We start from the raw sequence: 144,179 nt of genomic DNA on the forward strand, positions 1-144,179 counted from the left end.
GATCGGAAGTCCGATCTCTACCTCAAGCTACCAGGTAACAGAAGGAAAGGACTGGCTGCAGATTAATCTATTAATGAATGCATTCTGGATAACATGAAAGTGTCAGTTCGTTCTTGTGCAAAGTCCGATTTTTAGAAAATTATTCCATCGTGTTGCTACTTCCAGCCATTAACTGAATTTAAACAGGAATTTTCCGGGTCGCCTGGAGACACAAATCCGAATGAACCCAGTGACACGGTTCGAATCAGTGACTCAACAGGGGCAGTAGTCAATCTGTGCATAGGTGCAGTCTAATAATATTACAATGATTTTGCTTTTATAATATTTAGACACTGATTATTTTGTCTAATGTTACATTTCTCCATTAGTGCGCACCGCAGCTGGCGACAATGCACGAGTTTGCGTAAATTTATGGTACAATTGTCTTATGCCAACAATTTACAAAAAAAAAAAAAGACACATACGTGGTTTGTGCCCTGTTGCAGGAAAATTTGGCACACTGGAATAAATCCGAGTCTGTGATTTACAGATGTTAATTTCGCCTTTCTTTCTGCCAAATTCCCTGTGCGTTTGTAAAACGAACATTTCTGGGTTCTTTGCGAATTGTCTCACAGAGACGAATGCGTGTAAAGCAAATGCACACCTGAGCTTTTTACACTTTTCATGCTGTGGTAATGATAAACTAGCTAGAGATGAAGCTCATAGTGGATGCAACAGGCATTTCGTGTTGGGCTGTGAGGTGTTTCAATATTCCATATGTATTGCTGCAGAATTTATCTAAGTTCCGTTTAAGTGACCACATGTTATTATTCCACATGGAATCAGAGTCTAATTCGATCAGGCGGGTCTCGGGCTGCACATGGCACGTTTTCTCCAGCTGGAAACGCGCTCTGACTGGGAGCGCAGGGCAATCAAAAGCCCGTTCTTCCTCGTTGTGTTCACGGTAGTAATTGTAGAGATGCATCTAAAACACCAAAATCTCATAAGGGTACGTTTTTACATAGTCTGAGTGAGACTTTAGATACAGTAGAGGTGTGACAGTGTAATGCCGTGAAGACGCGGTATCTCAAAAATATGAGGATATAAATCCGGGAACAGGCATGTTGTTTACCCCCACACCCTCTGCCGTGCAATTCTGTGGAAAAGCCTCCTCGGGCTCACGCAACATTACGGTAAAAGACTTTTGGACAGCGTGTACCATTGCTCTGGTTCCCTGTAATCACACGCTGGCTGCCTGTTTCCCATTACAGGGTTGGAACATGAACTCTTCGCTAGTTTATGGAGACATATGTAAACGACCCCCTCCCCCCGCGTGTTTTTGTAAGACCAGTATCATTTTAATCGGACTTGTTTGGCTCTAATGTCATGATTCCACTGAATGTCCTTTGTAGGCAGTTATTCATTTCCTGGTTTATATGTATTGTAAATTCCAGTGCTCTTATTCTGAAGCTAATCTGGCCCAAAAATTCCACTCGCATAATTCTGGATAATATGCCTGGCTTGTTACAGCTGTCTGCTTCCCCCCTTACTGGAACTGACCGCGTTTCACATGTGCTCGACAAATGCAATACACAATGACTCACCAGATAAACAAAGTTGCAAGAGACTGCCGGGATATCCGACGGAAAGTCGGGAATAACGGGGATGTGGGGACGTGCGTAATTTACGCACACGGGCTGGCAGTCCTCCTTTTTGATACCAGAAACAATGATCTAACATCACTTCTCGTGTTGACAATGTTTGTACAAGACCTTGATGCACAAATGTATATAGGCACGATATGTAAAATGTTTGTCTGTATGACAGTCTGAACAAAAATCTACCATTCTGGAACACATTATATCTTGAGATGTTCTCACAAAGCAGTGACTGCATGTTTTGTTTTGTTTTTGTGTTTTTTTTCCACTATTCCCCCCTGATTGCATGTTTCTTTAAAAAAAAAAAAAATCTTCTGTGAAATAAATTTAATAAAGTTTATTCCATTAAAAATATAATTTTACATTTCCCATCTGCCCCGTCAAATCAAAAGTGAACTTAAGAAGACGTGAAATGGCTCTCTAGTGCACTGTTATGTCTCATTGTAGTAAAAATGAGATGCAGTGGACACCTTGGGCTTTCCCACATGAATCACTGCATGTGTCACTGTTTCACTCCAGGGGTTACATACAGTGTTTCGCCTATGTGGACTGAATCACCACTATAAGCTTGAAATGTGGAAAAATGTGTGACTCTGATGACGGTGGGTGGTGGTGCGTGCATCTCTGTGATGGTACTCTAAGCACAGCAGAGATGCTTCTGGAATAGATCAGAAGCAGCACATTAGGAAATAAATCTATCCTCTTCTGGAGACTTTTATCTTCATCATGCATCCTTTTTCACCATCTTTTCCCTTCTCTTTCCAGAAGTACAGGGTTGACATGCCCGGCTCCAACAGTGCCTTTATTCCCACAATCAATGCAATCACGACAAGCCAAGACCTGCAGTGGATGGTGCAGCCCACTGTCATCACCTCTATGTCCAACCCTTACTCCCGCTCCCACCCATATGGCCATCACCTGACCAATGGTCCCAGTCTGCTTGCGCACAACCCACTGGCTCGGCCTGGGGTCATCCGCTCTATCGGGGACACCAGGAGAGGACGCAAGAGGGATGAACAGGTAACGAGCCAAAGCTAACCACTGTAAAAAAACAAACAAACAAAAAAAATCTCTTTGATTGCTTTTCTGCTCACACAGAGCTCCTATTTATGCTCTTCGCTTCGTATTGATTGTGTGTGTGTCTGTCAAATACCTCATTCTACCTTTCATGCTCTTTCTTTTCTCGCCCTTAGCTGACCCCAGAGGAAGAGGAGAAGAGGAGGGTGAGGCGTGAGAGGAATAAGTTAGCAGCGGCAAAGTGCCGTAACCGTCGGCGGGAGCTCACCGAGATGCTGCAAGGGGTGAGTAGAAGACCTGCGCCAGGAGATCACCATCAAAATGTTCTTGTTTTTGTCTTCATAGAAAAATACCACAAATCTAAGTGCTGCAGCATCTTGTGGTGAGAACCATTAGCCAGTAAAGCCCCGTGCTTCCTGTTTTGTTTTGTTTTTTCTGTAAACTTTTTCATCTTTAATATTTTGTAGAAAAACAAAAAGGAAACAGAAACATATTTGCATACACAGAGAACACGGTGCACTTGTTTAGAGGCCTGGCAGGACTCCAGATTCTTGATGAGTGATTGAAGTCCACACCTAAATTTACAACCTCACATTACTGGTTTGACTCTCGCTGCGTCTCTGAGTGCAAGGTCTGAGTGAAGAGATGACAGGCAATGAAAAGCTTTTTGTCTCGGCCAGCTGTAGACAGAGGTAGGGCTGTCTCACAGTGCTGCCTGGCAGACAGTAACGGCATCTAAATGGACTAATTACCCAAATTACAGTGAGGTTGAGCTTGTCAGGCCTTAAAAAAAAGAACCCAGGAATGGAATTTGCTGCAGGCAGCTGTCTCCATGAATGCAGGACATTTTGTAAAAGGGGCAAATTGCTTGTCTCACAATTCCACATAGGGGTATACAGCATGCGCACGCGCACACACACACACAGTCATACAGTCACAGCCAATGCTTCAAGGAAAAACAAAAATTAAACTGCATTATTCATACACCTGCTTTAAAAAATAGAAACCTAGGAGTGTTGCTTTTCAGTGACATTAAGTTGGAGTGTTCGAACTCTCTGAATAACTGATACTATCACTTTAAGAGTCTCGCTGTGCGCCTCCTCTCTTGGCTCTTCGCGTACCACTTCCTCATACCTTTGCCCATGAGTCAAAGTTCTCAGACAGCATGTCCGCTTATCTTTATGTCTCATGTCTCACAGCCGATGAAAGCCTTTATGGTGTGGATTTGTGTCTTTTGTGTCTCACGTTAATGACACACTGTTTGATGCGGATCTCATTTCTCTGAGACACAAACAAGGCACAGTCATTATGTGGCGCTCAAATTCAAGCAGAAGGCTTCGAGATTACATGTTGTTAGTCCAAATGGTTCATGACAAATTTCTGGGTTTAATAAAATTGTGGCGCTTGGGAAAACTGAAGCAAACAGACAGTGCCCTCTTTTGGCTTCTCAGAGAACCACACGTACAGTCTGGAAACTTCATATTACATACTTCACAAGTGCTGAAGATGATTTTTATCACCTCATGTTCATTAGTAAGATGTTGCATCATGTTTTTATTAAGTTTAAACAAATCGTCTACCACTCTTTGGTGGCTTGGTGATAACAGGGATGAAGTTCCTATGTATTTATTGTCTCTGTATTTCCACTGTCCAATTAAGGCAAAATGCAAGTGGTAGTTCTAAACTTTACTTCATATTCAACAGGAAACCGAGAAGCTGGAGGAGGAGAAGGCAGACCTGCAGAAAGAGATCGAGACCCTGCAGAAGGAGAAAGACAAGCTGGAGTTCATGCTTGTTGCCCACAATCCCGTGTGCAAGCTGCCCATCGACGAGCGCCACCAGCCATCCGGGCAGCAGTGTAATCCGCTCCCACTCACCATGCGCACCAACATGGGCACACGGGCTCAGATGAATCAAGTGGTGGTGAAGCAGGAGCCCGAGGACAGGGACGAAAATATGGGCAAGCTTCAGCGCTCAATCATCAAGCCCATTTGTCTGGGAAGCAGCAGCATCGGTGGCGGGATGTACAGCCCAGATGGAGACAGCCTGAACACTCCAGTGGTGGCAGCATCTACTCCGGCTGCCACACCAAATGCTCCAAACCTCATATTCACCTACCCCAACATGGTGGAGCCCGAAAGCCCCTCGCCCTCTTCTGAATCCTGCTCCAAGGCCCACCGGCGCAGCAGCAGCAGCGGCGACCAGTCCTCAGACTCCCTCAACTCACCGACCCTCCTGGCCCTCTGAGCGAGGGCTCGTCTCGGCGCGGCTGAGAAACAAACACTGTGGCTGAAAGCAAACACAAGGATCGACTGCGCGCCCTCGTCCCCACCCTCCCTCCGGTGTCTTTAAAGACGCAAGAGCACACTGAAAAGTCCAGACCAAGCTGACCATGTGAGCCGTTTCCCCCCTTTAGAGGGAGACCCACAAGGGCTACGCTGCGTGTTTCTTCTCGTTCTGCTTCAGTGTAAAAAAAATTTTTTTTTATTCGTCAAAGTGTGTGCACCGACTCTGAAAAGCATCATCCCTTCACCATTTCAACTCCAGAGTGTCAACGTTTACTGGGCAGAAAATTCTGAAGAAAGACATGCCTGCATTTGGCAGCCGTTGGTTGATGTGATTACAGCAAGAGAGCGCGTTCTTAATATATATATATTTTTGAAAATGTTCAAAAAGCCATGTGTCCGACACTTGCACTCTGCCAAGACGAATCAATAAATAAATCACTAAACGAGGTCAGCTTTCTACTGGAAGGGGAGAAAGAGACAATGAGCAAAGACTTCCTCTCATCTCTTTTCCCACTTCGATTTGTCCTTTCAGAACTCGATTCAGGAAAAGAGTGTGTGCACATTCCTGATGTTCTTTCCATCTCTTTAATTGTATTTATGGCCTGTGCTGATTAAATTTTACAGTGTTTTGTTAAGACATTGTCCTCTCCTTTAATCTGCCTGTAGAAAAGCAAAGCGGTCGTCCGCAGGGTGACCCGAGCACTCCTCAGTGTTGCAAAGGATACGAGCCAACTTTCAATCAACGACTAGTTCCTACTCTCTACTTTCTATTTTGCCATAGTGGCTTGACTTTACAGTAGTATTGGTGTGCTTTTCCTCAGTGATTCTGTACCTGAACTTTACAACCTGTTTTTGACAAAGTGTATGTGATTTACATTGATGTCAGGGATATCTCTCATGTGTAGTAGAACCCAGTTGTGAAGAGCGTTGCAGGACTGCTGGCTGCTGATTGGTCTAGCCAAAGTGTTGCAGAGGTGGTACTTTACTAAACTCCGTCGCTTCAAGAGAGGTTCGTCTTTTCGGTCGAAGAGTTTGAACGAAACCCTCCTCGGCTTCTTTGTGCCGTTCATCCTCTAAACAAAGCGCTTACCTTTTTCCAACTCTGGTCAGGTTTCAGAAAAGCCGGGGGGAAAAAAAAAAAAGATTTTTATGACGCGTGTAATCTTGTAATTCGTCCGTCTTTGTCTGAAAAGGAGGGATTTTGCTTAAATTTGAAAAAGCCACTGTGGTCTAGACTGTCGCCAGCTGCCAATGATGTCAACCCTGTTTATACTGTGTTTGTAAATCTGTCACTTTTAGTAAAGAAATGATGTTTAAATTCAACTCAGATGTGGTGATTTATGGGTGCATGAATACAACATCGAGGTACTCGGTTAGAAACGTAGTGGCTTAAAACGAGGGCCAGATGTGGTTCACTTTACGAGAATAAGGAAGGGATACGAAGACTCTCTCAACAGCTGGCCTGACATGAAAGAGTGGACACCTATGACACTTCTTTGTCTTTATTTTTATGTGTGTAACTTAAAGGGTTGAGGGTTTAATGCACTGAGAAGGACACAACAGCGATATCTGAGACTTTTTTCTTTTATTTTTTTCGTTTACTTCAGACATTCCTAATGACTATCAACGTCAGGGGTAAAAGGAAGGTGCCATCGCAAACCTTTTTGCTATGAGAAGAATAAGGGATATGGTTGGGAGAGTTTTGTTGCGCTGGTTGCAGAAAACAGACTTTTCAATTCAATACAAGCTGCTGCTACTTGTTTGGAAAGGCTCGGTAATGGTTGATTTACTGTGGCTGGTTGTTATCCTGCATGAGAAGGTGGAATGATAACCAAAAACATCACCATGTCTGTATGTTGAAATATTCTGGAGCCCCTCGACACACATAGGAAAGCCATTGACTGTAGATCTTCTACTGTACATGTCATCTACTGTCTCTGTCCTCTGTTTTACTATTACTTCTTTTCCAAATGCTTTAACTGTTTAAAATGATTCAAAATTAATAAAAAACAGCAATATGTATAGCAGTGTTTGTTAATTTAAAAGAATGATGATAATAAAAAAATAATAATTTTCACCTTGAGTTTTTGTCCTTTATTGTTTTGGGTTTTTAAAAAATGCATTTCAGACAATTAATATTACTGCATTAATTATTCTGTTTGAACTAAACCAAAATATTTTTTTTACATTTATACTTGGATGAACTGTCAAGTGAAAAGCAACACAAAAGGAATTCAAGAGCATCGTAAATATAAATGGGTATTAAATTTTCGGTGAAGGTGTTATGTTCAAAATTGTTCACAGAATATATTTTAAGAATATATTTGAGTCATATATAAAGAAGACAACTTCTCGTGTCATCTCTTCACCAGAGTATGGCATCAGAAAGCGGCCCATTGTGCTAAAAGAACATATTATCTACTAGTGCAAAAGATCTCAAAGTCTGGTGACTGAGTGGCACGTTGGGGAGTGAACATAAGGTTGAGAGATCCAAATGAAAAATACATCCATCAAATGAAATTATTGCACATTCAGCTTAAACTAACCTTCCAGTCAGTACAAAAGAAACCCCTGACAGCTTTGGACTAGGGTCAAGTTTGCCATCATCTTAGTTTGGGATACATAAACTGTATAGGTGCAATGCACAGAAACAGACATCTTCTAATTAGTGCTAATAGCCCAATAAAATACCAGAACTTCACTCACCAAAATGACAGCCCAGCCTACTTAGAGGGTGGTTTAGTACACATGGCATTAGAAATGTTCCAAAATGCACTGACAGGTATTTTGCCTATGAGGTGTAGAGAATCATCAGCTGATTCTGTGTTCACTTAATAATTTAAAACATGTGAAAGTGTGCATAATCATCTTAAGATCTGTCAAAGCACAGGATAAACTGACATTCTGCAGGCTTTAGCATAAAGCACACATGCAATATTATTTATTTATTATTACTTTTGTTGTGTTGTGTTATTTTTTGCGTAGTGCCAATTTCATTGTACTGTTGTACTATGTATGACTGTGCAATGACAATAAAGAGTTATCTTATCTTTTATGTATATTTTAAAGCCAACAGTCACTAAATGGGTATAATATAAAATGACTTTGCTATCATGGATAATGATAGCATGATAATGATTTAAAATTCACCTCTTAATTCGTTTGCCTTGAATATCAGGCACACTGCACTTTGAACATCTCTTAAAATATTTGTCCTTTTATGAAAAACTGTGTTTTAAATCCAAACATGAGTATTTGCAGCCCCCAAGTGGTCAAATGTGGGAATTACAACAAAACGTTGACATGGAAGTGGAAGAAGTTGGGTTTAAAATCTGTGGACCATAAAATATTACAGATGAAATTGGCATCATCATCATCGTCATTCAGTCATATTGATGGTTTTCTTCAGGAGGACAAACTTGTGGGCCCAATGGGTGGTGTGGCGATTGCCTCACAGCAAGAAGGTCCTGAGTTTGATTCCACCACCTGGACGGGGCCTTTCTGTGTGGAGTTCAGTGATGCGAATAACGGCGTTACAAGTAACGGCGTTACAAGTAACGGCGTTACTAACGGCGTAACTGAGATGAGATTGCATGAGGGACACGTGCAGGCATTGTGCATATGTGATGCCACGTGAAAAACCTCAGTTGGCATCAATGTAGCTTGCCATCACCAGTGTGTGAATGTGTGTGTGAATGGGTGGATGACTGGATATGTAAAGCGCGTTGGGATCCTTAGGGACTAGTAAAGCACTATATAAATACAGGCCATTTACCATTTACCATTTATGACTTTTTCATATTTGCATGACAGTGATATAGGATGGATTACACAGGTATCAGTTGGGATCACCGTTGTCTGTTCCCAGAAGTCAGTTTTACTTCACACAACAGAGGTAGAATGTACACTATCATCTTTATATATTCCTAAAATGTAGCCTGGTAGCTGATTAAAAGAATTTGTTGATACATGTACATATTTATTTAACTGTAAACTCTAACATTTATACCTTTCATGTGAACATAATCTGATTAATTCCAGCATTTCACATTCATAAATGTACTAATTTAATAGTTTTTCTTTTTTCCTTCTTTTTATTAGTAAGGATGTTATTGTGATATCTATAGAAAATTTAAAAAGAAATTTAATTAAATGTATTTTTGACATTTTCCCTGTTTCATCTGTTTTTTTTTAGCAAATTGTCATGGTTCCGAGTCTGATGACTCAGTGTTTTGTGAGGTTTTGGTTCTGTACTCCCTCTGTTCCAGTTCAGTCGGGTCTCTGTGTAAAGCCTGTGTCTCTGAGTCTGTGTCTCTGCATGTGTGTTGCATTTCCTGTTTTACTTTGAAGGTCTTTGTCTTATTTCAGTGTATTCAGTTTTGCGTGCTCCCCATCTCGTCTGTGTGATCAGTGTCAGCCATGTCTCCCAGCTATTTCTTCTTGGTCCATTTCACCTCTTGTATTTAGCGTCTGCATCTTCCCCTGCTCATCATTCCATCGTCCCTCATTCTACACTCTGTGTTACGTCTGCCAGCTTACCTGCCTGTTTAGTTTATTTGTATTCTCAGTTTAGCTAGTTTTCTGTTTTTTCTGCAATCCAGGAATAAAGCCGAGTGTTTTTGAGTTACGTTTGCCTCTGTGAATCCTGCTCTTGGGTCCACCATTCCCGCCTGCCTTCACACAGCTGTGACGCAAATGAACTCAACTCAGTCCTGAGTGAGGCGCCAGACACACCCAAGTAAGCAACCTCAATCAGAGCAGGGATACTGTGGCCCCACCTTGGACCAAGGCCTGGGGAGGGGCTTATTTCAAATGCCTAGTGGTCAGTCCTTAGCCCGTGGGACCACACCAGAGTACATTAGAGTTATATTAAGAGTAACAGACAATATGAATTTTAGCTGATGATGCTTAGATTCATTCACTAAATTCTACCGGTATACTAACTTTAAATTGTTAAGTATAAAGACAGTATCATCAGTACACGGTCAATGTATTATATTGTTGAATTCAGTTGTGCAGTAAACCTCAGATCAGCAGCAGCAGGTTAGCTGGTCACAGCCTGTACACAAAGAAAACTGCTGTTGCAATAGCGAATGTTGGTGTGTTTTCGAAATGAAGTCAAAGTATTTCTTTCTTCATACTCTCTTAAAAGCTTTAGTTAAATTGGAATATTTTAAGATATTACTAGTCATGGGCATCGTGCAATGAGTGTCTTTGAACAAAGAATTCAGGATTACAAACAGTGACTTGATAATTGGATTATGTGAAAGGACCAGTCTAAAAAAAGAGGTATATTTGAATAAAATACAGTTTAATAAACATCAACCACTAAAACACAAACCATAAAATAGATCACACCAGATAGAAATGGCGATAAAGCACTGAGATCATCTGAGGTAGCTTTCACAGCCTTCCACCCAGATGTCTCCTAACTTGACTTACATCAACATATTCCTGTTGGATTTTCATTCTCTTATTAGCTAGAGCTTAATTTAACAAAAGAATTCTTAGTTTTCTTAATTTACAGTTTACAGGCATTTAGTGAAATATTGCAGTAAACTATTTCTGAAAAAACAAACAAAATTAGTGCTGTCAGCGTTAATCTCGATAAAATGACGTTAACGCCATAACCGCATTAACGCGGCAAATCTCCGTTAGCGAGTTAACACGGAACGCCCCGTGCGTGGGGCTGCACGGTGCTAACGCTAACGTGTTAACAAGCTAACCGCACTAATGCGTTAACCAAAAATTTTAAAACAACTATCATTTCTTCACAGGTGAGCACTGCTTGGATGTAGACAACAGCAGAAGAAAACAAGAAAAAGCTGGATGTTCAAGACATGAAAGAATCCTCACCTACCCAAACAGTAAGCTACATAAACTGTATCTCTTTCTGCTTGTACCACTTAGAATTGACTACATCAGTGGGACAGCTCACATTGAAACAAAGTAAGAAAGGCAAGGCTGAGATGGTTTGAACAAAGAAGAAGGAATAGTGAATATATTGACAGAGGCTCTTTACATCTTTACAAGATGTGAAAAAAAATTGGATTTAGTTATGATAACCAAAGATAATTTGCACATCACCTGTTTCTTCTTATTAGGGCTTAAAGTTTGCATTGTGAGGTGGGCTCTTTGAGTGAAAGACGGTTCACCACGGGGGGTGACTCATACTTGCAAAGAGACTTCAAGTTGTATAATTACCCTTAGAGTCTGGTTGTTCTGGGTGTACTCAGCCTCTTTGCCTACTTAGAGATGAGATACGCTTCAGCCCATCCGTGACCATGAATTGGATGAGCCGTCAAGAAAATGGAAACGGTTAGAGTCAGAAAGGTTAAAACAGGGTATATTGCCCTTGCGGCAACTCATTAGCCAATGAGGTGAACAGACAGTCTTCCCATAAACTGCCAGGGAATCTCACATGAACCCAAGATTTATTTCTTTGCAAATCAGTGTTGTGTGCCAATCACAGGTAAACCCTTCCGCTCATAATGCTTCCAAATGTACTCAGTGATGGCGCTCTCTTGGTTAAGCTCTTTCCTGAACAAGATAATAAAACACTTGGGAGCCAAGTGACTGAAGAGGATGCTGAAGCAGGAAGTAAGGATGGCTGCACCTTCTATTGCTGGTTTGTACTTCCCTGACATGGTGAGATAAAGTGGGAGGAAGATAATCCAGATAACCATGAACAGCATCATACTGACAGTGATTAAAGAAGCATTTTTATACAAATCTGGCAGCTGTCTACCCTTGAATGCAAAAAGGAAACAAGTAAGGCCCAAGCAACCATTGTAGACTAACATGGCTGAACCCAAAAGTACCCAAAGGACGTCATCTCACACTGGTGCAGGATAGTTTTGCCCACTTGGATCTCTTGAGGAGTGGGTGGGTTGAAGATCAGCCATGACACTGATACGGCCACCTGGATCCCAGAGACAACAGTCACAAGCACCAGTGGTTGATTTAGCTTCTTTATCCAGGGCCCAATCGTCAGATCAAAGTTGAAGCCCAACAAGATTTGAAACAAGTTGGCCAGAATGCAAGAGATGCAGAGGGTAAAGACTATACCAAAGAGCGGCAAACCTACGCAGTTTAAGTTCTGAGTAGGTTTGTCAATGAAAGTGAACGTAAGGCAGAAGCCAGCCAGCAGGGACAGCGGGAGTTCTAAGATTGATTGCAAACAGAACAGCAAACACAACAGTAACAATGATCCCAGTGGCTGCCAGAGAACAGAGGATGATCGAGAAAGGATCAGACCACGGGAGAAACTCAACTGTTTTGTTCAAACACCGATGCAACTTTTTAGACGAATATTGCCTTTCACTGCAGGGTTTACACCTTGAACCTGCACAGAGAAAGACAAATAATATTTAAAAACATGAAGAAAGAGAAAATATTTTCTTATTCAACATGCAAAAGCCTAAATGTAGACAACTTGGTTTTAAACATGGAAGTTTAACTGTAATATCTGATTACAGAGCAGAAGTGTGAGAGTAATATTTGAAAATATTTGCAAATTAATGTAAAAACTGATATAGGATAATTATGGAAATGAGGTCACGTTTTTAACAAATATGGATTGCATTTATATAGCGCTTTTCGAGACCCTCAAAGCGCTTTACAATTCCACTATACATTCACTCTCACATTCACACACTTGTGGAGGCAAGCTACAGTTGTAGCCGGAGCTGCCCTGGGGCAGACTGACAGAAGCGAGGCTGCCATATTGCACCATCAGCTCCTCTGGCCAACACCAGTATGCAGTAGGGTGAAGTGTCTTGCCCAAGGACACAACGACCGAGACTGTCCGAGCCGGGGCTCGAAACGGCAACCTTCCAATTACAAGACGAACTGCCAACTCTTGAGCTACGATCGCTTTAATAAAAGCACTATAGTACTTTATGGTAATAATCAACTTTATAATTGTTATTTGATTTTTTTTTAAAGAGTAATAACAATGTTTACATGCGAATCTGTTTTCTTAGAAGTACCTTTATCTTTGTTTAAGTTTCTGTGTCTTGTGTTTGAGCTGGTTTATGTGGCAAAACTGAATTTTAAAGGTTTATTGCTCAGGTATTAATAAAACCAGTGTCCAAATGGTAATAAACTATTCAAAAGTCAGTAGACGTTATTACTTTACTGTGAGTATGATGTGAGTAATTCTTGCAAATAAGTATCATAAATTTGCATTGATGTGACTATATAGGATTATTAAGCACAGCATAATTTAGATAATCATCATCTTACCTTTTCCAGGGGAAAACTCTCCAATCACACATGCAACACAACGTTGACAACACTTCCCCTCTGAAACTCGTATCCTGCTCCACAGGTTTGAGCAGTTGTAAGCGGACACCTTAAAAGGAAACAATTGCATTACTACATGATATAAATTATGTTGGGAAATAAATTCATGTTAGTTGTCCTCTCACCGTGTCATTTATCAGGTCTTTGAAAAGATATAATGGGATTTTAATTTTTCCATCTGGACTGTATTTCCCAATAGTTTCTATTTTTGCACCCTGTTTGAATTCAGACATGTTCCAGTATACGATATCATATCCCATCCTAGGATCTCCATCACTATTGAAGGATATGTGTGTGGTGCTCATGTTAAAGTTGACTCTTTGGATTTCTGAGAGAAACTGTAGAGATAAAACATTGTAAATCAACCAAACTTTTCTACAAACTAAAATATAAAGTTTAAAACATTTTTTTGTTTTACTGTTAGTAGGAAAAGGCTCTGCAACAATAACAGAAATATTGGTAACTTGTGGCAAGAAGTTAAGTTCCCAAAATCTCAGGACATTAAAAAATGATCAGCAGCGAGTTTCAAACCATTTAAAGCCATGAATGTGATGACAAATTTAAGGGTGCTCTTTGAAAAATATATTGCACAAGTTTCTATACAGGGATATGCTTGTGTAGTTCTCTTCCTGGTTTTGTGTATGTGATAGGGAGAGTGGAGGTGGGGCTCAGGAGGCAACACACCTGTTAGCAGTTGGTTAATTGTACTTTATAGAGGTTTGCTGCTAAACTTCTCACTCTCTTCTCCCCAACAAGCGGGAGACTGATTTTATTTATCCTTATTTTTTTGCAGATACCAGATACTCTTGAAAATCAAGCAAATTTATTATATAATCCTTTTTAGGGACAAATGTATAAAAATTATTTGTCAAAGACAAACAATTGATAATCAACAAGCTATCTTTACTGTACCTCTGAGGCTGTGAATTTGGGGCTATGTTCACACTGGTGGTTGTCCCACTTCAGCAAGCATCTGAGCCCCTCACCAATGACTTGAACAGCTAAATAGATCCTATAAGATTCATCCTGGTCGATGTAAGAAGCCAAGAAACTCGGTTCCAGACATTGTCTTTCTTCTTCAGACTGATTTGAACAAAGTGGATTCTGCGTCAGGTAATCTTCGAGAAGGGCGTTTTCAGTTCAATTAAACATTGAGATGACACAGTCTTTAAAGCCAGGCACCTCTTTCTGCTTAAATATGAACCCAAAAACTTCTCCTGCCAGCTCGATGCCTGACATTGCAGAGATCTTTGGAGAGCTGGACCATGCATCACTTGCAATCCACGTTCTGTTAACTTTGTGTTTAATAGCTGCTTCCAGGATGATTTCTGCATTAGTCTCCTTTGTGAAGAGAATGATGGCCTCAGCAGAGGAGTTTTTTATTTTTTCCAGTAGTTCATTCAGCTCAGTTTGGGTCTGGGAGTTGTTTGTCATAAAATCAGCTGACAAGAGGTGAACAAAGAAACTTCTTCACCAGCTCAACAATACCTCTTGCCTGATATTTATCGCTCTGCACTGTTCGCAGAAGCTTGAATCTGTCGCTGAGAAACTCACTAGTTGATGCATAACCAATCTGTTAAACAGACATAAGGAGATATTACAATACATCAGTTTCAACAGATATACAATCTAAAGATTTAGTTGCCAAAATCATTACATTTCTACTGGTCCTTATTATTATTAATGTCTCTTTGTGTTTCTAACTGAGCTTTGTAGGACAGTATCAAATGAATAGAAAACAAACCTGGGCAACTGATGACAGAGCAACAATTCTTGCTACAGCTATCGATACTTCCGAGTACCTTTCTCCAATCACCACCTTCATTTGGGGCTCTGATGGTAATAAACAGCTTCGTGGGTCTGACTGACTCTTCAGCAGCTCAAGAGTCGCTCTCACAGCGAGGCAGACATCTCCACAGGTGTCATAGATGTCGTATCCTATGGTGATGTTAGGTAGCTTGATTTTTCTGATGGCGTATATCATTACCTGACTGCGGAGGAACATTTGTACATCCTGTCCATGAAACAGTGCAATATTATGATTGTAACACTTACATTGTATTATTTTTTTTATTTACTTTAAATATCTATGTGGGATCTATATGTATGACTAAGCTGGTGCATGACGATTTAAAGGAAAAGCCTAACCTGTTACTTTGCACAGTGAGGGGTTGTTGTTTCCCTGTGAGAGATCTTTTGTTTGCATGGTTTGCATCCACCTGTTCTCCAATCAAAAAGGTTTATGCAAAGGATGACACAGTATATCTGAGTGATCACTGTTATGGGATTGGTTTCTTCAGGATGACAATGCAGATTGATGTGTTAGACATTTCTTTCCACCATCACCATCACAAAAGCACTAAAAACAGGGGAATATTGCTCAGAAGAATGGTTTTCATTCCTCCATTAAATTTTTGTGTCTATAAATGCTGGAGATGCAAAATGCATTTGATTTCCATCCAAGATATTTTGAGAAGAGGAAAAAACATATGCAGAGCTCAAATTCTAAGTAATCCAAAGGTATTAAGACTAGGTTTCAAGTTTTTTTTAATTGAAAGACATTACTGATCCAAACATGTGGTGCAGTTTTCACAGCAACCCATGAGAGGGCAGCATGTTTCATTTAACAACCTTCATTGAGAATTATATGCCTAATAGTACAATCCGTTTTACTTTAATGAAATCAATCACTAGAAATGCTATCATTCACTATAGCTAGAGCGCTGTTTCAATGATGTTGCAAAAACTGTTTCTGTTACATTCAGTATTGAAAGTGAGGATCATGGGACCTGATCAACTCGGTGAAAGATGTGAGGATTAAGCTATCGAACTCAAATCAAATTCCTTAAGTCAAAAGAAGTAAGAATGATATTATACATTATACAAACGCCTAATCTGTATTTTTTTATTTTCTTCTTTGGTATTTCTCAAAATAATATTTATAATATTCTATGCATTTTCATATATTTCCCACATTTATATGTAATTAATTAATTAGTAGGATTATTTTATTTTGTCACGTTATGTCGCACTGCACTGTTACAGGAAACTAAGAGCAGCTTTTGCTTTGAAACCGCCCTCCTATATGGATTGGGCCTCCGGTTCCCACGCCCTATGGGCCGTGGAGCAGATCATATAAAGACGTTACATCCAGCTGTAGCAGCGGACACCCAGAGGGCACCCTGAGGAGGACCGCAGAAAACAGACATGGCTTCATTAATGTGGGGACTGGTCTGCGTTATCGGCGTTGTCCTGGCACCGGGATCTTTAGGCACTTTCTCACAGCCCCGGTCGCACATTACGCCCCCAATTCCACGAGTGTCCCCGCAGGTCCCCCCGAAGTTCTATGGGCGCCTCGACGATAACAGATCTACTGTCCAAACCTCCGACGAAGCACTAAATGACGAAAAATTTCACCAGCACCAGGCGGATGATTTTACCGTCCAAGGAGTCCAGGAGCAGCGGAAGGCGCGAGCAGGTACCAACAACTACCTGACAGGAAGGACGTGATATCCATCCACCTGCTGTGGACGCAGTGTGCAATGGTCCTTTGCTCTCACTTTGTATATATTTCTTTATAATATAAATTCACAATAACAGTAGATAATTTCTTAACTTTGTTGTAACTGATTACTTTTTGAAACTTAATAGTTTCTTTATTCTACTTTTTATGTAGGTGACTTTTGAAACTAAAGTGAATTTAAATAGTGCTTAAAATATATGTCCAAAAACCTTTTTTAAAGCAAGCAATCTTTTTGTTACTACTAACAATCTGTTGTTTGTCTAATTATCTAGACAAACTAACAGTTTCTTTGCTTATCCATTATATTTTGATAATAATAAATAATTTTACGTTCAAGAAACAACTTTGTTTTGTTTATCTTTTATGTTTAACAACTTTTTTTCTGTATAGTTTAACAGTTTATCGGTTAACACGCCTTTCTTCTATTAAATGGTAATCTACTGTTTAACTCGTTTGTAACTAGTTTGTAAGTGTCTACCTGTACTGCCATACCTTTTTTTCTACTCACAATTTCACTTCAGTCATAGTTTCAGTTAGCTGCACTGTTTGTCACTCGCTTATTTTTATTACATACTATTAGCTAACGGTTTAATCTCTTTGGCATATATTTACTGAGTTGTTTTAACCAATTAATCATCACTTATCTATTGTACTAATTTATAATTCTGCTTATCCCTTCACTTACTGGTTAACTGCTCAGACTTGCTCAGATTCATTACCTACTTAAATTGTACGTTTCTAGAATCATTTATAGAAAAAGGTCATCGAAAATTATTTTTAGCATGACTGGTGTTTTGTTGCTTTTTCTTCTCTTTTTGCACTAAATTAAAGCAGCCAGAGCTTTAATTCTTTTCCCTCTTAACTTTTCTTTGTTGCTTGGCAAAGATGCTGGCACATATTCCACGTCTCAGCCACTACAAAAAAGTCCAAAGCTGCTTTCACCGCTGCAAGACAAAGCTGCACCGCTTGGATCCTGGAAGCCTGCTGGAGACTCCAGAGGATCCATCAGAACTAATGCAGGTACTAAACTGAAACATTAATAAATCTGTTTAATTTCTGTCTTAAGATAAACTGATTTTCATTAAAAACCACAAAAACATGCTATTTTTTTTCTTAAAGCAACAAGAACCAACTGCAGAAATCGACCAATAGATCTGGTTTTCATCATTGACAGCTCCCGCAGTGTACGTCCTGCTGAGTTTGAAAAAGCCAAGGAGTTCCTGGTGGACATGGTGGACAGTTTGGCCATTGGCTCTGATGCCACTCGAGTAGGCCTCGTCAATTATGCCAGCACCGTGCAAATCGAGTTTCTGCTGAACACATATTCTGACAAGTCCCATGTGAAGCAGGCACTGGCCCGTGTTGAGCCCCTTGCTTCAGGCACCATGACAGGGATGGCCATTAAGACGGCCATGGACAAAGCTTTCACCATGGAGGCAGGAGCCCGAGCTGGCTCTGCAAGCATCGCCAAGGTGGCCATCATAGTGACAGATGGGAGGCCCCAGGACAAGGTGGAGGAAGTGTCAGCATCAGCACGAGCAGCAGGAATCGAGATCTACGCTGTGGGAGTAGACAGAGCTGATGTGGCGTCCCTCCGACTCATGGCCAGCCAACCTTATGATGACCATGTCTTCTATGTGGAGACTTATGGTGTCATAGAGAAGCTCACTTCCAAATTTAGGGAAACTTTGTGTGGTAAGGATGAAGATGATGATGATGATGATGGGAGTGAGGATAAACGTGTAGATCCTGGAAGTGATGATTACAGCCTAGATAGCAGGAAGGAGGGTAACAGAATAAATGAGCATGATGATAAAGGAAACAACGGTACGTCAGAGCCATCCTTCTTTTATTCAGCTGTGATTGTATGGGCAGCACCATAGAGGGAATCTCCATTCTAAAGTTACAGTCCTCTTCTTTAGAACAAGGACAAGGTAACTAGTGATTTACCTCCAAAAAGGGCATCATTAACTATAGCCATTCAGATGGAGAGAAAGTAAGAATGGTGTTGATGTTGCCGGAATTAAACACGCACAAGTTATACTAACCAACTTAAAAGAGAAGACCAACCTCCTGTCACTGGTTGATCTGCTGACTTGGAGGAAACTCGAAGTACTTTGATACCTTAAAATGGTTGAAACCTGATATGATGCTGTCTTTATTTTCACAGAGAGCGTGCTCCGCTTCACGTGCAGCATTGCAGTTTGCGCCTCATGACATGTGCCTTGCTTAGTTACCTGCAGGCCTGCTCAGGTGCTCTCCAATTATGGCCTTCGCAGCCTCTCACATGAAATTAATAGCCACGTATCATAAAAAGTAAAATAATTATTTTATTTGAGTAAAATCATTTTAAGTGGAAATTTCAAGGTTTTTCAGTTAAAAAAACAGTTGATATAAAAATGCCAAGCTTAGTTTCTCCTTCCAAATTGTGGTTCCACACAAACTAACAAAGTCTATTTCTTATGCTAGCCATGCACCATTATACATTATGTCAAACTTTGCAAGACTTTTAACATGCTTTTAATATGCAAATATTTGTGTTTGGATTTTATCTGTTTGACTTGTACTTCATGGAATTGTCTTTTTTTAAGTTCTGGAAACTTGAATTTAAAAACACCTCTTTCTTCACAAATAACTCTTTGCTATAACATCACTGTAGCTGAAGCACAGAGATGAATCTAATTTGCATGATGCAGATTGCTAGAAGCATACTTGCAGCATACTAACATAGATGCGCAACACAAAATAATTGATTTCAATGAATCACTAGACCTAAGCCAATCAGACACTGGAGTGTTTCTTTTCAGGTTTGGAGCCATGTGCTCAGGGACACAACTGCCAGCATATTTGTGTCAACAGTGGCGACTCTTACAACTGTAAGTGTCGCCCGGGCTACATCCTTAACCTGGACATGAAAACATGCTCACGTAAGAGTCTTTATGTTTTTCTTCACATTTATATCCATTGTTTAACCTTTTTTCTTTTTTTACCATCCCCCCAACAGAAACATGCATTGGTGTCCTGGATGTTTGATTTGTTTTCTTATAATCCACTGGGAAAGATTTAATAAAAGGCATTTTTTGTAAACTTTCAAGGGCATTATAACCATGTGGTATGGGTAACTAACTGGTCAAACCACGTTATAGTATATGAAAGATCTAATTTTTTACCTATATTCTTTCCTATTTTTCTATATTTACCAGGCTTATTGTCTAGCTGTAGTTTCTTTGTATAACCTTTAAATATAATCACAATAAATCCAACTGCCTCAAATATGATGATATTTGAAGAACATACCAAACAAAAGTCATCTGCAGTGACAATGTGAATTATACCTTATATACTTTAAGCATTTTATCTGCCTCACTTTCATATTCTTCCTGTGCATGAACAGAGGCATTGGGAGTATATATAAACTCATATTTACTAAACTTGAGAGCAGAACATCCATGACTATTGTGCTTAGTACAGTGAACTCATCTGCTGGCTCATACTTGGATCATCCACTGATCCCGAGACTCTCTTTGATCCAGGCCCATCTGGGTGCTCACATTACAAGGAATTTGGAAAAAAGTTCCTATAAAATAAGATGATTCTAAGGGGGGTAGGTTGAAACTTTATTTCAGATTTGATTTATTTTATATTGAATGATATTAAAACTGAAAATTGCAGAGAAGGAGGTGCAGGAAGCATTTGTGTTGTGCTAACAGTCATTAAGAATGGATCATTTTAAGGAACTGTTAATTTTATCCAAGTCAAGAGGTCGGTTTTAGAGCTTTGTTACTGACAAAGTAGATGGATTTATATGCTTTATTGCATTAATTTTGGATGATTGTGGAAATACTTTTCGAAAATATCTTGAGCTGTTCATCTGTTTTGTAAATGGATGGTTCATTAAAGCTGATCCGTCCCAGGTATACTTCCCAGGTTAAAGCCCACCCATCTACACTAAGGCGGATAAGTAGCAAGCAAAATGGATAGATGTATGAAATAATTTTTTTTAACCATATGAAATTTGGATTTTGGCTGTATGCGTCCCATCTACCACAGTAGTAGACACAACTAAAACTTATATTTTTTAACTGTAATCTGGATAAGAAAGGAAAACTTATTTCAAAATTTCACATGTTGTGAAACTCCTTTTGAACATTAGCTGGTTTGGGCACTTTGTTCTGAAGACACACACACTGCATACCAACTCTTGTTACTAATGTTTTGGGTTGCTCTAAATAGATTAGGACAAACACTATTCAGCACAAATTAAATAAGCAGGGCATGGTGAAAGCCTGCATTAATGAGCGGCACAAACTCTAATAGTGCAGAAAAGCCTTCTTAGCTGTTATTTGTAAACTGAAAACTCTTTCACTCAAACGTGAATGCGTGTTTCTTTCCAGGTTCAGATCCATGTGCCCGGGGAAATGACTGCCAACACATTTGTATCAACAGTGATGACTCGTACACCTGCAAGTGTCGAGTTGGATATGTACTGAATGCGGACCAGAAAACATGCTCACGTAAGTATATGATTTTTTTTATCAATTGATTTGCTTTTGAGAATTCATATTTATTAATAATGTTGTTAATTGTGCTGAGTTTGATTTTTGGGTTTGGACATTAAAAAAACTCACCTTAACCTTTCAGCACATTGTATTTCCCATGGTCTGGAAGTAAGTAAAATCTATCCCGACCTTCAGACTTTGGCCTGTCAGGTGAATATTAGAAACCAGTACTAAGAAGAAGCACACATAAGAACTGATGTTTCCTCTCATTTGATTGAGATCTGTGGTCAAATCACAGAGCAAACAGTTTAAGGGAGACTTCAAGCTAAGGCATCGAGCACATGACAGCGCCTGTAATAAGCGCCACAAGTTCAGGAACTGCTGCTGTCAATAGAGATTCTTACCTTGGTATGTATCAAGATGGGTTAATGTTGAATGCAGACCAGAAAACATGCAGATGTATGCCAGGGGTGAAATTTCCAGGGGGGTTAGGTGGGTTATGACCCCCCCCCCCCCCCCCCCCCCCAATAAAATTAAGAATTATCTTGCATCTGGGAATTTACCCAGATTTATTTATTTAGACAGAGATCTTCACCCCCCCCCCCCACACACACACAAAGTTACGAGAAGATGTAAGTGCGTGAATCGTGAATCGCAATTCTCCATATGCACGTCGCTCAGTTTATGTAGGGATGGCCAGATGAGGACATTAAGCTGGGAGTGCCAGCTTAATTTAACATTTATTTATAAAATACTGACCCATAATAACGTTCAGGGGCTAAAGATACAAGCAACTGTACAAGTGACTCTTTTCAGATTTGTGATATGTGACCAGAAAAATGAGTGCAAACATATTTGTGCCAGTGATAATGATCCATACCTCTGCACATGTCATGAGGAATATATGTTAAATTCAGATCAAAAACATGTTTACGTAAGAATAAATTTTATATAATGGGCCTTTGTGATCAAGAAATTTTGTTTTTCATGCTCCCAGAATAAGGATGAGGTTGTTTGTTGTTATTATTTTTAATGGCAGCAAGTTTGGTAGACAGGAACTGACAGACCAAAGGGTAAAATATTTTTAACTCACTTTGGCAAGGACTGCATAAAGCTAATATTCTCATGTATTGTTTACTGAACTATTCTGTTTTGGTCTTTTAACATTAACTCTAAAAGGCAAAATTGCCAGTCACCAAAAGGCCAAAGCTTAGCTCTGATTATATAAAACATCACATCACGTGTGATCTCTTTTCAGGTTCTGATCCATGTGCCCACGGTCATGATTGCCAGCACACTTGTGTTAACAGTGATGACTCATACATCTGCAAATGTCGAGTGGGATATGTATTGAATCCAGATAAGAAAACATGCTCACGTGAGAACCTGGATCCTTACAATTCAGATGTGTCTTGGTTTTGCTTCAGAGTCTGCTTTGTTGAACTCTGTGACTGAACCAGGTAGATGTTAAAGTTTTTTTCTTCCAGGTTCAGATACATGTCCCCAGGGACATGACTGCCAGCACATTTGTTTCAGCACTGGTGATTCATACATGTGCAAATGTAAAATGGGATACACATTGAATCCAGACCAGAAAACATGCTCACGTAAGAAACTTAAATCTCAATATGTTTGTTTTTCATAAACTAAAGGAGAGTTTTTAACAATAGAAGTGGATTGGATCGTGTCATCAGTATAAGTCAGTCAGATGTGGAGCTGTTTCTTTACAGGGTTGGACTTTTGTGCAAAAGGACATGATTGCCAGCACATTTGTGTCCACAGTGACGATTCGTATCTCTGTGAATGTCACGTGGGATATGTTTTGAATGCAGACCAGAAAACATGCTCACGTAAGACTTTTCAGTATGTCTGTTTGGTATCAGTGGTGTGATCCAGCATTTCAAAGCATGCCCACAAAACTGCTGTACTTCACCAGAGTGTAGTTTTTCATCTTTAGTGTAGCAAAACTCATCATCTCTTGTACACATGGTCTATTGTTCTGATCTGAAATTACTTCTATTCTTTCAGTGAAAGATTTAAGAGATTTGAGTTACACAGCTCTCTGCGCTTCCCTGACTGAACACCATCAGTTAGAAGTGAAAAAATGTGTATTCCTGATCAGTTGCAAGTGATTGTCAGTCACTGTGAAACTGATTGCTACATGCCACTCGCTAGAGATAACTGTGTCGTGTGAGGAGTTGGTGAGGGGTTTCTGAAGGTTGCTGGTAGTCTCTAGTATTAAATAGGCTGCAAAGAGTTATATGGTGCCGTACCAAAAACCTCTTAGTGATTGCTCTAGTTTCTTACAAGTTGCCGTGACCACCAGTAGACTTGAGGTGACTCCTGTTGTGATTTGATGCTGTATAAATAAAACTGAATTGAATTGACTTGTCTGCAAATAATCTTAAACTGCTCACCAAGTGATAGAGATGTGTGATTTGATGCAAACTTGAAATAAAGACTGTTTTCCTTCAAAGTAAGATTTTAACATTTTCTAATTTCACTGCAATTTGGAGAGTAAACAGGGAGTGTTTGCAGACAGGTCAAAATCTTTCATGCAGACTGTGGGCAACCATGGCAGTTGGCTAGCAAATCACAAAGAGGTTTTTGGTGCAGCACAATCTTTTTTTCTTATTTCATCTGGCAACAGTCAGGAAATATTTGCCAATTGGCCGGATAACACACATTTTTCCATAGTAACTGGTGGTTGGCAGTGGGCTACTGACTGGTATCTAAGCCTATGTGATTGAGGCCTAACCAAGTATTCTTTATACAGACAACTGATTATTTGTTTTATCATGAGGTGCTGAGGGGATGAGTGTTTCTTTTCAGGTTCCAGTTCAGATGCGTGTGCCCAGGGACACGACTGCCAGCACATATGTGTTAATAATGGGAATTCATACATCTGCAAATGTCGAGTGGGATATGTGCTGAACGTGGATCAGAAAACTTGCTCACGTAAGAAAGATTTGTTTTTAAATTTCTTAGAATATTTTGTTATGCCATAAAGATTCAAGAAATTGTGGAGCAAATGTATTATAGTCTAAGGAGCTTGGAAAGAAAGGTACAAAACAAAAGTATTATACATGATATATAATGCTAGAAAAATGATTCAGGGGGACCTAATGTTAATGTGTCATCAAAAAGTTCTGTGACACCTCTCATAAAAAGCTCATAAGAATGTACATTTGTACAGTTTCTGCTTTAAAGTAATCTTCTTGTGCACCTCAGGTCTGCCTCCAGCCCATCTGTGACATATGTTAGGTTTCAAGCCAACCAAGAGGCTGTAAGGGCCTTCACTAGTATCACCTCTTGGTTGGATGGTGCCTGTAAAACACACCTAGAAGCAGCATGAGATGCCTTAACTCGAATAACATTTTAAGGAAGTGGACAAATTTGCAGAGAACTAATTTGGCAGAATTGTTTGGTGATCAAGAATTGGCTCCTTCTTCTTAATCCAATGTGCATGGGTACATGCTGGCACAATGGCAGGCATTGTGAATGTCCCTGTGAATGCCAGAAAAATAACAAAAGTCCTTATGGTTGTACTATTAACCTGAAGCCTGTAGGTTTTGATACTTCAGACCCTCCGCTGTTGTTAATAAGAGCTAGGTTTTAGAGGCGCCAGCTCTTATCAACAGTAATGATTCCCAAAATGAAAGTCTGGTCAGTTTAACAAAGAATTGGATGTTTGCTCTCTGTGCATACTTGAGGTTCGTTTTGAAAGTGCAAATTCAATCTGGCACGTCGTCAGAACGGGAGTGACCGAAACTTAACAGTGGCATTTGACAAGAGGTGCATAAGAAGATAATCTTCAGGGGAGGTCAGCCAAATTTAAATGGATTTCTCTCCAACTGAGTGGGAGTGGATAACTTTTTAAGCCATGCCTCGTATTATGAGAATGAGAACAAAGCTGCGGTTGACAGAATAACCAAGTCAATTAATATTATTGCAGGTTCAGATGCTTGCGCTCAGGGACATGACTGCCAGCATATTTGTATCAACAACGGTGTTTCTTACACATGCAAGTGTCGAGAAGGATATGTGTTGAATACAGACCAGAAAACATGTTCCCGTAAGAATTTTACCTTTTTGTCAGCATAAATCTTCAAGCCTAGGTTTTCTGTAATGTGCAACTGATATGGTGGATATGCAATATTGTTTTACTAAGAGATGTGGCACATGGTTTCGATAAGCCCTCAAAGGTGAGATGCCAGTATTATATTTGTATTTACAGTCATATTCTCTGACAGTGTCTATAGGCTTCACTATTTTCCTAAATGGAATTTGTATGTAAAAATCTGGATGAGCTCAAAGATTTATACCTATTATGTGATCCCTGGTGTCTGAGTGATTGGAAAACCCACAGGTTCTACCACATCTATCTGAGCACCCACTTTACCTGAGGGTAGGGAGGACATTGCTATTTAACATAAGCATTGACATGAGTGATATTTGTTATATGCCTTATGGATAATTTACCTAATGCAGTGGCAACATAGACTCCATCTGACCAACAGTTAATTCTGGTCATTGATGCTGTTCATGTTTGTTGGTCATAGCGATGGCCTATTGGTGTTTGATAGGCTCACCTCTGGCAAATTGGAGTCATAGAACTGAACATGTTGACTGTATTTGTTCTGTTGGTGCCTTTTGGAGCATTTTAATTGAATTAACCTACAAAGGATATAACTTGCTTTGTGATGCAGACCAAACGAATAAAGAAAAATCTGAAATGTACAGACCTGTACAGTTTATGGATGTAGACTACTAACCAAGCTTAATGGCATTAGCCAATAACTCAGCCCTCCTTCTTTATTTGTCAAAAAACAAAAAAGAAAAAACTCAACCCCCTAAGCAAACAAACAATCAAACATCAGCAGTCAAAACCCATGAGTAACAGCACATGTCATGCCATCCTTTATATACAGTCTATAATACAGATATAATAAATTCCATTGTATCTGCTTGGGAACATGGTCAAGCCTATAATACTGAATCTTCCCATTTAAGTTTACATTTTTTTGCAATGATATCTATGTATTAATGTTTTGTGTTTTTCATTTTGTATCCTTCATTTTGTGGAAAAGTCTACAGCTAACGAAGATCAGTGGCAAGCATTACATGTGCTGGTCCAGCAAAGATTATGACATGAGATGCTGGAACTGGAGTGGAAATTTTGTGATGGAGAACTCTGGCCCAACTAAAGAAAAATCTTTGACTGGAGTTATTACCTGTTATTACTGTTTCTTGTTTTTTTTTTTTTTTCATTGCTATTTGTAGTACATATATGTTGTACATGTGAATAGTATTTCTTTAAGCATTGATTATATGTCATGAAATCCATGTTTATGATCTGATCTCCCTCACAAAGGACAAATCATGTTGGTTCTTCTGATGCATATCATCTTATCAATAACCACCAACTCTTTTTATTAAAAATAACATCTAAGATTCATAAGATTTATTAATCTTTAAAACAGTTTACTTATTGAGCACTGATTCTTTGAAAGGTTTAAAACATGTTGGTTGCTGCTGTTGATCCTTAAACAAGTGGAGAGCTGAGAAGACATGAAAAAACACCTGTGATATTATTTGACTGTCTCAATAATTTTATTTTACTCTTTCAGAGGAAATGAGGAGTGAAATAACCGAGGATGCCTGCATGTGTGAAGCTCAGATTGTGTTCCAGAAAAAAGTACAGTCAACCATTCAGGAGCTGAGCAGAAAGCATATCCTTTTTCTTAAAAATGTGATAACTGCATGAAAGAAATATCTGTCTTTACTTTGTGTCTCAGCCCGAGCCAAACTATCTTAGCAACTGAAAAAACTGAGCAGGGGCATTAAATATCCTGATATATTTTTTTATAGAAATACGTCATTTTAAATCAAAATTTCATTGTTTCAGTAACACAAATGAATAAATTTTAAAAAAGCATTTATATATTTCACACACCTGTCCCATATCCTTGTTCCACTAACTGGTGATTGGTACCATATCTTGATGTTCTTCCAGAAATGATAAAAAAACAGTACCATCAGTTCTACTCAAAGGTTCTACTCAAAGACACAAGGATCTCCCGGTGTTTCAAATCTAAACAAAGTAGGGAGGCTAATGTTGCTCCCATGAAACTGAGTATTCAAATCTCGAACAAGATTTGTTGTTAATTCATAAAAACAGGACAAACTTTGTCTTCTCATGTAAACGGATTATGTTTCCATGCAAAAGAGCCCACTCAGTCACTTCAAGGTTAAGTCAAAACTTGCTTTTTCTTTGACTCTGTGTCTCACTCGATGAACTCTCAGACAAAGTGAATCAGATTGAAAGCCACCAGCAATATTAAGAGCATCAATACCATCAGAGGACAAGTGCAGGGCATGCATTACATCCAGCTTCACGACCCATGGGAGTCAACCTGTAAACATCTGTAAACTGGAATGTTAACATTTCAGTGAAAGTGTGCGTGGTTTTGATTTTTGTCATATTAAATATGATTATTTTTTTTAATTTGCTGCCCAATCTGTTTTTACTTCTTGCTGTAAAGTCAGGTAAAACTGGTGTACATGTTTACATATACCTGGGTTCCTATTCAAATATGGATGACAACTTGTTTATCAACATGTAGTCAACTAAACATCTCTGCTTCTATAATTGTTGTTTATTGAGTAGACAGCCTATTACTTTCCTATTGTGCATACGCTACTTTGAGAGCTTTTCTATGTCCGTGCAGTGTAGCTCTTGGCAGAACACTAAGCCTCCATAGCAGAAAAATATAAGCTAATCTCTTATGTAACAAGAGTTTTATAGTTGTCCGTCAGATTGCAGCATTCTAAAAAAGACCAAAAATGAAGGCTGATTCAACAGGCTTATGGCATGTTACATCACAACGATTTATTATACCCCTCCCTTTGATACCTGGATTGTTTGATAACCTTTTTATTATGATTATAATTATTGTTTTGCTTGCACAAATGTGATTAGTAATTACTATTTTGTTTGAAGGAGATGGAAAGTAGTTCAAAGAGTTTAAGTATTACCAACTCTTCCAGTACTTTGCACACTTGGCCATGAAAGTCTGTTTTCGTGAAAAGTTTTAAAAACCTGACTTACTCTATATACATGTGCTGTTTAAATAGACGACCATGTGCATGACATAATGTATATTCGTACTTAACTGTCTGTATATTGATTTTGTAAAGGGTATTTAGTGGCAAATGAAAAATAAATTTTCTGAAACAAAGGATTTAAAATTTCTTATTTATCATTCATTTTAACACTTTAACTGTCTGATAATAATCTTTATCAGACAGTCTATGATCAGGAAATGTTATATTTTTGTCTTTTAATATGTAATAACTTAAATATTTAAATGTATTTGAATAATCTTTTGGGCACATGAGAAAATACATTACCAAACATGACTGGAAGCGCTGTCCAATGCCTTTCGCCTCAGCTAATAAAAAAACTACAACTACCAGGGAGCACCGAGTCTCCCAGTTTCCGATTTACCGTTACCACGGGAGACCGAGGGAAGCTACAGGCTCTGAGCACCCAAGGCAGCCACCATTAGCTACGAAACATCGATTTTGAACTGTTTTCCAATATATTTGCTGATTTAACGTACTTTATCTGCAGGGAATCTTTAAATTTGTGAGTCATGATTTTATGAACGTCTCTAGCTGACGGTAACAGTTTACCATTGGCCACTTAACACTAGCCGCTAACTAGCTAAGTCAGCAATCTATGCTAAAGTAATCGTCACATTCACCAAATGCTGGAGCCTGGAAATTTCAATGTGCCTGTTATTTGTGTAATGTAACATTATCGCCACAACCATGTTTATATACCTCAGCAAAAAGGTAAGTTCGCAGTTATCTGACACAGCTCACTGGCCACAAGTACGCCAGGAGGACGTAGTGTTGGGTAACAGTTATCTCCCGTGTCTTGTAGATCGCTATTCCCAATAATATCCATCTAAAATGTGTGTCTTGGAACAAAGATCAAGGCTTCATCGCTTGCGGAGGAGACGATGGTCTTCTGAGAGTACTGAAGCTGGAGACTCAGACAGGTAAGATAGTTAAAAAGGTGCACGACTAACAGAGGCATGCACACAGAAGGATTTCCTGCACCTCAGAGAAACCCTTTGATGGTTAGAGAAAGTAAACAATGATTTGCGTTAACGTTAACAACTATAAACACGTGCAACTAGGATGACCAGGTGTCCTCTTTTTTTAATGTGCGACTGCAAGGTAATTAATGTAAGATTATCCTCCAAAACTAAAAATTTAAACAGCATCCCACCTTTTGATTGGCTTTACAGGGTCTCAGTAAAACATGGCACACTCAAAGGAGCTTTAATCATCTTTCTTTTCCATTTTTAGTGTTCCATTCATCCTTCATCAGTTTGTCTTGACCATGTCTACGTGACTAAATTGACTAATTGATGCTGCCGTCTATTGGTTGATGATATGTTTATGTTAAATGATAGTTGAATAGGTTTACCTAATGGGTGTACCTAAGAGCTATTTTGCATAAACAACCTGCTTGTCACTGGTAGCATTACAGTATATTGATGTCACATTGTCGCAATGACGAATAACACCCCATACATTCAGCTGTGTGCATTTGTTACAGTCCAAGTTGTTATGTAATGCAAATGTGATTCGGATTTAAGGTATTTTGAAATGCTCTTAAAGCGTCTTGGAAATCGTTTTACACTTTCATAATACTGTTGGCTCAGCTCTTGTGCCGCTATGTTCAGTCAACCTGCTGTTGTTAGTTAGGGCCACTGTTTCTTAATGTTTGAGAAAATGTGTGAAATGATTGATGTCCAAAGGTATAAATTAATAAAGAAAAATAAAACATAATTTAATAAAAGGGCTTATAAAATGCAGCAGACAAAAAAAACACTAATTTCAAGCCCTTTTATTAAATTATGTTTTATTTTTCTTTATTAATTTATACCTTTGGACATTTATTGCATAATATTGTGATTTTATTATCCAATTCAGGGTCAGTTGGTGTACCTACACCAACTTTCACAGGGCAAGAGACTAGGTATATCCTAAACAGGTTGCAAGTTAAAAAAAAAAAAAGAGAAAAAACAAACAAAATTTGATCAGTTTCAGCATCTTATGTCTTATTGTCTTTGTAGATCTTTTTGCATGATTTTTAAATCATTACTTTCATATTTACTTGTCCAAACCTATTTTGGGAAACATGATTGTATATTTGCTAACCATTATAAACACCTCTGGAACTACAGTTACTTGGTGATGATCTGATCTCTTTTACCGTCCTTTGTAAACAGATGATGCTAAACTTAAAGGTCTTGCTGCACCCAGTAATCTTTCAATGAACCAGACTTTAGAGGGACACAGTGGTGAGTTATTTTGTATTAAGTATTTTTTGGCCAGTTTTAGTTATAGGATATTAGTATTCACAATTCTAAAATGAGACATCAGAAAATGATCTAATATTCAATAACTGCCTCCCATGCAGGTGCAGTGCAAGTGGTCACGTGGAATGAACAGCATGAAAAGCTGACGACCAGTGATCAGAATGGACTCATCATTGTGTGGATGCTTTATAGAGGTGATTATTCCATCCAGCTTGTACTGCTGCTCCTGGTGCAGCAGTATAAGCAGAGACACCCAGACCTCCCTTTCCCTGACCACATGCTAAAGCTCTTCCAGGAGAAGACTCAGGCGTTCCCAAGCTAGCCAAGTGTTGATTCTGTTCATGTTGATGTAGCGTCTTCAGTAGGAGAAACGTTTTATCACTCATCTAAGTGACTTCTTCAGTCTCAGCTGGCTGCAGGTTTCACCAGGCTTGTAAACAGTACATTTGCATTATGAAACTAGCACCACTGACATACAAAGGACTGTGAGGTCCGTTTCTTGATCATTAATATGCAAATTGTCATGACCGTTCATGAACTACTGATCAATGGCAATTGATCAGTGGCCATGAGTACCATTCACAGAGAGTTAGGTAGTACCTTCGATTAAAGCATTGTAAGATGGTGAAAGACGCACCCTCAGGGCCTCCCATCAATTCAGAAATGGTCTTTCCCTTTTTATGTAAATGGTCTCCTTGACTACCCGCTCAAACCAGCGTTCCTCCCTGTCCAGGATGTGTACATCCTCATCATTGTCCTGGCCTGAGGAGTTAGCTCGTCTGTGTTGTGCCATCCACTTAGCCAGAGATTGTCTGGCTTCCCCGATGTTTAAATCATGACAATCCTCCTGGCACTTTACAGCGCACACTGAATTACTCTGTTTGTGCCGGGGAACCCGATCTTTGGGGTGGACCAGTTTTTGGCACAGCATGTTTTGGGCTTTGACAGCCACAGAGACACGGTGTTTAGAGAAAACGTGTCTCAGCTGTTCCGATACTCCAGACACATAAGAGATCACTAAAGGTTTTCGATTGGGCAGCAGTTGTCTTTTTTCTCTCCTGGATTGCTCGGAGCTTTCTTTAGGTTCCTTCCCAGCTTTGACAAATATCCAGCTGGGATAAGCACATTTACTCAGGGCCCTCTTGATATGATGTTCTTCTGCTTCTCTGGCCGCTGTATCTGTGTTGTAGTGTCCTGATGACACCCAGTTTGTGCTCCAGTGGATGATGAGAGTAAAACTTTAAATACTGATCCGTATGCGTTGAAAGTTGATCTCACAGCCCACATCCTGCCAGTGTCTTCCAGGTTACTTCCTTCAGAATCCCACAAGCTCGCCAAGCTTCATAGGGCTCCTTCCACAATCTGGTTCACACTTGGTTTCGAACTCATACAGTAGCTCAGGTTCCTTCCTCATCAGATAGGTGAGATTTAATGTCCTTATAAGCAGTTTTAGTAATTGGGGAGCGAGCCATTAGAGCCTCTGACCCTGACATTGACCTTGGGTGTGACCCAGTCGACATGGCATCAGATACCTATGCCCCCTCTTATGGGTGGTGGATCCACAGGAGAATGAGGTCGTCCGTCTTTTGCGCTGAGCCAAGCCCAAGTTGTCAGGCAGTCACGCTCAATTACATACTTTCACTCTGTGTCTGGGTACAGCGTGACCCAATGGTAACCACATGCCGGACAGAGTAAGTATGTCCTTAGTTCTTTTCTTTATTAGCATTATTTGATCATTACTGCATGCAGGCAAAATACAGAAACAGGTAAAAAAAAACAAAAAAACATGTCTTTAACATTTTTTTTTGGTCTATTAAGGTGCATGGTATGAAGAGATGATCAACAACAGGAACAAGTCAGTAGTGAGGAGCATGAGCTGGAATGCAGATGGTCAAAAGATCTGTATTGTGTATGAAGATGGGGCTGTCATCGTTGGATCTGTAGATGGTAAACTGCTGCTTACTTAACAAAAATAATATTTGTGGAATTTTCTGAGTATGTAAATATGAATATATCCTTTATTATATATCCTCATCTCTTAAGGAAATCGGATTTGGGGTAAGGAGCTAAAGGGAAGCCAGCTTGCTCATGTGGCATGGTCGCCGGACAGCAAGATACTCCTCTTCGGCATGGCAAATGGTGAAGTACACATCTATGACAATCAAGGAAACTTCATAGTAAGTTTGTAAGCTTAAAAACAGTTAATTCTGTATGCTACTAGAATAGCTTTGCATGATTCAGAGTTGAACATAATGCTGTTTTTTCTTATAGTTATAGTTCCTTATAGTTGAGCAAGTTAATGAATTGTCATAAACTCTAGTTTTCTAGCTACCTTAATTGTTTCCATCCCCATCTCTGCCTCTATTCCACTGTGATAAAGTATGACAGAAACTAGCATGACCATAAATAAACATGAAAACCAGCTGAGACTCGATATAAAACAAGTGCATATAAAAGTATTAAATAATGCAACTATAATATTTATTTTTTTTATTTTACTTCACTGTGACTCAAGCAGAGGAAGGATATATGCTAACTCTTATTGACTCGTGTTGGCTTTCAGATGAAAATGACCATCAGCTGTCTTGTCAATGTGACTGGAGCTGTCAGTATAGCAGGTATCCACTGGTATGCAGGAAGCGGGGGTTACGTCGAGCCGGACTGTCCATGTCTCGCCATCTGTTTTGACAATGGAAGGTGTCAGATCATGCGTTATGAAAGCGATGAAAGTAAGCCACAAAAACAAAATTTAATTTCAAATTTCGTCACTCGTGTTAAATTAAACCTTTTTACAGTTCTTTTTTTGGTGCTCATACCCCTTTTCTTCAGACCCAGTGTGCATTGATACTCTGATGAATGTGGTCAGTATCCAGTGGAACCACTGTGGCAGTGTGCTGGCAGTGGCCGGTTCCCTTCGAGGTGCAATGGAGAAAGAGTTCAATGTGGTGCAGTTCTACACTCCGTTTGGAGAGGTGAGCATTATGGCTTTGATATAAGATGGGATTTTGCTGTTCTATATACCATCTGGTACTGTCATTTGGATCCAGGTTAAGCATGCATGGGGAGCTGATATTGTTGGAAATCTTGGCTCAAAGTTCACTGATCAGAGGAGCCTGATTTTTGACTTACATAATTTTATCTAGACTTTCAACACATTTTGTACTGCTTAGTACAATAATCAGTAATCCTCAGTAATCTACGAAAGGGCAACAATATCAGCATGATCTCAGTACTGAGGAGAGTCTGTACCATAGAACGGATTTAATCGATAAAGAAGATTTTACTCTGCAGCAACAAGCAAACAAACCCACTACACCAAATTAGTTTGTCTTCAACCATCTCTCCTACAAATGCACACTTTTTTCTTTTAAGCTAGCTTTGTGTAGGGGACCGATGGGTCATTTCAAGAAAATAAGTTTACAGTTGAAACACTGAAACTTAAAAAACCTGAAAAAGATGAAAAACCACTCTTATTCATATACAAAAATGGGCATTTCATATTCCACAGGTCTGATGAAAGAGTCAGTTTATAAAGATAACAGTCTTCCTGCAAGTCTCTAGACAGTGGAATTAGAACAGCAATTTTCTTTTTATTGTTGTTGTTGTTTTTTGTTTTGTTTTGTTTGTTTTCACTTGCTTGTCAGCAATGCAAACCAAGCTCTGGATATAGATGTACAGGGACGATTCCAGGGAAGCAGTAGTGCAGTCTATTAGTCAGTCCCAGTGGGTGTTGGACTCCACCCACAAGTACAAGCCAGCAAGAGCTTGAGAGATGGATCGGTGCAGCATCAGTATTGTGGATGTGGATGCTGTATCAGTCTGTTTTGGTGAGGAGAGTTAAAATGTACTTCTGCTGTCACCTTTGACCACTATTGGTAGTTACTAAAGAATAAAGTCTGGATATCTTTGAAATAAGTGTCAGAAAATGGATAGACAGTGTTCTTAAAGACAGCCAAACACTGTCTTTTAACTTTGTGCACATTTTGGACTGAAACCATTGTGATTACTGAGAAGAACTCTTTGGATGTTTGTACTTCACAGGTTTGGTTAGTTGAAGTGATATTAAAAAGTTGTGTGACATTTTTTTCGTTAATGATCTTCTTTGTCTGTGCAGCATCTTAGAACTCTCAAAGTGCCTGGGAAGCAGATGTCAGGAGTTGCCTGGGAGGGAGGAGGGCTGCGCATTGCCCTGGCTGTGGAGTCCTTTATCTACTTTGCCAACATTAGACCAGATTATAAGGTGCATGCCAACACATGTGATTCATGAAAAATGTCTTTTGCCCTGGTGAACATGATGGTAAATCTCTAGGTTTATCATTGTTTGGAAGGTTTAATCTGCTTTGATAGCTAAAACAGTAGAGCTAAGCAGTCTATGATCATATGTCTGGGTTTAGCTGTATCTATCCATCCTTTTTCTGTCTTGTAACAGTGGGGCTACTGCTGCAGCACGGTGGTGTACGCCTACACAAAGCCAGAACGCCAAGAGTACTGCGTGGTATTCTGGGACACTAAAAACAATGAGAAGTTTGTCAAGTATGTCAAAAGCTTGATGTCCATCACCACCTCTGGGGACTTCTGCATCCTGGCTAGCAAGGCAGATGACACCCAGCCTCAGGTATGAGCGCCTATAGATTACATGACCTTAAAGTGATAGTAGAAGCAACCAAAATACTGACAGATCTCTGCTGTTTTCAAACACTACAGACTACTTTAATACACAAATTACTACTCTGTATGACTTTAAAGGTACTTTTTGTAATTACCCTCTGCAGAATTTTACTGAAAAATTTGCCACCAGGGGGAAGCCATTTACAAGTGGGTGTGTTCTGCTCTCTGATGTGTGCTACAGTGTAACTTTTGATATTATGTTTTAGCTTCTCACCAGGCGTTGCCTCTTCCTTGGCCACCACTGCAAATAAGAATATGTTAAATAAAGGTTCCACAGACTTACAGTGCTAGTCTTCTACTGGTGCTATTTGGAAAATAGAGCACTAATTTAACTAGTTTTTCTCTTCAACACAGCATGCACATTTTGGAAGTAAAGTCATAGATCTATGACTTTACTATATGATATTATTTCTTTAAATTGTGCTGATAATTTTTATTTTTGTTATTTTTGAAAGTTTAAAAATAATTCTTAAACACAAGAATTTACAAAAAGTATCTTTAAGGTTCATACTGAAGGGCTGGGCGATATGGACCAAAATTAGATGGATGGTTGGATAGCGAGAAAGAGAGACAGAGACAGAGAGGGTTTATTTAGATGGCTTTACATTCCATCAGACCGACTTAGAGACACGGGGGAAACAAATGCTAACAAATTAGCTAACTATAAGAGCTGCAAAACAAAGAGTTAATTTATACCCAGAGTTAAGTTATTTTAACAAAATTAAAAATGACATAAGAAAAATTTTAACAAAAACTTAAATATAACTAAACAGCATAAATCATTTTTACACTACACATTCCACATTGCATTCCCTATAAGGAATACTGAATGAGTTAAAGTAAATTAAGTTCTGAACATAGACAGGTTAACATTAAGTTAACTTCTCTAATAGAACTCATGTAGATTCAATAAATGTCAGATGTAATGAGAATGTATGAAAACAAAAATTTTCTTTTGTTACTTTGTTATTTCTGTTTTTATTTATTAATTGTTGTTTTTAAATTTTTATGCAGTGTAACTAAGATAAAGATAATTAAAATGTGTTGTGTAGAGTATTGGTGCATAAAGTTACCAACTTTATAGTCTGCAAATGTGGCCAGGGTTTAAACATGAATAAGGCACATGCCATTTTCTGAGTGATAAAAATGATTGTTTTTAATTCCTTGGCTTTGAAGAGTAATTTCCTTCTCAGTGTGCTCCAACTGCAAAACCTTGTTTGCTAAAATTTTAAGTTATTATTTGTTGTTGGACCAGAACTTCAGGTTCTGAGAGTTGGATACAAGCACTGGTGATTCTTTACATTGCTATGAAATTATGTTGCTATATCTTTTAAAAATCAATATATCGCCCAGCCATAGTTGTAGAGTTAGAGAAATCCAGCAACAGAGGTAATAAAAACAGTGGATTTGGACTAGTGTGAGGATCACAAATGTTTCTCTGCTGTTTTGCCTCCTGTTTTTTCTAATCCGTCGCCACACAGGAGGATGCTGAGGTAGAATCTGCGAGTCATGGGAGGGTAATGTACAATTTAAAAGCTCACACCCCCAAAAAAGAGGACAATTTGTTATGACATAAAGTTTTAAATTGACCTGCAGGATAATGTCACTCCATTTTGTGTTTTTCAGTATGTCCTGATTTTGTTCAACTCCATCGGGACACCACTTGACTCAAAATACATAGACATCGGTGAGTTTCATATGATGAGAAATACTTGTGGTGCAGCATTGGTATGATTAAGGCCACTGTTTGTCTTTAAGTCAGTGTGAGAGATCACACCACATTCATAGAGACATAGCTTACATCCTACCTCCAGCCACCCAGCTTCCTTTAGCACTGAACACTGGCTGCCTTTATGTTGCTCAGTGGGCTTTGCATATCCCAACTTGATAAACAGCGTTAAATGAAGTGTGTGTCAAACAGTAGGTCTGGAGACTGTTTGAGAATTTCTCCACAAAATTTAATTTGCAGAAAATGTTCAAGGTGTGCTGTGAGATTACTGCTGTCACCCACAATAACCTTGAGCATCTGTATGAAATGAGGGTCCTCTCAAGGGCACAGCATGCTTTTACATATTGAGACCCTGATGTTTTAACCACGGAGAAGCTTTGATCTTTTCAGAGCTGGCACTGTTAGATTCACACAGTCCCATGCTGTTATATATTTTAATCTTCTCCCTCATGTGATGCTCACTTTTTTATTTCTTCAGATCCAATGTTTGTTACCATGACTAAAACCCACGTTATCGCTGCATCCAAAGAAGCTTTCTACATGTGGCAGTATAGAGTGGCAAAAAAACTGACTGCCCTGGAGATCAACCAAGTGACAAGAACAAAGAAGGAGGGAAGGGAAAGGTGAGCTCACATGTTGCAAACTGGTCACGGGGACTGGACGGGTATAGAACAAAGCCAGGTATTAGCCAGAGAGTAAATCATGGAAAGATACGGGAAGGCCAGGTCACCACAGTGTTAGAATCTGTGAGCCAGTGGATGAAACCACAGGTTTACTGTCTCACTGTTGCTGTGTGAGACTTGATAATGACAGTGCAATAAAAAGGCTTCATTCATGTGAGTTTCCAGACCAGCGGCTTGGTGTGAACTAATGTTCTGCCAGATCTATCCTAACACCTGGATTACAAGTCACGTCAGGTGAACTAGAAGCTGTTTGCCTGTCTGGCTGTCTGTCTCTGTGGCTCCTTCTCATGTGTTCTGACTTCCTGCACCTCCAGGGTCTATCACATCGACAGCACTCCATCTGGAGCTAGTGACACCAGCCCAGATTTCACAAAGGCCTTCACAGTAAGAACGTTGTGTATCTCCTGTCTTACATTTCAATAAAGTGACACTTCTTCTGTTCTAAACTTAACACTTATTATCTGATTACATTCAAATTAAACACTCTTATCTCTGAACTCTCAAGTGTTTCTGTTAATGCAATTAAAATATACAGATATATGGCTTTAAAAGTACTTATTTAACTACTGACTGGTGAGAAAAGGATATTTTTTATAATTTAAAGTAAGATGGATTATTGTGATTCTCACGTTGTGTATGTGCACTTATGTTTTATTTCAGGCAACTCGAGATCCCATCTGTTGCATTACAGCTACAGATAAGACCCTGATTGTGGTATGTACAAACCTGAATTTATAAAAGATGCACATGAACAAAAATACAGACCGCAGAAACTTAACAACCTCACACCCCCAAATACAGCTGATTAAAGCTGTAACTATTGCATGTGAATTGTGTGCCTCCTTTCTCTCTGTCTTGTGCTCAGCCTCCCCAAGTAAAGTCTGAATGTGAAAACATTTCTTCATAGTTAAACAAATATTAACCAGAGTTTTCTTCAGTCTGAGAGGCTGGTCTGTGACATGATTAAGCTAGCTATAACTGGAGTTGATTCATATGAATATGTTGTTTTATATGTTTTTTTTATATAATTTGTATATGTGAATATTCATGTTTTCTTTGCTTGCTGTATCCACGTCAGTCTGGCAATGAACCATATAATGGAATCAAGAGTAAAATAACTGTGTGTACGTCTTCACAGGGTCGTGAGTCTGGCACCCTCCACAGATACAGTCTCCCAAATGTTGTTCTCGTCCAGAAGTACACTTTGAACAACAGAGCCCATTATCTCTCCCTAAACTGCAACTCAAGGTAAGTGTTGGTGTTTTATGGTGTTACAGGTTAGCACCAGTAACAGGTGTGCTTTACTGAGTAATTTTAGGTTGTATTTTTGAGTCTAATGTCGTCGTGTATAATGCTTATTTTTCTTCAGTCGTCTGGCCATAATCGACATCGCGGGTATTATGACTCTGTTGGATCTGGAAGTTCACACTTCCACAGATAATGGGACTGGAAACCAGCCATCCACAGGAGATCCATCTAAGTTTGAGCGCAAAGATGTTTGGGACATGAAGTGGGCAAATGATAACCCTGATCTGTTTGCTATGATGGAGAAGACCAGGATGTATGTATTTAGAAACTTAGACCCAGAGGTGAGTCCTTAAGTAGTATGCCTGATGTACAGCTCCAACTTAGACTGCACTAACATTAATGTTATTCTTAGTGAGGGTAATTTGTTTATTTAAAAAACAGGAACCCATCCAAACATCTGGATACATCTGCAACTTTGAAGATCTGGAAATCAAATCTGTCCTACTTGATGAAATCATGAAGGTAAATGTCTGAAACAAGTTGCATGAAGCCCAAATATAATATGTAATGCAGTCATATTTATTTTTAACTATGTTTACACAAGTATGTCTGTTTTTGAAAGACTATAAGATGTTAAGGGTGAATATGTAGGCATTTTATTTGGAAAGTTCAGTGCTAGCTAGCTAATCTTGACTCAGCTCAGCCGACTCGGACAGGTCGGTTTTAACACGTATCCACATCATTCAGCTGCTTTTCCAGCGAGTTCCTCATCCTGCACTCAGTCTACAGTTCAATCGCCCTGCATAGGAGCTGTGACAGTAGTTTTCACTTGCTCTGCAAACTGCACAGACCATTACTCTTAACTGCTACAGGTTCTGGTCAGACTGACCAACAGCAGTTTGACACTGTGACCTTGGCAATCACCTAAATTATTGACTATGCCATGGCCCCAGCGACTGAAATTTCAAAATAAAATATTTGACACTGCTATTCTTAATTATCATTTAAATAAGGAATATTCCATTACAGGATCCAGAGAGACCAAACAAAGACAACCTCATCAACTTTGAAATCCGCTCCCTGAGAGACAGTCGGGCACTGATTGAAAAAGTGGGCATTGAAGAAGCTTCGCAATTCATTGAAGACAATCCTCATCCAAGACTTTGGTAATTAAAAAACTTTCCACCTCTGTTCTTAATTCAATATTGTTTTTTTAAATATATATATGTAGTAATCAAGTCTTTATTTTATCCTTTTCATTCTTTCAGTGTTCTGCTACAATTTCCTTTTGCAGTGATTAAATTTTCTTTGCATGTTTTGGTGCTACATTATTTCTGTAAGCCAAAGAACACTCTCCTTTCTAAATCTGCCAGGCGTCTGCTTGCTGAGGCAGCCCTCCAGAAACTGGACCTTAAGACGGCTGAGCAGGCTTTTGTCCGTTGCAAAGACTATCAGGGCATTGAGTTTGTCAAGCGCCTGGGAAACTTGCAGAGCGAGCCAATGAAGCAGGCTGAAGTGGCGGCTTACTTTAGCAGGTTTGAGGAAGCTGAACGCATGTACCTGGATATGGATCGCAGGTACAGTGGCTTTTTCTGGTATCCCAAAAAAATCTCCCTACTACCTCCCATTTAAATTTCCTGTAGTGAAGTGAATTATTAATGTTGCTCCAGTACATATTTCTTCCCCCATCCTGTGAAATATGGTGCAAAATGACCATGTCTGTCACTGCAGGGATCTCGCTATCAGTCTCAGAATCAAGCTTGGAGACTGGTTCAAAGTGTTGGCCCTGCTCAAAAGTGGTTCTGGGGACAGTGATGATGCTCTGCTTGAACAAGCCAACAATGCCATTGGAGACTACTATGCTGACAGACAGAAGTGGTATTGAAGTTTTATTCACCCCTTTTTTCTGAGGTTGTTGATTCTCTCTTACAATCTAATCTTCAAGTGTTACTGGTTTCATTTTTTCATTTTTTAAACTTTATGATACATGCCCACAGAATCTGTCATTTTCATCCTTCATCCTTTATAGTCTATCAAATCAGATCTGCAGTGCATTCATTTGTGCGGATGGGATGAGGTGGCCAGTTCTCAGTTGAATAAAGTTGAACTTCAGGCTACTTTATGCAAACTAGAGGTGTCCTGTGTAACCGAGTGCCTCTGGATACCTGCAGACAACTTTTAACACATATGCAACCACTTCATGTTAATAATGAAGTGGCTGCTAAGATGTTATGTTAGGCCTTTTCAATCTGATCCTGAGCAGAATGTAATTGAGGAAGACATTACTCGAAATAAAAATGGAGACAATCATGGAGGCAACGAGATGAGAGGGTCTGCGTCGACTGCTCCTGTATGCCAGCCATGAGGAGAGGTGTATATCTGGTCATCAGTTGTTAGACCTCAAATTGTGGCTCTGACCTCTGTTGTTTGTGATTATTCATTTTAGAGATTATGTGCTCCTGTCATACAGTCATCAGATGTGTCTGTCAGTCTGAACAGCTGGCTCAGTCTCACTCGGAGAACACTGGATTTAAGAGCTGACTGAACTGGCATGTAGTGACTATTGTTTCACTTTCAGATTGATTGTCAGCTGATTGTTTACTGCTGTGCAGGAGACTGTCTAATATTTTCACATCTTTTATATTTCGTAAACCATTTTTAACTCGTTATCCAAGTACACTCCTTGTTGGAGAAAATTGTTGGGAAAACATTTGATTTAATCTGAAGCACTCGAACTCTTGGTTGGCAAAATGGATCAGCTGGATTGGGAGAGAAGTGCAGAGAACAGCCGCAGCTTTTTTCCCCCCTTTTTAAAAAAAAAAAAAACTTTAAATATGATTTCTTTTCAAGGGTCAGTGCTGTGCAGTACTATATTAAGGGTCGTAACCAGGAGAGACTCGCCGAATGCTACTACATGCTAGAGGACTACGATGGCCTTGAACGTTTGACCGCCGCTCTGCCAGAGAATCATAAGCTGTTACAGGTGAATCAGATGCTCTTGGATCAAATGTATATATATATATATTAGGGGTGCAACGATACTCGTATCGATATTGAACCGTTCGATACAGTGCTTTCGGTTCGGTACCCATATGTATCGAACAATACAAAATAAATTTTTAAATTGTTTTATCAACTTTCTTTCTGACGATGCTGTCTGTGCTGAGCGCTCAGTGGATCTGCGCTCAACAGTGCAGCCTAGGCGGAGTAGTGGAACGCAGATTCACTGAGCGCAGGGCAAGCTAGCGAGACAGAAGTTAAGCTCTCCTTGCAACATTGCAAATTGAACCTCCCCCACCCTCATCCAGATCTGGCGTTTGGAACTATTTTGGTTTTCATGTGAGGTATGACCCTGAAGGTAAGCGTCATGGACTAAAGTAAAACAGTATGTTGGATGTGCCAGGCAAAGCTCAATTACATGGGTGGGAGCTAGTGTGTTAGCGCAGTTAGCTCATTAATGTGTTGGCTGTCCAGCCCCATGCACGGGCCATCTGTGGTAGCTCGTTAACGGAGATTTGCCAACGTCATTTCAAAGAGATTTACGCTGACAGCACTAGTGGGAACACAACAAATATGACTGCACATTTACACCGACATCATCCTAGTGCAAAGACAAGTGGAAGCAGACAAAAACAACAAGCACGCATGCTACAAACTTTACCCGAGTTATTTAGACAGCCGTTAGCACATGATTCTTCTTATGGGGACCTGATATGTTTAATATGCTGCTGAGAATATAGCCCAGAAGAAGCATATAGTATAGCTTTTATTTTGGAAAGAGCCATTTCTCTGTAATAAACTCTCTTTTCCAAAGATGAGTGATTCCTCAATCAGATACAGGGCTCACAAAATCGCCTGCCCGACGTCCCGGGGCTAGCGATTCTTCCAGTCGGGCTACCAAAATCTATCTCTGCCCTGCCCGTCGGGCTATCATAGGAAGGAAAAATATATGTCAATGGTTTTGCATTCTTTCGGAAATGTAGCTGGGTAATTATGTCATTGGCATCGGTGAGCCACTGCCAATATGTGACATATTGAAATCACGTTTGAATTTGCGCTTGTTTTTTGCTTTCACTTTGCAATTGCGTGAACTGTGTATTGGTGAGTGATGATAATTTGTGCACCAATTCCTCTGACATCGTCTTATCAATCGTTAGCTTACTATGCAAACATGACAAGTGAAATCTCCTGCAGCAAGCTTAAACATGTGAGAGGTTGATCGCGCAGAGAATCGCTGAGCGTTATGTGAGTGCGTGTGTAAAAGCAGCAGGATATATATTGTAGCGGGTCAGGGCTGTTCGGGGTTCTGTTTGTACAGTTATGTTTTGTTTATGTTGCCATAGTGACGGGTGACGCTCTCTCGCTGCGACGGTGTGTCCTTCCGGGGTCAGAGGGTGCCCTGTGTGTTGTTGTTGTTGTTGTTGTTGTTGTTGTTGTTTCTGTGCTGTTGCCGCGCTGAGCAGTTAGCTAGCGGCAGTGTTCTTCTGCAGATGTCAATAAACGGCTGTGCTCCCTGGCTAGCTCACGGGAAGCAAGACCAAACGATACCTCAGTCTCCTCCTTGTCTGAGCTCGCCACATTGGTGTCAGAAGTGGGATGATGGTGGCACCCCATGTTCTGACCCGAGTGACTTTTCCCCCCTCCGGTCGTGACCGGCCGGTGCGCCAAAAGAAGGCACTTGGACATTTGCAGGACTTTGTGTGGGGTAATGGGGTCGTCGGGGACGACTGACCCCTTAGGTGGGGGCTATGTAGCGGGTCAGGGCTGTTCGGGGTTCTGTTTGTACAGTTATGTTTTGTTTATGTTGCCATAGTGACGGGTGACGCCCTCTCGCTACGACGGAGTGTCCTTCCGGGGTCAGAGGGCGCCCTGTGTGCTGTTGTTGTTGCTGCTGTGCTGTTGCCGCGCTGAGCAGTTAGCTAGCGGCAGTGTTCTTCTGCAGATGTCAATAAACGGCTGTGCTCCCTGGCTAGCTCACGGGAAGCAAGACCAAACGATACCTCCGTCTCCTCCTTGTCTGAGCTCGCCACATTGGTGTCAGAAGTGGGATGATGATGGCACCCCATGTTCTGACCCGAGTGAATTTCCCCCCCTCCGGTCGTGACCGGCCGGTGCGCCAAAAGAAGGCACTTGGACATTTGCAGGACTTTGTGTGGGGTAATGGGGTCGTCGGGGACGACTGACCCCTTAGGTGGGGGCTATGTAGCGGGTCAGGGCTGTTCGGGGTTCTGTTTGTACAGTTATGTTTTGTTTATGTTGCCATAGTGACGGGTGACGCCCTCTCGCTGCGACGGTGTGTCCTTCCGGGGTCAGAGGGCGCCCTGTGTGTTGTTGTTGTTGCTGTGCTGTTGCCGCGCTGAGCAGTTAGCTAGCGGCAGTGTTCTTCTGCAGATGTCAATAAACGGCTGTGCTCCCTGGCTAGCTCACGGGAAGCAAGACCAAACGATACCTCCGTCTCCTCCTTGTCTGAGCTCGCCACAATATTTTAGTTCTGCTGAGCCAAATAAGACAGGTCAGGGTGAAGAAGTGACAGCCAAAGAAAAGCTTACCACAAAACGGAAAAGTTATGACAAATCAGACTATAAGGCAAAAAGAAAGTGCAGCTTTATGGTTTCATGGACAAAAGAATTTCTGTGGCTGCAATATGACAAGTGAAATAACCAGGGCTGCACATAAGTGGTCCGCAGGTGCGCATTCGCTGTCAAAATAAAAAACGGGCACAAGATAAGAAGTTGCAACACGTGTTTACATACATAAGATTTTCAGGAGGAGGACAGACATTTGTTTAGAACTCTTAAAGATGTCGAAGAAGCAAGCTCCTTTAAGCAATTACTGTGATGTTCCTCCACCTCCAAAGTAATGTCAGAAGGAGTCCGAACCACAAAAGAAGCATGTATTCTCGGAAAAGTAGTTGCAGGAGGTGAGCTGGCTTCAAACAAATGATGAACGCAGAGAGATGTGGTGCGGAATGTGCCGTGAAAATTTAATAAATGAAAAATTAAAAAGGCATGAACATTTTTTTTGTATCGAAAAAATATCGAACCGTGACACCAAAGTATCGAACCGAACAGTGAATTTTGTGTATTGTTGCACCCCTAATATATATATATATAGATAGATAGATAGATATGTACAGTGCCAGTTTCTTTAAATATGTTACCTTAAATCACAATCACTCTTCAACATCTTTTCTATATTTATGCTGTAGGAGATCGGTCAGATGTTTGCTACAGTTGGCATGTGCGAACAGGCTGTGAACGCCTACCTGAAGTGCAACCAGCCCAAAGCTGCCGTCGATACGTGTGTCCATCTGAACCAGGTGAGAGGTGGAAAGAAAAACTTTGGCGCCACAATTTCTGAGCAACGCTGAGTGATTTACAGTCAGTGAGCCTCCTGCTGTCCTCCCACTCCCAACCTATGCCTGAGTGATATTTAGCTCCGGGGTGTGAATGCTTATCTCAAAGTCACTGGACTCTTCCAGTGTAAATGTTGGCCCAGGAAAATAGGAACGACACCTGAAAAACCAAGGATGGAGCTGTCTTACAGGTAGATTTAGTTTAAAGGATGTTAAATCTGTGCTTTATTGGCGGTCTCCTCTTCTAAAAGAATATGTCATTAGGAGCCCCAGCTTCCTTCCTTAAGGGCGGTTTCTCCTGCTGTGTTAATACTGCACATTTGACAAAAAAACAGGCAAGCTGTCAGCTACTTTGCCTGTAACCATCTTGTTGTCTTAGATCCCAGATCTCTGAAAAACAGTGTTTGTGCCTAAATTGTCCAGATCTGCTCTCCAAACCCGTCACGACACACTGCTGTTGCTTTTGTGACGAGATAATTAAGAACAGCAGTGTTACATCCGAGTAATGCCCATTGGATTCGGGATATTAATTGCAGTTCTAACATGGATTCATGTTAAAAACTGTGATTTCTCATAATAATTATAGAAATACATTATTTTTAAATGACCATTTTCTCTCGAAAGTTTTTTATTTTATGGTTTAATCATAAATTTACAAAAACAAAAAACTTTTGCCCATGAGAGATTCAGTTCTGATCATTCTTTTTGTGACAGATTCTATAGGTATACATACTGAAAATCTCAGCACTTCCCAGAAATAATAGCTTATTGTAATCTCCCTGCTGGGAGGCATTGTACACAGAGGGACAACACAGAGAGACAAACAACCAATAGTCATTTTCACACTTACAGGCAATTTGGAAACACTAATTTACTTATCTTGATGAACATGAACAACGTTTGACAGTAGTAGGAAGCAGAGGTGGGACCAAGTCATTGTTTTGCAAGTCTCAAGTAAGTCTCAAGTCTTTATCCTCAAGTCTCAAGTCAAGTCTCAAGTAATGTCAGGCAAGTCAGAGTCGAGTCTCAAGTCACTGGTGTAAAAGTCCGAGTCAAGTCACAAGTCTGAAACTTTGAATTTCAAGTCCTTTCGAGTCTTTAAAAAAACCCCAAAAAAAAGCATGTTGCAGTTATATGCTAAATGTAAATATTAGACCATGTAATTTTTAAATCTGTGTTTTTCTCAACACATGACAAAATAGTGAACTTAGAAAATATACACAAATTGTGAAATTGCACCTCTTTAAAATGCAGCTCAATTAAACCTAGCTCCAAGAATAATTTTCACCGACAGTTCTGAGATAAGCTGCATGTTATTCTTGGATGCGGTTGTAGGACCGGCTTTAAAATCGCATGACAAAAATATCATACACATTAAAAAAAACTGAATCACCAACGTAGCCTGGACAACATTTGCTAGTTAGATGAAGTCAGCTATCTCATCTTAGCATATTTATATGCATATTTATAATCATACGGTTCTTGGAGTGAGTGCATACACTCATGAAGTTTAGTAACTTCAGGTCACTGCAACAAGCCCAGGTACAGTTTACCGACGGATGGGTGCAGGACCTTGAAATGCACCGTGTAGAACGAAAGACCATCGTACGTATCATAAGTTTACCAGTCTCACAAATCGTCTTCATAAATACACATTCGTTAACCGTTTATTAATAGGACCTTTGAGCTCAACGGTAATTAATTAGTAGTAGAAATAATTTCTGGTACCCATCACAGAAATGTAGCAGTGACAACAATACTGTATGCTGTAATCGTACTGGACAATTAGTGATAAAAAACAACTGTTTTATCCTGTGAATAAAAGTATATGTTTTTGTCAATGTACCATAATAACAGAAGCGAAACGCAATATTGTGTCAGGACAATTTACTATTTATGCACAACAAGCAAAGGAGCATAGCGCGACAATTTCTGTTCAGCGCTAGACTTGCTTGTAACCTATATCACTAATTATGTTAAGAAAAATGACGCATTAACTACAACAGCAGACTGACCTTCGTGTAAATGCTTGGAGCAGACTAACCTGTGAGCTGGAGTGTTCTAGGACGTTATATTTGATCTTTGAATGGCTGCAATCCAGTCGCCTCTTTGTTACTTCGGAAACATGGTTTGAACAATTTCTCTTCAACGACGTAATCCGATAACAACCGATCTCTTTACCCGTCGGCTTCCCGTGGCTGTCATGCGACCGGCTATTGCAGTTAATAATACAACAGCTTCTTGACATTTTTGTGTTTCTTTTTATCGCTGTATAACTGATTTCAATTGAAAGCCTGCGTGCGCTAGTACCGCTTGCCACGAGTTCCCAGAATCCTTTGCGGTTCTACCCGTGAATGACGTCACATTTTCAATCTCTATATAATATGCGTGTTAAATTTTATATTTGGGGTAAAATATCAAGTCTTTTCAAGTAAACCGGTTCAAGTCCAATTCAAGTCCCAAGTCATTGGTGTAAAAGTCCAAGTGAAGTCACAAGTCTTAGAACATTTTTTCAAGTCAAGTCTAAAGTCATAAAATTAATGACTCGAGTCTGACTCGAGTCCAAGTCATGTGACTCGAGTCCACACCTCTGGTAGGAAGTACCTGGAGGAAGCTCGCACCCACATGAAAAAGATGATAAAAAGACATATTTACTTTTTTTTTTTTATTTGTATTGAATGTTTTTCCTGCAGTGGAACAAAGCAGTGGAACTTGCCAGGACACACAATATGAAGGAGATTAAATCTCTCCTTTCAAAATATGCGTCACATCTTTTGGAGAAAAATAAAACTCTGGAAGCAGTGGAGCTGTATCGAAAAGCTCACCATTTTCTTGATGCAGCCAAACTCATGTTTAAGGTAAGTCAACATTCTTTTTCATGTAAACCAGCTTTATAGATTAATTTTAAACACATATATAATTTTTATTTTGCTGTATGTTTTCATTAGTCAAGTTAGGTCCTACATTTAATATGGACTTAAATTAGAAAGTCCTTAAAAAGTTAAATGTACCATGCCTTTACTCACACTTTGCCTCAAGTTTGCCAAAGTGTATTAACTCTTTACGCCTTGAAAGCCTACTAGGAGCATCCCTTAACGATATTTCCTGAATGGTTCCTGTCATATTTCAGGCTTTTTTTATAAAACAAAATGACTGGGTTTGCATGAGATGTCAGTGAGGGTGGTCTCTGCTTGTGCAGCTACGTTTGGGGGAAAAAAAGAGAAACTAAAGGTCGTCAGATCACGTTTTTATTGAGGTCATCAAATATTATCTTTTTGGGAAAAGAGTTAACAAATAAAGATTCTGGTTTGTTCCATGAAAGATTAGTCAGTGCTTTGCAAATTATGTTGACACAGAACAAATCACATCGGGAAGATAGGCCTGGTATAAACTTGAAATAAAGCAAATAAATAATACTTGTTGATGTAATACATTTGCAAAAGTTCTGAAAACATGTTTTCACTTTGTCACTTTACGCAACTGAGTGTAGGTTGCTGAGAAAGAAAAATACGCCTCTGTCAGTGCGCCCCAGGGTGGCTGTGGCTACAATGTAGCTTGCCATCACCAGTGTGTGTGTGTGTGTGTGTGTGTGTGTGTGTGTGTGTGTGAATGGGTGGATGACTGGATATGTAAAGCGCTTTGGGGTCCTTAGGGACTAGTAAAGCGCTATATAAATACAGGCCATTTACCATTTTACATTTGTGAAAGTGTGGCTTATGTTTGCAGATAGCAGATGAGGAGGCAAAGAAAAGGACACGACCTCTGAGGGTGAAGAAGCTCTACGTGCTGGCAGCACATCTAGTGGAAAATTACCACAAGCAGGTGAAGACGTCACAGCAGAGCAAAGGCAAAGGAAAGAAGACGGAGGTAAACCATGTACACACGTACTATTCCAAATCTTTCCAGTGCATTAGACATTTTTCTGCTGTAACTGTTTGAATAAATTATTTGTGATGTGTTTCAGAGAAAAGAGTCATTCTTGTGCTTATGTGGAAAGACGTCATCTGTTTATGTACAGAGGTTTGTGTTCATATCATTGTGTGTATCTTTGTCTGTAATTAGGCAACGCATGCACTTGCTAGCCTGCTGGAGGAAGATGCAACATCTGCAGACAATCGCATTGTGGACAATGCCTGGCGAGGAGCGGAGGCATATCACTTCTTCCTGCTCGCTCAGAGGCAGCTGTACGATGGCTACTTGGAGAATGCCATGCGCACAGGTGCCAAATCACTCCTTAGTACTTATTATATTACTTACATTATATAATCATACTTTATATTCTAATATATACACATTGATTTACCTTTTTTGTTTTTCTCTCTAAAATGTGAGAATTTTCTGCTTCTCTTTTTAAAAAACTGATGCAAATGAACTTGGTTTTGTACTTTAAGTCGAATACAAAATACCAACAAGAAACCTTTCTGCTGTTCTGTTTCTGCTGTTTTAATCTGCTGAATTCTTAAACTGTACGAAATTGAGAGACAGTGAAAATATTTTTTTTTGACTACACTAGCATTTTTGCATGTTTTGTACTGTTCTTTGTGTCTTTTAAACAGTGTGTTAGGGCTGAGCAATTAACCAAATGTCTATTTTATCATTTCCATATGTTCCAGCGGTGTGATGAAAAAATCACTGTGATAAATTTTTCCCATTTTCCCTTTCAGCTTTTTTCTTTACAGCTCATTTCCTTTACCTCTGTTGGATTTTTTTTGGACCAGCAGTGTGGCCCAAAATTACTGTAGTTATTATTTGCTTATTTAATAATGGTCATAATTGAGAAACTCTCTCATTTAGTGTAACATATTTCAAGACTGCTTATTAGGCTAAAATGTTGCCCTGTTAATCTAAATCTCATTATAGCCAATGGGGCGTTGCCAGGAGATTCCCAGTTGGCATGAGGAACAGCCATCAAAAGCAGCAAAATTATAAAAACAGGAATGAGTTTACAGAACTCACCTTCTCTCTGTCACCCTTACCTATAGACCTTTATGCTCTCGCCACAGTGTCCCTAAAGGTGCACAAAGGCTTGCCCTTCTCTCTCTAAGCAAGACATGGAGTGTCTACAGTGCGTGCTTCTCTACAAATAAGTTTGGACAAGTCATCAGGTGTAATGGATTGTCAAAGTTCGTTCCTGTTTCTTTCATTTAAGGAATATTTCTAAATTGCGACATATGGTCTCCTTAGCTGAACTGGAAAAAATTGTCCATGCATTTGTGTCATCGCGTTTAGATTATTGTAATTCCCCGTTTACCAGCTTGGATAAATCATCTCTTTCTCGCCTCCAAGCTATACAAAACGCAGCAGCCAGACTACTAACTCGCTCTAGCAGCTCACATCACTCCTATTTTATGTTCTTTACATTGGCTCCCAATAGATTTTAGAATTCGTTTTAAAATTATTGTTTTAACGTACAGAGCACTAAATGGCCAAGCCCCAGATTATTTATCCAAGCTTCTCACAAAATACACTACTGCTCGCCGTCTCCGCTCACAGACTCAGTTTGTTGGTTGCTCCCAGAACACGTCTGAAGACAAAAGGGGGCGGAGCCTTTCAGTCTGTGGCACCAAGGCTGTGGAACAGTCTACCTCTACAACTATGTTTGGTTGACTCTGTGGAATCCTTTAAAAAACAGTTAAAAACTTTACTGTTTAAACAAGCTTTCTGTTGACCAATGCTTTTTACATTTTTATATTTTTAATTTACATTTAAACTCTATATTGTGTATATTGTGCATTTTGCTATTTATCGCACTGTTTATTTTAATCTCTGTGTGCAGCGCTTTGTGACTACCTGTCTATGAAAAGCGCTTAATAAATAAACTTTACTTACTTACTTAAAGGAAAGGTGTAAGCAACAGGGAGAAAGTAAGGAAAGAGATGCAGCTGAAAAATAAGTGCCAGCTAACAATGGATTTTTCACAAACGTGCATAGCAAAGGGCAGATGGTGGAGAGACTGAAGGAAGAACTCTTCAGTCATAAGCACAAGTTAAAAATGGGTTGTTGCTTTTTCTTTTTTTTATATTGCTGTGGCATATGTTCAATTTCATGTGTTTATGTCGTTTTTCGATTCTCTTTTGAAACACTGTCGTTTGTGAGAAGCAAATCATTTTCCTGGTCACGTCTGCTGGCCTTTCATAGATCTTGACATGGAGCTGAATGGTCGTATGTCTACAGTGTAAACATTCTTTGCATAGATAAGCATATTTTTACCAGATATGCAAAAAGTTCTTTTGGTTAACCGTAATCCTTCTTCTAAATTTAACATTAATCATCAGCTGCAGTGAAGCCACTTAGCCTCGATTTATGAAGGAACGATCGCAGATTAGTGCCTTGGGAAATGATCAATTTTATTTTTTCATTTACATATCTTTTGGTCTTTGGCGGTTTTGTAATTTCACTTGTCCTATACTCAGCATAAGCCTGACTTTTCACTATTTATTATTAATTGATTTTGTTGGTTTTTGTTTTGTTTTTTTAAGCTCTTCACCTGCGTGAGTATGAGGACGTGATCCCTCCTGTGGACATCTATTCTCTGCTTGCTGTCTGCTCTGCAGCCAACCGCGCCTTTGGCACCTGCTCACAGGCCTTTATTAAGCTGGAATCCCTGGAGAGTCTTGATCCTGAACAGCGGCAGGCCTATGAGGATCTGGCCTTGGAGATCTTTACAAAGCACAGCCCAAAGGACAGTCGCATGATCGAGTGGAACGCATCATCAGAGGGGTGAGATTTATCGCTAATTAACTTCAAACTCTATCATCAAACTGAGAGCAGCGTCATCTCCCAAAGTTGTGAAAATTATGTCTAGATGTAAACTTTTTTTATTTTATTTTACTGTTATGTTGATTTTGGCGATGATAGTTGAAAGACATGGTGGAGTATAAAGTTTGTAGCTGGTTAGTTGATTAGCAAGCTTCATCTCTAAGCAGTGCAGTGCAATGAACAGATACAGTTACCTTGTAATTACTGCAAAGTAACCAACAAGGGAAGTCTGTGAGGACTAGTGGTCATTAGAGAAACTGCAGCTATTAGCCCCAAATGTTGTGTTGTGATTCATCTCCTTAGGTTTATGAAATAAACTAAATCTAGAACTACAAAACGAGAAAACAGCCACGACTCAAAACCAGAACCGAAGTTAAACACATTTAAAATGGAGCACCGAAAGCAGGAATCAGTGGCCTCTGCAAAACTTCTGGTCTTTCTTTTGTAGCCCTTTTACTGGTGCATTGTTTTGATGACAGTATGACCTGAAGCAGCTTTCTGTCTTTTGTTTTTTTCTCCTTATTTTGTCAGGATGGAGGAAAGATTTCGCACTTGCATCGTAACTGGTCTGCCTGTCCAGGAGTACAGTTGTTGGATTTGCAGTGTGTGCAAACACTGCGCTCATGATCAAGAAATCAGCAAATATAACTGCTGCCCGCTGTGCCACACTCCTATACTGTAAAAGGAGAACAAAAGATGAGAAAATATAAGTTATTTTCATAGAAAACAGAGAAATGTTAAATCATTTTAACTACTTTCAGGCTTAAAGTTAAAGTTCCTGAACAGGCAGCTACAGAGGAGCTACCAAAACAAGATTCACCCTAATCTTTGACTTTTACTATAAGCAGTGTAAAATACTTTGGTTCTTTGTATCTATTTTCACGTAAATAAATAATTCTGTTAATAAAACAGCTTAAACTGTTTCTTTGTTCAACCGGGAGGAGACGCCAATGCTGAACCATGTTGAAGATCTCTTCAACATGGTTCAGCATTGGCGGAGACGCCAATTGGCGGAGACGCCAATTGAGTTAAGTTAAGCCCACTCTCTTAGCTGGGCCGGTGTCTTCACAGGAGAGCAGGAGAAGGTGGCCGGGGAATGGGAAGTGTGGGCATCTCCTGTGTTAAACTGCTGACTTCATGACCTGGAAGAGCTGGAAAAGAGAGAGACAAGGTTAGCACCAAGACCTTTTAAAGAAGACATTTCTAACATAAATTGGAGCAGAAAACGTGCAAAGTGGTGCAAAAAAAAAGTCACCAGAATGCAAGAAAAGAAGTGTCTCAGTACTCCTCAGGACTAAGTGCATCCAGCCACATGAAATCTCTCTTTGTGTGGTCGCCAGGGCACAGCTTCTGTTATCCATTTTATTTTTAGTACATGGAAGAAGGACGAAATTTTCGAGGTCTGTAATTTCACATAAAAAGAAAAACTACAGAGCAAGAGGAGAGGGATCAATTTTTAAGAAATAAAACTCAAAATGTGTGAGTTTAGGCTCAGATGTTAAAACAAAAATATACAAGAATAAACGATGAAATTTTGGGGTTTCATTGCACAAGGCTGGTTCAATCTCCTCAGCCTGCACATGTCTGTGGCTGTATATTGAATATATGGAGGTTATAATTTCCTTCATATAGCCTTTAATTTGATTACATTTCTTTCTGATTTCTTGAATATGTATGACTTCATAATAGTAGAAAATTTTGTTTTTCTCTGATTATCGTTTTTACTAATTTTGACTTTAAACTCATAAGCTTTGAGGGTATTTTTGTCATAATTTTACGGCTTTGTCATGAATATTACCCCTTCTCAAGATGTCATTATATCGTTATTTATTTCTGTATTTTATTAATAATGTTTGTAATGCAGCATTAGAAAATTGAGAAGCTTTTGAACTTTAAAAAAAAAATCCACATTAATGATGTGAAATGCCTCCATCACTGTTGACTGTAGGCAGACTAGTTCTTTTGTTTCATATCTTATTCTGCCCCCTGCTGGTCGGAAACTGCATCAGTGAGCTGTGTAGGTAATTACACTATATTGCCACAAGTATTTGTTCATCTGGCTTCACGTGCATATGAACTTAATCCATATTATTGAATATGATGTCGGCCAGCCCACCCACCCTTTGCAGGTAAAACACCATCAGCTCTTCTGGGTATTTTGGGATACACAATACTCATGGGTTCACTTGCAGAAGTTAAGACATTTTATTACACTGAGAAATATAAAGGTGCTAACTAGTGCAAAAAATTGTGATGCTATAAAAGAATGATTTTCATTTCAAAATAAATAAAATAGCTGTGACAGACTGGCGGCCTGACCAGGCTGTACCCTGCCTCTCGCTCTGTTGCAGCTGGGAAGACTCCAGTAAGTAAAGCTGCCTTTTGTCTGTTTTGGGAATGTTTTCTTTGTAGCACATGCCTAAGCCAAGCTGTATTTTGCCCATGTGTGGGCACCGGACCAACACAAAGAAAAACAACCATCCTCACTTTCATCTTCTTGCTTGCTTCTTTAGTTAGGTTAAAATTATTACCTAAAATGTTGCAGCCACAGTACTAATAGTGAGATATTATTTCTCCCTTATTAGTTTGTCTTCGCCCTTTTAACCTAGAACTGAATTTAAAATCCTTCTTCTCAGATATAAAATCCTGAATGGCCAGGCTTTATAGTAAAGACCTCATAGAATCATATTATCCCAACGGAGCACCTCACTGGGATACAGGCTTATTCGTGGATCACAGAGTTTTTAAAAGTAGAATCAGAGGCAGATCCTTCAGCTTTCAGGGCCGTCTTTTGCATGCAGGAGACAGACGCTCTCAACTTTGAAGATCAGGTTTCAAACTTTCCTTTTTGGTTACTGCTGGATCAGATGATGCTGATCACCAGGTGTCAAGTCATTTCTCATTAAAAAGGAGCTTTTCCTCCTCAGCATCACCAATTGCTACTCACAGCGGATTATCTAATTGTTGGGGTTCTCGTGGTGCACTTGGGTCAAAGCACAGGGAGCTGGCCACTGCTTCTGATTTATACGCAGGGTTAAATGCTGAGAAGGCGTTTCCCTCAAAGGATCATTAAAGATATCCTTGTTCATTTTCCACATGTCATCAAGGCTTCTGTTCACTATTTACTCATTTTCAAGCTGCCCTATCATTAGATGCTACAAACTTTGAATTAATATTTTATGCAGGAAGCATTCTTTAATGACTGCATTTGTGTTTGTATCTTACCTATACTGATAACTTTGTGACCAATATTCTAAAATGTAATATAATTATAGTTTTCAGGCATTCCAACAGATTGTTTCTTGGCTTTTGTTTTAGTAGTGATGTCTTATCTGAAACCGCACCCACTTCTGAAATGTACCAACTGTCCATCCATACAGAGATCAGTTCAATGGAGTATTTGGGTTTCCAAATAGACCAGGGAGAACAAGTTTTGTCCACTGTCTGCCCTGCTTGCTCAGTTATAACACTATATGCCCTTCAGGATATCTCGAGATTTTGCTCTTGATAGTAAATGTTATATGGACTGGTTTGCTTTCCTACTTTACATGACCACTCAAAGCACTTTGAGTGTTCTGGCCATGATTTACTGCAAAACTGGAGATTGCATAAAATTATACTCACATTACAGCCTATAAAGCTTAAAAGATACACATATTGCATATACAGTATATACAAAAATGTTCCTTTATTTTTCCATACCTGGACCAATTTGTGTAAAAACAGGGGTGTCTATTCCACCTCTCTTCTTACTGTTAGTGTGTTAGTTTTATCCACTTTTATTTTTATTTCACGACATTTGCTACATTTATTTTCTGTTCAGTATCCCATCATCGTTTTCAGCACTAATGTAATCGCAGAAAATTGTACACAGCACGGCGAAGACTGATTACAGAGTGATAAAATATTTACGCGGATCGATTTAACACACCTTAAAGGACCTGGTGCGACCTGGACGCAGTTTACACATCAAAGTTTAAATACCCACTCAGAGCCTGTTAGCGGGGCAGACGTGCCGTGCCAGCCATCCTGTGTGAAGTTGCGTCTCCACCTCTCTCACCGCAGAGCGCCTTGAACGGCACACTCCCCTCTGAACAAAGTCAGAAGATCCGCAGGACACATCGGCACATGAGCAGGTAAGCTGCTGGGCTTTGGGGGTCAACGAGATGTCTGAACAGGAAATATGATCTTACTGGGTGTTTAATTAAATTTTTTAGGGTTTTGGAGTTGAGTTCAAGCGGTGTTAGTGCAGAATATTTACTTATAAAAATAGTACTTTGTTGTTTCGCTGCATCTTTTCAGAGTCTAAAATAGTTTGATTCACCGCGTGCGTAACACAAGTCCGCACACACGGACTTGTGTTACGCACAAGAGCTGCACTGCTCCATGAAAGCCGGTATTGATTACCGCTTGGATGAAAAACGCTGCCCAGTGACATGGGTGTGTAAAAGTACATAAGTGGTTGGAAAAACACAAGTACTACAATTTGAGAAAAAGTGTTACATTTCATTATTTTATGCAGCGTATCCTATACATGCTTACAGTGCGCGCATATGGTCTTTACACGAAACGTATAAATGTCTAATGTATAAACTTATAAATGCTATGGAAGTACCAGCCCGTTCTCACTTCTGGCGTATCATACCGACGGAAATTACACCAAAAGGTCACACAAAAATAAGGAGGAGGATGTATTTGCATAAGGATGGGTTTGGGTGATTTGTTTTTAAATTTTTGAATTAAAAATTCATCATTAAAATTAAATTCCTTTTTTCGTGTAATTATAATAAATTTAAAAGGATGTGCACTTTGAAAGAGTAGTATGTGACGTGACAATTTCTCGAGTGAAGTTCTGAAAATGAAAACGAAAAAACTGAATAATCATGAATATGCGTAAATGTATAATTCTGACAAATGATAGTCACAATCAGCTCAAGTTCTTGCCGTTTATTTATTTTTTCATATGCTGATAAAAAATGTTTTAATTTATGTGCTGTTTTCCTTTCACAACACATCTCTTTTAGAGCAGAGTGAACACATTTATTTTACTAGCCTACACTTTTCCTGTTGGGCAGTTATTACATATGGAATTAAAATTATACATCAACTACAGTAAAACATAAGGTTTCTGAAAACTCACAATTCTAAAGAAATGTTCTTAATCTAGATATTAAACAAGAACGTTTCGTGACGATACGCCACATACTGGCCAGCAGGGGGAAACAATCAAATACTTGTGGCTGTAAAGAAGTCAATGAGAACCTGAGTTCCCTCATTCCAACATTTTCTAGATTACCTTACTTCCCGTTTCAGATAATACTAAATCACACATGAAGTTCATTATGTACATTAAGGTCATTGTTTAAATCAGGCAGGAGAATAAACCACTGTATCCTCATTGGTTAATCACTCACATGTCAATAGATAATGAACATGCCATACCTCTCACTTTCTCAGATTTACTCCTCAGTTGTGGCTACTAAAAAACCCACAAATACAAAAATAAGTTCTTTATTAAATAATTTAAATATCTGGATAAGTGGTAAAAACTGTGAGTGACATAATGATTTAAACAGATGACTTCGTGTTTAGAATAGATTAAAAACAAAAAAATAATATATCATGTGTGCACATGCTAATTTCACTACAACACTGCAGGACTTTCAAAATTTTTAAAAGTCCTGCAGTGTTGTAGTGAAAATTCTCCAAAGTCCACCATTGTTAGGTCCACCATATTATATCCAAACGCAGCATTTTCACTGTCTGGAACCAAAAGGAAACAAGTTTACACCACCTTTAACAAGAAGAAAAAAACATCTAGTTGATCTCTATGGTCTCAATCTTCGATGCTTCTATATCACTACTAAAGTCTTCATATCTGGGTTGACAGATTAATAAAACCCATTTGAAGTGGGTTAAAGCCACAGCAGGTGTGTAATAACCTAGGTCTTGCAGCGTGGTATCCACACTGGCCTGAAAATCTTTAGATTGTAGAAAGAAAAAAAGCACGACGAGCAAACATAACACCTCGGAGGGGACAGGGGACCCCACCTTCTTTATCAAACTCAATTTTAGATGATGTGTTTTAACATTAGGTTTCCACTCTCACAGGTATCACAGGAAGACGTGACTGGGTCATTTAAGGGCTTCTGACCGGAATTAAAACATAGAGCCTTTTCCTAACGGTTAAACACAATCTTTAACACAAAGCGCTCCATGGACTCAATCAAAGCATTATTTTCCTATGACCTACCTCTTTAGCAGGGGGCTACAAAACCCAATCTGTCGTTGTAAACATCATCCACAGGGAAACAAGCCAACCCTGCCTACAAGGGGGGATACTTAGACCTAGTTTCCACCGATTACACCAATCAGTGTCTCCATAAAACTTTTTTAAAAGGTCCTCAACCCTTTTTAAATCTCCCTCGTTTGCTCTTTAATATATTTCTTTTTCTTATTCTCTGTTCATTTTAACTTCTTGTGCATTCTTCTGGAATCCAGTCAAAATAACTTTGGTTCTGTTGGAGTTTTATTTGGAATAATGTTCTCACATATGACACTGACTTATTCTCAAAACATTGCAGGGGAATTAGTTACTTAAGGCTTAAAATTTAATTAAACTCCTCCGCAGCAGGCAGCTCTGATGATTTCAGGTCCTTCTGCACATTATTGCATAAAAAGTAAGTGAATTTTAACTTTTTAAATCTAACTCTATCCTGACTATGAAAGCTAACATTAGAAAAATTTTAAAATTATTGATATTGATTAAGAGTTTCACACATATATGTGTACAGTTGACGTGGTTCGACCGTGTGAACAGGATGCTTCCTGGGCACCTATGACACCTGCACAACTGTGAAGGGGGTGCTTTTGGCATTGAGATCCTGGGATCGATGGATGGATTTAAAATTGATTTAAAAGCCAGTAATGAAATATAAAGTACAATGGCAGTCAGGGCGTTCATAAAGAGCCGGACACTGTAATTCAATAAAGATAAAAAGAACTAAAAAAGACTAAAGCAAGCGTTAGTACGAGGTGTCCTCATTTCTGTGTTTGTTTGCAGGCACTGACTCCTTTGCAGGCACTGACTCCAGGGACTGGAGGAGCTTCATCATGACATATGGCAAGATTCTTCACCAGCCTGAGGGTTGCTTCATTAATGTCAACGTTGGAGGTTTCAAGCAGCGAATGGACCTCACCGTCCTGAAACGATTCCCGCAGACACGACTGGCTCGTCTTCTGTGCTGCAGATCCAAAGAAGCTATCCTGGAGCTCTGTGATGATTTCAGTCCCTCTGAAATGGAATACTACTTTGACCGCAACCCAAGTTTTTTCTGTTACGTTCTCAACTTTTATCTTACAGGGAAAATCCACCTGGTCGACGGGCTATGTGTGGTCTCATTCTTCCAAGAAATTGAATATTGGGGAATCAAGGAGCGTCACCTGGACTTCTGCTGCAGCACCAAGTTCCACGACCTGATGGATCTTGCTGAGGATGGAATCTGGGATCAGAGGAGCGACGAGATGCAGCTCAATAGCTCTGGTTCTTCTATTACTGATCTGTCTGTTTTGGAGGATGACGAACAAATGTTTGAAGGCTCCTGGTGTGCAAATGTCCGCCGGAGTGTTTGGATTCGACTTGAGAATCCAGGTTTCTCCACATCAGCCAAAGTTATGGCTGTAGCATCCCTCGCTGTAGTCATCACCTCCATCGTGGCCATGTGTGTTCACAGCATGCCAGACTTCCATCAGGTGGATCCTGCTGAAAAAAAAATAGAAAATCCAGTGCTGACGTTTTTTGAGAGCCTGTGTGTCGTGTTTTTCTCTGCAGAGTTTATTCTTCGCTTGGTTGTTTCACCATCAGCCAGGAAGTTCATGTGCAGCCCTCTCAACATTATCGATCTATTGTCAGTCATGCCCTTCTATGTCACTATCCTGTGTGACCTAATGAATGAGGGTGAGAGCACAGACCTGGAGAACGTTGGCAAAGTTGTGCAGATCTTGAGGCTGATGCGAGTGTTTCGTGTTTTAAAACTGGCTCGTCACTCAGCTGGCCTTCGCTCTCTTGGTGCCACCTTACGGCACAGCTCCCGTGAAGTGGGGCTGCTGGTGCTTTTCCTGTCTGTGGGCATTTCCGTGTTTTCCTCCCTCATTTACTGTGTGGAGAAAGACTCTCAAGAGTCTGAGTTGCAGACTATCCCTATTGGCTGGTGGTGGGCCACCATTAGCATGACGACAGTCGGCTATGGAGACACTTTACCTGTTACTTTGGCTGGGAAGCTCATAGGAACTCTGTGCATCATCTGCGGGCTGCTGATCGTGGCTCTGCCCATTACTAACATCTTTAACAAGTTCTCCAAGTTCTATCAGAAGCAAAGACACTTAGAGCTCAAGCCAAGCAATAACTGCACCAGCATGCACAACTAAAGAACAGCATCTAAAGAAGTCCTACCCCTACAGTCTCATTCATGATTTAACTTTACAAGAGATTACATCGGCAGGTTTAAGATTTCTTCATCGTCTTCCATGCGCAAGATAAAAGGGTTAAATAAATAGACTGCATGAAAGTTCTGAGTCATGGTCTTGTTTTTTGTAGTTTTGAATTATTTAAATGTTTCTGTGCTCTGTAAAAGGTCACGGGATAGCTAAATATTAAACACAAAACACAGGAGGACGTTAGTGTAAATTTCAAAGATACGCAGTTTAGCATTACTGAGGACAAAGAAGACACTGTAGTTTTTACAAATGGCAGTTAGTGGGCTTTTTACAGAGAACTGACACAGTGTTGCATACTAAAATTACCAACCCCAGTCTTTGAACACAGCTGCCACTTTGTCACAGCTTCAGGATTACCAGCAATTAGCCAGATAGAAGATAACAAATACCAGCTTCAAGGTTTCCAGTTCCATGTGCCAGTAGTGTATGAATGAAAAGCTAAAATAAATGTAGATTGTCATCAGATCCTCGCCAATTGTTTTGAGACTTTATTGGAAAAATTTATGTAGTGTCCTATTAGAAATGAATTAAAACAGGAAATGGGTTAATGTCTGCATAAGTGGGAACAAACATGGAGACGGAAACAAAGCCATCAAAACAAAAACAAAAAAAACTGAGTTAATGCAAATATTGAGTAATGTTGAGTAAATCTCATCCTTTTAAATTGCATTAAGGTTTAAAGTTTGCAGGGTTAGCTGTAGCTGCTAGCAGTGATCTCAGCTTTTTTTTAGTCTATAGACTGGAACTCTTGACTGTGTTTGTGCTATTGGTACATTTTGGAATAATAACATGACCCGCTGAGCAGTTGATTGTCCAAAAGGTCTAGGTTCTAGCTTTGATGAATGCAGCTGTAGTATTTATTTAGTCTGTTACTTAGCATTTAGTAGCAAATATCTCAGTGTGGGCAATGAACTACTACAGTCTACAGATGCAACTTGGAAACCAAATCTAGTTTAGTACACTTCTCTTTTGACCAAATATGGTCACCTCTTCTGCCTCTTCTTCTTCATTTTTTTAAGGGGTCACTACAGCAGATTATCAGCCCTATCCCTCCTCTGAACATGTCCAAACCATTTTAGCCTTGCCTCTCTAACTTTGCGTCTAAACTTAACATCTTTCGCTCTGCAACCTCCAGCTCAGCCTCCCATCTTTTTGTCAGTTCAACTGTCTCCAAAGCATACATTACAACAGGTCTCTCTACAACCTTGTATACCCATCTTTTCTCTCTTGCTTTTATCGTTCAAACTTACTTGTTATCATCACTACTGTCTCTAAAAAAACAAAACAAAAAAACAACAACAACAAGATGGCGACGGCCACCAAGCCAAAGTTGAGGCTTCAAAATAGAGTCTACAAACAAGTGAATGACATTTCAGAGGCTGTGTTCATTGTTCAGACCCAATCTGTGATTTTTACCAACAAGTGTGAAATATAGCACAGAATTCTAGTAATGTCCTTTGTCTTTACCTATTGCTATCATGCTGCCGCAGACCTGCTATTGATCTGTGCCTCATTTCCCCTTCTCTTGCTTGTATCTTCCTTTCAAATGCAGTTAATTGCTTAATCCAGTGAGATGCCTCTTGTTGTTTGCTGGGTTATCAGTGTAATGAGCTCTTAATCAATGTCCCTGGGCTAAGAGTCAATAAAAAGAACTTGGAGGGTGCTGAATTAACAGTACATGCTATGATGAGTATTGATAGCCTGTAAACGGAGACAGTATAATGACTGTGTCGAGGTTTATTATCATTAGCAGGATTTATATTACGTCCACACAGCTCAAAGTTGACTGTGTGTGAGAGCAAACATTGAATCCTCCTCTCGCCGCAGTCACCTTCATCATCAGTATGTATGTGTGTCCTAATCTTCCACAGATAAGATCAATGAAAACAGGCCAAACGTCCTAGCTGCCCTCCAAATGCTGCCAATACTATACAGATGACTGATTTAAATACAAATCACTGAGTGCCTGTGGTGAAGTGGTGCTCTGTAGTCAGATTAGTCTCACAGACTGCTGAAAACAGTCATACTGCAGCCGTCAGCTGTCAGAGAATTGCTCAGCAGCCTGTGACTTCAGCACTTAAATAAATGTTTGCATCAGCACTCAGGAGCACGGTCACCTTTTCTGCTTGATTTCTTTCTCCTGCGCCTTTCCTTTCCGCTAAAAGTCACACAGTATTGCAATCTAATTCACTTCACTGCGTAGGTTGTTCTAACTGGAAACCACCGTCAGCAATATCTGTGGGTTACCTCAGTAATAAAGGTCAGCTGGGAACAGGAACAGAGGGGTGCTTTTTGTCCTGTCATGGTATTCAAACTCTGAAAGTCAATACATGCTGGGAGACTGATGCAAAGATGCAAAGACAGACAAAGCCAACAGTTAAAACAGTTAAACAAATACAAACTGTATTTGTATTCATGCGTATCGAGTAATTACAGTGAATTTACACAAAGTGTTCAGTAAGCACAGCTTTGAAATAGCTGCAGAAAGGTGCAGAGAAAGGACAAAGCTGCAAGCAAGAGAAGACAAAGTTTATGGCATGCAGCCCGAGCCTGGAGCACCAATAACTATAAGCTTTATTAATAGGAAAGCTTTATGCCTTCTTCTACCTTTTCTGTAGTGCTGTGCAAAAATCTTGAGTCACCCCTCATTTTGTTAAAACTTTGCTGGAAAAATTGAAAATGGGTGCAGTGATCTGTTGGAAAATGTACAAACATATATGGAAATACAGCTTATAAGGCAAAAAACAGAGTTTAAATGGTTCTAATGAGCTTAAGAAGACAGTATTTGACTACTTCCAAAAGAAGATGAAGGCTTTTCACTACTCTGGCAAAATATAATTCCTGTAGATAGAGGAACAAACAAAATACTAAAGGTCTTAATTTCTTTTTTCAGCATCACTTAAACAGATTATTTCTAGTTTGAAAATATTTTAGAGGTGAAAAGAGGCAGTCATATAGGCATGTTTTATTTAAAAATTAAAGGGGAAAGGTGACTCCAAAGTTCCCTTAAAATAGATTGCCTTTCCACAGAAATCTAAAAAGCATGAAAACATTTCTGTCTATAAATTTCTGAACTGACAGTGTTTAGATGTCTAAAAGTAGGGAGTCACAACATTTCAGTATCTCCATATCTATGTTTATTATCTCTGTTGTTAGGTTTTTAGATCTTTGCTACTTTCTAATTTACCTTCACAAGATTTAAATCCATCCCATTTAATCTCCCTCTTAATCACTGCTAACTCAGCACATTCACGCCAAAGAAGGATGTGCTGTGCTCTTGAAATGGAAGAGCAGAGGATAAAAGGACACACTCTCTCTGACTGAAGATACTGTTTTGAATTCGCTGTGAGCTGTAATCTAATCTTGGCGTGGAACTTGATTTAATCCAAATACATATAATAGCAGCAGGAAAGACAGAAACCAGATAAAATGGGCTGCCACATGTTCAAAAAATATGCATCAGAACGACAAGTCTTTTTCAGACACATCTGACTTGCACAATTGAGTCTGTCACAAATTAAGTTGTAGCTTTCTTTGCAGACAAAGCAAATTAATTTGCAATGATTAAATTACACAGTGTCTCTGCCAACTCCCTGACTCAGCCCAAACTCGGTGTTTGATTTCAACAAAAGTGCCCGTGCTTGGATTTCAGCTATTGATATTTGAAGGGTCCACAAATACAATCATGTGCACTCTGACGTGTGAGTACTGCGAGGATTAAGCAACAATCTGATGCTGCCGGATGTGAAGGACTGCGAAAAATTCCATTGTCTCAGAAACTAGGATCAGATTTTCTTTACCACATGAAAATTGATTTTTAGTTTTTTTTAGCTCTGCCTGGAAAGATGAAAAAGAAGCAGAATGACATTGAAATATATATATATAACATATAAAGTAATGAGAAAAGGAGCTAAAAAAAAAAGTGACACACAACATTGGCTTGTATTTAGAAGAGCAGAGACTGGTGAAAGAGGGGACGGTCACATCTATTTCTGGATTATTTATTTATTTATTTAAATATTCTGATCCAATTAATATATTTTTTCCTCAAATATTTACAATGCAAATAAAATGCATTTTGCATATTATTCAAATACAGTTGATAAAAATATCCCTTTATAAAAAGGGAACTGAATCAGGCAGGTGATCTCTGACACTTGGCCTCTATCTATGTCACCACTGGAGAGATGAACATGGTTATTTCTTAAAGCATATAGTTAGGGCTGGACCAGGTGAGCCTGAATCCTCCCTTAGTTATGCTGCAATAGGCATAGGCTCCTGGGGGACTCCCATGATGCATTGAGTTTTTCCTTTTCAGTCACCTTTTTCACTCACTATGTGTTAATAGACCTCTCTGCACTGAATCATATTTGTTATAAATCTCTGTCTCTCTTCCACAGCATGTCTTTTATCCCGTCTTCCTTCTCTCACCTCAACCGGTCGCAGCAGATGGCCGCCCCTCCCTGGGCCTGGTTCTGCCGGAGGTTTCTTCCTGTTAAAAGGGAGTTTTTCCTTCCCACTGTTGCCAAAGTGCTTGCTCGGGGCTTGGGTCCTGGTTGGTGTGTTGCCGGGGTTGTGGGCGGGTGGGTGTATGGGGGCCCAGTCCTGGCGCAGGGTTCCGCCGGTGCATCGAGCCACCTGGGGGGCACTTCAACTGGTGGGGGAGGTTGTTACATCTTGCAGGAGCTCTCCTCTCTTCAGGAACTCACTCTGCAGGAGGGGGAGATACAGGAGAGGTGGAGGAAGATCTCAGCCTGGGTGTCTATTGTCTTGTGTAGTCTGGAAGATGAGTGGAAGACGGGGTGGGTGCAGTTTTCTCTGAGGTGGGGTCGGGTGGGCTGTCCCGGGCTCTGTGGAGCCGGGTGGCGCTGCTGTACTGGGCCCCGGTCCGGATGGGCCTGGGCCCCCTTTCCCTGGCGGGTTGCAGAGTATGGGGGTGCCTACTGGGATCAGCGAGGGAGCTGGCCCCAGGGAGGGGTCACTTGCCCCTCCCTTCCTTCCCTCCCCATCACGTAGATATTGAGGGCTATCGGGAGGGGCTATGCGCTTACCTGCTGCTCTCTGGCAGGTAGCTCCATGCCCTCCTGGGTTTTAAATGCACCTTAGAACACACATGCATCAACACTACATATGAGCGGGTGGAGGGAGGTTTGGAGTCTTCACACCCCCCCGTTCTCTGCGGCCTGCTGGAGCGGGGGGGCTAGGAGGAGAAGTTGGCCGTCCGACTGGGGTCTGGAGTGTGGGGCCTCCCTGCTGCGGAGTCCGGGTGGTCTGCTTCTCCCCACCCCAGGGAAAAGGGTAACAACACCTGGGTCTGGGTGCAGTTTCCCCCTCCAGGGACAAGGGTACCTAGACCCGAGGCTTAGAGTACACTTGGGGAGTGTGATTGTGTGTAAAGTGTCTCTTTATGTCTGTCTCCACGTGGGGTGAGTGTTGAGTAAGTGCATATGAGAGCATGAGGGTGGGAATGGATGTTTGTGTCTGTGTGTGCCTGTATGTCTGTGTCTATATGTCAGGTTGGGTGTCAGACGCCACCTCTCTGGGGACACCTCAGGCCCTCCAAAGTATGGAGGCCTATCTCCACCCACCACCACTTCCCCTGCCAGTGGCGGACTCCCTCAGACATCGGTGCGTTGGTGGTTCTTTGTGTCTGGGGATGGGCGTCCAGGTACACATCGGCTCACTCCTTGGTGGCTGCTTATCGGGGCCTGGAGCCTGGGGCTCGCTCGGGCCACTTCGGGGGTGGAGTGCCCCCGGCCTGGTGCTCGGTCACTCAGGCACAGCTGGCTGCCGGCGGAGCTCACGGGCACGTCACTGCAACCCCCCCTGGCTCCTGCTCCGCGGTTGCTGAGTGACCCCTCATCTGGGACTCTCCTCAGCTCTTTCTGCGACAGTGGCGCAGCTGCCCCTCTGTTGGTCTTCCTTGGTCTCTTGTGTTCTGGGGGCCTCTGGATGTCTGGAGTCTTGATCTCCTCTATACCTGCTTCATGCCCTGGAGGACGGGGCTGTGGCTCCCCCACACCCTCTAGCAGATCATTACATGAAGGAACCTTTTAAATACAAGCGCGTCCATGCTCACAGGTGTACACACGGGTGCTCACACACACAAACTACACCCTTTTTGGCTCCTACCTCAAAGCACACAGTGCGCTGTCGATCTTACGTGCTGCACAATAATATTCAATATTTAGTATTTACTGTTATATTCACATACATCATCGTGATGTTGTTTATTCTATTGCTCTTGTTCTCTTCTGCTCATGTTTTCTTTTTTCATTCTCAACAGGTGATCCAGATGATTGATATATGTATTTTTTGTCTGCTTATTTTGTTGGTTTTTGTTTTTTGCCCTTTATCCCCGTCCCTCTTCTCCGCTGTTTTTCTTTCCCTCTTTCTTTCTCCCCTCTCTTTTCATCATTCAAGTCTGTCCCTTATCTAGCAAGTGAAAATAAAAAATAAAATAAACAATAAAAGATGAATCAAATAGACCATTACAGCACGGCTGGGAGGGTCCATTTGGTAAAGTAAATCCGTTGGGCATCTTTCTTCGCCTTTAGACAATAATTCTGATGGCAAAAGAACCAAACGGGACAGGCAAAAAAAAAAAAAAAACCAACACAAAAACAAAACAAAAACAAAGTGCTCGCTCGTAGGGGGTCATTTGATTGTTGGGTTTTTCTCTGTATGTATTATTGTAGGGCCTACCTTACAATATAAAGCACTTTGAGATGACTGTTGTTCTGATTTGGTGCTATATAAATTGAATTGAATTGAATTAAATATATTCAATAATTTGGTGTTTTGATTATGATTCTAATTGTGGTCACTTTCCGTATGTTTATACATACATTGTGACTTTAAGTTTGGAGAACTGTTACTTCTTTAACAGCAAATGCCAACTATAGGTGTTGTTGGGTTATAAGAACACAGTTTATGGTACAGCTGTGCCAAACGTCATATTGAACTGACAACACTTAGAAATGAAGCTACAAAGCAAAGATGCCTCATTTTGTTAAATGCCTGTTTCCTCAAGTCCTCTTGTAGGATATCTTCCTCACCTCCTCTGCTTCCATCTCTGCAGGAGGCTCTGAAATGCAAGGAGAGGGGTCAAAAAGAGGAATCAAGGATGTGCAATCTGTAAAATAAAAAAAGGCAATGTGCGTGTGTCATTCAGTCACAGCATGCTGAGCTTGCATGAAAGGGAGAAGGTATAGCAGGTGTCCTTGTTACTTAACTTGGCACTAGTCCCCGAACTCAGTGAATGAAGCATTCGTGGACATTGTAAACACCGTGCCCTGTGAATCGAGACATTGTCACCCTGGACCACTCCCTAGATGGAAATTAATTCCTGGATGGAAATGCATGATTAAAGTGGAACAAATACCCAGAAGTACTTTTCAATGTTTTGCATGAACTCTTTCTGTAAGGGACAAAATGCTAAAGAAGAAAAAGGCCTCGGACAAAATTCCATTTTTTTTCTTTTATCAGCTTAATGACATAGATAGATGCTTTTTTTAAAATCGGAAAAAACAACTAAAACCAAGTGTTCTCATTTACAACCATTTAAGCACATTATAAATGTTATAAAATAAATGTACAATATGCTCTCTGAGTACAGCTTGCTAATACTGGTTGGACTTCTTTCAGACCTGCCTCAATACAGCAAAAATATTTACAATGCAAATAAAATGCATTTTGCATATTATTCAAATACAGTTGATAAAAATATCCCTTTATAAAAAGGGAACTGAATCAGGCAGGTGATCTCTGACACTTGGCCTCTATGTCACCACTGGAGAGATGAACATGGTTATTTCTTAAAGCATATAGTTAGGGCTGGACCAGGTGAGCCTGAATCCTCCCTTACTGCCTCAATACTTAATTGCACAAATTCACCAAGGAAATATTTGTTGCGGTTCTTGTCATGTTCAAGTTTACTTTCCAAAACCATAAATATACCATTAATTTAAATTCACATGATTTATTTTATTAAATGCGTGCAAATGCTAACAGCAACCATTTAAAACTAAGTTTATTGTGGAGTATTTCTTCTCTTTTTCCCCATCGTTTCTGGATTTGTTGAGCAGATTAGATCAGAACTAATTGCTGTTTCTTCCTTTAGTTTTTTAAACCAGTTCTTTGCGTTCATAATATTTGACTGAGTAATGATTATTATTGAATGATTATTTGATTTGATTTGATATACCTTTATTAGTCCCATAAGAGGAAATTTCATGTTAAGGCTGCCGACCTATTGCACGCAATGGCAGCGCCATCTTACCCTCCGACCATACATACATTACACAAAAACATCACATGGGGAAGACAGGTCAGAAAGGTATAACAATGTTGTCAACTGAAAACAATCCTTGTTTATTGGGCTTTTTGTACTGGGTATTAGACATTGCCTTTAACATTTTTTTTGTCCCAGACACTATTACAGGTAGTGACGGTGTCTGATGAGATCTTAATTTTTTCTTCAGAAAGTCATTTAATGTTTTTTTTTTTTTTAATTTATTAAGAATTAAGGGATATAAGAAAAGGCTAGATTATCTCTCACTGAGTGTGATTTTTGACTGAGTATGGTTGTTTTTTTTATAAGTATTGTCCCTGGTGGCGATAGTTATTTCATCGTTGAGAGTTTAAATGAAGTGCAGTTATTGTTTATGGAGAACAGTTTGTCACTTACCTCAGTGAAACAGTTTGAGGATTCTGTATGGGTTAGTGGGTGGGTGAGGTGGTCCATGAATAAAGTACTTACTAATGTTAGCTTTTCAGAACAACTTTTAAATTTAACCTCCTTATTCTAACTGGTGCTTTCATTGCAAAACTGGTTTTCTGTAAGAATTGAATTGAATTGATATATCTTTATTAGTCCCACAAGGGGAAATTTCATAAGGCTGCCGACCTATTGCACGCAATGGCGGCACCATCTTACCCTCCGACCATACATACGTTACACAAAACATCACATGGGGAAGACAGGTCAGAGAGGTATAACAATGGAAAATGCACCACATGAGGAAAGATAAGGAGAAAAAAAATAACTCCCCCCAGACTGAGCTCCAACAGGGAGATCAGTTTGAGAACAGAAAAAAAACACCTCTGCACATAGCACATGAAAAAAACTCTTAATACACCAAAGAAACACATGACAAGCAACAGGGGTAGGTAAAGGGTGAGAGACCGCCGAATTAGACAGTACATCCGGGCCTGCGTGCGCTGGCCTCCTTGATCCACCGTCAGCATCGGAAGGGAATAAGCGTCGAAGGCGTTTGGAAAGGGAGGGGGGATGAGTGTGTGCATATCAGTGTATATGTATGTGTGTGCGTGTCCAGAGTTCAGCTGAGACAGTGTCCTTCGCCCTGCTAGGCTAAGTAAACAGTCTTCCAGCCAACCCAGGTGGCCTTGCATGGAATGGGAAGGAACAGACTAAACACAGTCGTTATCAGGGTGTTGTTGTTCAGCTCCAGCCTTGAGACCGCAGCTGGCGCCAAAGGGGTATCCGCATGAAGTGATGGTGCTTTTTACTTTAGTGCGAACAGCTCATATGAATTTCAAAGCAGTTCTACAGTCCAACACTGGTCTCTCAATCTCCCGTTGGAGAGCCGTGGAGAGCCATACTTGCGTTCTGTGATGTTGTCATTTCTTGTGCTCAAGGAGCCAATTCTGAGAACGGCAGTGTGCCTCCCCGAGATGTCATCCAATTTGCGCCGAGAGATGTTATTCCGAGCTAGCCCTTCGAGATGTATCCAGTCTGCAGTCAGAGATCTTATTCTGAGTATTCACAGCAGCTGTAGCCTCTCCAAGATCTTATCCGTGCTGCACTCAATGAGCCCATTTTGAGAAACTCACGCCTCTCCCATCGTTCCAATCCCAGCAGGCAGCCTTGTGGGGGTTTGAACAGCCGGTTTCGCTTTCTTAATTCTTCGATAAGTCAGGGCCAAGCCAGCTCCGATCAGCCAGAACCCTGTTACCATGGTTCCAAATAGGTAGATATCTTCAGCACTCAGGCTCACCCAAGCCCAAAGACCAGTTGATCCAATCCATAATTCCTCTTTTAGGTTTTAGAGAACAGACTGTGAGAGAATGTTCCAGGGAAAAGTAAGACAAAAAACACGAGACTAGAAAAGGACATAAGAGGCTAAGCAGGGAAGCTAAGGGAGAGGAGGAGAGGAGAAAAGTGCGACCGCCTTCGTCAAGAGCAAGAGCAGCGTTTTTCTTTTTGCAGGTGTTTTTTTTTTTTTGCAGCATTTTTCTTTTTGCAGCGGGTTTTTTTTTTTTTTTTTGCAAGTGTTTTCTGAAGTTGCAGTCCGTTTGGCCTCTCAGGGCCACCGTATTTATGCCTATTTCTACTCCTGTTTGAATATGTTATGTATTATCATTTAGAAAAACTTGGAAAAAATGTTTTTAATTTATTTTAACATGTTGAAACTAAAACCTAGACATCATTGTCTGTGACAAATTCAAATCATCTTGGTCTTTTCGTGTTTGGAAGATTAAAGAGGAACTCATTTGGATTGCGTTACAAAAACAATCTGATGATGCAAATGATAAACGAGTAGAAGTTTTTTATATAGCTGCTGTACAGGAACCTGGTCATACTGAAAAGAGAAGATAGACACGTGTAAATGTTCTACCTGTGCGTATCCATGATGTTTTTAATGTGGTTATTTGTCATGAGTGTGTTTCACTCCTCTTTAGGACAGAATAGTTTTCTCCGTGCATACTCTCCTGGGAATATCATCATTGGTGGACTTTTCCCCATTCATTTAAAAACTAATAGGACTAACACTTCTGCACCTCTCTCCTGTAGTGAGTAAGTACAGGCTGAGTTCATCAGCTCATTAGTGTCAAATAGATGATTTGTGAATTTAATCTGTCTTCTGTCAATCTTGCAGCTATGGTTTAAACACATTCCTGCACAGTCAAGTGATGATATACGCCATCAACAAAATCAACCTACCTAACATCACGATAGGATACGACATCTATGACACTTGTGGAGATGTCGGCCTCGCCTTGAGAGCAACTCTCCAGCTGCTGAAGAATCAGTCAGACCCAGAAAGCTGTTTAGTGCCAGCAGATGCTCAGTTCAAGTTACTTGAACCCAAAACCAAGGTGGTGATCGGGGAAAGGTACTCAGAAGTATCAATAGCTGTTGCACGACTTGTTGCTCTGTCTTCAGTTGCCCAGGTTTGTTTTCTCTTTTTCTGTCCTACAAAGCTCAGTTAGAAATATAAGAATCTAAATTTGATGAAAATCAATAATATCAGCAAATACATAATCTGTCTTTAGATTTCCATGCTTATGTGTTGAAAAATCTTTAATGAACTGTTTTCATATATGCTCTATGTCTGTTTAACAGATTAGTTATGCATCCACAAGTGAGCTGCTGAGCAGCAAGTTCAAGTTTCCCACTTTTCTGCGAACCGTGCCTAGTGACAAATATCAGACAAGAGGTATTGTTGAGCTGGTGAAGATATTCCATTGGAAAACAGTGATTATTGTGGGAAGTGATGATGAGTATGGGAAATATGGCAGTGATAGCCTTCAAGACAACTTCAACAAAAAGAGCATCTGCATTGAATTTGTTCACATCTTGTCCGCTGATTTTACGACAAACAATAATAGCATGGACCAAACTGAGCTGAATGAACTACTGGAAAAAATTCAAAACTCTTCTGCTGAGGCCATCATCATCTTCACAAAGGACACTAATGCAGAAATCATCCTGGAAGCAGCTATTAAACACAGAGTCAACAGAACGTGGATTGCAAGTGATGCATGGTCCAGCTCTTCAAAGATCTCTGCAATGTCAGACATCAAACTGGCAGGAGAAGTTTTTGGGTTCATATATAAGCAGAAAGAGGTGCCTGGCTTTAAAGACCATGTCATGTCGATGTTTAATGGAACTAATAACACAATTCTTAGAGATTACCAGACGCAGCATCTACTTTCTTTAAATAAGTCTGAAGAAGAAAGAAACCAATATCTGGCTTCTTACATCGACCAGGATGAATCTTATGGTATCTATATAGCAGTTCGAGTCATTGCTGAAGGGCTCAGACGCTTGCTGAAGTGTAACGACCATCTGTGTGAACGAAGCTCCAGTTTCACAGCCTTAGAGGTACAATAAAGATAGCTTGCCAATTATTAATTATTTGTCTTTAACAAATATTTTCAGTTACATAAGAAGTTTGTGAAATTTTGTCTGTCTTTAAAACATGAAACTTAACCAGAAATTGATATTCTTGGAGAAAAATCAACCATAATATTGCCAGGAAATCATTTATGCTGAATGGTACAAACAACATACTTTTTCTTTTCTTTTTTTTTCTTTTTTTTCTTTTGCCTGTCCCGTTTGGCTCTTTTGCCATCAGAATTATTGTCTAAAGGCAAAGAAAGATGCCCAACGGATTTACTTTACCAAATTGACCATCCCAGCCTTGCCATAATGGTCCATTTGATTCACCTTTTATTGTTTATTTTATTTTCACTTGCTGAATACGGGACAGACTTGACTGGGGGAAAGAAAAACAGCCGAGAAGAGGGACGGGGATAGAGGGCAAAAAACAAAAACCAACAGAATAAGCAGCGAAAAAAAAATACATATATCGATCACCTGGATCACCTGTTGAGAAAGAAAAAAGAAAACAAGCAGAAGAAAACAAGAGTAATAGAATAAACAACATCACAATGATATATGGGAATATGACAGTAAATACTAAATATTAAACATTATTGTGCAGCACATAGATCAACAGAACACAGTGTGCTTTGAGGTAGGAGCCAAAAAGGGTGTAGTTTGTGTGTGTGAGCACCCGTGTGTACACCTGTGACCATGGATGCGCTTGTATTTAAAAGGTTCCTTCATGTAATGATCTGCTAGAGGGTGTGGGGGGGCCATGGCCCCGTCCCCCAGGGCATGAAGCAGGTATGGAGGAGATCAAAACTCCAGACATCCAGAGGCCCCCAGAACACAAGAGACCAAGGAAGACCAACAGAGGGGCAGCCGCGCCACTGTCCCAGAAAGAGCTGAGGAGAGTCCCAGATGAGGGGTCACTCAGCAGCCGCGGGTTGCAGTGACGCGCCCGTGAGCTCGGTCGGCAGCCAGCTGTGCCTGAGTGACCGAGCCCCAGGCCGAGAGGCCGGGGGCACCCCACCTCCGAAGTGGCCCGAGCGAGCCCCAGGCTCCAGGCCCCGATAAGCGGCCACCAAGGAGTGAGCCGGCGTGTACCTGGACGCCCATCCCGGGACACAAAGAACCACCAACGCACCGATGTATGAGGGAGTCCGCTACCAGCAGGGGAAGTGGTGGTGGGGGGAGATAGGCCTCCAAACCTTGGACGTTTTCATTTTCACTTCCTCTTTCAGCAAAACTGCACATATTTCAGCAGCATGGCACTTTACTAAAAACACCCTAAGCTGTCTTGCCTGCAGTCCAAATGTTCAATCATTTAAACCAGGGGTGTCAAACATACACCGAGCCAGATACAATTATATCCGGCCTGCAAGATAACTTCATTATCATTATTATTCATTATTATTCTGTTACTTAAATATAGACATGTATGGTCCCTACAAAAATGTCAAAATCTCAGCTGAAAGTCCAAACAAACCATTTCAATAACCTCCAAACAGCTAACAATTTAAAAACAACAACAACAACAACAATGATTAATATTAACTTCTTAAATTTTAAATGATTTGCAAATTTTCCAATTTTCTTTTACACAATGTTGCCCTTTTTCTGGGCAGAGATGTTACACATTCCACAGCACCCACTGCTAAACTATCGACATTTGTCTTGTTTATTGGTAGATATGTAAGTTTTTCTTAGAAAAGGTTAAACATTAAAATTTCAAATATATTGCAGTTTGTGATGATTTTATTTCATAAAAATGTCTTTCTTCCTTTATGATGTTTTGGTTTTTTCACAGCTTCTATCGGAAATCCAGAAAGTAAACTTTACTGAGAACAACACACAAATATACTTCGATAGTGATGGAGATCCCAGTTTGGGATATGATATTGTATACTGGAACAGGTCTGATTGCAACAAGAGTATGATAATACAAACTATTGGAGAATACAGTCCAGATGGAAAAATTACAGTCCCAACAGACCTTTTCAGACACCTCATAAATGACATGGTGAGATGAGTTTTTAACATTCATTTATGTCCCATTAAGGTTTATGAATCATGTACTCATGCTACTGTTTCTTTTGCAGGTCTCTGTTTACAATTGCTCAAAAAAATGTGAAGCAGGACAAGGATTTACATTAAAAGGAAAGTGTTGCGGAGTTTGTGCTCCGTGTGCAAGTGGAGAGATTTCTGATGGAAATCGTAAGTCTTTTATTCCAAATCTAAATTACACTGCTCAAAAAAACAAAGGTAACGCAGATCTGAATGAATGAAATATTCAAAAACTTTGTTCTTTACATAGTTGAATGTGCTTACAACAAAATCACACAAAAATTATCAATAGAAATCAAATGTAGCAACCCATGGAGGTCTGGATTTGGAGTCACACTCAGGGTCCTGGGTCTCCTGACCTAGTGTTTTCAGTTCTTTGTGATTTTTGTGTTATGTCTGGTTCATTTGTGATTTATTTTATGCTTCCTGGGTTTTGATCCCCTCTTGTTTCTCTGTGCCCTCCAGCATTTGGTGAATGTAACGATTACTTTAGTCTTCTGTGTTTAAGTCTTCTCTGTCTGTTGCCTTCTGTGTCTCCCTCTGTGTGACTGTCTATATCATGATGTGCGTTATTGTGCTTTGCTCCCACCCCTTGTGTTCTGTGTTTTCGTCTTCCCTTCGTATATTTCTTCATTCTCTCTCTCTCTCTCTCTCTCTCTCTCTCTCTCTCTCTCTCTCTCTGTACTTCCTGTGTTACGTTTAAGGTCCATGTCTTGGTGTCAGCGTTTTCAGTTTCGTGTCCTCCCATTCCTGTCAAGTGTAATTGTCCTCAGCTGTGTTCCTTGTGTGCTTCCCTTCCCTCATTACCCTCTGTGTATTTATGTCAGAGTCCCCCTCTGTTCCGTGTTGCGTCGTTCCTCATGCTATGTGATCCTTTGTGTGCCACTCTGTGGAACGTTAGATTATATTTTCCCAGTCTAGTTTATTTCATTATTAGTTGTATCATTTTCCTGCGTCTACAATAAACTGTCCTTTTGAGTTCATTCCCGTGTTGCGAGTCCTGCATTTCGAGTCCTGAGTCCAGATGTAATTTTATTGCCTATCTTGTCTTCCTAAATGTGCAAAGTGCATTATGCATTCATTATACTTGCCTGTTTAATATTAATTTATGATTGCAGCTTCTTTTTCTTTCCAAATGATTATAGGATAAGAAAATATTGTCTTCTTTACTTGTGCTACTTGTGTTTTTGTTTCCTTCTGCAGATTCAACATGCAAGCATTGTGAAGATGGGGCATATTCTCATCCTGAAGAGAATACATGTTTGAAAAAAAGTGATGACTATCTCGATTGGGAAGATCCCTTCTCAATCATTCTCAGCTCCCTTGCAGTCGTTGGGATCATTGCTACCGTTGTGTTTGCTGTTCTGTTTGCAGTATATCTTAAAACTCCCATTGTGAAAGCAGTTGGAGGTTATTTGTGTTTTCTGGAGCTTTTTGCATTGCTGGCTGGCTTCTGTCTTACATTCACCTTCATAGGCAAGCCTACTGAGAAGATTCACTGTGTAGGTGTTCCTCTCTTCGGCATAGCCTTTACTCTCTGCATCTCTTGCATTCTGGCAAACTTGCTTCAGATCTTCTTGGGCTTCAAGTTTGACCTTAAGGCAGAGTCTTGGATAAAGAAGCTGAATAAGCCATTGGTGGTGGTGACCATCATCTCTGGGATTCAGTTGGGCCTATCTGTCTCATGGCTGACCAAAGAACCACCACATCCTGACAATAAATCTTTAGATTACACTATCCTATACAACTGTAAGATTGAGCCCCATACATACTTTATAGCCATGTTAGTCTACAACACTTTCTTGGGCCTTATTTGTTTCCTGTTTGCATTCAAAGGTAGACAGCTGCCAGATTTGTACAAAAATGCTTCTTTGATCACCATCAGTATGCTGCTGTTTGTAGTCATCTGGATCATCTTCCTCCCCATTTATTTGACCTTGACAGGGAAATACCAACCAGCAGTACAAAGTGCAGCCATCCTCACTTCCTGCTTCAGCATCCTTGGTTGTCATTTGGCCCCGAAATGTTATATTATGTTGTTCAGGAAAGAGCTTAATCATGAGCGCGCCATTGCTGAATACATTAGGAAGTTTTATGAGCAAAAGGGTATTTCTGTGGTCCATTCGCAGTGTCACACTTAAATTGTTCTGCAAAGGAATGACTCTTCCTGTGATGACGTTTTAATCAATATGTCTTTCTAGCAATTTAATATGTGATTTTTCCATAGGCTGTATATAAAGGATGAATGCAGCCACTGCCACATTACCTATTGGTTAGTGAATTCCTGTTGTGAAGCCTCCAGCTGAGTTAGGGACTACGTTGGGAAGGCAGTATCTCTTTGGCTCATTGGCACCCTTCTGATTAATCCCTTTTTAAATGTAATTTACAAAATGAGCTATTATTGTGTTCAGCAAGTCTAATTTAACCCTAACCCCCTAACTCAGGGGTCGGTAACCCGCGGTTCCGGAGCCGCATGCGGCTCTTTAGTCTTTATTTTGCACCTCCGGGTAGTTTGGGAAATGAAATTAGAAGTATTTAGCTGAAGTGTATTTTATTTGTGTTTAGTTCTTTTTTTAACTTGTAGTTCTAAATTGGAAGATTATTGTGATTTTGAAATATAAAAATAAAATTATATCTTTTTTTTTTTTTCATCGCTCAAAATAAGCGTCACACTCGCGGAAGCCGGTATACCCGCCGAAACGTCGTGCATTTATCGAGACTTTCGACCCCAGGTAGGCCAATTATGGATCTTCGGATCCATATTATGTCGGCAGCTGTTCTCCACCGTGAACTATGTTAAAAACAAACACCGGGGCTCACGCCTCACAGATGACAGCTTACAGTCCTGCGTGAAGATGAAAGTGACTTCGTACAGCCCCGATTTGCAGACGCTGTGCGCAGAGGTTCAGGAGCAGAAGTCCCATTATAAAGATATCACGGCAGACCCGAAGATGTTTGCATGAACATGCTTTTCAGCATCTCTTTATCGATCGCTTTTCACACACGGTTGTTGTACGCATACAGCCGGCTGTAACTTTTCAGCTCACAGCCCGACAACACAACAGCAGAGAGAGCACAGACGTTAAGGCGGCAAGGCGTGATTGTGGGTGCCGCTCAGGTGCGTCCGCCTCCCCTGCAGCGGCGCTGCAGACCGCGCCCCGCAACACACATTAACCAGGTAAAATACATATTTAGGGAGAATTTTGCAAATATATATATATATATATATTTTTAGCAGCATAGTGCTTTTTTTCAAATTATTTTTTAAAAGTCAGGTCAAGGCTCCAAAAGCCCAAAGGGTGGCGGCTCACAACAGTTTTTGTTTGCTACATGGATCATTTTAGTTCAGCTGGGTGTCTTTCCTTTTGTTATATTTCTTTAAGAGTTCAAAATGTGTTAATTACATAAATAAAATGTAATTTTCTCTGTAGCACTTCATGGATTTCATAAGCAACACACCTTAGTTGCTCTGTGGATTCTTTTAAAAAGCAGTTAAAAACTTTTCAGTTCAAACAAGCCTTTTGTTGATCTACCTATTTTATATTCTTTACATTATTTACATTTGATCTTTTAAATTGTGTATAATGTCTATTGATTGTATTGTTTATTTTAATATTTGTGTACAGTGCTTTGTGACTGCCTGTCTGTGAAAAGCCCTTGATAAATAAACTTTACTTACTTACTTTAGTTGTTCACACCAAGCATAAAGGTAAAAAACACAATATATACAGTGTTATCTTCATTTTAGATTTCAAAAAGTATTTGCGGCTCCCAGTGTTTTCTTTTGCGTGGAAACTGGGTCCAAGTGGCTCTTTGGGTGTTAAAGGTTGCTGACCCCTGCCCTAACTAAAATGAAGGAATCTTGGTTTATATCAAATCAGCGTATATATCAAAGCTCATCTTGTACAGGGCTTGGTGCCCAATCTCGGGAAAACAGGGAGAATGTATGAAATAAGATCTGCCTAAATAAAATGGCATATGTTACATTAAAAATAGAAAAGATGTGTGATAAAGGTACGCCTAGCCTGCCTCCAAACAGCTGAGAAAGAGGGAAGGCAAAATTGACACAACACACAGACAAGCTAGTATAGTAGTGTAGAGACTAGAGTAGTGGGTAGACTACACGTCTTTGGAGCAGAGGATCGCAAGTTTGATTCCCACCCGGCGTGTCTGTATCCAATAAGGGTCCTTAGGCTAGACTAGACTCCCTACCCCGCTGCTAAGCAATCAACAAGGTCTGTGTCAGGTGTTGTGGAACCAGGGCACCTTGACAAGAAGGAAGGTACAAATTAAGTGCTATGGCAAGGGGGAGCCAGGACGCCAGGTCAGGGGGAGTTATCATCACCCCCACCCCCATGTTAGGTCTGCTAGATGTTAATGCAGCACTGTGTACAATATCTGCACCCACCATTATCGAGCCTAACTACAATAGGGCAGCAGTAATCAGTGAGATTCTTGGCTGAAAGGGCAGGAGGCTAAGATCAGGGTAGCACAGAGGGAGGTTGCAGAAGTACAGGAACCTGTCCATACCTGCCAAGCAACAACTACACCAGAGAGATCAAAGGCAGGAGAATAAACCAGCTGTTCTCCACAGAACCAAGGTATTCTGTGGAGAACGATGTGGCCAGTGGATCCAGTAACCATCACAGTGGCAGACAGCCAACATGACTTTTAGCCCGTGCCCTGGAAAAAGAAGGCCAGTGTGATGGTTACTGGCCATATTGTTCCATCAATCTCTCTGGCGTAGTTGTTGCTTGGCATATCTCAGGTATGGTTCCTGTACTTCTGCAACCTCCCTCTGTGCTACACTGATCTTAGCCTCCTGCCCTTTCAGCCAAGCATCTCACTGATTACTGCTGCCCTATTGTAGTGATCTAGTTAGTCTTGATAGATATTGTACACAGTGCTGCATTAGCAGGGGGGTGGGGAGTCGAGTCTAGTATAGCCTAAGATACAGACTCTCCGGGTGGGAATCAAACTTGCGATCCTCTGCTCCAAAGACGTGTAGTCTAACCACTACTCTAGTCTCTACACTACGAAACTCTCTTGTCTGTGTGTTGTGTCAATTTTGCCTTCCGTCTTTCTCAGCTGTTTGGAGGCAGGCTAGGCGTACCTTTATCACACATCTTTTCTATTTTTAATGTAACATATGTCATTTTATTTAGGCAGATCTTATTTCATACACTCTCCCTGTTACAATATATATATATATATATGTATATATGAATAAACAGAAATAAAAGCAGGAATAAAAGCAGCTGGACAGTGTAGTGGTGAGACTACATGCCTTTGAAATAGGAGTTGCAGGTTTGATTCTCACCTACAGTGTTTGTATCCAGTAAAGGTCCTCGCTAACCAAGCTTAACGCAGAGAGAGAACTCTAACAAGGTCCACGTCAGGTGTTGCGGAACCAGAGACGAAAATACCGAGCTGCTATGTAAATAGGATGATGGAATTTTCATCCATAAGTGTGTGTATGCAACGAGGACTCCAGATACCTCTGTGATGACTTTATGTTTCTGTAAGTCTTGGTAACACACGCCCTTTCTTTAGCATTAAATAACTCGTCAAAAACAACCATATCAGAATGATTAATATAAGAGCAAACCTCACACTTTGCCCCCCAAAATTTGTACCTGTCATCTGTTTCAGTGAGAGGTGATCATCAGTCTTTCTGAAATGTAATTCACCATGCTGTCATTTTATACAACACGTTCTGCTCTGCTCTGAAATAACTCGAGAAATGGGTTGAATATTGGTTCAAACACGCAGATTATGCAGAATGTTTTTACAATTTAAATCCAGCACCAGTAACCAAAGCTGAAACTAAGAACGGAGATCAATCAGGGTAAAAACCAAACATTCATCAGCATCAGCGGTTAAACATGGACCATTTGTTACCTTGAATAATTTCACTTTTTCATAATGAGAGACACAAACTGGGGTTTGTAGAGTGCTTTGGAAAATGTTTTGGTTGTAGTTTAGTTGCAGTCCAATAGGCTCTCGTAACCTGGCTCCAGTTAAGGAAGATTTAGGCAGGCTGTGACCTGTGCATAAATAAAGTAACATACAAATAACCATTTCTTGGATGGAGCCACTTTATTTCTTCATCACTGGAGTCAAATACTTTCCTCAGGATGATGTAGATGCACAGAGAGTATTCATAAAGCTCACAATTTAGACTCATAAGAACAATGTTTATTTCGATTTTGAATTAAAGGAAACATGAACTATTTTCACTCAACAGAAAAATAAAGGTGGCACTTTCACAATTGCTTCACCTTTCAAACTAAAAAATAAAATAAAAATTATGTGTATTTTGTGCAATTCCCCCAGAAAAAGATACCTTTGATGTCAATTAAATCCAGCCTGGGAAAGCTTTCAAATAAAAAGGTCAATATTTGCTGAGATAAACAACAGCTGCATCTTACCTTCATTGGAAAGTCAATACATCTTTATCTGAGCATCATCTTCCTCTTGAGTCATTTAAAACAGAAATTCTCTCAGCAAAGTGGGGCACAGACTTTTTCAGCCATGTATTTGTACAATCAACTGCACAGCCACTCATATTATTTTTCAGATAATTGGGTTAAATGCTTCAGAGGGCACAAACAGCAAAAACATGGCCTGGAGGTCTAATGAAGTGAAGGCCAGCAGATAGAGCAACCTGAGCTAGCCCCCACCTGTCTCTCAATGAGGCCACATCCCTGAAAAGGGAGAAATTGGCCTGTGCTAGGCTGCTAGGCTAGCAGTAAATTAATGTTATCCCATCAGAGCAAGCAATGCAGCAGTGCTTGTCAAGTAAACAAGAAAATCAACTAAAACCTACCAAAGTGAAAATTATCTCTCTAGCCTGTTGTAAGCTTCTTGCCTGTTGCATCCATCTTTTCGAATACTGCCATCTTGTGGCCTCTGTGGATAACAAAGCACATGTGCTCTCAGAACATTGAAAGCAGAGTAAGCTGCCGCCTCTCAACTCTCACATGAACTCCAGACCTGCATTCACCTCTTCCCTCTGAAACCCCTCACACCCCCGACATACAAAAATCTGAACATCGCCCTTTCACTGACTGCTCCACCCCCATTTGCACACCACAAACTCTTGCCCACAAGGACTCTGACTCTGTTGGACACTGTTGTTTATGTAAGATTGTATTGTCTTGTATTGTGTTGTAGGGGAGACCGGGGGCAGTTGTAATTATTTTTGACATTTCTGTCTGTAGCTTGGAGCTCTTTTAAGGTAGTGGATTCATAATGTAATGGATAGTATTTACATGTCTCTAAATAGTACAGCTATTTTCTCTGCATCACAATTACTCATTGCATGGTATGGTCTCAAAAACAAAGAGTGAAATATTACAATTCACCTCATAGTCTGGGTTAGTTGTAACATATCCTGGGGTGAAATGTAACACAATGAAATAAGGGTACTGACAAAATCTTAAAATGTAATCTTTTTTATTCAACACCTGAATGCACCTAGAACTATTTATGTAGCTGTGTGTGTGTGTGTTACGACCCCCTCTGCTAGGCGACAGGTGGGGGGGCAAACATACACAAGCCCGCTCACGAAATCAGAGTAAATAAGGGGTTTTATTGCAAACGTTAAACTGAAAACCGACGGGGCTGTTCAACAGACCACTGTGCAAATAATTAATACACAAAGAAAAGAACAGGCAAGAATAAAAGCTAAAGGTTAACTAAGGTGAGCCACTCTTCAGCCATTTATACTCCCAGGTGCAGACAATCAGCCAGTCAGTTGGTCCGGGAGTGTTGTGGGATCTCCAGGGAGCCAATCGTCCGTGTGGTCTGACACACTTCATTCTGCATAAAAGAAGGCTGGCACGGATCTCCCAGTAACCAATCACTCACGAGTCATAGCACACTTGGATTTGCATGAGAAGAAAAAAAAGCAGTCTCACTCCCTCCAAGGCCCAGGGCCGTAACAGTGTGTGAGAGAGAAAGCAGAAATCTAGCTTTTGAATCCCCCAAAAAAGACAAATTATGGAATTTCCAACTGAATATTTCATTAATTTTGGTTGGTCTTCCTTGAGCTTGGCCTCATTGGCTCAGTGGGCATTGTAACCTACAACTCTTGCACCAACTTTTGAACATAACAATGAAGCTGAAAAAATGTGGTTGATTACATTAAGAAGAACTACTTTTTTTCATGGCTTACCTTGGTGTGGTTTGCAAAGTGCTTCAGAAAGATGAGGAAATCTGTTTCTTGTACCCATCCTGATTTATTTCCATTACCAGTACTTCCTACTGGCCCATCTCTGACAAAGTGGTCTGCATATAGTATGCGTGGGAACACAAACATTGGAGGAATTGTGTTGCCAATGGCATTAACCGCATGTACAAAGGTGACCAGTGAACCTCCCTCTGCTGATGTCATTGCCCCAACTTTTTTAATATAAGTTAAAGTAATAGTGTGGTAAGTTGTAATATTTGCGTGAATGTTACAACTAGCTCAGGCTGTTGCTGTTACAACTAACCCAGACTCCTATAGCCATGAACTAGCTAACATTACAGACAACAGCTAAAACATTTGCACTAAAGACCTACACAGATTATATCCCCATAGACATACAAATAACATAATTTAAGTTTGATGAGTTCAACTGCAAAGCAGATAATGCTATTAGGAATTGAAATAGCGTAAAAATAAATTTTAAAATAAAACCCCAAACAAACACTTTTTGGCATACAAATGACTTTTTTTCTTCTTAAATTGTCTGTGTTTGCCAAAATGTGCAAATTTTTCACATGTGATAGAAGAACTGAGTTGGGCATGTACAGGATGAATCACATCATTTGAAACTAAGCCCTGATTGGAGAGATTGGAAGTGTTACAACTGACCCACATTGCAACTATCCCCAGTCTCCCCTACATAAGACTTTTATTTTATTTTTATCTTTAAGTTATTCGTTATACACTGAGGGCCATGGGAGCATTGCTATTTCAAATTCCTGTGTATGATCAGTACATATGGTCTTTGACAATAAAGCTGATTTTGACTTTGACTTGACTTTGCTGACTGCTTGCTGCACAGGGAGGAGTGGGGCGGAGCGGTGGAGGATCCTCTGGCTGGCTGGAGTGGCAGCAAATAACCATTTAACAAAATAAAAACAAAACAACAAAAATACCAGAAATTATGATATAGATTTATAATTTGCATCAATGTGTTTTCTAAATTCTATCACACACATATACGTGAAAAGTAAGCGCAAGGGCACTCGTATGGCGTTATTTTTGTAGCCCTATTCTGAACGCACGTAAATAATCTTTGCAAGTACAAATGTTGCATTTTGAGGAGAATTTTTTTGGAGTACAGAAAATCTTAATTTGAGCGAACAAAATTAATTGCCGTGTGCAAGAAATGTATTTCAGAGTTTGCGATTATCCATATACACGCACACGCACACAATAGCAGCCCCTCTCGCTCAGTTGTTGGCATTTGCTCTTGCTCAGATCTCTGCTCTGTGTGCTGAGAGACATCTGCGAACCTGCTCTCAGTGTGTCGCTCTCGCTCTAAACATCTCTGCTCCCTGCAAGCTCAACTCTTATTATACACCATTAAAAATGTGCCACAAAAAACAACCAAGCAGACTTGGATGCAAAAATTCTGATTGGTTGTTTTGGTCTAGCTACTACTGCATTCCAGAAACACTGTCCAAAATGTAGCTAAATCCAGTGGAGTGGTTTGGTTTAAACCTGATTGAAACCCATTTTACATCATCTTTCAAGTTTACATAGTTTGCAAGTTAGCTAGTGTCAGTTATCAGGCTAATATTAATGTACAAATTTCTTTTATGTTACTTACATGTGATATCCTTAAACTAAGTAACCACAGAGGGAACTGGGGCCTGCGCCATACAAACTGGCACTACTCTCAAACAGCTTTGGCCCCCTGGTGCATAAATCCCTGCTACATTTCATTCATAATGTTGCCAATCCAAGCTCATTATGTACTAATTATTTTGTTCTTGTTTGTTTGTTTGTTTTTTGCTAATACAACCTTCATCTCCGTAATCAACCACAATTGCTGAATATTGCCACAAGGGGGTGTCTAGTTCTAGTCACCAGGGTCTGGAGCCCACATCCTGTGGGATTTAATCAACAATACCCCATGTTATAAACTGTGAATAGGGCTTTGGAGCGTGATGTCACGGGGGTGGGCGTGGAAAGGATTTTGGCCATTTTGGGGGTCTAAGTAAGGAGCGAAAGCATAGCCATGGTTCGTACTTGCTGTGTTGTCGGCTGCAATGTTCGATCTTACGACCGGCACGGGAATAAGTTTGGATTGTCTTTTTATGCTTTCCGAACCTGGAAGCAACATGAAGGAGCTCATGTATCGGATATTACCAAACGAAGGCGTCTAGCCTGGATAGCAGCCATGAGACGAGCTGATATCAAGTTCTGTTACGTCTCCAGATATCAGTTGGTGTGCTCAAGACATTTTCATTCCGGTAAGTTCTAAATATGTTCACATCACACTTTATAGCTGAATAATATCATCGTTGGTGGTCTCGGAAGTTATAGAAATTGCGATCAAACATCGAATGGAGTGACTTGATTGGTTGATGTAAAGACAATAAATGAAATGAGACAGGAAGGACACAAATTGGCGTTAATAATTTGCCCGATTATCAAGGTGTTAATTTGCATGTACTTTACAATTACGGGCATATAATATGATAACGTTATTTTAGCAGGTCAATGATAAATGTATAACATTAATTATGGTGGGGGGTGGACAATGGCTATTTCACTCGATGCACTCCAGCTGACTTACTTTGACGACGTACTCAGAGTTTGGCGGCTTGAAAATAGCCAAATCTTGCACCCAGCCATTTGTAAATTGGATGTGCGCCTCCAGTGACTTGTAATTACGAAACTGGTTCGCTGTGTAAGCGCTTACTCCATCGAGAGCATCCTGACCAACTGTATAACAGTCTGGTACGGGAACTGCTCTGCCTCGGACCGGAAGGCGTTGCAGAGGGTCGTGAAAACTGCCCAGCGCATCGCCGGAGCACCACTTCCTGCCATAAAAGACATCTACAGGAAGCGGTGTCTGAAAAGGGCTGGGAAAATCATCAAAGACCCCAGTCACCCATCACATGGACTCTTCACCCTCCTGCCCTCTGGGAGGCGCCACAGGAGCCTCCGGACTAAGACCACCAGGTACCGGAACAGCTTCTTCCCCACAGCTGTCAGACTCCTGAACTCTGCCTCCTGACATCTGACCCACGTTAAACTCATGGACTGAACATACACACACCCACAATGGACAACTGTACCCTCAAACACAATAATAACATGGACTGAACCACCACTCACAACCACTAGCACTTTATATAGCCTCTGTAGAAACTATCTACACCCTCACTTATCTTAACTGCACTACTGTATAGCTCTGTGTAAATAATCATTCTGTACATTCGATAATTTTTAATCCTACAACTGTTTACAACTTGCATAGTTCCCATTTCTGTATAGCTGTATATCCCAGATTCTGTAAAGTTATTTATTTCATATTCTGTATAGTTTTTCATATTTATATCCTGTTCATATCCTGTACATAGCTTGTACTCACTACAGCCTGTACATACTTATAGTTATAGAATATTCACAACATACTTCATACCGTGTACATTATAACATACCATAATAGACCCATTTCTGTAATATACTCACATATCTATATTATTGCTAATATATATTGTAATATATCTATATCACTAAAGCACTTCTGGATGGATGCAAACTGCATTTCGTTGCCCTGTACCTGTGCATGTGCAATGACAATAAAGTTGAATTCTATTCTATTCTAAACAAGATACGTGAAGATATTGGGGTAGGACAGTGCCGGTGTTCTGACAAAACGTCCTACCCATCAAGCTGCCCTACTTGTTGTTACTGCGCATGCGCACAATTCAAAACGGCCATGTTTCCGGTGTAAATAGTACACGCCTATTATTTCATCCTACCCCGATCTTGTGCCGATCTCGTTGCTTTCGAAAAAAGGTTTGTATTATAAGTTTTACTTCTTTATTACAGATGATAATTGTTTACCTTAAGCTGCTCACTTGAAGTCATATTCCAAGTGTTTATTTTGTGCTTTTCAACTTCTGCAAACCTTCTCAATTTATTTTAGTCCTCCTGCAGTTACTGGACACCACGCTCCGTTGTTATGGTGAATAAACGCTCCGTTGTTATGTCGAAGAAAGTACTACTGCACCACATACTTGTTAATTGCGTGATAACGTCGTGTAGTCGTTTTATTTTACTGTATAGATTCCGAAGCCATGTTGAAATTGTCCGATTTTCTCCTTAGTTATGGAGAACAAATACGAGGAACTGCTCATGTTTCTGTCTGCTGGGTCCTACCCATCGGAATACGATAAGTCCCAGAGGCAAACCCTTAGGAGATACGCCGCAAAATTCAGACTGAAGGGTCAGTATTGTAATGTAAATAAACAACTAAATGTAATTATTGGTTAAATACATGTTATAATTAATTTACATTTTTTTAAATATAGGCGGAGTGCTCTTGTTTGGAAACAGGAGAGTGATAAAAACAAAAGAAGAAGCCATGGGACTATTCCAAGAGTTTCATTCAAGTCCCATCGGTGGACACACTGGTGTACTCAAGACTCGAACTGCAATTTGTTCCAGATTTTACTGGTATGGCATGTCGGTTGACATTGGGAATTGGGTATGTATTTTTAAAGTTGTTATTTATATATAGTATGTTAATAGTGCACCAATAGAATGCATAGTTATCCTGAAGACACGTACCAGATTTCAGGATGATGTACAGTAATTAACACTGTTTCGCCACTTGATCGAGTATTTTTATAGAACATTTGCAATTTTGTTGTTTAATTAATTGCGATTGTTGGGTAATATAAAGATCGTTCAATATGTTTAAGGTCCTGGCTTGTGACCAGTGTCAAAAAATGGGAAAACCATTGGCTGCTGTGCAACCACTGCAGTGTATAAAGGTAAATATCAGTAGCATTTTAGTAGAAAATAGTAATGTTATAATGTACATTACATATTAATGTGATTCTTTTATCATTGACAGGTGTCACATGTCTGGGAGCTAATCGGAATAGATCTAACTGGACCTCTTCCAAAAACGTCTAGTGGCTTCCAGTACATTATGACTGCAACAGACTATTTTTCAAAATGGGTTGAGGCTTTTCCATTAAAAAGCAAAAGTGCTGCTGAGGTAGCTCATCAGTTGTGCTCACTCATATATAGACATGGCTGCCCAAAACGAATTTTATCCGACCAAGGAAGAGAATTTGTTAACGAGGTAAGTGTTAAGTTTACTTTTCCATACCTCTTTAGGTAAATACTTGGTCACAGTGTGCCAAGTAGCTGCCAGGCCAAAGGTTTTGTGTGGTTGTTTTTAAAAAACAATTTTCTTTTTTCTTTGAAGCTCAACTCAAGACTTTGCAGCTTAATGAAAATAGAAAGAAGTGTCACAGCAGCATATCACCCTCAGACAAATGGCCTAGACGAAAAGACAAATGACAACATAAAAAGGTATGTTTTATTTGTATGTAACATTTCATTTGCTTTTAAGACACTGTCACTATTGTGTTTTTTTTATGTCCACATGTAGAGCCCTGAGAAAATTAGTCAACAGTCAACAGAATGACTGGGATGTGTATCTGGATGCTACACTGTTTTCTTTGAGGTCCAAGGTCCACACCACAACCAAATACACACCATTCCGTTTAATGTATGGGAGAGAAGCTACATATCCTTCTGAAGTTCCTGTTGAAGTCCCAGTAAGTGTTATTAAGGAATTCTATTTATGCAACAACTATGATAATGCATAAATTAAATGTAATCTTAATTGGAAATTGTGCATATTGATATTGGCTGCAGCTTTAATCTTCTCTGCTTAACTTCTATATGCAAGATACATTTAAAAGATAAAGAAAGTGACTAGTTACTTCTTTATATTTGTATCTTTATGTAAAGTAATACATCTTGAGGAGACCGTTAAGTATAATGTGTTCACCTATGGAAGTGTATCAAGAGTAAAAATGACTATACAAAAAATGATATGAATCTATCTTTGTGGCTTTCTGTGCTCAAAGCTTTATAATAGTATATTTACTTTTAAACATGAGTTATTATAGTTAGATTTTTCAGTTCATGTTTCACATGCATTATTTGTCTTTATGATTTTAATTGTAATTTAAAATGTGAAAATTTTAGCTGTCCTCCATCATTCTCCCTGAGGAGTCGAGTTACGGTGACTTTGTATCTTCTACAAGAGACACACAAGGGCAAGTTAAAAAAAACTGTAGAGGAAAATATGGCAAAGTCCCAAGACTTACAAAAGGAAGCCTATGCCAGACGAGTCCAGAAGAAGTACAGAAACCTTGTGTACAGCGTTGGAGATGAAGTTCTTCTCTTGAACATGAGGAAACGTGGAAGGAAGGGAGGAAGGTTTGATCCAGATTTTTCAGGACCCTACACCATTCAAGACATCGCTGGCAAATGTGTGAGATTAAAAAACACGGAAGGAGCAACTTTAAAAAATCACTACAGCATTGACCATATCAAGCCGTACAGAAGAAGCCACCATGTAAATGTCATGTGGTTGTGCCCTGTGAACTTTGGTATGCACTGGATTCTTGTGGTATGTGTCCATTTAGTTATTAATTTGTTGTGAAGCAGTTTCTTGCTGAAAGTGTTATTCTTAAATAGGTTTTCAGTGGCAAAAACTATAGTAATTTTTAATTTATTAACTTTTTCTTTAGATTGTCAACATTTCTGCACAGAGAATACTGCTCATAGACCCCATGGGGAATGAAGGTGTTTATGACAGGAAAATTCTGCGCAACTGGAGGTATGCATGATACTGAGGTATTATTCTTAGATAAAACATTTCTTGTTTCATTACAAACATTTTTGTTCAAATAGGAATGTTCTGAGGATGAGAGGGCATGAAGACACCATGGAGTGGCAGTTACAGACTATGCAACACAACAAGCAACAGGATTCCAGCAGTTGCGGAGTTTTGCTGTTAAAGGTAACCCTTATTCAAATGATTCCATTTATTGTTAGCTACAATTAGGACTTTACATTATAATAATGAGAAATCTCAGTTTGCAGAACACTACCTTGCTTTTGGAGAGGTCAGTGAAGTATTAACCACTACAGAAGCAGTTGTGCTGGAGCGAATGCAGATAGCTTGCACCCTACTTGAACATCGAGGTAAGTCCAGTAAAGTCCTTATCACGTTAGAGTGTGTACTTCCAATTTAAATACTGCTTTTCAAACACTTTCAGATAAGACCCTTCTTTAAGTCTAATTAAAAAAATTCAAGGGACTAATTTGCCATGAAGTATTTGTGGAACAAATTTACTATTATTTTTTAATTAATCAATAAATAATGTTTGATTAAAACCTAACCATGAATGTGTTTCAGGGAACGCTGAGGATTACTGCATTGTTTGCTCTATGTTAGATGCTGACGCTGACCGCAGCATGATTGAAATGGTAAAACAAAACAAAAGAAACACATAAGTCTTAGTATCATTACTTGCTAATCATGTTTAAAATGTTGACTAATAGTATTCACCAAACATAATATGAGCTATTTATTTTTCCTTTCCAGGTGCAGTGTGAATCTTGCCAAAGATGGGCACATTTTGCATGTGCAAAATATAAAGAGAGCAACCAAGAATATAAATGCAAAAAATGTAAGGAAAACACATAACAACTTCTAATACAGTTTTTCTCAAATGTTAAAACACAAAAGCCAATCCTGTAACCCAAATGACCAGTAGTCTAAACACATTTACTAAATGTAGCCACCATATTCCAGTACCATAAACACATGTCACATGAAGACACAATTCACAAAACACAACCCTCCGTACTCATAAATCTAAACACATTTTTCCTTGCCAAAACACATGTTGCAAAACAACTCTGCTCATATTCTCAAATGAAAGCCCATGTGATGCAAAATGCTTGCCACAGTCACCAATCTGTGAACACAGGGAACACACCTGGCGTCAGTCACTACACACAACGACTCAAAATTGAAGACACCTGTTGCTAATGATGTGACCCCACCTATGAAAGCATAGTTTGGTGAAGATGCCAAACAATCAGAATGGATGAAGGCATTCGAGCGTGCGGAGAAGAGCTGCAGGCCAAAGAGGAAGAGGGGTTGAGATCAGAGGAGGAAGAGGTGAAGGCCTAAGAAGAAGAGGAGTTCGGAGTAGAGGAGGAAGACAAGGAGGCCAACAAGAGAGAGGAGAAGGTCCAGGTGGGAGAAGAAGACAACCTCGCACCATCATAACAGATGATATGCGAGCAACAGTAATTGACCATGTCATTGTCCATGGCATGACAATGGCTGAAGCGGGACGAAGAGTACATCCAAACCTGAGTAGGTCCACCGTGGCCACCATTATCAAGGCATTTAGACAACACAACAGGTATAGTAGGCTATTGCTTTCTCTGTCACACTACAGTTTTACAGGCCTGTGAAAGTGGTCTGTTACCTTACATGTAGTTTTACATATAAATCAGTCAATTGACAACACATGTTTCTTTCTTTAGAGCTGAAAGAATGCCACATAGAGGTGGGAGGGTTGCCATATTCACAGCGGCACAAGAAACCCTCATTGCAGATATGGTCCGTGAGAACAACTGCATTAGACTCCGAGAGATCAGAGACAAAGTCATTGCAGATAATGTAAACTTTGAGAACATTGATACGTGTCCACAATAGACCGAGTTCTCCGGCGCCAACAGATGAGGATGAAACAGGTCTACAGGGTTCCCTTTGAGCGCAACTCTGCGCAACACATAGGACAACGTTATGAGTATGTGCAAGTACGTATACATCCATGTCCACAGTACAGTTAGTGGACATACTGTGTTGCTTAGTGGCCTACATTACTTCTGGACAATACTGTGCTACCTGATTGACCGTTCTGAACACCTGTACGCTTTTCCATGTTCACAGAGGATAATGCAGTTGGACGCGATGGCCAGACCCCATGAGTACCTCTTCCTGGATGAGGCTGGCTTCAACCTCCAGAAACGAAGGCGAAGGGGCCGTAACATCATTGGCCAGAGAGCCATCACTGAGGTTCCTGGCCAACGGGGGGGTAATATTACTCTTTGTGCAGCTATGGGTACGGAGGGGCTTGTCCACTGGCATGCTGTCCTTGGGTCTTACAACACCCAACGTCTCCTCACCTTCCTAGAGGAGCTAAAAGACATCCTCCTGGACCGTCAACAACACCATCCTAGGCTAGCACATCACATGTATGTGATCATTTGGGACAACGTCCGCTTCCACAAGACACACCAAATCAGAGAGTGGTTCACCACCAACAGTGACCACTTTTTAAACGTCTGTCTGCCACCCTACTCCCCTTTCCTGAACCCTATAGAGGAGTTCTTCTCATCATGGAGATGGAAGGTGTATGACAGACAGCCATACACAAGAGAGAACCTCGTACGGGCAATGGAGCTGGCCTGTGCTGACATCCCAGTGGAGGCCTTCCAGGGATGGATTCGCCATTCCAGGGCGTTTTTCCCGCGGTGCCTAGCAAGGGACAATATAGCCTGTGATGTGGATGAGGTGATGTGGCCCAATGCAGCTCGGCGACATGATGCCGCACAGTGACTGTGTGTAATACTGTCAAATGACCGTGTAGACAGTAAAAAAGACTTCACACCCTGATCATGTTTCCGAGAGTACTGTTGTGTGCGATAGATTCTGTTTTTGCATTGAGTTGTGTTACAGTAGTGTACGTACATGCAGGGTGTTTTTATAGATTTATAGTCTTCATGTGAAACTCACAAATCTAAATGCCTAATCCTCTGCAGGGTTCTATGACGATCCGTTACTGTACAGTTTATGAAAATATGCATTGGCAGTTATGAACCAAAGAACCTTCTCACAAATTGAGCATTGTGTTTTCAATTGTTTTGCTGTAGTGTGTAATGCTGTGTATAGTGTTTACAGTTTTGACAGCTTCGAGCTGCTCTCTTGGTGTGGGAGTTTGAGTTTTGCAGTGGGAAGGTGTGGTTGTGTTTATGTAGCTTTAGAGAAGGGTGTTGTGTTTGGACATTGGGGGACCTGGTGGTAACGTTTGTGACATGTGTTTTAGCATTTGAGTAAAACTGTAAAAACAGCTGTCTTTCCCCCTCCATGTCTCTTTGCATTCTTTGTCAACATTAGATGATTGTGTGCAGGAAGCATGTTTTGATAGTGTGATTTGGCCATCTGAACATGCTACCTAAATAAAACTATGCAGGAAGCATGTTTTGATAGTGTGATTTGGCCATCTGAACATGCTACCCAAATAAAACTATGCAGGAAGCATGTTTTGATAGTGTGATTTGGCCATCTGAACATGCTACCTAAATAAAACTATGCAGGAAGCATGTTTTGATAGTGTGATTTGGCCATCTGAACATGCTACCCAAATAAAACTATGCAGGAAGCATGTTTTAATAGTGTGATTTGGCCATCTGAACATGCTACCTAAATAAAACTATGCAGGAAGCATGTTTTGATAGTGTGATTTGGCCATCTGAACATGCTACCCAAATAAAACCATGCAGGAAGCATGTTTTAATAGTGTGATTTGGCCATCTGAACATGCTACCCAAATAAAACCATGCAGGAAGCATGTTTTAATAGTGTGATTTGGCCATCTGAACATGCTACCCAAATAAAACTATGCAGGAAACATGTTTTAATAGTGTGATTTGGCCATCTGAACATGCTACCCAAATAAAACCATGCAGGAAGCATGTTTTAATAGTGTGATTTGGCCATCTGAACATGCTACCCAAATAAAACTATGCAGGAAGCATGTTTTAATAGTGTGATTTGGCCATCTGAACATGCTACACAAATAAAACTATGCAGGAAGCATGTTTTAATAGTGTGATTTGGCCATCTGAACATGCTACCTAAATAAAACTATGCAGGAAGCATGTTTTAATAGTGTGATTTGGCCATCTGAACATGCTACCCAAATAAAACTATGCAGGAAGCATGTTTTAATAGTGTGATTTGGCCATCTGAACATGCTACCCAAATAAAACCATGCAGGAAGCATGTTTTAATAGTGTGATTTGGCCATCTGAACATGCTACCCAAATAAAACTATGTAGGAAGCATGTTTTAATAGTGTGATTTGGCCATCTGAACATGCTACCCAAATAAAACCATGCAGGAAGCATGTTTTAATAGTGTGATTTGGCTATAAGAGAATTCCTCACCACTAATCAAAACTTGGCAATCACGTTGCACTCACTAAAGCATTTTTCTGTTCTGAAATCTTGTCTGTGCAGTTCGTAATTCTAGGAAGACAATTAAAATATTTGTATGTTTTTTCTATGAACACATTCGTTTAATGCTGGGAAAATGTTTGTGTTTCTCAGAAGATGTTCTTACTATAAAATACGCAATAAGATACCATTACGAGAACTCCGTCAACATTAAACCTTAATGATCAAAAGGATTAATTTGATTGGAGGTTTACACTGATAGATTGTCAGTGTCAAAATGTAGGTGGGTCTCTCACTGTTATGTCAGCAATCTTAAACATTCAGGTTGTTCTCGCTTAGCTCATTCTTATTAAGCTGTTATTATAGACATAAAAAATGATGAATGGTTTCAGGTTGGTTTCCTCTTAAGTTGGCAACAGCTGATATCAAATAAACTTGGCTCCAATGACTCTTTCAAATAAAACCAACCTGTGAACAGATGTATAATAGTAGAATTTTGCCTGATCCCTTATAAGTATATCAATATAGACCATTAAAAATATACATACTTATTATTATGCATGTAAACAGCATAAAACATTCTCATTTACATAAAGTCAGACTGATTAGGAAAATCTGAGTTAAAGGAAAACTGTAGGATAAGTGACAGAACCCAAAACGCAAACAGGGTTTTTGTGATTTAAACTTATACTTCTCATTTTTATATTTAGTGAATCCGAGGTCAGCAGCTCATTAATGTAGCCCAACAACGTTTTTCACAATATGTTGGGCTACATTTCGGTTCTCTAATTCAAATAAGGTGACTTCAGATTACAAACAAAACCAAACTAAATTGGTGGCTATAATGACTTAGTGCTAAACTTGAACCTTTAAAACAGGACTCCACAAAGTAATGGAGAACATCCCAATGGCTGTGTCAATCATTAATAGATTGGCTGTTTCAATTTCACACTGTGAACCCTGTACTTGTGTTAAGTTAACCAGTTGCTATCTGCTAATTTTTACAAGACTATGTTTTAAGCGTACAGTTTCTCTCCTAACACTAAATAAAAGTACTTTTCCTGTTTCTCATTTATTAGTTTTCTTTTGTATATGTCGCATTTAAATGTTTCAGATCATCAAATAAATTTTTATATCAGACAATGCTAATGCGAGTAAATACAAAATGATTTAAATGTTGACTTCACTGATGGGGAGAAAAAAGGCTGTCCAAACCTACCAGGCACTGTGTGAAAAAGTAAATGACCAGCTAGTTAATGTCACGTTTTAGTTAACGGACTCAGGCGCAGACCGGGAATCTTTACAGAGTTAACAATCAGTTTATTTACACAACGACACCAGGTGATGCTATTTACAACGTGCTGGAGGGAGGGGAGGGGGGTCCAGGGTTCCGGGGTATGTGAGGGGAAAGACGCGAATCAGACGCCTTCCAAAGGCTCTCTCTCTTCACTCCCCACACTGGGGAAACAGAAATCCACTCACTCATCCACGGGATGACAGGCAGGCAGGGAAAGGTCCGGGAAAGATCTGTACACAGAAACTTTAGTTAGAGGCAAACAGACGGAAAGAACTCACAGATTCTGATTCTCAAACTACTGAGCGACTGACGCTGATAGCTCAACGATCCAGCGACGAGTGACACAGTGCTGCTGTCTTAAATCGGCCTAGTGATCATCCCGATAGGCAGCAGGTGCGTGGGCCAGGGGCGGGAGCCCATAATGAGCACCGCCCCGGCAGGTGAGAGAGAGAGAGAGAAAAAACATGTTGCCTAATACAGGATCAGCTGGTGAGGCACAGGGACCATGACAGTTAAATCACGAATCAACTGTGATTAACAATGTTTTTTTATAAAGCTGCATTAAGTTTCACTTGCCACACCTACACCTGACAACTGCCAGACCTGGTAAACCAAGAAATCTTTTAAATAGAACAAAATGCAATACATCATTCCATGATTTGAAGAAACTTAAAAACAGGTGAGAAATAAAACCACCGACATCTATCAGTCTGGAATGGTAAATGGTAAATGGCCTGTATTTATATAGCGCTTTACTAGTCCCTAAGGACCCCAAAGCGCTTTACATATCCAGTCATCCACCCATTCACACACACATTCACACACTGGTGATGGCAAGCTACATTGTAGCCACAGCCGCCCTGGGGCGCACTGACAGAGGCGAGGCTGCTGGACACTGGCGCCACCGGGCCCTCTGACCACCACCAGTAGGCAACGGGTGAAGTGTCTTGCCCAAGGACACAACGACCGAGACTGTCCGAGCCGGGGCTCGAACCGGCAACCTTCCGATTACAAGGCGAACTCCGAGTCATTCTAACTACCAGAAATCTTGAAGCACAGGCCGAGGGGGCGGTGTGGCAGCAATTTTTCACACCAGCCTATTAATTAATGAAAGACCAAGACAGACTTTTAATTCATTTGAAAGCCTGATGCTTAGCCTTGTTCACCTCAGCTTTCAAACTCAGAAACCAGTCTTGCTTGTTATCATCTATCGTCCACCTGGGCCTTACACAGAGTTTCTGTCTGATTTCTCAGACTTTATATCTGATTTAGTTCTGAGCTCAGATAAAATAATTATTGTGGGTGATTTTAACATCCATGTAGATGCTAAAAATGACAGCCTCAACATGGCATTTAATCTGTTATTAGACTCAATTGGCTTCTCTCAAAATGTAAAAGAACCCACCCACCACTTTAATCACACTCTAGATCTTGTTTTAACATATGGCATAGAAACTGAACATTTAACAGTGTTTCCTGAAAACCCTCTCCTGTCTGATCATTTCCTGATAACATTTACATTTACAATAATTGATTACACAGCAGTGGAGAGCAGACTTTATCACAGTAGATGTCTTTCTGAAAGTGCTGTAACTAAGTTTAAGAATATAATCCACCCACTGTTATCATCTTCAATGCCCTGTACCAACATAGAGCAGAGCAGCTATCTGAACGCTACTCCAACAGAGGTCGATTATTTTGTTAATAATTTTACCTCCTTACTACGTACGACTCTATATACATTTACTATATATATATACACATTTACTATATATATATACACATTTACTATATATATATATATATATATATATATATATATATATATATATATATATATATATATATATATATATATATATATATAATTTTTTTTTTTTATGTATCAAAAAGCCTGCTGAGGGGAGATTGATAAACATTTAAGAATTTAAGAATTTAGCTTTAGTTTATCCTTCACATGATCAAGAATCATTAACTATGACTTCAGACATGTGTATTTAAGTTACAAGACTTATTACTCCAAGAGTGCATTGATAACTTATCCATAAGGTCCCAAAAGAACCCAGAAAAACATCTAAAGAACTGCAGGCTCACTTATCTTAGTTAATTTCAGTGTTCCTGATACAACAAAATAAAAAAGAGACTTGTCAAAAATGGCATCCATGAGCAGAACCAGGTAATAAGTTTAGGGGGCAATTACTTTTTCACATATGACCAGGTACATTTGGAAACATTTTTCACTTAATAAATTACATCTTCATTTAAAAGCTGCATTTTATTTTTATTTGAGTTACTTTTATCTAATATTAAAAACTTCCAAACAAATATAAAGTAAGAAATCAGTACAGAAGGATACTTTGTCACTGCGCTGTATTGCCTTTCATGTTAAACAAATGCTTTAACTAAAGTGGTTACGGGTGGGCTTAGGTCAAGTACAATAAACATCATCTCAATTTAATCTTAAGCTAGCTTTACTCTAATCAAGGCAATGTGAATTTGATTTGATATGATTAAATTGATTAACATGACGAGATTTAAAACACAAGATGCAAAATAATAAAGTACAGAACTTCTCCAAAGCAGTAATAGTGAGCGTCTTAATGCACAAGTTCCTGGACAAAATTTCATATTGTGTTTGTCGGTACTTGAGAGTCTGTCGATCTACTGAAAGAAAGATTGCCTGTCACATTTTTCATAACTGTCAAGAGTTTCAGTTTACTCTGGTAAGTTGGGTGTGCACAGTAAAACAACACTTGTCTGTCTTAAAGTTATGCTAGCAGGGGTGTGTGCGTTTTGATTGACTTTGGATGGAGCAGCTCTCATTTCTAGAAATATGGACAAATTTATTAAACCCCCCAAAATATGACTATCCAGAGTTGGGACTAGGAAGCAAAGTTGCAGTCTTACACGCCTCTCTGCAGCTTCTCTCCTCCTGCTACCCCCCCCCCCCCCCAAAAAAACCATCTCCATAGAGACTGTGTCAGCTCCCAAAAAGACAAAGAACAAACTAAAAACCAGCAACAAACAACTTAAACATAACCAATTACAAAGAAAGAACAATACAGTATCCACATCTGAACCAAAGAGTAAAACAGTGAAATGTGGATTATTAAATATTAGGTCTCTCTCCTCCAAGTCTCTGTTAGTACATGACTTAATAATTGATCAACAAATTGATTTACTCTGCCTTACAGAAACCTGGTTGCAGCAGGATGATTATGTTAGTTTAAATGAATCAACACCTCCGAGTCATTCTAACTACCAGAAATCTTGAAGCACAGGCCGAGGGGGCGGTGTGGCAGCAATTTTTCACACCAGCCTATTAATTAATGAAAGACCAAGACAGACTTTTAATTCATTTGAAAGCCTGATGCTTAGCCTTGTTCACCTCAGCTTTCAAACTCAGAAACCAGTCTTGCTTGTTATCATCTATCGTCCACCTGGGCCTTACACAGAGTTTCTGTCTGATTTCTCAGACTTTATATCTGATTTAGTTCTGAGCTCAGATAAAATAATTATTGTGGGTGATTTTAACATCCATGTAGATGCTAAAAATGACAGCCTCAACATGGCATTTAATCTGTTATTAGACTCAATTGGCTTCTCTCAAAATGTAAAAGAACCCACCCACCACTTTAATCACACTCTAGATCTTGTTTTAACATATGGCATAGAAACTGAACATTTAACAGTGTTTCCTGAAAACCCTCTCCTGTCTGATCATTTCCTGATAACATTTACATTTACAATAATTGATTACACAGCAGTGGAGAGCAGACTTTATCACAGTAGATGTCTTTCTGAAAGTGCTGTAACTAAGTTTAAGAATATAATCCACCCACTGTTATCATCTTCAATGCCCTGTACCAACATAGAGCAGAGCAGCTATCTGAACGCTACTCCAACAGAGGTCGATTATTTTGTTAATAATTTTACCTCCTTACTACGTACGACTCTATATACATTTACTATATATATATACACATTTACTATATATATATACACATTTACTATATATATATATATATATATATATATATATATATATATATATATATATATAATTTTTTTTTTTTTATGTATCAAAAAGCCTGCTGAGGGGAGATTGATAAACATTTAAGAATTTAAGAATTTAGCTTTAGTTTATCCTTCACATGATCAAGAATCATTAACTATGACTTCAGACATGTGTATTTAAGTTACAAGACTTATTACTCCAAGAGTGCATTGATAACTTATCCATAAGGTCCCAAAAGAACCCAGAAAAACATCTAAAGAACTGCAGGCTCACTTATCTTAGTTAATTTCAGTGTTCCTGATACAACAAAATAAAAAAGAGACTTGTCAAAAATGGCATCCATGAGCAGAACCAGGTAATAAGTTTAGGGGGCAATTACTTTTTCACATATGACCAGGTACATTTGGAAACATTTTTCACTTAATAAATTACATCTTCATTTAAAAGCTGCATTTTATTTTTATTTGAGTTACTTTTATCTAATATTAAAAACTTCCAAACAAATATAAAGTAAGAAATCAGTACAGAAGGATACTTTGTCACTGCGCTGTATTGCCTTTCATGTTAAACAAATGCTTTAACTAAAGTGGTTACGGGTGGGCTTAGGTCAAGTACAATAAACATCATCTCAATTTAATCTTAAGCTAGCTTTACTCTAATCAAGGCAATGTGAATTTGATTTGATATGATTAAATTGATTAACATGACGAGATTTAAAACACAAGATGCAAAATAATAAAGTACAGAACTTCTCCAAAGCAGTAATAGTGAGCGTCTTAATGCACAAGTTCCTGGACAAAATTTCATATTGTGTTTGTCGGTACTTGAGAGTCTGTCGATCTACTGAAAGAAATATTGCCTGTCACATTTTTCATAACTGTCAAGAGTTTCAGTTTACTCTGGTAAGTTGGGTGTGCACAGTAAAACAACACTTGTCTGTCTTAAAGTTATGCTAGCAGGGGTGTGTGCGTTTTGATTGACTTTGGATGGAGCAGCTCTCATTTCTAGAAATATGGACAAATTTATTAAACCCCCCAAAATATGACTATCCAGAGTTGGGACTAGGAAGCAGAGTTGCAGTCTTACACGCCTTCATGTTTTCAGGTATTTGTGGGAATACTATAAGAGAATTCCTCACCACTAATCAAAACTTGGCAATCACGTTGCACTCACTAAAGCATTTTTCTGTTCTGAAATCTTGTCTGTGCAGTTCGTAATTCTAGGAAGACAATTAAAATATTTGTATGTTTTTTCTATGAACACATTCGTTTAATGCTGGGAAAATGTTTGTGTTTCTCAGAAGATGTTCTTACTATAAAATACGCAATAAGATACCATTACGAGAACTCCGTCAACATTAAACCTTAATGATCAAAAGGATTAATTTGATTGGAGGTTTACACTGATAGATTGTCAGTGTCAAAATGTAGGTGGGTCTCTCACTGTTATGTCAGCAATCTTAAACATTCAGGTTGTTCTCGCTTAGCTCATTCTTATTAAGCTGTCATTATAGACATAAAAAATGATGAATGGTTTCAGGTTGGTTTCCTCTTAAGTTGGCAACAGCTGATATCAAATAAACTTGGCTCCAATGACTCTTTCAAATAAAACCAACCTGTGAACAGATGTATAATAGTAGAATTTTGCCTGATCCCTTATAAGTATATCAATATAGACCATTAAAAATATACATACTTATTATTATGCATGTAAACAGCATAAAACATTCTCATTTACATAAAGTCAGACTGATTAGGAAAATCTGAGTTAAAGGAAAACTGTAGGATAAGTGACAGAACCCAAAACGCAAACAGGGTTTTTGTGATTTAAACTTATACTTCTCATTTTTATATTTAGTGAATCCGAGGTCAGCAGCTCATTAATGTAGCCCAACAACGTTTTTCACAATATGTTGGGCTACATTTCGGTTCTCTAATTCAAATAAGGTGACTTCAGATTACAAACAAAACCAAACTAAATTGGTGGCTATAATGACTTAGTGCTAAACTTGAACCTTTAAAACAGGACTCCACAAAGTAATGGAGAACATCCCAATGGCTGTGTCAATCATTAATAGATTGGCTGTTTCAATTTCACACTGTGAACCCTGTACTTGTGTTAAGTTAACCAGTTGCTATCTGCTAATTTTTACAAGACTATGTTTTAAGCGTACAGTTTCTCTCCTAACACTAAATAAAAGTACTTTTCCTGTTTCTCATTTATTAGTTTTCTTTTGTATATGTCGCATTTAAATGTTTCAGATCATCAAATAAATTTTTATATCAGACAATGCTAATGCGAGTAAATACAAAATGATTTAAATGTTGACTTCACTGATGGGGAGAAAAAAGGCTGTCCAAACCTACCAGGCACTGTGTGAAAAAGTAAATGACCAGCTAGTTAATGTCACGTTTTAGTTAACGGACTCAGGCGCAGACCGGGAATCTTTACAGAGTTAACAATCAGTTTATTTACACAACGACACCAGGTGATGCTATTTACAACGTGCTGGAGGGAGGGGAGGGGGGTCCAGGGTTCCGGGGTATGTGAGGGGAAAGACGCGAATCAAACGCCTTCCAAAGGCTCTCTCTCTTCACTCACCACACTGGGGAAACAGAAATCCACTCACTCATCCACGGGATGACAGGCAGGCAGGGAAAGGTCCGGGAAAGATCTGTACACAGAAACTTTAGTTAGAGGCGAACAGACGGAAAGAACTCACAGATTCTGATTCTCAAACTACTGAGCGACTGACGCTGATAGCTCAACGATCCAGCGACGAGTGACACAGTGCTGCTGTCTTAAATCGGCCTAGTGATCATCCCGATAGGCAGCAGGTGCGTGGGCCAGGGGTGGGAGCCCATAATGAGCACCGCCCCGGCAGGTGAGAGAGAAAATATTCATACTCTTTGGTCCAGTCATGGCAGGCCTCAGTTACACAGGCCTAGAGACCAGTCAGCGACCCTCTATCCTTTATTAGTCTATAGAATATATTTCCTGACTGGTTGGTAAATGGTTGCAGGAGGTTGCTGGCATTCACAGGTGGGAAACTGTTCACAAAGATGCATGGGCTGTTTCTCTGAAAACCAAAAACTTTAACAGGAAGTTGTTGACTATTCTCTAGAATTGTGTGACTGATATGATGTAAGAGTGGACTAAGCTATCCTGCAACTGTCTATTTGTAGATGGTAGACAGTTGCAGGATAGCTTAGTCCACTCTTGATGAAATTATTCTTGTTGGGTTATATATATAAAGTATTTCAAAGACAAACAAGTTTTTACTTGTACAAGTATGCTGGGAAAGTCAATGATATCCATTCAATTTATTCATATGACTGTAGCTAGAGTATAACACTGCTCCAGTAGGCAGTATTACAAAAACTCCTTGCAGCCGTCTCACTTTTCTGCATGACACAACTGGTTTTGTCACATTACCCACAATGCATCATTGTTGCGTAACACTGAATACAGAACAGTGTGCAGTGGCCACTGAGATCTCTAGCCTTAATAAAGCTGTAGTTCTGCTTTAATCAGTTCATGACTTTCTTACGTTTTAGCCGCAAACCTCATTCCCTCACCCAGCATTAAAGCCAATGATTAGTTTCATGGAGCTGCTTTGTTTTCCCAAACTAATGAATCAGTGATGAAAAAAATATCTCACATATGTAGCAAATACTCACATCAGTCAGTCATATGAGCATGCACATAATCCCATTTGGAGTTTATATGACATGCTTTCAAGAAAGCAAAAGATGGAAGATGCTTGCACCTTCATGCTGTAAGTATGAATAGGTGTCAGTTATTATCCATCGAGAGTTTACTGACTAAAACAGTCCACTGCAGATTACAACTAACTGGTAAAGACGTACCTTTTTCTAGAACTTATAGAAGTTATTATATGAAATCTGGGTAGAGTTCACGCAGGATATTATTTAGGTATCTATAGTGAAAGGCTTGCTCTTATTTTAAATAGATTGTTTTAAATAGATGTTTTTTAAAATTTTCCTTTCCAGTCACCTTTCTCACTCACTATGTGTTAATAGACCTCTCTGCATTGAATCATATCTGTTATTAATCTCTGGCCGCCCCTCCCTGAGCCTGGTTCTGTCGGAGGTTTCTTCCTGTTAAAAGGGAGTTTTTCCTTCCCACTGTCACCAAAGTGCTTGCGCATAGGGGGTCATTGTTGATTGTTGGGTTTTTCTCTGTATCTACTGTACAATATAAAGCGCCTTGAGGCAACTTTTGTTGTGATTTGGCGCTATATAAATAAAATTGAATTGAATTTAATTGAAAATTCATCTAAATCCTTGACCTACTCTGATGCATGCTCATGTAGCTGAGCACTTGAACACAGTTGAGTGCCACTGCCAGAAAGATGGAAAAATACAGGAAATCTTTAACCTCTCATAGCACCAGCAGTAACTTTCGATTTAAGCTCCTTATTGTATCATATTTTGACTTTGGTTTACTGAGCTCTTCACTTTTTCTTAAGTGTATTTTGTAATGTTCCATACTATATTGTATTTCTTTTACTGAGCAATTTTGTTTTTCATATTTTTCACAACACATAATATATACACAACACACAAAACAGTAATTTCCCAACATTGGCCATAGATATTATCTTATCTTACCTTACCAATGACCGGCTTGTGCTTTGAAGATTGTGATAGCTTCTCCTTAGCTTTGTGCAGTCTTTCAGTGTGCATTTCAGTGAGCATTTGAAAAATGTAGTCTTTTGTAACGCTATTCCTGAAGGTTTTGCACAATAGATATAACATAAACATCAAAACCCTCTCAAAATTTTCACAACTCTTTGCATCTCCTGGGCAACAAACGTTATCACTGAACATCTGATAACTATACGATATTAATAAGTGATGGCAATGCACATAAGAAAGTGAAAATTAGTTTTTCTAGAATGTACCAAATTTTCAACGTCTTGATGCATGCTCAATGATCCAGGTGAGGAAATCCCAAAAACATTAATTCTGTTCATCTAGACGTAACGTTTTCAGCAGGAGAAACGGTTTGTCACTCCTCCAAGTGACTTCTTGAGTCTCAGCTGACTGGAGGTTTCCCCAACCTTATAAACAGTACCTTTGCAAAATGACTGAAACTAGCACCACTGAATGAAACATGGGCAGTGAGGTCAGATTCTTGATCATTAATATGCAAATTGTCATGACCATTGATCAACAACAACGTCACAATAAGACGTTTACAATTCTGGGTTCCAAAGATTATACTACCCCTTTTCCCTACTTCTTTTTAGACAATATGTGAAAATGTGTTTGAATGGGAATCCTGCTGCGTGGGTGTCACAGGGGTGAAGAACAGTAACACTGTCAATAATTTAGTAATGACACAACAGTAATTGCACCTGAAAAAACAGGTTTAACTGTTTTGCTTTTTAGGCGTGTCATCTTTTAACACATTAGAGTTACTGGCATCAAAGATTAAGTGCTACATTGGAATGTTTGATTGATTGATTGAATCTTTATTTTGAACATGTTGAAAAAGTATAAAAAAAAATAGAATTAAAAGAGACAAATGAACAAAGCAAACAAAAGGAAAATGTTAATAGGTGAATATGCGATTGTATAGGAATTTCTTTTATTTATGTATTAATCACATTATTTTATTGTATAATGCCTTGGTGCCACTGGATTTTAACATGTCTGACACCCATACTGAAGACAAATGGTGGGGGTGTAGTAGGTAGGGCTGGGTATCGTCACTGATTTCTAGAATCGATTCAATTCCGATTCACAAGGTCCCGAATCGATTCGATCCACAATTCGATTTAATTCGATTCGATTCGATTCGATTTAAATCTGGGAAATTTTGACAGTCAGAAATATTATAATTCAGTATATTTACATATTTTTGTATCAATAAAAAGGAAGCTGACACACGCAAGACTTTATCACAGGTGTGAGCGTCACAGCAGATGCCTTTGTGTCAAAGTAGCTGAGGATAAAACACATAAAAACATGAAGGTGATTTTCCTGGCCTGGGATTTTATAAAAATATTCAGCAGTACATCAAAAACGAAAGAAAACCATTAATTAATGAACATTACCTCTGACGTTACAGCGGTTTTATTAGAGACACGGCTAAGCATTTTGCATTTTGAATAATTTTAAAAAGTTTAAATTTGTTCAGTATTGAACAGCAGAAATGAGGTTTTCTTTTCGGAAGAATGTAAAAAGGGAAAAAAACAGCGGCCGACAGCGCTGTAAGCAACAGTAGACTGTTGTAGTGCGTAACAAGCAAGCGAATAATGAAGAAAGGGAAACTGTTCTTGAAGTACAGAGAGAGAGAGAGAGAGAGGGAGAGAGAGAGAGAGAGAGAGAGAGCTGCGCATCACGATGGAAGCAAAACAGTAAAAGTAAGAGTGAATTCATGACGATGTTTATGTGAAGCGTTTGGATCTTCTTTTGCTGCTGGTTCGGTCAATATTGTTTGGAGAGACATCAAACTAACAGCTTTAGAATCGGCTCATAAAGGGCGTGAACACAAAGCGTGGACCCGCCGACAGATCAGAATCAGCGAGCTGTCGGCTTTCAGCCCCAACCGTGAGAAAGGCGACATCTAACTGATTCTGATCCGCGGGTCGCGCTGTGTGTTTAAGTCTATGTGCAGAATCCGTGTACCTGCTCTCATTTACTGTCTTAACTGTTTGGTGGTTCTTGAAATTTTGTGAGATGTCACCAGAGATCATTTCGGGCAAAATAAATTTATATTAAAAAATCGATTCAGGATTTTAATGAATCGATTTTACGTTATCCAAGCCAGAATCGATTTTAATCGATGAATCGATTATAAAAACCCACCCCTAGTAGTAGGGCTGCACGATTAATCGTTAGAAAATCGCGATCTCGATTCATACTTATGTGGATCTCATTTCCAAATGACAACGATTTAAAGAAAAAAGAAAAAAAAAGACGACGATTGTACCACATTTTGATCCGGGACGTAATCTGCATGAAAACAAGCGCTCACTCTTCCTGCTCAACAAATGACAAGGGCGGAGCCTTATACCACGTGATACAGAAGCTGTGCAGTGTGATGCTAAAATTAGCATGAATCCAAAAAATCGTGATTCTCATTTTATGCAAAATCGTGCAGCGCTAGGGTGTAGTAAGGAAGTTGGGGGAAGCAGACCAGAGTCTTTTGTCTCTTTGAGGACTCTGGGAAGTAGCAAGGGAGTGTGAACCTTAAGGTGTGAAACAGCTGTGTACTGCCTTTTGTTCCTGAAGAAGGTATTTAACTGAGAGCCATGCTAGGCTCAGTGAGAACTCTGCTGACCGTCTGTCCCGCGGACATGCAGGGGCTCCATCAAGCTTGGTTGTCTGTTGTCTTTGTGTGTTTGGATTAAAGAATGTTAGCTACCGCTCACTGCTCGTCTGCAGGCTTTATTTAAATGGAAAACTTCCACAACACTATCTGAAATGGTGTCATGTTTTATCACCACATAATACAATGCTGCATTTTCTGTACATGCTCTGGTCACGTGTCAGATTGATTATTACAATTCTATCCTTGCAAACGTCTCTATAGACATCAACTGGTGTAAAATGCAGCTGCTCATCGTATTACCAGACCTTTCTATAGAAAATATTAATACTTTCTTTCAACAGCTTCACGGGCTCCCTGTAAAAATACTGCATAAATGTTAAGATTCTGTTTCTTACTTTCAAATCTCTCCATGATCTCGTACCTCCATTTATCTCTGATCTTCTGCACATGGCCACTCGTTCCTGTACTCTGAGATTTTCCTTTTCGGTTGCTCTTGTTATATTCCCTGCTCGCCTGACTATCTGAACACTATGAGCTTTCAGCCAAGTGGTGCCTCATATTTGGAACTCTTTCACACCACATTTGCATTATTGACCCCCTATCTCCAAAGCCAATGTTAAAACACATCTTATCAAGCGTTCCTATTCTCTTTGATTCTTTATTGCTGACTTTTTAATTATATGATGTTTTCCAACTGTTGGAACCTCTTGCATATTGTGATTTTGGTAGTTATTTCCCCAAAAGTTCATCTGGAAGTAGCGTTTTCAGTGGGATAAACATTTCATTACTCATCACAGTGACTTCTTTAGGTATTTAATTGCTTGTAAGGTGTCTTTGAGTGTCTTGAAAAGCACTTTGGTCTCAGAATCTCATCTCTGCTTTTCTGGTTCTGTTGGCTTCATCGGGTGATGGCCTCCAGCTCGCACTGGAACGGTTTGCAGCCGAGTGTGAAGCAGTGGGAATGAGAATCAGCACCTCCAAATCTGAGGCCATGGTCCTCATACGGAAAAGGGTGGAGTGCCCACTCCAGGTCCGGGACGAGTTCCTGCCCTAAGTGGAGGAGTTTGAGTATCTCGGGGTCTTGTTCGCGAGTGACGGGAGAAGGGAGCAGGAGATCAACAGACGGATTGGTGCTGCAGCCGCAGTGGACGCTGCACCAGTCTGTTGTGGTGAAGAGGGAGCTGAGTGTAAAAGCGAAGCTCTCAATTTACTAGTCGATCTACGACACTACCCTCACCTATGTTCACGAGCTGTGGGTACTAACCGAAAAAACAAGATCGCGGATGCAAGCAGCGGAAATGGACTTTCTCCAAAGGGTGGCCGGCCTCTTCCTCAGAGATAAGGTGAGAAGTTCAGTCATCCAAGAGGGGCTCAGAGTAAAGCTGCTGCTTCCTCCACATCGAAAGGAGTAACAGTTTTAATAATTTAGTAATGACACAACAGTAATTGCACAGCTTCACTTTACTTTCGGTCGTAAAACCAAAACTTGACGATGTTACTGTTTTATTGTAAATTTTGTGAATGGTTTTGTTGGGACGTATCAGTATAACTTTCTGACCAGTTTTATAGTCACTGTTATCATCTTCAATGCCCTGTACCAACATAGAGCAGAGCAGCTATCTGAACGCTACTCCAACAGAGGTCGATTATTTTGTTAATAATTTTACCTCCTTACTACGTACGACTCTGGATACTGTAGCTCCTGTGAAAACTAAGGTCTCTAATCAGAAGTACCTGACTCCGTGGTATAATTCTCAAACACGTAGCCTAAAGCAGATGACTCGTAAGCTGGAGAGGAAATGGCGTGTTACAAATTTAGAGGATCATCATTTAGCCTGGAGAAATAGTTTGTTGTTTTATAAGAAAGCCCTCCGCAAAGCCAGAACATCTTACTATTCGTCACTGATTGAAGAAAATAAGAACAACCCCAGGTTTCTCTTCAGCACTGTAGCCAGGCTGACAAAAAGTCAGAGCTCTTTTGAGCCAACCATCCCTTTAACGTTAACTAGTAATGATTTCATGAACTTCTTCACAAATAAATTTTTTATCATTAGAGAAAAAATTACCAATAATCATCCCACAGATGTAATATTATCTACAGCTACTTTTAGTACCATTGATGTTAAGTTAGACTCTTTTTCTCCAATTGATCTTTCTGAGTTAACTTCAATAATTACTTTCTCCAAACCATCAACGTGTCTTTTAGACCCCATTCCTACAAAACTGCTCAAAGAAGTCCTGCCATTAATTAATTCTTCGATCTTAAATATGATCAACCTATCTCTAATAATCGGCTATGTACCACAGGCCTTCAAGCTGGCTGTAGTTAAACCTTTACTCAAAAAGCCATCTCTAGACCCAGCAGTCTTAGCTAATTATAGGCCAATCTCCAACCTTCCTTTCATATCAAAAATCCTTGAAAGAGTAGTTGTCAAACAGCTAACAGATCATCTGCAGAGGAATGGTTTATTTGAAGAGTTTCAGTCAGGTTTCAGAGCTCATCACAGCACAGAAACAGCTTTAGTGAAGGTTACAAATGATCTTCTTATGGCCTCTGACAGTGGACTCATCTCTGTGCTTGTCCTGCTAGACCTTAGTGCAGCGTTCGATACTGTTGACCATAATATCCTATTAGAGCGATTAGAACACGCTGTAGGTATTACAGGTACTGTGCTGCAGTGGTTTGTATCATATCTGTCTAATAGACTCCAATTTGCACATGTAAATGGAGAGTCCTCTTCACACACTAAGGTCAATTATGGTGTTCCACAGGGTTCAGTTCTAGGACCAATTCTGTTTACATTATACATGCTTCCCTTAGGCAGCATCATTAGAAGACATAGCATAAATTTTCACTGCTATGCAGATGACACCCAGCTCTATCTGTCCATGAAGCCAGATAACACACACCAATTAGTTAAACTGCAGGAATGTCTTAAAGACATAAAGACCTGGATTGCTGCTAACTTTCTGCTTCTTAATTCAGATAAAACTGAGGTTATTGTACTCTGCTCTGAAAATCTTAGAAATATGGTATCTAACCAGATTCTTACTCTGGATGGCATTACCTTGGCCTCCAGTAACACTGTGAGGAACCTTGGAGTCATTTTTGACCAGGACATGTCCTTCAACGCACATATTAAACAAATATGTAAGACTGCGTTCTTCCATTTGCGCAACATCTCTAAAATTAGAAATATCCTGTCTCAGAGTGACGCTGAAAAACTAGTTCATGCATTTATTACTTCCAGGCTGGACTACTGTAATTCATTATTATCAGGATGTCCAAAAAACTCGCTGAAAAGCCTTCAGCTAATCCAAAATGCTGCAGCAAGAGTACTGACAGGGACTAGAAAGAGAGAGCATATTTCTCCTGTTTTGGCTTCCCTTCATTGGCTTCCTGTTAAATCCAGAATTGAATTCAAAATCCTGCTCCTCACATACAAGGTCTTAAATAATCATGCCCCATCTTATCTTAATGACCTTGTAGTACCATATCACCCTATTAGAGCACTTCACTCTCGCTCTGCAGGCCTACTTGTTGTTCCTAGAGTATTTAAAAGTAGAATGGGAGGCAGAGCCTTCAGTTTTCAGGCCCCTCTTCTGTGGAACCAGCTTCCAGTTTGGATTCGGGAGACAGACACTATCTCTACTTTTAAGATTAGGCTTAAAACTTTCCTTTTTGCTAAAGCATATAGTTAGGGCTGGACCAGGTGACCCTGAATCCTCCCTTAGTTATGCTGCAATAGTCGTAGGCTGCCGGGGGATTCCCATGATGCATTGAGTTTTTCCTTTCCAGTCACCTTTCTCACTCACTATGTATTAATAGACCTCTCTGCATTGAATCATATCTGTTATTAACCTCTGTCTCTCTTCCACAGCATGTCTTTCATCCTGTCTTCCTTCTCTCACCCCAACCGGTCGCAGCAGATGGCCCTGCCCCTCCCTGAGCCTGGTTCTGCCGGAGGTTTCTTCCTGTTAAAAGGGAGTTTTTCCTTCCCACTGTCGCCAAAGTGCTTGCTCATAGGGGGTCATATGATTGTTGGGTTTTTCTCTGTATCTATGAAGCGCCTTGAGGAGACTTTTGTTTTGATTTGGCGCTATATAAATAAAATTGAATTGAATTGAATTCAGATGATGGCGGTCAGGTGTGTGAGTCAGCCTCCCTTTCCTGACACCACACCCTGAACACACTCTCCCAAGCACCTTTCAAGAAACATTACAAAGTGCTTCAAAACAAACTGCTAGAATGTAAAAACTAAAGCAAGTTCATAAAGATGAGTTTTTCGCTCAGAGGGAGAGAGTGCCAGTGTTGCAAGAGGTTTGTCTCCTTCAGTGTGATGCATAGCCAGTAGGGCCCTGATGACCATGCAGCACTCTAAAGGCCAAAATCCAATTCCAAAAGTGGAGTCTGAATTTAAAGGAGAGCCAGTGCAGCTGGAGTGTGACATGTGCGTATTTAAAAGAAGCCTCACAGCAGAATTCTGAGCAACACTGCTAATACAGTGGATGCAAAACAGCCTTTTCCAGTAATGGGAATAATATACGATCCTTTTCTGAAATCTGTCCAAATGACTCATACAAGCCACCTGTTTCACGTCCTGAGTGCCAAAAACGTATTGGTTGCACCGGTCTGCCTTGTTGTGTGATGCCACTCAACACAGAAAACACTTTGCATGCTACCTAGAAGTGCAAGAAACAAAGCTGTGAAAAGTTTTATTATTCTTTCTGTAACTCTCTTCATCGTGACCTCATCCAACACGCACAGAAAAGAAATAAAAAAAATCTGTCTTCTACATTTATAGAAAGTAACCAATATTGGAATTTTGACTGATATCTGGTTAAAATGTAGTAAGTTCAACTAAATATGTTGCACCAGAAAAACACCCACAGTCTAAGCAAAAGACAAAGACGTCCTGTATACATACATTTACTATATATATATATATATATATATATATATATATATATATATATATATATATATATATATAATTTTTTTTTTTTATGTATCAAAAAGCCTGCTGAGGGGAGATTGATAAACATTTAAGAATTTAAGAATTTAGCTTTAGTTTATCCTTCACATGATCAAGAATCATTAACTATGACTTCAGACATGTGTATTTAAGTTTTGTTTTGTTTTAATCAAGTATTTCTTACAGTTATTTTTTAAAAAGAGTTGGCCCATTCACATGGCAAGAACAAAGGCGCTGATGTTTTTGTTTTTTCTAATATTACTAGTATTAAACTACATTTAAGTCCCCAACAGATAAGGATTGTATGAATGAATGTTCAAATGTTAAAATTAATGACAACACAAGAAGAAAAAACACTGAACAAGCACAGCTCGTTTGGGAGGGTTTTCATGAGAAAGCTTCTCTGATAAACATGGCAGCACTGCTTAGGTTTGTAAAGCAACATTTGATAAAACCACAAGACTTGTAGAGTAATCTGTTTTTTTACAGATGAGACCAAATTGAAGATGTTTGGTCATAATACACAGCACCACATTTGGAGAAAGCCAAACACCATGCCAACTGTCAGCACAGTGGTGGAGAAGTAATGATTTGGACCTGGGCATCACCTCGCAGGACCAAAATCCCTCTGCATATAAAAGTAGCACAAGGTGACACTTTTTTGTTGTGCCATTCGCTTAGCTAGTTTCACCAATGTATAATTCGCAGCAATTTTCTTGGCACTTAGCACCAACACTGCATTTTCTCTTCCATGGCTGCTGTGTCTGTTGGGAAGGTGTTAGTTCTGTGTGGCAATGTCCTGATAACACAATGAGCTTGCATCAAGACGTTAGGTTAACTGCCCTTTCTAAATTGCCCATATGTGCAGATTCGAGTGTGCGTCTCTGTCTCTCTATTATGGCCTTGTGACTAACTGGCAACCTGCCCAGTGTGTACTCCACCTATCACATTGCGTTACATGTGATGCCTTTCAGACTCTCCCACAACTTCAAGAATAAGTGGTCACGAAAGTGGGAATAAAATAATTGGCACATAATTTGCCCTTTTCAGGTAATGAAGTTACAGGCAAGTCTTACTGATAACAATACAGGAGCTGTCTATATTCAGTTACCTTGCGGCCTCTATGAAATATTCTTAGCTTCGTCTACACCTCACACCTGACCTGAGGGATCTCATGGTCAGTGAACAGTTATATAATTTCAATATTTGTTGCTGTTATAACCATTGTATCCTTCTTGGAGCTCTATTTTATTATTCTGTAAACAACTTTGTAATTGTGTGGATGCTTTAAGCATCCACACTATTGAGTTCCTGTTTCTCTTTATTGTGTGGATGCTTTAAGCATCCACACTATTGAGTTCCTGTTTCTCTTTATTCTTTATTATTGTGTGGATGCTTTAAGCATCCACACTATTGAGTTCCTGTTTCTCTTTATTCTTTATTATTGTGTGGATGCTTTAAGCATCCACACTATTGAGTTCCTGTTTCTCTTTATTCTTTATTATTATTCTAGTTGCTTCCGTACACTTTTCGCCGTTTAACTACTTCCACAATTTTTGTGCTATTTTCACCGTTCAAACTTTAAACTATTCAGCTATTTTTGCTAATTCCTGCTACGATTTTTGCTATTTTTAACTATTATACTTTTTAAAATATTAAGCTTTTTTCCTTTAATTTGTCCCATTGAAATGAATGGGAAACTTCAGCAATTCTGCTAAAATTTGCTTGTTTTTGAAACTTAACTACTTCCTCATATTTTCACCTAGAACAACCATTCAAACTTTAAAATGTTCACAAATTATTGGGCTATTCAGGTATGATTCAGCTTTTTCAAATCTTTTACTGTTTTACTTTTATGCCTCTTAAAGTTTTGAGTTGCAAAATTGTGATTTTTCACAAAATACATGTGTTGTTATGGTTGCTATGCTCTTGGCTTCCAGTGTGCCACTGAAGGTTTTGCAATTTTCACTTCATGTCCGAACAACTTCCTGCTACTTGCTCAATTTTCACTCAACTTCCACAAATTATACATCAAAACGTAGGTATTTTTGCTGGCTTTCAGAAAATGTCACCATCATTGTTGTGGGATTTATAGAATTTTTGCAAATCTCCTCAGACTAACACAAGGTCAGAAAACTCTCCATATAAAGTGAATGGAGAGCTTGTTCAAAATCACCGCTGGATTTCTGTAATGAGAGGCATATTCGAATCGTCATATCTCCTTAACGAAGCAAAGTTAAGACATGAGGCTTGTCCCCGAATATCTTCAGACACCCCTGACGCTCACAATTCAAGAATTTCTTTCTCACCTATTACCGTTCTGAAATGAGTTGGACTTGTTTGAGGGTAGGAAATTCGTCCTTCGCTCAGATTTCTTCAGATTTCAAACTGTGGAAATGAACCACTTTTTTCTCTCGTCATAACTTTTTGTTGGATTTCCACAGAGACCTGAAAATTTCCATGATTGTTCACCAAAGCCTGCTGTCTCTTACGGTGAAAGAATGATATCGATACTCCAAATAGATTTCGAGTTACAAAGCGTTGTTTGAGGGCAAGTCAAGGCAGTTTTTGCTTCGCTCTACTCAGTTATGGTGCATTACAAGTCAAATATCTTTAATAATTCATATTTTAATGATAAATTGTAAACACTGGAAGATTCCCCCATCTCTTCTGAACAAAACGGTGTAAGAATGACCGCTCTAGCCCCTACGGTTTGGAAATTATGGTCATTTGTTTGAGGGGAGTCCTCACTATGAGAAATAGGCTGCAATAATCCTGTGCCTCTCTGTGCTGCGTGTGTAAAAAGAGGCACATGTTTTGGCGGGAAAAAGTACACAGGCTCTCTGATTGGTGGATTCAAATTCAGCAGCTCCCAGGCTGACCTAGAAACTTACTTCTCTCTCCCTGTGCATTTTTTTGCTGATTTTTTCATTTAACAAGTATATTTGAGGGACCCTCAGCATGTTCAGCATTTTTTCAGCTGTCCATTTTGCTTTTCCAATTTTTCTGTTTAACTTATTACTATTGTGCTAAATAATACTATTTCTGCTATTTTATAAGATTTGTGCCTAATATAGTATTTCTGCTAAATTACAATATTTCTGCTTTTTATACTATTTGTGCTAAAACATAGTATTTCTACTAAATGTAGTATTTATGCTTAATCATACTATTTCTGCTTTATATGGGATTTGTGCCTAATATAGTATTTCTGCTTTTTATAGGATTTTTGCTCAAACATAGTATTTCTACTAAATGTAGTGTTTATGCTTAATCATCCTATTTCTGCTTTTTATAGGATTTGTGCTTAATATAGTATTTCTGCTAAATTATAGTAATTCTGCTTTTTATAGGATTTGTGCTAAAACATAGTATTTCTACTAAATGTAGTATTTATGCTTAATCATAGTATTTCTATATATTTCTGCCAGGTCCCCAGGCAGCCAATCCTCTGTGAGGACTCAGACATTCAAATACACAGATCAGGGCCTGCATGGCCTCCCAGCCAGCCAATCATATCTGAGGTCTTCCGTTTCCTCTCTCGTCATATCTCAGTGACAGATGTACATAGAGCAATGTAAATAGCAGTCAAAGTACACCAAAGTCCGCTGATTCAGCCAGTAGAAGAATTATGCTTCTAGTCCACCTAGTTTTTGAGTTACACAACGTTTTGTAACTCCAAAAAACGGCATTTTTCGCCTCTCACCGTGATCTAATTCTGACTCCTTATGAGCCTGTTTTTCAAATCGGCTCCTCCCTTTCCCAGTGGCGCAGTTGGTAATGACACGGGTCTGCAAGTCAAAGATCGTGGGTTCGATTCCACCTTGGTCAACATGTTTTTTTTCCCTACAAATTAATACACTGTCACAGACCAGTAATTCATATTCATCATTTATTACAATTCTGCAAACTTTTATGATTTTACCAGCTTTTCTAATATGGACCTCACATTCTTGTTAACACTCCATGGCACAAATACTCTTCCCTTTAAGCTCTGTGTGTGTGTGTGTGTGTGTGTGTGTGTGTGTGTGTGTGTGTGTGTGTGTATCAATATTTCTCCCATTTTAAAGTATTACTCCTCCATAATTGTATTTCTGTTAAATCAAAGTACTTTTACTACATCTTAGTAGTTCTGCTCAATCATAGTATTTGTTCTAAATCATTTTTATTATGCCATATTGTAGTATTTCTGCTAAATCATACTATTTCTACTATATTATATTTTTCTTTATAAATATAGCATTTCTGCTATAGAATTGTATTTCTGCTATGTTATAATATTTGTGCAAAACCAGAGTATTTGTGCTAAAACATAGTATTTCATCTAAATGTAGTATTTCTGGGTAATCATAGTATTTCTATATATTTGTGGCAGGTCCCCAGGGAGTCAATCCTCTGTGAGAACTGTAATATTCAAATTTACATATCAGAGACATACAAATTGCATATTGAGGCCTCCATGGCTTCCCAGCCAGCTGAGGACAAGTCAAAGCAGTTTTTGCTTCACTTCTATTCAGTTATGGTCTATTACAAGTCAAATATCTTCAATAATTCCTATTTTAATGATAAATTGTCAACACTGGAAGATTCCCCCATCTTTTCTGAACAAAACGGTGTAAGAATGACCGCTCTAGCCCTTACGGTTAGGAAACTATGGTCATTTGTTTGAGGGGAGTCCTCATTATGAGAAATAGACTGCAAAGATCCTGTGCCTCTCTGTGTCTGTGCTGCAGGCACCAGTTTTGCTGGGAAAAAGTACACAGCCTCTCTGATTGGTGGATTCAAATTCAGCAGCTCACAGGCTGCTTGACTGAAAACTTGCTTCTCTCTCCGTGTGTGTGTGTGTGTGTGTGTGTGTGTGTGTGTGTGTGTGTGTGACAGAGAGAGAGAGAAAGCCTTTTAATGGGATGATCTCATTGTAAGATTCATATTCAATATATTTAGACTGGTTGACTGAATTTGATCTTGTGTGTGTGTCTCTCTGTGCATGTGTGTTTCCTTATGTGTACATATTTGTGATTGTGTGGCTATTATATTTTTTTTTGCTGATTTTTTTCATTTAACAAGTATATTTGACGGACCCTCAGCATGTTCAGCATTTTTTAGCTGTCCATTTTGCTTTTCCATTTTGTCTGTTTAAGTTATTACTATTGTGCTAAATCATACTATTTCTGCTATTTTATAAGATTTGTGCTTAATATAGTATTTCTGCTTTTTATAGGATTTCTGCTTAATATAGTATTTCTGCTAAATGTAGTATTTATGCTTAATCATACTATTTCTATACATTTCTTCTCTTCTGAACAAAACGGTGTAAGAATTAAGAATGACTGTTCAAGCCCTTACGGTTAGGAAATTATGGTCATTTGTTTGAGGGGAATCCTTACTGGATAAGGTTTATATATATATATATATAAATATATTGTCTTTAAAACATCTTTGCAGACTGTCCTGGACTGGTTGTCTTTTTTGTTTGTTTTTTTTTAGGTCTGGTGAACTCTATCACCAGCTATTTGGTGTTGGTGTTCAGGAGAAGAGCCTTCTAATAATATTTATTTAACTTATAGAATTAAAGTTCTGCTAGTTTTTTTCTGTAGCAAATAGATATTGTATAAAATATTTAAAATTACCTACATTTTTTATGTTTACAATGCCCATTGTGTGTAATACTGGAATTTCCTACGACCCGTGAACGCCTCATCTTTTACCTGACTGCCGGACATCCGCCTTTCTGAACACTTCGTTGAGTCCGCTCTGGGTGAGTGCTGCGCCTCTGCTTCTCCTCTCCTCTCCTAAATGTCTATACTCTGTTTGCGCGATTTAACAAGTTCTTGTTAGTGATTTATAAAGCCAGCCGAGGTATAACTCATGTTAAAGTAACACAATGGTTGCTTTTTAGTGAAAAGTTGTCATTTTTGTATGTAAAAGCAGTGTTTGATGAGCTAAAGCTAACAACCCAATGCTAACGACTAGCCTTCTTATGAGCCCAGTGTGAAATGAAGATTTGACGGTAAACCACGGTTATTGTGTTGTTTTATTAATTACATTTGGTGTGTTCGTGTTTCTCAGTCTGTTAAATAAGGTGCAGTTAGTTCTCTTCACAAATCAGTTGGTTAAAACAGCCTCATTCTTTATGCTGTAAAGTTTTAAACAAACCGCCATCTTAGATTCAGTGTCAGCTGTCGGCAAGATCAAAGGAGCCATTTTACCGCCTCTGACCGAACACGGGAGAAAAAGAGTCACGTTTGTCCAGGTCTTGTGGATTAATTAAGAGAAAGGAGGGGGGGAGAAACTGGGGATTAAACATAGGCTATGTCCCCACATACACGGGTATTTTTGAAAACTGGGACTTTACGTTTTCGTTTTAAAAAACAATCCCGTCCACACGTAAATGCAGAAATGAAGGAAAACTCTGCTAGGAACATACCAAAGCAACAGGTGGCGATATATTCCTAACCGTGTAGAAATGTTGGCCAATCAGAAAAGTCTAGAAGCCTCGGTGGGAAATAGCAAACAAAGATGGGGCATAAAAGCAGAACCGAGTCATATGTGTCGGGGGACAGTAACTGTGTGTGTATATGTAAGCATTTAAACACTGCAGAGAGAACAATTAACAGTAACCGTATTGTAGAAATGCATTTCACTGAAACAATAACGTGGTGCACAGTGTGACGTCAAAAAAGGCGCTGCGTTTTCTCAGTTTCCCTGTCCACACATAAATGCAAAAACAAAGTTTTCAAAAATATCCTGGCAAGCGTTTTTAGTTTTTCAGTGACCGAAAACGCCGTTTAAGTGTGGACGAAAGGTGCAAACGGATAGAAAAATCTCCATTTTCAAAAGTACCTGTGTACATGTGGACATAGCCCAAGAATAATAAGAACTCCTAATTTGTAGACTTTAATTTTTAAGAACTGTTTAACAAGGCTTGTTTGTGCCAACCTAAATCTGCAGCACAGTTTAAATTCTGACTTTGTGGAAAATTAATGAAATAAACAACAGCCCACCTTCACATAAATAAAATATGGCAGTATATTATTATTAGTATGGTACATAGATATTTATTTAAAAACTACAGCATATTTAATGATACTATGTGCAGTTGATAATATTTTAGGAAGTAGAATTTGAATGCAGACCACCTCAAATATTAAAGCCTTAAAAATATACATCGTGCAGTTTTTCATGTATGAGTGTTTTGCAATCTTAAATGAGAGGTAGACCAAAGAAAACAGAGGAGAGTTGTTGTTTGTATTCCAGCTGTAGTAAACAAAGAAGTTTAGTGAATCTTTTTTGACAACAGAGAGTGATGCAGTATTGATGCTGATTTGAGTTTTCTGATCCTGTATTTTTGCTCTTTGTCTTTTGTTACACAGAGTGAACTAGAAGCTTGGTTTTGCCTTTGCTGGTAAGTAAACAGTGATTGTAACTGAAGCAATATGAAATTGGGATTGTGTAACATGTTTAGCAATTTATATACCATAGTTTGGCTTTCTGTGATATCTTGCCATTTGCTCATGGGCAAAAACACATTTAGGATTTATAAGCAGTAAAGCCCCCCCAATAGATCTCTGAGTGTCCCTAAAAATGTCCCTGAAGTTTAATAGGCCATTTATGTCTAATTTTAATTTTAAAGGCTTATCAAAGCATTTCTGTAGTAATTATTGTTTTTATTACACATGTTAAGGCCATTTGAGACTCTGCAATTAAATGTTGCCCTCTTTAGACTAAAGTGAGTTCATTTTGTCTGAGGTAAAGTGCTGGGAAAAGTCTTTTTTTTTCCTTGCAGATTTATTTTGTTCATGCTTTTTTGTCACATGTTTCAAATCATCTAACAGGGATGATATGAATAAATACAAAAAAGCATTTTAAAGTGATGATTTCACGTATGAAGCAGAGAAAACCAAACCAAAGCTATCTGTTCTAATGTGAGAACATGCTGGTCTCTAATACCCAGCTGTGGAAGCCCTGATACGAAGAACTACCATCAAGCATTTATAGTATCAAGTATTATTTGTGATTGTTGCATGCTTTGAAACTGTGATGTTATCATTTGATCAAGTGTGCAGTGCGAGCAAATCCTTGCTTGTGGTATCTGATGTGTTATGTAATAGCACCAAAGTATTAGAGCTTTACGTTAATGAGGAATTTCTGTGGCTTATTGCAGATTGATAAAACGACACATCACCTTAATAAAGACAGAAATCTTTAATAAGGTGCAGAAAGAGAAGATGGGGTGTTTATAGTAAAGCTGTTGTAAACAAAGAATTTAACAGATTTTTTTTTTCACTACAGATTGTGATGCAGTATTGACTCTGATGCTGATTTTAGTTGTCTGATTCTGTATTTTTGTTCTTTTGTTACAGAGTGAAACAGAACTTTGGTTTTGCGTTTGCTGGTAAGTAAGCAGCAATTGTAACTGCAGTAATATGACATTGTCACTGTGTAACATGTTTAGCAACTTACCTAACGTAGTTTGGTTTTTGTGACATTACCATTTATTGATGGGCAAAATCAAATGGTCAGAATTTATACCTTGTAGCAGCAAAGGCCCCACACATGACCTCTGACTGTCCCTGAAGTTTAACAGGCCATTTGTGTCTGATTTTTATGTTTGAACACAAACAACTGTTTTTATACAGTTGTTTGTGTTCTCCGTTTGTTTGTGGATTTACGTAGCAGAGCACCACAGTTGTTGATTTATATCTTCACTCATATTCTGCTTATGTATTACATTAAAGTCAGACCACTATAGAAGTATTTTTGCCTGAGTGAACAGAAGTGGTAGGTTAAACATTTAAGCAATAATAAAAAACTCAGAGGACCAGAGTTGTGAGTAGGCAATGTTGTGTATGTTAAAGCCTGTGTGTAATTTATATACAATAAGTTTAAATCAGTTTCTTAATAATTTGCTTGATACAATGTGTTTAAAATTTTATATAAAAGGGAAATATTGAAAAATACAAAAAGATTCCTGCCAACAGGTACAATGGAAGGACTCTTTATTATAATTTTTGTAATTGCAAAAATGGTGTGCCACTGTTGTTACTATAACATGTCAGAATTTACATGTATTTTAGGATTTACATATTCAGATCAGAACTAAAACCTAATGAGGTTTTCCGTTGATTCTAACAGTTGTGGTTTTTTCACACTTTATTAAGCACTGACTTGTGATAGAAAATGATGGAGCTAAAAAGCCATAATCTGTACCAACAAATATTGGTGCCTCTTTTTTGCACTTCTGTAGTATGCATGCCTTTATTACACATGTTATCACCATGTGAGACTCTGTAACTGAAGTTTGTCCTCTTTAGACTACAGTGAGTTCATAAAGGCTTGAAGAAATTGAGGATTTTACTAGTTATTTCATGTCACAGTAAATTGGATTGTGTGCGAAGAGGTTCAACAGTGTAAGTCATTAAACAGTGATCTGATGTGTTGTTTCCTTTCTCTAGGATACTGATCTGATCGTCGCAAGTCTGGTAAGTAAAGGTTTTGTCTGCGGTACAGTGCTGAGAAAGGTCTTTCTTCCTTGCAGATTTATTTTGTTTATGCTTTTTTCACATGTTTCAAATCATCTAACAAGGATGACCTGGATAAATACAAAAAGCAGTTTTAAAGTGATGATTTCATTTTTGAACCAGAACAACCTGGTCTAATGTAAAAACATGTTGGTCTCTAATACCCAGCTGTGGATGCCCTGATAGCAACAATTACCATCAAGCATTTACAGTAACTGGTAATGACTGGTTTACATCACTGGTTGATTTTGGTCCACTATAATTTCAGAATTGTCATAATTAGATCCAAACAGGACAGGCAAAAAAAGAAAAGAAAAAAGTCTTAATTAAGGCCCAATATAGGGTTTTCAAGTCATACCACGTATCTTAATTTCATTAAAGTCCAGACTGATTAGTTTACACCATGTGTTTTGTTTCATTCATTCAATTGGACTTGCTTGTGTGCTTCAGATCCTAAGTGTGATTAAACTTAAGCCCAGGACCTGATGAGTTGATGTAGGTCCTGAAGTAGTAAAGGAACTCTGGGACATCACAGTAACAGCACCATGTTTGACTTTAATGCTGGTGTTTTTCTCTCACTATAGATGATTCAGTTTAGTGCAGTTAGTCAGCACAGCTCTTGGTTATCATCGAGATATTATTAGGCAACTTGTTTTTGCATGTTCAGCTACAACATCTGGGAGGGTTTCTGTTTTCTGAGGTCTCCAGATCCTTAGTAGTCTCTTTGTAAACCTTTACAGAACTATATGTGTTTGTTTCACATTAGAGCAGCTCACAACTAGCAGTTTAGGGACAATTAAATATTCACATAGGACAGGGGTCTCAAACTCCACTCTTCAAGTGCTGGTGTCCTGAAGCTTTTCCACGTGTCCCTGTTACAAAACACCTGAATAACATTTGTAGGTCATTAGTGAGAGTATAGAATTTGACTGTGTGCTGAAGTGGCATCCCCTAAGACTACTCAAATGTAAGTAATTTAAGTGTTTGGAAAAATGTACTTCTAAAAGTACTTTCATTGCATCATGTTCATTCACTCATGAGCTGCTATAACATGAATCAAATTCCTGAATTACCACCTCAGCATGCAGTCAGGTTCTGTAGAGTTTTGCTAATGACCTACTAATGTTATTCAGGTGTGTTGCAACAGGGACACATAGAAAAGTTTCTGGACACCAGGCCTTAAGGACCAGAGTTTGAGACCACTGGTGGTAGGGCATTGTGGATTTCAAAAGCTTCTTCCCTTAAATCACTGCCTAAAAACTGCTTTTTGTAATTTGTCATAATGACTTGCAAAGTATAGGTGGGATGAAAACATAAACATAAGACATTTTATAGTGGCCTGATATTTTTATCAAGGCTGTTTTTTGAAAATAATCCTGGCCTAATTTACAAAAGATGAACTGTCTGAAAGTCATGTTTGTTTGTTTAAGAAATGTGGGAATGTCCAGCAAAGATCTTACATGCAACAGCTCAGATACAACACTCACTTCTGTTCTTTTTATCATGAAATGATCTACAAAGAAATGATCATCATACTAAATTTTGCTAATTAGGCCTTTATATCAGCTATGATAAGTTTATTATAGATTTAGTGTAGTGCTTATTGCTGTGCATCAAACATGCCCCAAATGTGACTGAAATATGTAGAAACTGCTGTGTAGAAACTAGCTGTCTCCAAATTTCTCATTTTGCCAAAATTCATACAGAGTGACCTGAAACTGTGCTGTAACCTCAGTGTGTTGGTTTTGTTGGACCATTTAATATTTACAGTAAGTTACTGTAGCAGCACGTCTTAGTTTGAGTTTATAGACTTAGTTTATTGTTTTAATAGAACGTAAAAATGTCCTTATAACAGTTCCACCATCATTTGTTAAACATTGTCATTCTGTTCAGTCCAATAATTTACTGTAGAAGTCTTTAGTATTTAAAGCCCTACATGTATTGTATTTTTGAGATTATAAGGCATAATGTCAATAAACAAGCCTGTTTTTAAGGCAGATTAAGCCAAACAAACAGTCAGATAAGTCAAACTTTATTCAAGTCATTCACAAACAACTCTCAACACTGTTCAGTTGTAACACATAAAATACAGAACAATACACTCACTTTTTCAGTTCATTCCTCATCCACAAATCCATCAAACTCTTCATGGGTTGATCAGTTTGAAATCTGCTTCTTAAGCATGTCTCTTAGCACGTGCCAGGTCCTTGTACACACACACCATAATGTTATGTTGAAGCACCGTACGAATTACTCTGCGAGGGTCCTGACTATGGTAGCCATAATGCTCTGACAATACATCAAGCAGCGCAGCTTTGTAGCTTACGAAGTCTTACTAAAATATTTGACAGAATTTTGAGCGCTGTGTACCACAGAAATCCCGTTTGAGGTCAGTAAGCATAACCAGAATCGATACGCTAGGCACATTGTATGTTTTTGAGATAATGACAGGATTTTAGGTGTGCCATATAGTCTGAAGAATAGGGTAAATCCAAGCATGTTGGAAATATGACTAATTCCATGCCTTTTGTGTCTTACAGGTGACCTGCTGCAGAAGATCCTCTCTCTCTCTCTATCATTATAAGCAATTCTGTCTATCCTATCACTCTCCCAACTCTATCTAATTTGAAAGCCATTCTATCTTGTATCCCTCTATCCCTACTGCTCTATCTAATTTGAAAGCCATTCTATCTTGTATCCCTCTATCCCTACTGCTCTATCTAATTTGAAAGCCATTCTATCTTGTATCCCTCTATCCCTACCGCTCTATCTAATTTGAAAGCCATTCCATCTTGTATCCCTCTATCTCTACTGCTCTATCTAATTTGAGAATCCAAGTTTTGAGAATCCTTTCAGAATCCAATTTTCAGAAATCCAAGTTACCAGAACTTGATCTATCTGTTACAGAATTCTGAGAGATCTCTGCTCTCACTGCTCTTTCTTTCCTGTCATTAAGCTCTCTCACATTCAGTCATTTTGCTTTAAATTACAAGTTGAATATACAGTAGTAGAATTACAGTACAGTAGAACTTATAGTAGAAACTACTTACACAGCCCTACATTTGTCATTTTAATTTTGCATTAGACTTTAGTTTGGACTGCTAGTTTGGCTTACTTTGATCAATTGTATAAAATATCACCTTTTTATAAGTTTATTTGTAATAAGATAATCTGGTTATTTTGTAATACATACATTCAGATAAATAATAAATCAGATCCAGTCTGTTAGTCTGTTTCATTGGCTATAACATTTGACTGCAAGTTTATAGTATTATTATTTAAGGACTAACCCATTTTGTCACTCAGTGTAAGTATTCAGTCAGTATTGTCATCGAGAAGTGCCTGAGGATCCAGACTTCCTGTTTCCTGACTGCTGCAGAACATCCAGCTGAAGAAACCCCGTTTCTAAAAGAGGTACAATAAAACGGACCAAATTGTTTCCAGAGAACTTTGAATTTCCTTTATTTTGAGTTTGGAGTACAAATCAGCTTTTTAACATCTATTCATATATTCATAAAAACATTTTATAGTATAATAGTACATTTCTAAGATTTAACAGTAACTTGAGGAGTTATAAGTTTTTCTGTGTTTCAAGGTTCAGTTTTGTTTATATTTGTGTATAGCCACATATAAGCTCCAGATTGTACTTCAGCAAAATGCCAAGAAAAAGTCAAAGGTCGCAGTCCTTGAAGCTTAGATGGCAAAAGCAGAAAGAACAGGTGAATGTTTCTCAGAGCAGTGAGCAGGTAAAGGTGTGTGTTTCAGCTTTTCCCAGCACAGAAGTGCAGAGCAGTGTTCAGACAGCCACAGTGTCTTATGCAGATGTGGTAAAGAGAAGTGTTCCCTCAGTGTCTGTCCCAGAGCCTGAAGTTATGCAGGTAATCCAGACTAAACCCCAGCTAACTGTACAAACACAGCATGATGGAGAGACAGCCACAGTGTCTTATGCAGATGTGGTAAAAAGAAGTGTTCCCTCAGTGTCTGTCCCAGAGCCTGAAGTTATGCAGGTAATCCAGACTGAACCCCAGCTAACTGTACAAACACAGCATGATGGACAAGCTCCAGTACAGTCTCATGTACAGGTTACAAACAGTGAAAGTCCACGAGTGAGTAGCGTCTGTGCTTCCCGAAGCCAGGCTTCTCCTAGGTATGGAAAGTACCGGAATCAGCAATGCATGGCTAACAGCTTGGTTTTCCTGTCATTCTTACACGAGGATGAATTTATTACCAGAGCAGATCTAAACCGTGTGTTGGACAAAGGCCATGCCGTCTATTCAGATGCCAGACTGAGGTTTGTGAACAGTGTGTTTCTAGCCTGCGATGAACTTCCTTCAGTTGTTACCAGCCGCAGACACGAGTATCAAGTCGACATGTCTCAGTTTGCTCATTACGGCACATTTGATGGTACAGATCACTTTCCGAGCCTTGAACAGGGACTACAGCGTTTGGCTTCAGAGTTTCGCTATGCTTTGCTAGTCATGGGAGGAACAGTCATCGCTGTTAGCAGGCTGACTTCAGGTGAATATGCATATTTTGACCCTCACCCACGTAAGTCTACTGGTATGCCATTGTCGCTAAGTGTAAGTGGTGGAACTGCAGTTATGTTGAAGTTCACACGTCTTAATGACATGATTGACAGGATCAAACGTTTGTACAGAATGTTTAGCATCGCACCAAGCTGCACTTATGAGCTACAGCCCATCGAGTTTCACAGTGAAAACGCTGCTGACCAAAGAGATGCTGATGAAAACAGACAAACAGCTACAACTGTTCCAGCACCAGCTTTAAATGAACCTGAATTTGAAACTCCAAAGTCCACTGAGCAGACACCGAACACTGTGGCCGACACTTTAGCTACTGAAGTGATGTCATCCAGAGTGGATTATTCAAATGAGCCAGCTGCTGAGCTGAACAATCGTCCTTCTGATTATTTAGAAATAGAAACCTCTGCATCTTCTGTAAGAGACACTCAGGTAACATCAGATTCTGTTCCTCAGAATGATTCAAACAGTGCCTCCAGTTCAACTAAGATAACACAGGAACTCTCAGATAAACTGCTGAAATATAGTAAACATGAAAGGCAAAAAATGAGGAGAAGATTATTGACCCAACAAAAGCTACCACAGAGAAAGGAAAATCAGAAGACGAAAGAAAGGCAGATGTACAGGTTTGATGAAAGCTTCAAGACAAAGAAAAAAAACTCAACTAAGAAGTGTAATGATCCTGATCACAGACAGAAAAAGAGCATGTACAAAAATGAACTGTATAAATTAAATGCTACCTATAAGGAGAAACAGAGAGAACATTTTAGAAAGATGTATAGAGAAAGTGCTAAAATTAGAGAGAGAAAAAGAGAATGTGTCATAAGGACATATAAAGACAATCCCCTATTCAGAGAAAAGCAGAAGGAGCGTGTAACAAGAACATATAGAGAGTCTCCCATATTCAGAGATAAGCAGAAAGAGCGTATAAGAAGAATATACAGAACTTGTGCTGTATTCAGAGAGAAACATAAAGCTTACATGAGGTCATATGTATATAACCTATATAAAAAAAGCGAAGATTTTAAACAGAAAAAACGATCTTATATGACAAAGCGGTATGGAGAAGAAAAACAATTTCAGCAACAACACAAGGGCAATATGAGAGAACGAATGAGAGTAAAATATTGGAACAGTTTTTCTTTCAGACAGATGCATAATATCAGATGTGCAATGAACATAAAACGGAAATATCGCCAGATGCATCGACCAGCTGAGAGTTTACAGTGTCATCCAGAGAACACTTTAATGAATGAGGCCATATCTCGTTTCAGATCAAACATTAAGTCAGCACCATCTTATGTTTGTACTGTTTGTCTAAAAGCTTCTTTTCCTAATCAGGTGAAAATCTGCAAAAGAGAAAATTACTCAAAACACCAGACTGTAGCTCATCAGTGCCTAACTGGTAAATTTGTTCATGTGTGTGATGAAGCATGTCATGATCACTGCAGCTTTCCTGTTGAGAGAAAAAAAGAGTATATCTGTCACACGTGTCACAGTTCCCTCAAAAGTGGATGCATGCCCAGGCTTGCTGCTGTTAATGGTTTAGAACTGCAGGATATTCCAGATGAACTTTGTGATCTCAACATTCTGGAGAGACATCTGATTGCCAAATGCATACCATTTGCTAAGATTATTCCTCTTCCAAAGGGGAGACAGAGACTCATACGTGGTAATGTGGTGTGTGTACCATCTGAGGTCCAACAAACAGTTGACTCTTTACCGAGGATCAGAAGCCAATCACAGATCATGAGGATAAAGCTGAAAAGACGACTGTGCTACAAAGGCCATCAGCTGTTCCAGACTGTCACCTGGTCTAAACTCATTCAAGCTCTGCGTAAACTGAAACAAATTCATCCACAGTACACAGATATTATTATCAGAGATGATGCATTGCTTTGTGATCCAACGTTACCTGATGATGACAGCAGTGATGAAGCCAGCATGGCAAGTGATGATTATAATGAAGCAGATTTAATGGAAATTGACAACTATGAAAAAGATGCCCTTTTGTGTGAAAGTGAGTCTCAAAGTGACCAAGATATTAATATGCAATCCTGTGATGAACAACCAGAGGAACAAAATCCAGATGAACCAGAAAGTGATTTGAACAATGGAGGTTTTGCTCTAGAAAGTTGTCTGCAGCCTGTAGACATTTCAGAAGAGATTCTCTGTTTCACTGATAACACATATTGTGTGGCTCCTGCAGAAAGAAACAATCCTGTTAGCTTCTTCAGAACTCCTCATTTGGAAGCCATGGCATTTCCTGTGCAGTTTCCTACTGGTCAGAATACACTGGATGAAAAGAGACGTCTTAAACTCACACCAAGTGCTTACTTCAAGTCAAGGCTTTTCAACATTGATGCAAGATTTGCTAAAGACACAAATTACCTGTTTTTCTCACAGTTTGTCACTGAAATACACTTGGCTAATTCCAGCATGACAATACAGCTAAGGAAAGGTAAAACTATGACCAACGATGGACGCAAAATCACATCAGGAATGTTACAAAGTAAGACAGAAGTAGAGAAGCTGGTAAGAAATAAAGATGCAATCAGATTTATGCAGCCACTCAGAGGAACTCCAGCTTACTGGCAGAAAACTACCAGAGATCTATTCAGCATGGTTCGCCAAATAGGAACACCTCAGTTCTTTGTCACTTTCTCTGCTGCTGAGATGAGATGGCCTGAAGTGATTCAAGCAATAAAGAGACAGCAAGGTGAAGAGGTTGATTTTGAAGCCCTGGACTGGTCAGAAAAGTGTGAAATTCTAAGATCAAATCCAGTAACCACCATGCGAATGTTTGATAAACGTGTTGAGGCTTTGTTCAGAGATTTGCTTTTTTCTCCTGCACAGCCCCTTGGTGAGATCATTGATTACTTTTACAGAGTTGAGTTCCAGCACAGAGGTAGTCCACATATACACATGTTGCTGTGGATTCGAGAAAAGGTAGAAGCAGATGTGGATGACGACCAAACTGTCTGTGACTTTGTTGACAGATACATCTCAGCTCAACTCCCTGATCCAGAAAAACAACCTGAACTGCACAAAAAAGTCACTGAGCTACAAAAGCACAGCAAAAACCACACAAAGACATGCTTTAAGAGTGTGAACTCTGGTTGTAGATTTGGGTTTCCCAAACCACCAGCCACAAGAACAATGATTGTGAGACAGGATGAGGATTCAGACACTGAAGCTGCAAAAGCCAAACTCAGACCTTTGTTGAACCTACTGAAGGAACCTGAAGCTGCTTCCCTCACCATAGAGCAGATTCTGTCACGATGCAACTTGACAATGAATGAGTATGAACAATGCCTCCAAGACATAAACAAGAAAACAGCTCTGATTCTGAAACGTGACCCAAATGAGTGTTGGATCAACAATTACAACCCAGACCTGCTTGAAGCCTGGAACTCTAATTTAGATGTCTCATTCATTTTGAATGCCTATTCATGTATAGAATACCTCTGTAAATATATAACAAAGAAAGAATCTGGCCTCTCTGAATACCTGAAGACAGTTATTGACAACTCTGATAAGAACACCGTCAATGAGTGTGATGAAATGAGAGCTGTGATGCAGGCTTACTCAAAAAAGAGAGAAATCAGCGCACAGGAGTGTGTGACTCGAGTCTGTGGCCTAAAAATGAAAAAATGTTCCCGCAGTGTTGTATTTGTACCAACGGATGATAACCCAGTAAAAATGAGTCGGCCCATGAGCTTCCTGGAAAGCACAACACACGACAGTTGTAATATTTGGATGACAAGTTTGAGTGATAAATACAAATGCAGACCTGAGACCCCAGAATATGAGGAAATGTCGCTGGCTGATTTTGCTGCCTTGTGCAGGTTGGTGAGTGGTCCAAATGAAGGAAAAGATGTGCTTCCTCTTCTAAACCAGCTTGGATTTGTACAAAGGCGAAAGAATGATAAACCAGCTATAATCAGATATTACCACTGTTCACAGGAAAAAGATCCTGAGCAATATTATGGTCGACTGTTGAGACTTTACCTTCCACACAGATCAGAGCAGGAACTGAAACCACAAGGGTTCCAAACCTATCAGTCCTTCTACAACTCAGGTTTTGTACGACTTCCATGTTCAGACCACAGTGAGTCTGTGAAAAGGGTTGTGAAAAGAAATAAAGACAAGTATGAGAAGAACTCTGAGGATATTGAGAGTGCACTGGAAGAGTTTGAACAAAATAGGGATGTTGTGATTGATGAATGGTGTAATCTTGCTCCTGAATCTGAAGTTGTGAGGCTGCAATGTGATGAGAATCTTCCTGAGAGACATTCTGATGATGAGAACGAACAGGAGAATGTCCCCGACTACAGTCGTCAGTCTGATGCTGTAACAGAGATCAGAGCCATCAGAGAACAACCTGCAGTAGATCCAGCCGTGGTACGTGTAATGTATCAGAATCTGAACCAGAAGCAGGCCTGCGTGTTCTATGCCATAAGAGACTGGTGTATTCAGCGAGTTTGTGGTTTGAACCCAGATCCATTTTTCTTCTATATCAACGGTGGTGCAGGAACTGGAAAGTCACATCTGATTAAGTGTATTCATTCTGAAGCATCAAAGATCCTGAGCAGACTGCCTGCTAATGCAGAAGAAGCTGACATATCAAATCCAACTGTTTTACTGACTTCATTTACCGGTACAGCAGCTTTTTCTATCAATGGCTCTACATTACATTCTCTACTGAAACTACCCAGGAGTCTGAAACCACCCATTCAAGGACTTGGTAACCAACTGGATGAAGTCAGATCTGAGCTGATGAATGCTGAAATTATTGTTATTGATGAGATTTCAATGGTTTCAAAACCCCTTTTTGCTTATGTGGATGCAAGACTGAAACAAATCAAAGGCACTCAGAGACCTTTTGGTGGAATGTCAGTTTTAGGTGTTGGAGATTTTTACCAGCTGCCACCAGTGCGACAGTCTAAACCTCTCTGTGTTTACGATCCAGAACAGATTGACCTATGGCAGGAACATTTTCAGATGATCACTCTAACCGAGATCATGCGTCAGAAAGATGATGTGGCCTTTGCAGAGATGCTGAACAGGATTAGAGTCAAAGAAAAGACAGATGAGCTTTCTCAGTGCGACAGAGATTTGTTGTCACAGGCTGTGACTGCACCAGAAGAATGTCCAACTGAGGTCTTACACATTTATGCCACCAACAAGAATGTGGAATCCCACAACACAGATACCCTGAAGAAGCTTCATTCAAACATCATAATCATCAATGCAGACGATTTCCAGAAGGATAAATGTACAGGCAGAATGGAACGAAGAGACAAACCATTTACAGGTGGGAGAAATGATTTACCTGACACTCTGAATGTTGCTGAAGGAGCTCGAGTCATGCTGACCAGAAACTTGGACACACTAAACGGTTTAGTCAACGGTGCTTTTGGTATACTGGTAAAGGTGGTGAGATCTGAAAATGATGGACACATAATTAAACTGGGGCTCAGGATGGACAACCGGCAGCCTATGAGACACAACCGCAGTGCTAATGCAGCTTCTGATGATCTGGTTTACATTGAGAGAGCAGAGGAGAGTCTGAAGTTTAAAGGAGCAGTACGCAGACAGTTTCCTGTAAAGCTAGCATTCGCTTGCACAATTCACAAAACTCAGGGTCTTACAACACAGACAGCTGTAGTTTCAATGAAGAACATTTTTGAACCAGGTATGGCTTACGTTGCTCTCAGCAGGGTGACATCTCTCAGTGGACTCTATTTGCAGGACTTGGATGAGAAAAAGATTTATGCCAATCCCGAGGTAACTGCAGCGCTCCAAACCATGAGACAAGCCAGTGTTGAGGAAATGATGCCTCTTCTTCAGGTCAGAGAAACAGCCAGCAGACTTGACACTCTTACACTGATCCATCACAATACGGAGGGTTTGCCATCTCACATCAGTGACATCAAGAGTCATCATGAAATGTGTTTAGCAGATGTTTTGTGTCTCACTGAGTCTCACCTTCAAGGCTCCTTTGTTGCAGACAGTCTTCATTTGGATGGCTACACCATGTTCAAACGCAACAGACATGTGTCCTACACAAACTTTCCTCACATGGCCAGCAGAAGTGGTGGGGGAGTTGTTGTGTATTTGAGGAATCATTTTCAGGTTCAGGTAAAACAGTATCTGCATAATGTCACTGATCTTGAGTTTTTAGTGTTGAAGGTTCAGGCTCCATTCCCTGCACTCATTGCTGTTGTGTACAGACCCCCTGACTACAGTTTGACACCATTCATGCAAAACCTGGTAAGTCTTTTAGATTCACTTGAAATAATGGACTGTCACCCAATAATTGTGTGTGGAGATTTTAATGAGAACCAGTTGCAGAGTGGAAGAAAACAGATTCTGGAGCAGTTTCAGTCGAGAGGGTATTCACAGCTGATCACTTCTGGCACTACAGACAAGAACACCCTGCTTGACCTCATTTTTATTTCTCAGCCACAGAAATGTCTATATTCAGGTGTTCTGAGATCATATTACAGTTACCACAACCCTGTGTTTTGTGTCCTGTCCTCGAGCCAATCATGAAGTCGTCTGGTGAGTTTTGAAACAATTACAGATCATGTTTGTTACAGAGTTTACTGATTGTAGAGCATGAAAAATATTTTTCATTGAAAAAATTGTCTTCCCTACTCTGTCTGTAAGAAGACCCTTTCTTATTGCAATGTTATTAATCATTTCACCAAATCATTGCTGAACTTCATGCAGAGCAGAGAACATCTGCTATCATGCACCTCTGATCTGAAATGTGCTGCAACATTTATTAAACCAACATCATTTCTTTTATTCTCATGTTTTAAATGACTAAATCTTTTTACTGTGACGTATGTAGCTCAACAAACGAGATCTTCCCCTCCAAGGGCTTGAAAATATGAAATAGTAAATAAATAAATCCCACATAAATGCAGGTATTTATTATGGGTCACATGAATAAATACAGACAATTACATTTTCTTGATTATAGTAGCTTTTGTAGAATCAAAAGTTTTTGTGATGAATGAGTTTTTGCTTATCATGTTTTACAGGTAAAAAATGTCAAAAGTTATAAACTATCTTTAGGCTACCAGAGATGTCTATAATGATACATTATGTAGAGAAAAACATTAGTACAGCTTACAGAATATGTATAAAAACTGATTTAGAAGTAAATGGATAGTTTTCTGAAAGTTCCCGACTACAGTTTAACACCACCCACCCAGATCAGCCCCCAAGTGTCTATGTAATGCTGGTATGGTGTGTGAGTTTGACTTGGCCTTTATCCGGGTGGGTTTGGGTTTGGGTGGATAAAGGCCAAGTCAGAATTCTCTGAGCAGCTGGAAAAAGCTGCTAATAAACAAAGACATCAAAAAGTGTGGGCTTTAGGTGTAGCCCCCGCTTTCTGATGCACTAATTAGACTTAGTAACCGACACCCCATACCAGCATTATATAGACACTTGGGGGCTGAGCTGGGTGGGTGGTGTTATAAGCACGTGTTTTGTTAGATATATTTTTTCAGACACCATCTTCATGAACTGCTGAGCCAAACCTGATCCATCAGTGCTGGACTGCACAGATAACTACATGCCACAAGGAGACTGCTGTGTTATGAAGTGCCATACCAGTGTGTCTTCAATGGAGAAGATGACACACCCATCACCTGACCTCCTGCCTGATCTGGAGACCATCATCATGCTGCCACACTACACACCTCTGAGACCATCAATGATGACTCATACTGAGGAAACTGTATTTCCTGTCAGAGATGCTCAGTGATCCTCAGAGCAGAGAGCGGTATGATTCTTTATCTTTGATAAAAAAAATGTCAGTGTTTTTAATTCAATTAATTAATTTAAATCCTGTTTATTGCATAAATAATTCCACACTCAAATGATTATACTTGTTGACACTTTTTGAGTTTTAATTCACATTATGGATTACAAATCTATGCTTTTTCTACTCTGTCTCTCTGTGCAGGTATTGCTGTCTTCTGAGTTCTTCAGTGTTCCAACTGAGACATTCAAACCTCACTGCAGAGCTCATGTCTTTCCTCACCATCATGTGAGTGTGAGATTGCTCTGGATTCTGGTTATATGGCCTGCAGCACCTATAAGGTATTTCAATATTGTTCATTGTATAACTTATTTGTAGTTTTTAGGCCTTAACACAACTAAAATGTTCCTTTTTCTGTATTTTTTAGAATAAGCTCGTCCAGTGTGCCTGCATTCCAGCTTCACAGAAAAGAACATCAGACACCAGCGAGGGAGGATAAGAAAGACAGACACAACAACATTGTCATCCCCTATGTAGCCGGTGTATCAGAAAAACTCAGGAGAGTTTTCTCCAAATACGACATCCCAGTGTACTTCAGACCCAGTAACACACTCAGACAGAAACTGGTTCACCTGAAAGACAAAACTCCTAAACACAAACTTAACAATGTGGTGTACGCTGTACAGTGCAGCGAGGAATGCCCAGACTTCTACATCGGAGAGACCAAACAGCCACTTCACAAGCACATGGCACAACATAGAAGAGCCACCTCCACGGGACAAGACTCAGCAGTTCATCTGCATCTAAAGGACAAAGGTCAGTCTTTGAGGATGCCAATGTTCACATTTTGGACAGATGGAGGAGTGAAAGAAGCCATTTACGTCCACTGTGAGCGACCATCTTTAAACAGAGGCGGTGGTTTACGACACCAACTGTCTGCCATCTATAATCCAGTTTTGAGTTCCCTCCCCAGACACCGTAACGTCCACTCACATCCTGGGAGTGGGCGTGGGTGATTTCCTGACCTCGGGAAATCACATGATAGGGTGGGGCCAGGTTTCACAATGAGCTCACCCGAAACCCTGGCTGATTGGGACCCACACCCACTTTCACACCTTGGCTCATGTGATTAGGTAGAGGATCATCAGGGGGTTCTTTGTCCCTCTTTGGGGGGAAACTCCCACTGGGTTTAAATCTGGGACTCTCCACCATTGACCCTTAGAACTGAAGAAGCTTCTCGGATGAGAGGTGAAACGTCTTCAAGGAACTCAAAGAAGTCCAGACGCTTTTCTTTCCAAGCTCCTTAGACTTCACTTGTGTTAATTACATTTTATTTGTTGTTGTTTTCTTTTAGATTTATATGCAGTGATTGGATGTGGTGGAGCTTTGTTAACCGTGTGGAAAACATCTGTTTGTGATGATATTTACAATGAGGCTTTAAGGTGACAGTTTCCATGTAATTTCAATCCTCTTACTAAGCAAAAACATGTTTGCAATTAACATATTTTTTCAGTTTTGTCTTTTGGATTTATGGTTAACATTCCTCTGTGACAGCAAATACTAAACTGGTCCAAGTAACCAGCATATCATTGGTCAAAGGCAAAAAGGACCACATGTCACACTAGCAATGAATTTTTGACTGTGTTTGTGTTAGTATAGAGTAGGTCTAACAGTGGTTTTCCACATCTGCTCTAATATATATAGATAATGGGTCAGACATATAAAGTCATTTTGAAAAGTTCATAAAGGTCATTTATATGTGTTCCTCTTTATCATTTTATATCAGGTCACACAGCTGACTTGAGTTTTGATCAGAGTAGAACCATAACATTCATGCTAATGGTTCTACTGTTTACAGTTACTTTATGATGGATTTCACCCTGGTCACAGCACTATGTGAAAAGCTGTTAGAGGTAAAGTTAAGCCAATTAATACATCATCATAAGTCACTCTCTAACGCAGGGCAGTGATTATTATTCACTGTAATTTATTCCACAACAATGTTCTTTATTTGATTCTTTAAATATGCACATCGATTGTTTAGCTCTGTGACTCTCCACACCTGAAATATATCACAATGTGGACTTCATTTTGACAGTATTTTGTCCATATTTATCATCGAATCATCTTGTGCACTTATTAACTAAATGTTGTTTGTTTGTTTTTTTTGTTTGTTTGTTTGGGGTTTTTTTGTTGCCATTTTTACCTTTCACCAACTGTGTAAATTCTGCAATTTTACCTTGGTTTTGTTTCACATCAGTTTATCTGCTGGCTGGTATTCCTGTCTTCCTTCTCTCACCCCAACCGGTCGCAGCAGATGGCCGCCCCTCCCTGAGCCTGGTTCTGCTGAAGGTTTCTTCCTGTTAAAAGGGAGTTTTTCCTTCCCACTGTCGCCAAAGTGCTTGCTCATAGGGGGTCATATGTCATATGATTGTTGGGTTTTTCTCTGTATCTATGAAGCGCCTTAAGGCGACTTTTGTTGTGATTTGTTGCTATATAAATTGAATTGAATTGGTTTTCTTTCTTTTATAATGTTTCTGGTCATTTTTCACAGTTAAACAAGTAACTTTGAGGTTACGTCATCGTTTTCAGCTGTTATCTGTATACATTTTTTTTCCTAATAATTACATTTCTGCAAAATTATAGCAGTTCTGGTAAGTTGTAATATTTCTGCCAAGTTATTAATTTTTTAATAAATTATTACATTTCTGCTAAGTTGTAGCTTCTGGTAAACTACAACATTTCTGCTGAATTGTTATGTTTCTTCTAAGTTATTGCATTTCTGCTAAGTTATTACATTTTTGCTAACTTGATGTTCTTCTGCAAAGTTATTAAAATTTCAACAACTTTTTAAACACTGACTTTGATTTCTTCAGCTTCTTCAGCTATTTTCAACTATTTTCAGCAGACAGCTTCAGCTTTACAGTTTCCTCTAAGTGATTGCAGTTCTGCTAAGTTATTCCATTTTAGCAAAGTTCCTTTGCTTCTGCAAAGTTTTTACAATTTCTGCAACTTTTCAGCTTTTTCAGCTACTTTTTGCATACAGCTTCAGCTTTAAGCATCCACACTGCATTTTCGCAGGAAATGCAAATTTTTCTAGTTATTATTATTATTCTAGTTGCTTCCGTACACTTTTCGCCGTTTAACTACTTCCACAATTTTCAGCCGATTTTCACCGTTCAAATTTTAAACTATTCAACTATTTTTGCTCTTTCCTGCTACGATTTTTGCTATTTTTAACTATTATACTTTTTAAAATATTCCACTTTTTTCCTTTAATTTGTCCCATTGAAATGAATGGGAAACTTCTGCAATTCTGCTAAAATTTGCTTGTTTTTGAAACTTAACTACTTCCTCATATTTTCACCTAGAACAACCATTCAAATTTTAAAATGTTCACAAATTATTGGGCTATTCAGGTATGATTCAGCTTTTTCAAATCTTCTACTGTTTTACTTTTATGCCTCTTAAAGTTTTGAGTTGCAAAATTGTGATTTTTCACAAAATACATGTGTTGTTATGGTTGCTATGCTCTTGGCTTCCAGTGTGCCACTGAAGGTTTTGCAATTTTCACTTCATGTCCGAACAACTTCCTGCTACTTGCTCAATTTTCACTCAACTTCCACAAATTATACATCAAAACGTAGGTATTTTTGCTGGCTTTCAGAAAATGTCACCATCATTGTTGTGGGATTTATAGAATTTTTGCAAATCTCCTCAGACTAACACAAGGTCAGAAAACTCTCCATATAAAGTGAATGGAGAGCTTGTTCAAAATCACCGCTGGATTTCTGTAATGAGAGGCATATTCGAATCGTCATATCTCCTTAACGAAGCAAAGTTAAGACATGAGGCTTGTCCCCGAATATCTTCAGACACCCCTGACGCTCACAATTCAAGAATTTCTTTCTCACCTATTACCGTTCTGAAATGAGTTGGACTTGTTTGAGGGTAGGAAATTCGTCCTTCGCTCAGATTTCTTTAGATTTCAAACTATGGAAATGAACCACTTTTTTCTCTCGTCATAACTTTTTGTTGGATTTCCACAGAGACCTGAAAATTTCCATGATTGTTCACCAAAGCCTGCTGTCTCTTACGGTGAAAGAATGATATCGATACTCCAAAAAGATTTCGAGTTAGAAAGCGTTGTTTGAGGGCAAGTCAAGGCAGTTTTTGCTTCGCTCTACTCAGTTATGGTGCATTACAAGTCAAATATCTTTAATAATTCATATTTTAATGATAAATTGTAAACACTGGAAGATTCCCCCATCTCTTCTGAACAAAACGGTGTAAGAATGACCGCTCTAGCCCCTACGGTTTGGAAATTATGGTCATTTGTTTGAGGGGAGTCCTCACTATGAGAAATAGGCTGCAATAATCCTGTGCCTCTCTGTGCTGCGTGTGTAAAAAGAGGCACATGTTTTGGCGGGAAAAAGTACACAGGCTCTCTGATTGGTGGATTCAAATTCAGCAGCTCCCAGGCTGACCTAGAAACTTACTTCTCTCTCCCTGTGCATTTTTTTGCTGATTTTTTCATTTAACAAGTATATTTGAGGGACCCTCAGCATGTTCAGCATTTTTTCAGCTGTCCATTTTGCTTTTCCAATTTTTCTGTTTAACTTATTACTATTGTGCTAAATAATACTATTTCTGCTATTTTATAAGATTTGTGCCTAATATAGTATTTCTGCTAAATTACAATATTTCTGCTTTTTATACTATTTGTGCTAAAACATAGTATTTCTACTAAATGTAGTATTTATGCTTAATCATACTATTTCTGCTTTTTATGGGATTTGTGCCTAATATAGTATTTCTGCTTTTTATAGGATTTTTGCTCAAACATAGTATTTCTACTAAATGTAGTGTTTATGCTTAATCATCCTATTTCTGCTTTTTATAGGATTTGTGCTTAATATAGTATTTCTGCTAAATTATAGTATTTCTGCTTTTTATACTATTTGTGCTAAAACATAGTATTTCTACTAAATGTAGTATTTATGCTTAATCATAGTATTTCTATATATTTCTGCCAGGTCCCCAGGCAGCCAATCCTCTGTGAGGACTGAGAAATTCAAATTTTCAAATCAGGGCCTGCACGGCTTCCCAGCCAATCATATATGTGTCCTGAGGCATTCAAATTTGCATATTGGGGCCTTCATGGCTTCTAAGCCAGCCAATCATATCTGAGGGCTGAGGAATTCAAATCCACAAATCAGGGCCTGCACGGCTTCCCAGCCAGCCAATCATATATGTGGTCTCAGGCATTCATATTTGCATATTGGGGAATTCGTGGCTTCTAAGTCAACAAGTCATCCATGTCATATATCTCTAAAAATTCACATTTTAATGATAAATTGTTAACACTGGAAGATTTCCCCATCTCTTCTGAACAAAACAGTGTAAGAATGACCGCTCTAGCCCCTACGGTTAGGAAATTATGGTCATTTGTTTGAGGGGAGTCGTCACTATGAGAAATAGGCTGCAATAATCCTGTGCCTCTCTGTGCTGCTGCGTGTGTAAAAAGATGCACCTGTTTTGGCGGGAAAACGTAAACAGCCACTCTGATTGGTGGATTTAAATTCGGCAGCTCTCTCCCTCTGTGTGTGTGTGTGTGTGTGTGTGTGTGTGTGTGTGTGTGTGTGTGTGTGTGTGTGTGTGTGTTTAGTGGGAGAGAGAGGACCCTGCCCTTATTTGGCAGCATGTCATTGTAGGATTTAAATTGAATATAGTTAGACTGGTTGACTGGATTAGAGCCTGTGTTTGTGTGTCCCTCTGTGCATTTGTGTTTCAATAAGTTATTACTATTCTGCTAAATCATAGTATTTCTGCTTTTCATAGGATTTATGCCTAATATAGTATTTCTGCTAAATTATAGTATTTCTGCTTTTTATAGGATTTGTGCCTAACATAGTATTTCTGCTAAATTATAGTATTTCTGCTTTTTATAGGATTTGTGCTTAATATAGTATTTCTGCTAAATTATAGTTTTTCTTCTTTTTATAATATTTGTGCTAAAACATAGTATTTCTACTAAATGTAGTATTTATGCTTAATAATAGTATTTCTATATATTTCTGCCAGGTCCCCAGGCAGCCAATCCTCTGTGAGGACTGAGACATTCAAATTTTCAAATCAGGGCCTGCACAGTTTCCCAGCCAATCAAATAAGTGTCCTGAGGCATTCAAATTTGCATATTGGGGCCTTCGTGGCTTCTAAGCCAGCCAATCATATCTGAGGGCTGAGGAATTCAAATCCACAAATCAGGGCCTGCACGGCTTCCCAGCCAGCCAATCACATATGTGGTCTCAGGCATTCAAATTTGCATATTGGGGAATTCGTGGCTTCTAAGTCAACAAGTCATCCATGTCATATATCTCTAAAAATTCATATTTTAATATTAAATTGTCAACACTTGAAGATTCCCCCATCTCTTCTGAACAAAACGGTGTAAGAATGACCGTTCTAGCCCCTACGGTTAGGAAATTACGGTCATTTGTTTGAGGGGAGTCGTCACTATGAGAAATAGACTGCAAAAATCCTGTGTCTCTCTGTGCTGCTGCGTGTGTAAACAGATGCACCTGTTTTGGTGGGGAAAAGTGCACAGCCTCTCTGATTGGTGGATTCAAATTCACCAGCTCCCAGGCTGACCTAGAAACTTACTTCTCTCTCCCTGTGTGTGTGTGTGTGTGTGTGTGTGTGTGTGTGTGTGTGTGTGTGTGTGTGACAGAGAGAGAGAGAGAGAGAGAGAGAGAGAGGCTTTTAATGGGATGATCTCATTCTAAGATTTAAATTCAATATATTTAGACTGGTTGACTGAATTGGATCTTGTGTGTGGGTCTCTCTGTGCATGTGTGTTTCCTCATGTGTACATATTTGTGATTGTGTGGCTGTAATACATTTTTTTGCAGATTTTTGTCATTTAACAAGTATATTTGAGGGACCCTCAGCATGTTCAGCATTTTTTCAGCTGTCCATTTTGCTTTTCCAATTTTTCTGTTTAACTTATTACTATTGTGCTAAATCATACTATTTCTGCTATTTTATAAGATTTGTGCTTAATATACTATTTCTGCTTTTATAGGATTTGTGCTTAATATAGTATTTCTGCTAAATGTAGTATTTATGCTTAATCATACTATTTCTGCTTTTCATAGTATTTGTGCTTAATATAGTATTTCTGCTAAATTTAGTATTTCTGATTAATTATAGTTTTTCTACTAAATCATAGTACAGTATTTCTGCTTTTTATGGGATTTGTGCTAAAACAAAGTATTTCTACTAAATGTAGTATTTGTGCTTAATCATACCATTTCTGCTTTTTATAGGATTTGTGCTTAATATAGTATTTCTGCTAAATTATAGTATTTCTGCCAAATTATAATATTTGTGCTAAAACATAGTCTCAATTTAAAATTACAATATTCATAGTTCATCACAGTGTCTCTGGTAAATCACAATATTTCTGCTCTGTTGTACTATTTTTCTAAATCATAGTGTTTCTGTAATGTTTAAGTATTTTTGGCTAAATATATTCTTTCTGTTATCTTATACTATTTCTCCTAAATTCTTGTATTTTTGAGAAGTTATCATGTTTCTGGTAAGTTACAATATTTCTGCTAAATTCTGCTATGCTATTGTATTTCTGCCAAGTATTATGTTTCCTCTAAGACATTGCAGTTCTGCTAAGTTATTCCATTTTAGCAAACTTCTTTTGCTTCTGCAAAGTTTTTACAATTTCTGCAACTTTTCAGCTTTTTCAGCTACTTTTTGCATACAGCTTCAGCTTTAAGCATCCACACTGCATTTTCGCAGGAAATGCAAATTTTTCTAGTTATTATTCTAGTTGCTTCCGTACACTTTTCGCCGTTAAACTACTTCCACAATTTTCAGCCGATTTTCACCGTTCAAATTTTAAACTATTCTGCTATTTTTGCTAATTCCTGCTACGATTTTTGCTATTTTTAACTATTATACTTTTTAAAATATTAAGCTTTTTTCCTTTAATTTGTCCCATTGAAATGAATGGGAAACTTCTGCAATTCTGCTAAATTTTGCTTGTTTTTGAAACTTAACTACTTCCTCATATTTTCACCTAGAACAACCATTCAAATTTTAAAATGTTCACAAATTATTGGGCTATTCAGGTATGATTCAGCTTTTTCAAATCTTCTACTGTTTTACTTTTATGCCTCTTAAAGTTTTGAGTTGCAAAATTGTGATTTTTCACAAAATACATGCGTTGTTATGGTTGCTATGCTCTTGGCTTCCAGTGTGCCACTGAAGGTTTTGCAATTTTCACTTCATGTCCGAACAACTTCTTGCTACTTGCTCAATTTTCACTCAACTTCCACAAATTATACATCAAAACGTAGGTATTTTTGCTGGCTTTCAGAAAATGTCACTATCATTGTTGTGGGATTTATAGAATTTTTGCAAATCTCCTCAGACCAACACAAGGTCTCAAAACTCTCCATATAAAGTCAATGGAGAGCTTGTTCAAAATCATCGCTGGATTTCTGTAATGAGAGGCATATTCGAATCGTCATATCTCCTTAACGAAGCGACTTTAAGACATGAGGCTTGTCCCCGAATATCTTCAGACACCCCTGACGCTCACAATTCAAGAATTTCTTTCTCACCTATTACCGTTCTGAAATGAGTTGGACTTGTTTGAGGGTAGGAAATTCGTCCTTCGCTCAGATTTCTTCAGATTTAAAACTCTGGAAATGAACCACTTTTTTCTCTCGTCATAACTTTTTTTTGGATTTCCACAGAGACCTGAAAATTTCCATGACTGTTCACCAAAGCCTGCTGTCTCTTACGGTGAAAGAATGATATCGATACTCCAAATAGATTTCGAGTTACAAAGCGTTGTTTGAGGGCAAGTCAAGGCAGTTTTTGCTTCGCTCTACTCAGTTATGGTGCATTACAAGTCAAATATCTTTAATAATTCATATTTTAATGATAAATTGTAAACACTGGAAGATTCCCCCATCTCTTCTGAACAAAACGGTGTAAGAATGACCGCTCTAGCCCCTACGGTTTAGAAATTATGGTCATTTGTTTGAGGCGAGTCCTCACTATGAGAAATAGGCTGCAATAATCCTATGCCTCTCTCTGCTGCGTGTGTAAAAAGATGCACCTGTTTTGGCGGGAAAAAGTACACAGGCTCTCTGATTGGTGGATTCAAATTCAGCAGCTCCCAGGCTGACCTAGAAACTTACTTCTCTCTCCCTGTGCATTTTTTTGCTGATTTTTTCATTTAACAAGTATATTTGAGGGACCCTCAGCATGTTCAGCATTTTTTCAGCTGTCCATTTTGCTTTTCCAATTTTTCTGTTTAACTTATTACTATTGTGGTAAATCATACTGTTTCTGCTATTTTACAAGATTTGTGCTTAATATAGTATTTCTGCTTTTTATAGAATTTGTGCTTAATATAGTATTTCTGCTTTTTATAGGATTTGTGCTTAATATAGTATTTCTGCTAAATTACAATATTTCTGCTTTTCATACTATTTGTGCTAAAACATAGTATTTCTACTAAATGTAGTATTTATGCTTAATCATGCTATTTCTGCTTTTTATGGGATTTGTGCCTAATATAGTATTTCTGCTTTTTATAGGATTTTTGCTCAAACATAGTATTTCTACTAAATGTAGTGTTTATGCTTAATCATCCTATTTCTGCTTTTTATAGGATTTGTGCTTAATATAGTATTTCTGCTAAATTATAGTATTTCTGCTTTTTATACTATTTGTGCTAAAACATAGTATTTCTACTAAATGTAGTATTTATGCTTAATCATGCTATTTCTGCTTTTTATGGGATTTTTGCCTAATATAGTATTTCTCCTTTTTATAGGATTTTTGCTCAAACATAGTATTTCTACTAAATGTAGTGTTTATGCTTAATCATCCTATTTCTGCTTTTTATAGGATTTGTGCTTAATATAGTATTTCTGCTAAATTATAGTATTTCTGCTTTTTATAGTATTTGTGCTAAAACATAGTATTTCTACTAAATGTAGTATTTATGCTTAATCATAGTATTTCTATATATTTCTGCCAGGTCCCCAGGCAGCCAATCCTCTGTGAGGACTGAGAAATTCAAATTTTCAAATCAGGGCCTGCACGGCTTCCCAGCCAATCATATATGTGTCCTGAGGCATTCAAATTTGCATATTGGGGCCTTCATGGCTTCTAAGCCAGCCAATCATATCTGAGGGCTGAGGAATTCAAATCCACAAATCAGGGCCTGCACAGCTTCCCAGCCAGCCAATCATGTATGTGGGCTCCAGGTATTCAAATTTGCATATTGGGGAATTCGTGGCTTCTAAGTCAACAAGTCATCCATGTCATATATCTCTAAAAATTCATATTTTAATGATAAATTGTCAACACTTGAAGATTCCCCCATCTCTTCTGAACAAAACGGTGTAAGAATGACCGCTCTAGCCCCTATGGTTAGGAAATTATGGTCATTTGTTTGAGGGGAATCCTCACTATGTGAAATAAACTGAAAGAAGCAGGTCTATGTCTCTGTGCTGCGTGTGTAAAAAGATGCACCTGTTTTGGCGGGAAAACGTAAACAGCCTCTCTGATTGGTGGATTCAAATTCA

The 144,179-nt window shown here is 39.3% G+C and overlaps 7 protein-coding genes and 1 pseudogene across 11 annotated transcripts in view; 7 read left to right on the forward strand and 1 right to left on the reverse strand.

The window, feature by feature from the left end:
• Positions 1-7,019, forward strand: part of fosl2 (FOS like 2, AP-1 transcription factor subunit) — a 7,759-nt gene extending 740 nt beyond the window's left edge. For both annotated transcript variants that reach the window (XM_085256188.1, XM_085256187.1), the window contains 4 exons: positions 1-34; positions 2,403-2,657; positions 2,831-2,938; positions 4,359-7,019. The exon at positions 1-34 is cut by the window's left edge. In XM_085256188.1, the coding sequence (XP_085112314.1) occupies positions 2,418-2,657; positions 2,831-2,938; positions 4,359-4,901 (891 nt within the window). In that variant the 5' untranslated portion in view covers positions 1-34; positions 2,403-2,417 and the 3' untranslated portion in view covers positions 4,902-7,019. The remainder of the gene's footprint in view (positions 35-2,402; positions 2,658-2,830; positions 2,939-4,358) is intronic.
• A 4,372-nt stretch (positions 7,020-11,391) lies between these two features.
• Positions 11,392-15,455, reverse strand: LOC146551977 (G protein-coupled receptor family C group 6 member A-like; annotated as a pseudogene).
• A 923-nt stretch (positions 15,456-16,378) lies between these two features.
• On the forward strand, positions 16,379-28,522 carry LOC146551978 (uncharacterized). Of its 3 annotated transcripts, none has more exons than XM_085257428.1 (12): positions 16,379-16,727; positions 17,658-17,792; positions 17,892-18,599; positions 19,580-19,699; positions 21,167-21,286; positions 22,530-22,649; positions 22,759-22,878; positions 23,002-23,121; positions 24,104-24,229; positions 25,227-25,346; positions 26,902-27,002; positions 27,562-28,522. In XM_085257428.1, the coding sequence occupies exons 1-12, from the start codon at positions 16,457-16,459 to the stop codon at positions 27,613-27,615; spliced, it is 2,115 nt and encodes a 704-aa protein (XP_085113554.1). In that variant the 5' UTR covers positions 16,379-16,456; the 3' UTR covers positions 27,616-28,522. The 3 variants fall into 3 exon arrangements, with proteins under 3 accessions (XP_085113554.1, XP_085113555.1, XP_085113556.1); XM_085257429.1 differs by having other exon boundaries at positions 17,892-18,467; XM_085257430.1 differs by lacking the exons at positions 22,530-22,649; positions 22,759-22,878; positions 23,002-23,121.
• Positions 28,523-28,794: 272 nt separating this feature from the next.
• Positions 28,795-53,025, forward strand: wdr35 (WD repeat domain 35). 2 transcript variants are annotated; one of them, XM_085256212.1, is made up of 28 exons: positions 28,795-29,131; positions 29,223-29,340; positions 30,583-30,654; positions 30,774-30,866; positions 32,491-32,619; positions 32,716-32,849; positions 33,236-33,401; positions 33,502-33,644; positions 34,787-34,912; positions 35,102-35,287; positions 36,822-36,857; positions 36,967-37,027; positions 37,548-37,692; positions 38,067-38,136; positions 38,413-38,466; positions 38,891-39,000; positions 39,122-39,341; positions 39,442-39,522; positions 40,030-40,166; positions 40,374-40,577; positions 40,732-40,878; positions 41,851-41,983; positions 45,209-45,319; positions 48,049-48,213; positions 49,082-49,222; positions 49,418-49,574; positions 51,835-52,075; positions 52,646-53,025. In XM_085256212.1, exons 1-28 carry the CDS (start codon positions 29,108-29,110, stop codon positions 52,794-52,796), a joined length of 3,555 nt encoding a protein of 1,184 aa, XP_085112338.1. In that variant the 5' UTR covers positions 28,795-29,107; the 3' UTR covers positions 52,797-53,025. The 2 variants fall into 2 exon arrangements, with proteins under 2 accessions (XP_085112338.1, XP_085112339.1); XM_085256213.1 differs by lacking the exon at positions 36,822-36,857.
• Positions 53,026-53,113: 88 nt separating this feature from the next.
• Positions 53,114-61,110, forward strand: kcns3a (potassium voltage-gated channel, delayed-rectifier, subfamily S, member 3a). The gene is made up of 3 exons (XM_085256215.1): positions 53,114-53,285; positions 56,180-56,250; positions 59,178-61,110. The coding sequence occupies exon 3, from the start codon at positions 59,228-59,230 to the stop codon at positions 60,539-60,541; it is 1,314 nt and encodes a 437-aa protein (XP_085112341.1). The 5' UTR covers positions 53,114-53,285; positions 56,180-56,250; positions 59,178-59,227; the 3' UTR covers positions 60,542-61,110.
• A 4,318-nt stretch (positions 61,111-65,428) lies between these two features.
• On the forward strand, positions 65,429-78,478 carry LOC146551981 (G protein-coupled receptor family C group 6 member A-like). The gene is made up of 6 exons (XM_085256214.1): positions 65,429-71,429; positions 71,512-71,806; positions 71,979-72,740; positions 74,554-74,766; positions 74,846-74,960; positions 76,014-78,478. The coding sequence occupies exons 1-6, from the start codon at positions 71,242-71,244 to the stop codon at positions 76,949-76,951; spliced, it is 2,511 nt and encodes an 836-aa protein (XP_085112340.1). The 5' UTR covers positions 65,429-71,241; the 3' UTR covers positions 76,952-78,478.
• Positions 78,479-88,072: 9,594 nt separating this feature from the next.
• LOC146551982 (uncharacterized) lies at positions 88,073-91,023 on the forward strand. Its single transcript, XM_085257827.1, has 9 exons — positions 88,073-88,138; positions 88,265-88,619; positions 89,056-89,482; positions 89,604-89,692; positions 89,767-89,875; positions 89,952-90,060; positions 90,275-90,345; positions 90,464-90,548; positions 90,937-91,023. Exons 2-9 carry the CDS (start codon positions 88,573-88,575, stop codon positions 90,939-90,941), a joined length of 942 nt encoding a protein of 313 aa, XP_085113953.1. The 5' UTR covers positions 88,073-88,138; positions 88,265-88,572; the 3' UTR covers positions 90,942-91,023.
• Positions 91,024-91,079: 56 nt separating this feature from the next.
• LOC146551983 (uncharacterized) lies at positions 91,080-92,986 on the forward strand. The gene is given in 4 exon segments (XM_085257969.1): positions 91,080-91,295; positions 91,420-91,555; positions 91,558-91,695; positions 91,829-92,986. Coding segments are annotated over 4 exon segments (1,074 nt in total). The 5' UTR covers positions 91,080-91,164; the 3' UTR covers positions 92,498-92,986.
• Positions 92,987-144,179: the final 51,193 nt, after the last annotated feature.

Source organism: Mchenga conophoros, linkage group LG19 (assembly GCF_057382185.1).
Source record: "Mchenga conophoros isolate Kocher_MC1m ecotype Shallow Benthic linkage group LG19, M_conophoros_male_GT1.1, whole genome shotgun sequence".
NCBI lineage: Eukaryota > Metazoa > Chordata > Actinopteri > Cichliformes > Cichlidae > Mchenga > Mchenga conophoros.

Bases quoted from the DNA above. Each gene is read 5' to 3' on its own strand.
- LOC146551978 (XM_085257428.1), top strand. From the start codon at position 16,457: ATGGCTTCATTAATGTGGGGACTGGTCTGCGTTATCGGCGTTGTCCTG. The intron at 17,793-17,891 runs GTACTAAACTGA...TTTTTCTTAAAG, and splicing joins ATCCATCAGAACTAATGCAG to CAACAAGAACCAACTGCAGA. The intron at 22,879-23,001 runs GTAAGAAACTTA...GTTTCTTTACAG, and splicing joins AGACCAGAAAACATGCTCAC to GGTTGGACTTTTGTGCAAAA.
- LOC146551981 (XM_085256214.1), top strand. From the start codon at position 71,242: ATGTTCTACCTGTGCGTATCCATGATGTTTTTAATGTGGTTATTTGTC. The intron at 71,807-71,978 runs GTTTGTTTTCTC...TCTGTTTAACAG, and splicing joins CTCTGTCTTCAGTTGCCCAG to ATTAGTTATGCATCCACAAG. The intron at 74,767-74,845 runs GTGAGATGAGTT...TTTCTTTTGCAG, and splicing joins GACACCTCATAAATGACATG to GTCTCTGTTTACAATTGCTC.
- kcns3a (XM_085256215.1), top strand. From the start codon at position 59,228: ATGACATATGGCAAGATTCTTCACCAGCCTGAGGGTTGCTTCATTAAT.
- wdr35 (XM_085256212.1), top strand. From the start codon at position 29,108: ATGTTTATATACCTCAGCAAAAAG. The intron at 37,028-37,547 runs GTGAGTTTCATA...TTATTTCTTCAG, and splicing joins CTCAAAATACATAGACATCG to ATCCAATGTTTGTTACCATG. The intron at 49,223-49,417 runs GTAAACCATGTA...GTCTGTAATTAG, and splicing joins GCAAAGGAAAGAAGACGGAG to GCAACGCATGCACTTGCTAG.
- LOC146551982 (XM_085257827.1), top strand. From the start codon at position 88,573: ATGGGAGAGAAGCTACATATCCTTCTGAAGTTCCTGTTGAAGTCCCA. The intron at 89,693-89,766 runs GTATGCATGATA...TTGTTCAAATAG, and splicing joins AAAATTCTGCGCAACTGGAG to GAATGTTCTGAGGATGAGAG. The intron at 90,061-90,274 runs GTAAGTCCAGTA...AATGTGTTTCAG, and splicing joins CACCCTACTTGAACATCGAG to GGAACGCTGAGGATTACTGC.